Here is a 118,684-nt window from a genome sequence, read left to right as displayed (position 1 = left end):
TTTTTTTTTTCTGCCCCAGTGACACTGGCCTCCCCTCTGGTCCCCAGACACACACCGGGACTCCTCCTCCCACCTCGAGGCCTTTGCACCGGCTGCTCCCTCAGCCCCGGGACAATCTTCCCCCAGAGATCCCCACGGCTCGCTCTCCAATGAACCGTTGTTCGAAGTTGCCCTCATCAGGATTCCCTGACCCTGCCCTCCTCCCTGCTTTCTTGTTATTTTTCATATCACTCATGACTTGTCACATTATGTCCTGTATTTCTTTAACTTTCTCTCTCTTGGTTGCCCCCTTTCCAGAATGTAATTTTTTTTTTAAAGTTTTGAACAGCCCAGCTGTGTTTGACCCCCATGCCACATCCTCCTTAAAGAGCTACCTGTGCCCAGCCCAGCTGGTGTGACTCAGTGGTTGAGCATTGACCTATGAACCAGGAGGTCACGGTTCAGTTTCTGGTCTGGGCACATGCCCAGGTTGCCTGGGCTTGATCTCTAGCAGGGGGCATGCAGGATGTTGATATTTCTCTCTCATCAGTGTTCTGTCTCCCCCTCTTTCTTTCTCTCTCTCTCAAAATCAATAAAAACATTTTTTTTTTAATAAAAAGGAGTTACCTGACACCTCTCTCTCCTGGTTTTCCTTCTAGCTCCTCCCTGGCTCCCTCTTACCCTCCACTTCCTGTACCTCTTCCCACCCACTGGGGCCCTTCTCTGGGGTCCCTAACCTTCTCCCTCAATCCTGTCTCCTCAGACCAGCTCCCCACTCTGGCTTCTGGTGCCATCTGTCCTGGTAACGCCTCAAGGCTGTCTCTACCCAGACAGCTCCCCTAAACTCGAGACCTGTGTCTGCAGTGAGGACCCTCAGGGACCTCTGTTTCCTGCTCAGAATCACCCTCGGGCCTCTTGTTTCTCCTGGCCACGTCTCCCTCCAGCACTCTGCAGGACTATCCTCAGAATCACTCCCTCCCCTCCCACCCCTGCCACACTCCCCCTGGCGAACTCCTACTCATCCGCAGGACCCAGCTTCGCATGCCCGCCAGGGTCTTCCCACTCCTCAGGCTCCATCAGGCCCTCGGACAACATCCCCCGTCAGAGGCCCTGTTGACCTTTCCCACCAGACAGTGAGCTCCTTGAAGGCAAGGCTGTGGCCATATGTTCGTTCATTCATTCATTTATTCATTCATTCATTCATTCATCAAATATTTATTAACATCACGTCATGGCAACCAACACTGTGCTACGCTGGTGGGTGGAGTGGGGAGCAGAGTTTAGTCTGGCGAGAAGGGAGTGAGTAAGCGGGAGTGGCCCTGAGGGGGCTCGAGGGCTGGGCTGGGCTGGGCTGGGCAGCGATAAGGCGGTTCTGAGCCTTATATGTGGTGGCATCCCCAGCCTTCGCGGCTCCCTCCCGTGGGCTCTGTGAGGCCGCCTGCTCGAGCCGGGAGTTCTCGTCAGGAGGAGGGAGACCTTGGAGACAGGCTCAGTGGAGGGTCCCTGAGAGCCCCTCAGAGCAAAGCTTTCTCTTCACACCGGGGTTGAGGGCTTGTGTTTCCCAGGAAGTTCTGTTCCGTGGCCAACTCTTCATCCTGAAGTTGTCATAGATTCACAGGACGTTGCACAAACAGTCCACACGGTCCCGCGTCCCCTCCCCGGATGGTGACGTCTAGTTAGCTGTGGCCCACCATCCGACCCAGGCCATCCACAAGGGTCAGCTGGACCCAGATCTTCTTTTATTGAATTAATTGAGGTGACATTGGCTAATGAAATTATATAGGTCTCAGGGGTACAATTCTATCAGACATCATCCGTTAGACCCCAGATCTCTCTTTAAAAAAAACAAAAAACCTCATCCGAGACGATGTTTTTCATTGATTTTAGAGAGAGGAAGGGAGAGAGGGGACCATCTATGTGAGAGAGAAACATCAATCAGTTGCCTCCCGTAGGCGCACTGAGGGGCGATCTAACCCGAAACCTAGGTAAGTGCCCTGACAGGGAATCGAACCCGCCACCTTTCACTGTGCAGGACCGAGCTCCAACCAACTGAGCCACACCGGGCAGATCACCCTCGGAATCACCCCAGATCTTATCCCGCACCCATTGCTTACATGCGTCTATCTGCTGGTGTGTGTGTGTGTGTGTGCGCGCGCGCGCGCGCGTGCGCGCGCACGTGTGTACACGTATGTGCACTGTGTTTCTATCCCAGGCGTAGCTCTGTGTAAGACACAGAACTGATCCCTCATCACAGAGCAGGTCCCTGGAGCTGCCCACCTCTCTGTCCCGGAGAATTCTTTCTTTTTTTTTACATGTTTTTGTTCTACATTTTTGGAAAGAGAGAGAGAGAAACATCGATGAAAGAGGAGCATCATCAATAGGCTGCCTCCCGCGTGGCCCCTACGGGGGATCGAGCCTGCAGCCTGCAATTGAACCTCTGCGTTCCTGGGCCCACGCTCAACCGCTGAGCCACCCTGGCCGGGCCAGAGCATTCTTCCTTTACAAAGGGGTTTCCGTGTTGCCCGGCTGTGGTGGCTCAGTGGACTGAGCATCATCCCAGGAACCACGAGGTCCTGGGTTCGATTCCAGTCAAGGGCACATGCCTGGGTTGGGGGGCTCCATCCCCAGTAGGGGGCGTGCAGGAGGCAGCCGATCAATGATTCTCTCCCATCATTGATGTTTCTCTCTCTCTCTCCCCCTCTCCCTTCCTCTCTGAAATCAATAAAAATATATTAAAAGCAAACAAACAAATAATAAAGGGGGTTCCGTGTTTCAGCCCAGCATCTGGCCCTTCTGTGTCACCAGGGCCCGAGCCAAGGCCTTCCGCACCATGCAGGGCACCCCCTCCCGGGGGCTGGTTGGTGGGGAGCAGACATGCACGGGGGCCCAGGTGGGCGTGGGCATCCCCCAGGCGGCACCGAGAGGGTCCCCAGGTGCAGGCAGGGGCAGGCTCAGCTCAGGGCAGCCGGGCACAGGCGAGGAAAGTGGTTTGGGAGCCAGCCCTGGGCGGGCGAGGGAGAGAGGGAGGGAGGGAGGGCGGGCGGGCGGGCGAAAACAGAGAGGCGGCCTCCTGAGTCACGGCGTGGTGGTCCGGGGCGGGGCTGCTCGGGCCGGAGACAAATTGCAGTCATTAGGGACTTTAAGAGGCTGGGGGAGGGGCTGGGCTCGGAGGCCCTGCTCCCCGTCAGGACGGCTTCCCCCAACCCAGGGCCCCACCTCGGGCTTCCTGGAACTTCCCTCATCTCACCGCTGTCTCCCCAGGTCTCTCTGGGTCCCTGTCTCCCTCTGTCTGGGTCTCCATCGCTTCCTGTGCGTCCGTGCCCTCCTCTCCGGCTCTGCTCGGAGCCGCCCCGTCCCTGCCCGGGACCCTGCTCCCTCACCTCCCAGGACTGTGAGGACCACAAAGTGAGAAAGCATGGGTGCCTCCTGCACCTCCTGCACCTCCCGCCCCTGCCGGCTCCCCCACCCCCAGCCTCTCCCGCTGCTGTGTCACCTTCCACTGCTCCCTCTGCTCACGTCCCCATCGCCTGTCTTGCATCCATCACTCTCATCTGCCTGGTCCTGCCTTCTCTGTCTGGGGTCTCTCTGCACCTCCCCCCATCATCGCTGCTTTATCATTCAGCACGTGTGTGATTGGGGGCAGGGGACCCCTCTTTCTCTCTCTCTCTCTCTCTCTCTCTCTCTCTCTCTCTCTCTCTCTCTCTCTTCCTATTCTGCCTGCACCTTCTTCCCTGTTCTCGCTGCTCCTCGCTCAGCTTTTCCACGCTGACCGCTCCATGAATCTCTCTCTCTCTCTCTCTCTCTCTGTGCCTCCCACCCCGCCTTGTCATTTCCCATCTGCCTCCCGTCCCCGTGTCTCTCTCCGCTCTGCCTCTCCCACTTCTCTCGGGGCCTGTATTTGTCTTGCCTCTTTCCCTGTCTCTCCACCGTCACGGACCTTTCCAGCCTCTGTCCCTCCCTCTCGCAGCCCCTCCCAGCACCTTCCTGGGAGCCCCTCCACCCCCACCCCATCCGCCCTGCCCCGGGGTCCCCTCCCTGGATCACTTCCAGGATCTAACACCTTTACGGGGCAGGCAGGTTCACCTTAACAATTGTGGCTGCTTTTCTGGCCAGAGAGGGAGGGAGGAGATGGTACCCAGGAGTCTTGGAACGGGAACTAAGCAATTAATAAAATGTCAGGAGGAGAAGGGCGGGTTGGGGGGGGAAGGGGGAAGGTTGGGCAGGGCCAACTGCCCAGACCAGGGATAAAAGGGATCTACGGAGTGACAGGAAGGCGAGGCACCATCCCCACTTCCTCCTCCCAGGAAGACATCAAGGCCGGACGTGGTGCACCTTGGTCAGCATCCTCCCTCCAAGCTGCCGAGGACCCCGGATTCACGTCTCTAAGGAAGGGTCTTGGTCTCCGTGTGAGAGGCTCTCGCTGTCTCTCTGACCCTCGGCCTCTGGGCCCGACGCAGCCTCCTTCTCTCTCACTTTCTCCCCTGTTTTTGCCAGAAACCCAAACCCCGAGTCCCCAGAATGCTCCTCCTGCTGACCTCACTTCAGATCTTGGCTCTAGGTAAGATAAGCAAGTGGGGTCCGGGGTAGGAGGTGCCCTGGAGACGCTGAGAAAGGAGGGGCAAAGGGCACTGGGGCCCAGGATGCTCATGGGTGACCTGGTGAGGAGGAGACGGGGCTGTAGTTTGGAAACCCAGGCTGAGGGATGGGCTGGAGCGGGGCCCGAGTGCTGCTGACTTCTGGTGATATCGCAAGGTTTTGGGGGGTCATCCAAGAAAGGAGGGCATAGGGTGCTCCCAGTGCTGCTGACTTCCGGTGATATCGCAAGGTTTTGGGGGGTCATCCAAGAAAGGAGGGCATAGGGTGCTCCCAGTGCTGCTGACTTCTGGTGATATCGCAAGGTTTTGGGGGGTCATCCAAGAAAGGAGGGCATAGGGTGCTCCCAAGTGCTGGTGGGGGGGGGGGCGATGGGGTGGCAGGCTGGTGGCAGGGATGTGGTGTGGAGTACGGAGTAGGTGTGGGGAGAGATCGTGGGACCCGGGGGGCCACATTGAGTGGGACGTTTGGGGATGGGACAGGGAGCTCATTGAGTGTTTTAGGGGAGGAGTAAGGGGCGTATTGAGATAGAAGGTGTTTGTGGGAGAATGCCGCTGAGGGCAGGAGACATAGCAAGGCCCTGGGTGAGATCATGGGGATGGGGTCAGTAAGCTCCCTATTGTGTTGGAGCAGAAATGGAGGTCCCGTGGGTGGGGCTGACAGAGGCGGTGGGTCAAGGGTTAAGTAAAGAAAGTGGGGGGGGGCATTGGGTCCAGGAGATCCTCGCTTGCTGGGGGCAGGAGGACATTGGCTCACCTGCTTTTCCCACCCCACCCCTGCCGGCTCCTAGCCATGGTACAGAGCCAAGAGGATGAGAACAAAATAATTGGTGGCTACTCCTGCATCCAGCACTCCCAGCCGTGGCAGGCAGCCCTGCTGGCGGGCGTCGGCCGGCGCTTCCACTGCGGAGGGGCCCTGCTGTCAGACCAGTGGGCCATCACCGCCGCTCACTGCTCCCGCCCGTGAGTGGCACCCCCCCCCCATACACCAGCTTGGAGGCCCCCCCACAGAACCTGGAACCGACTGCGTGATCTCGAGATCCATCCGGAGGCCGGGGCCCACATAGAGACTGAGATTAGGGGCCCATTCTAGGTGGGTGGTTGAATTCGGGGCACAATCTACCTTTAGGAACCCAGGGCCCCTCTCGGACAGAACACTGCCTAGAATCCGGAGTCTGGTTCAGAACCTACAATCCAGCCATAAATCTAGAGTCCCACTTAGAGCTGGGACATGCAGCTCAGAGGGTAGGGTAGATAGAAGCAGGACCTGGAGCCCATTCTAGATCCGTTTCTAGATACTGGTTTGCATTCTGGGCTTCACATCCTAGACTCTGGGCTGAGTTCTGCCCTCTAGGTTCCACACGGAACTTCCATTTACAGCATTGGACCTGGTTCATAGGCAGTCGGACGGAGATCTCTCATTTGGGGCCTGGGTTCTAGGTTTAGGTGCAGAAGCTTAGAGGGGTTATGAGTTGCTGCGTGGGGCTTCAGATTATGGTCTGAATTCTGGGATTTAGACACTGCATTGGGGTCTGTAGACTAGACTCTGGACTAAACATGGGATCTAGAATGGGCTCATTCTAGGACCCAGAGCTCAACCGGAGGTCAAGGGCTCAGACCAGAGTCTAAAACCAAGAGCCCGACAAACCAGGGATTCAATGTGAACAGTCCAGCCTAGAATCAAGACCTCAGACCGCTGTTTAGAATCCTAAGCCCAACTGCAGCACAGAGCTCCAACCATCGTCCAAAACCCAGGTCATAAGCCAGAGCTCAAGCAAGAATCCAAAACTCAACCTAGAACCTAGAGCTCATATCAACGTCCAGAATCCACAGCTCAGGTCTCTCTCTCTCTTTCTCTCTCTCTCTCTCTTTTTTTTTTATTGATTTCAAAGAGGAAGGGAGAGGGAAAGAGAAACATCAATGATGAGAGAGAATCATTGATCGGCTGCCTCCTGCACGCTCCCTAACTGGAAATCGAGCCCACAACCCAGGCATGTACCCTTGACCGGAATTGAACCCAGGACCCTACAGTCCACAGGCTGATGCTCTATCCACTGAGCCAAACCAGCTAGGGCCACAGCTCAGGTCTTAATCTATCGGTCCGTATAGCATCCTCCCCCTGCCCCAAAACTGAAAACTCAAATCAACATCTAGAACCCAGATCCAAGCCATCGTGCAGAGCTCAAAACAGCACCCTCAGCCTGCCCTACCGGTATCTAGAAAGGATGCCACAGCCCACACTCCATCTAGAACCCCAGTCCTAGCTTAGATTCCAGCATTCAAAAGGTCGGGAACCCAGAGGCCAGGCTAGAACCAGGATGGAGGCTCCCCGGAGCCTAGTCCAGAACATCGGTTCTGATGTAGAGCCTGGAGCCGTAGCCCAGAGTCAGGCGTAGAACACAGAGCCTAGAACCTGGCCCCAGCCGAGAACGCCCCCACCCATCGCCTTACACCCCAGCCAGAAGCCAGAGCACAGCTCATGGGAGGAGGGGGAGGACGGGCCTGGGCCGAGAAAGAATACCCAGCCAATGCCCAGCCCCCGGGTAGAGGGAGTGGGGCTGGAGCGTGGGGAGGGGTCCCCGGGTCACACCGTGAGCAGCGCTCCTCTCGTGGGTCGTGGGCCAGGATCCTGCGGGTCGCTCTGGGCAAGCACAACCTGCAGAAGCGGGAGGCCACCCAGCAGGTGCTGCGCGTGGTCCGCCAGGTGCCACACCCCCAGTACAACGCCCGGACCCACGACAACGACTTGCTGCTGCTGCGGTTGCAGCAGCCGGCTCGACTGGGGCGTGCGGTGAGGCCCATCCCCGTGGCCAGGACCTGCGCCAGCCCACAGACGCCCTGCCACGTGTCCGGCTGGGGCACCACGTCCAGCCCCATTGGTGAGGACTCCTGCACCCTGGAAAGGAGCCAGCTGGGGGCTGGGCTCTGGGTCCGAGGGAGGAGGCGGTGGTGGGTCCCCACATTCTGGGGTCCTGGTGTCGGGTAGACCCACGTCCTGACCACTCAGTGCCTCCCCAGCCAGGTACCCCAACTCTCTGCAGTGCGTGAACATCAACATCACCTCCCATCAGCGATGTCAGCGGGCCTACTCGGGCGCCATCACCGCGGGCATGGTCTGCGCGGGAACCCCTGAAGGCGGGAAGGACTCTTGTCAGGTGAGGCCCAGGGTGAGAGCCGGGGGCAGGGGGATGGCTCGGGGCCGGGACGTCAATGCAAAAAGATCTCAGGAGCACCCAAGACCTTGAGAGATTGGAATAGCAGGGCGGCCTCCTAGCTGTGAGCCCTCGTAACGGACCTAATCCCTCTGTGCCTCAGTTTCCTCCTCTGTCAAGCAGAGGTAGCACCGCCTAGAGCAGTTGGCAGATCAGATGAGATGGTCCGTGGAAAGAGCGCGGAGCCGTGCCTGCACGTAGCTCTGGTCGAAGCTGTCCTTGTCCGGATCATGCATGCACACCTGGGAATCTGTGCTCAGGGCCTCCAGGCATCTCACGCCATCCCCGGGAGACGGCTCCGGAGTCGGGGGGTGTGAGGAGCCACACACAGTTTTCCAGAGGCAGAGCTAAGACGAAGGGGGCTCCGTGAGGCCCAGAGACAGCAGGGACTAAAGAGGGAAGGAAGGGACCCAACCCTGGGGCTATGTCTGCAGAGTCTTCCCCCCACCCCACCCCCACCCCCGGTCTCAGTCTCTGCCTCTTGGCTTCTCCATGGGCATGGCTCTGTCCATCCGTCCACGGGTGTCTCCATCAGGGTCTCTCCCCTTCAGGGAGACTCCGGGGGACCCCTGGTGTGCAAAGGGAAGCTCCAGGGCCTGGTGTCCTGGGGGATGGAGCGCTGTGCCCTGCCGGGCTATCCCGGAGTCTATACCAACCTCTGCAAGTACTATGACTGGATCCAGCAAACCATTCAGAGCGCATGATCGCCCCTGTGAGGGAATATCGATGCCCAGACCTGCTCTCTCCACTCCAGGCCAGCCCCTCCTCTGCCAGCCCCAGGGGTCCAGGCCCCAGCCCCTCCTCCCTCAGACCCAGGGGTCCAGGCCCCCAGCCCCTCCTCCCTCAGACCCAGGAGTCCAGGCCCCCAGCCCCTCCTCCCTCAGACCCAGGAGTCCAGGCCCCCAGCCCCTCCTCCCTCAGACCCAGGAGTCCAGGCCCCCAGCCCTCCTCCCTCAGACCCAGGAGTCCAGGCCCCCAGCCCCTCCTCCCTCAGACCCAGGAGTCCAGGCCCCCAGCCCCTCCTCCCTCAGACCCAGGGGTCCAGGCCCCCAGCCCCTCCTCCTTCAGACCCAGGAGTCCAGGCCCCCAGCCCCTCCTCCCTCAGACCCAGGAGTCCAGGCCCCCAGGCCCTCCTCCCTCAGACCCAGGAGTCCAGGTCCTCAGACCCAGAAGTCCAGGCCCCCAGCCCCCTCCTCTCTCAGACCCAGGCATTATTCTATTTATTGGGAATTCAGGCCCCCAGCATCCTGGTCCTAACGCCTGGCTCAGAACTTCCCTCTCCCAGAGCGTCCCTCAGATGTTCTCTCCCTGCCCCCATCGCGTCATCACCCTTAGACACAGAGGCGGGAGCATGAAGGCACCACACTTGGCAACATATTCCGAAGAAGACAGTTTTCAAAACTCTTAGCGTCTCTGTAAACCAGATGAATAATAATAAAAATGGAATAATCCTAGATTCCGTCCATCTGCTCATTTAATTCATCCAACACATAGGCACACAGCAGCTCCCTTGTGCGCAGCGAGGCGCCTGGCGGGCCGAATGGGACGCCTGTTGTCCCCTGGGTGTTCCCTGGGGGCCTCCCACACCCCCCTCCACTGGGATGGTGCGAAGAAGGAGGCCCCCCAGCTCTGCGGTGTGACCCCCCGAGCAGGACCGCCCCTCCCTGGCCTCCGGGCTGGGTCCTGTGAGCAGGGACTGCTGAGGTCCAGGGCAGGGAGGGCAAAGACGTACTGTGTTTCCTGGAAAACCCTATGCAAATGCAGCAGCCTCTGTCCTAATCAGATCTCAGGTGAAGAGAGTTGAGTTAATCACACTTTGAAGTTCAAGTCCTGGCAGGGCCTGGCTCTCCCGGTATTGGTTTATTTCCACCTGTCATCCCTGGCCTACGTCTCCTCCCTCCCCACGGGCACCGACGCAAATGGCCTCAAATGCCAGTGCATTGTTGCTTCTAATTTACAGGAATCCATTGTGTTATGAATTTCATTTTCTTTCTTACTTTCATTCATCAACAGCTGTTTTGGGGGGGCACCTACTCTGCACCAGACATGTGCCAGGCATTGGTCTACTATTAGACACCTACTGTGTGTCAGACATTGGCTTATTATTGGGCAGCTACTATGTGCCAGGCACTATTCTATGTATTGGGCCCCTACTGTGTGCCAGGCATTGATCTGCTGATTAGGCACCTACTGTGTGCCAGGCATTGATCTACTTATTAGGCACCTGTTGTGCACCAGGCATGTTCTAAAAGGTGGAGCTGTGAATAAGTCAGACAAAACTACTAGTAAATGCGTCCTCTCACAGAGCTGACATCCTAGCAGGAAATGACAGACAAGAAGCAAGAAACTTAATAAAAGTAAGGTAGAGAGTCCGGATAAGTAAAAAGGTCAATAAACTTGGGCTGGGCGGCAGACCCAGTGTGTGCCAGAGCCAGCTCATAACCAACCCAGAAGAGCCCATTGGCAAATTTTCAGGAATTTTGAGAGCTGGTTGCTAAACACAGCCATTATTAAAAATTAAATTGCATAAACTTACAATTAAACAAGGTATATTTAAAACAAAATCCAGTCCGGCCAGAGTGGATCAGTTGGTTGAGCGTCGTCCTGTGCACCGAAAACTTGCCAGTTTGATTCCCAACCGGGGCACATACCTGAGTTGTGGGTTCGCTCCCCAGGAACATGTACAAAAGGTAACTAATAGATGTTTCTCTCTCTCTCCTTTCCTCTCTCGAAGCATGTTCTCGAGTAAGGATTTAAAAAATGAAATAAATAAAGCTGAAAGAATATCTTTAAAAAAAAAACACACACTCAAAACTAATCAATTCCGCCGAAGCCGATTTGGCTCAGTGGATAGAGCGTCGGCCTGTGGACTGAAGGGTCCCAGGTTCGATTCCGGTCAGGGGCATGTACCTTGGTTGCGGGCACATCCCCAGTGGGGGGTGTGCAGGAGGCAGCTGATCGATGTTTCTCTATCATCGATGTTTCTAACTCACTGTCCCTCTCTCTTCCTCTCTGTAAAAAATCAATAAAATATATTAAAAAAAAACTAATCAATTCCTAATTATGTTTACCAATATTCATGCTTTGACGTTATTTATGTCTATCACATTACATCTGTAATGGTGGGCTTCTGAGCATTGTTTTTTTAAAAATATATTTTTATTGATTTTAGAGAGAAAGGGAGAGGGAGAGAGAGATAGAAACATCAATGATGAGAGAGAATCATCCATCGGCTGCCTCCTGCACAGCCCCTACTGAGGATCGAGCCCGCAACCTGGGCATGTGCCCTGATCGGGAATCAAACCGTGACTTCCTGGTTCATAGGTCGATGCTCAACCACTGAGCCATGCTGGCCAGGCTCAGCATCATTTTTTTCTGATTCAGTGTCAAGCAACTTTGCAATGATAGGTTGATATCAATTCAAGGGGCAGTATTTACACCATAGAAATTGGCAAACCGTGCAGATCAGAGAGCTGTTGACCCCTCACCGACACACTCCTGGGCAGGTCGTCCTGGGGGCAACCTGCTGACCTTGGTGTCTGTCTTCTCACAGTTCTGTGCTGGGGGGCTGCACAGTTCAGAGCGGAACGCAGTCTGGCTTCACCAGTGCCCACGTGCGGTGCTGAGAGGACAGCACAGAATCAGAGTTCTGAGCTGGCAGCTCTGGGACCTGTGTGACCACAGCAGCTCAGAAGATTTCTGGGAAATGTCCTGGCCACGTTGCTCAGAGCATCATCCGGATACGCTGAGGTTGTGGGTTTGATCCCCAGACAGGGCACACACAGGAATCAATCAGTGAGTGCATAAGTGGGTGGAGCAATCTCTCTCTCTCTCTCTCAAAATTAATAAATTGGCCCTAGCTGGTTTGGCTCAGTGGATAGAGCATCAGCCTGCAGACTGAAGGGTTCTGGGTTCAATTCTGATCAGGGCACATGCCTGGGTTGCAGGCTCAATCCCCAGTAGGGGGCGTGCAGGAGGCAGCCGATCAATGGTTCTCTCTCACCATTGATGTTTCTATCTCCCTCTCCCTCTCCCTTCCTCTCTGGAATAAATTTAAAAATTATAAAAAAAATAAATAATGAATGAAAATAAAAATTAATAACTTTTTTAAAATTCAAAAGAAAAAAATTACTGATGGGCAATGGAGGCTGCACCTTCTGTCGAGGTCTCACACACACACACACACACACACACACACACACACACACTGTGGCCAAACCAGCTCTGTGAGGACAGGGAAGATAAGCAGCTGTGTGGCTGGGTCGCGTCAGGCCTGGGTGAGATGAGGATACAGCCCTGCTGTAATTCTTGGCCTGCCTGCTTCCATAAAGCTAAGTAAACATACCTTAAAGATTACTCTAATCTGATTTCCAGCCCATACTCCCGGCTGTGGTGGTTGGGTACCATCTTTTGTTGCTTCTCAGAGGCACATTTCTTTTTCCACATTTTTAACGTTTCTAAAAGTGGGAGGGCAGCCCTGGGCACCGAAGGGTCTTGGGTTTGATACCCGGTTAAGGGCATATACCTGGGTTGCAGTTTCAATCTCTGGTCCTGGTCGGGGTATGTGTGGGAGGCAACCAATCCATCTCTCTTCTCCTTCTCCTTCTCCTTCTCCTTCTCCTTCTCCTTCTCCTTCTCCTTCTCCTTCTCCTTCTCCTTCTCCTTCTCCTTCTCCTTCTCCTTCTCCTTCTCCTTCTCCTTCTCCTTCTCCTTCTCCTTCTCCTTCTCCTTCTCCTTCTCCTTCTCCTTCTCCTTCTCCTTCTCCTTCTCCTTCTCCTCCTTCTCCTTCTTCTTCTCCTTCTCCTTCTCCTCTTCCTCCTCCTCCTCCTCCTCCTCCTCCTCCTCCTCCTCCTCCTCCTCCTCCTCCTTATCCATCCTCCTCTTCCTTCTCCTTCTTCTCCTTCTTCCTCCTCCTCCTTCTTCTTCTTTTTCCTCCTCTCCTCCTCCTCAGCATATTCATTAGTCAACAGAGCCAAATATCAACAGTACAACGACTGAAATTTCTTTTGAGAGCCGAAAACCGACTTCTGCGCATGGGCCACGAAGTTTCAATCGCACTGTACGTGTGCGCCCGCATGTGGTATTTTTTGGAAGAGCCACACTCAAGGGGCCAAAGAGCCGCATGTGCCTCGCGAGCCGCAGTTTGCCGACCACTGATCTAGACAAACACAGGCACATACTCCGGTGCCCACTTTGCTTTCTCCCACCTCCGTGTGCTCTTCCTCAGTTCCCTGCTTAATTCCAAATGCGTAAGAGAAACCCTGAAACTTTTATTCCCCAAAGCGTTTGAGATCTCACTCCCTAGCATGTGTTTTCAGTTTGGCTCAAATAAAGGCTTACCAAACAAAAAAAAAATTACTTGCAGGTTTGGATGCTTCTTATGTCGACAGCCTTTTAGAGTTAATGAAAGAGGGTGGGAAGGAAAGTGAGTGGGTGAGGAGTCGGGCTGCCATATGAATGAGGTGATCTCACTCCACGACACAGTGTTAATCTCTCCGTGTTGCCATCTAACTGTCACAGGCTTCTCAGCCTGTGTGGTCCAACATGGTAGCCACTGGCCACTTGTGGTCATTTTTACTTATTTATTTACTAGAGGCCCAATGCACGAAGACTTGTGCAAGAACGGGCCTTCCTTCCCCTGGCTGCTGGCACCGCCTTCGCTCTGCCTGGAGCCACCTTTCTGCCTTCCCACGCTGCCCAGAGGCCCGGAGCGGCTGGGGTGGTGTGGAATGCCCGTGTCCCACTCTGCCCCTGGCCCCACCATCTTTGTTGGGTTAATTTGCATACTCACTCCTGATTGGCTGGTGGGCATCACAAAGGTATGGTCAATTAGCATGTTGCTTTTTTATTAGTGTAGATTCTTTTTATTTTTTTAATCCTCACCTGAGGATATGTTTTTATTGATTTTAGAGAGAAAGGAAGGGAGAAGAAAAAAAGGGGAAAGAGAGAGAGAACATCGATGTGGGAGAGAAACATTGGTTGGCTGCCTCCTGTATGCACCCCAAGTGGGGATCGAACCCTCAACCTGGGTATGTGCCCTGACCTGGAATCAAACCCATGACTTTTTGGTGTATGGGAGGACGCTCCAACCAACTGAGCCACACCAGCCAGGGCACTTGGCGTTTTTCAATGAAGCTTAGCTGAATTGAACACGTGTGGAATTTCCATTCCTTCGTCTCACGGCCACATGTTGGTGCTCGATAGCCGTGTGTGGCTGGTGGCAGCCAAATTGGGTGGTGCCAATACATGAAATATTTGCATATCGGACGAGGAATGTTCTGCTGGACAGCTGTACTCCAGAGCATGGCCCCGAGAACAGCCGAAGCGTCGTCACCTGAAGCTTATTCGAGGTTGCGTCTCGGACCCCCAGCCCAGACCAGCTAAACCAGAATCTGCATTTCCCACGATCCCCAGAAGACAGTGCCTCGGAACGTTTGCGAAGCACCACCCCCTGGGGCCAATGTGAAGCACCCAGCCCTGTAGAGAATTCTCGTAAGCCTTTCTCTGAGCCAAGATGACGACATGTGCTGGGGAGCAAGATCTCAGATGCTCTGGGGAATAACAGTTTAGCAGCTTTTGTGTATGTGTGTGCCTTTGAAGTTCAGGAGGGAGCTAGGGATGATTACGTGACGGTGGGAGACAGCAAGGCGGGCACTGGATCACAGGAGAGCTAACGAGTATTCTGTCCGGAGGGTGGTTACGCCTTCCAGGGGTGTCACTTATGGCGTCTCAAAAAGGTGTGTTAACCTAGATGCACAAGAACAATGGACGGGACTGGTTTCACAACGTTTCACTAAAGCAATAGGGAAAAAAAAGCAAGGGGTGGGGGGAGGCGGACAAAAAAATGAAAAATTAAAAAAAGATGCCCTGGCTGGGTCTGACCATTGGTTAGAGCATTGTCCCAAAACACCAAAGTTGTGGGTTCGCTCCCCAGTCAGGGCACATACAAGAAGAAACCAATGATGAACAATAAAGATTTATTAGAAGAAGAAAAAGGAGAAGACGAAGAAGAAGAAGAAGAAGAAGAAGAAGAAGAAGAAGAAGAAGAAGAAGAGGAGGAGGAGGAGGAGGAGGAGGAGGAGGAGGAGGAGGAGGAGGAGGAGGAGGAGGAAGGGGAAGGGGAAGGGGAAGGGGAAGGAGAAGGAGAAGGAGAAGGAGAAGGAGAAGGAGAAGGAGAAGGAGAAGGAGAAGGAGAAGGAGAAGGAGGAGAAGGAGAAGGAGAAGGAGAAGGAGAAGAAGAGGAAGAAGGAGAAGAAGAGGAAGAAGGAGAAGGAGAAGAAGAAGAAGAAGGAGAAGAAGAAGAAGGAGGAAAAGGAGAAGGAGAAGGAGAAGGAGAAGGAGAAGGAGAAGGAGGAGAAGGAAAAAGAGAAGGAGAAGGAGAAGGAGAAGGAGAAGGAGAAGAAAGAAGGAGAAGGAGAAGGAGAAGGAGAAGGAGAAGGAGAAGGAGAAGGAGAAGGAGAAGGAGAAGGAGAAGGAGAAGAAGGAGAAGGAGAAGGAGAAGGAGAAGGAGAAGGAGAAGGAGAAGGAGAAGGAGAAGGAGAAGGAGAAGGAGAAGGAGAAGGAGAAGGAGAAGAAGAAGAAGGAAAAGGAGAAGGAGAAGGAGAAGGAGAAGGAGAAGGAGAAGGAGAAGGAGAAGGAGAAGGAGAAGGAGAAGGAGGAGAAGGAGAAGGAGAAGAAGGAAAAGGAGAAGGAGAAGGAGAAGGAGAAGGAGAAGAAGAAGAAGGAGAAGGAGAAGGAGAAGGAGAAGGAGAAGGAGAAGGAGAAGGAGAAGAAGAAGAAGGAAAAGGAGAAGGAGAAGGAGAAGGAGGAGAAGGAGAAGGAGAAGAAGGAAAAGGAGAAGGAGAAGGAGAAGGAGAAGGAGAAGGAGAAGGAGAAGGAGAAGGAGAAGGAGAAGGAGAAGGAGAAGGAGGAGAAGGAGAAGGAGAAGGAGAAGGAGAAGGAGAAGAAGAAGAAGGAAAAGGAGAAGGAGAAGGAGAAGGAGAAGGAGAAGGAGGAGAAGGAGAAGGAGAAGGAGAAGAAGGAAAAGGAGAAGGAGAAGGAGAAGGAGAAGGAGAAGGAGGAGAAGGAAAAGGAGAAGGAGAAGGAGAAGGAGAAGGAGAAGGAGAAGGAGAAGGAGAAGGAGAAGGAGAAGGAGAAGGAGAAGGAGAGGAAGGAGAGGAAGGAGAAGAAGAGGAAGCCAATGAATGCGTCAATAACAGAGGGACAACAAATGGATGCTTCTGTCTCTCTCAAATCCATACAAATAAATAAATACATAGAAAAAAATAACCAAATAAAGAAGTGACAGTCCCAGGTGTGACTCCCCACCGTGCCCTGCCCGGTTTGAAAATGGTAATTTATTTCGCCATCACTTTTCTAGCCACCATGTGAATGACTCAACCCCCCAGTGATGGGCACGCCTAGGTTCCCTCCACTACCCAAGCCGTGGCGCAATGATTATTTGGGGCGTTGACCATAAACAGCTGTCAACTTGGTATTCGATGGACAAAAAGGGTTTATTCAGGAAAAAATAAACAAAAAGAAACCCACCTACAATCCAGTATGTGCAGCCACCGCCAGCCACGTGGAAGTTTGTGCCAGGACAAAGATGGAGGAAGTCCTTTGTACAGGGGGAAGAGAGCTAAGGGGAGGGGTGTTACCACCTTAGAGCTCCATTGTCAATGGCTCCTGTAGGACTCTCTCCACAACACAGAGCATGAGAGCTCCCCCTACAGGCCCTCCCGATTCCTGGGGTAAAGTCACTGTCCTACATTTTGACAGAGAGGTTAGGATGCCCCTTATGTACCCACAGGAGACGTCTCTGGAATACAGGAGCAGGAGTAATGGACCAATGGACCAAAAGGCCCATTCTTAATCCGTCTCACCAAATGCCAGCAGGTTTTTGTCCAGATAAAGATTCCTGTCTCCTGCCCCAGCCCGTTTGGCTCAGTGGATAGAGCGTCCGCCTGTGGACTGAAGGGTCCCAGGTTTGATTCCGGTCAAGGGTACATGCCCGGGTTGTGGGCTCCATCCCAATTGTGGATCGTGCAGGAGGCAGCTGATCGATGATTCTCTCTCATTATTAATGTTTCTCTCTCTCTCTCTCTCTCTCTCTCTTTCCCACCCTCTCTGAGATCAATAAAAATATATAGTTTAAAAAAAGATTCTTTCTCCCCACACACTCAGTCATGCCAGTAGTTCATTCATTCATTCAGCAAATATCCATTGAATCCTATTCCGTGACAGGTACTGGGGACTCACTTCCAGAGGAGAGGCAGACAAAGAAACAAATGAATAAGTAAAACAGAAAGTATTACAGATGGGAGCAGCCCTGGAGACGAAGGGGATAGAGGGTTGCAGAGAAGGGTTACAGTGTGGTGTGCTTTTTTGTTTTGTTTTGTTTTGTTTTTTTCATTGTCACACGAACACTTCCCACCTGCCAGTGGGATTCCAATTATCTCATTAATGGACGAATCCCCTTTAACTTGTCAATTACAGCTGACATTCATCATACTTTATATTCCTTTCAGGTGTCCAGCATAGTGGTTAAAACAGTTATATAATTTACAAACTGATCCCCCTCTTAAGTCTCGTACCCACCTGGCATCATCCATAGTTAATGCAATATGATTGACTATTAGAGACCGAGTGCATGAAATTCATGCACAGGTAGGGTCCCTAGGCCTGGCCGGCAATCAGGGCCTATCTGGGCCTTCCAGCTGCCGGCCGGGGCCTTCCTTCATTCTGTGCCGCCCCCTGGTGGTCAGCACACGTCATAGTAAGTGGGGACACTTCGCATATTAGCCTTTTATATATATATACTAGAGGCCTGTTGCACGAAGAGATTTGTGCAATAGGCCTTCCTTCCCTTGGCTTCCAGCACCAGTTTTCCTCCGGCACCTGGGACCCAGGCCTTCCCTCTGGCCGGAGTCTGCCTTCTTCATCTTTGCTGCAGACCCCGGCTGGAGTCTGCAGTCTCTGTCTTTGCTGCTCTGGAGTGCCGCTCCGGTAGATCCCTTTGCCCCCTGCCCTCCCTCTCATAGCGGGCGTCCTGCTCCGCACCTGGAGCAGCTGGGCGGCCGCCATTTTTGTCCTTCTAATTTGCATATTCCCTCCTGATTGGCTGGTGGGTGTAGTGGAGTGATGGTCAATTTGCATGTTTCTCTTTCATTAGTGTAGATATAGATATTCCCTGTGCTGTATTTTACATCCCAAGGGCTGCGATGCTAAGTGGATGGTTGTGCCACGAAGGGTTGTTACCTCAGGGGGCCTGGGCTGTCCGAGTCCTGCGCATTATATACAAAGAGAGGTTTGGCCTTTTCCTGGCTTCTTGGAGATAACCACAGAGCCTCTGCATTATCCTGTTTTTGTCTACCCAGGGCACCAGACCATGCCAGAGAGTCTATGCTAACACGGTGACTTCTGGTGGAATCCTCGGAGGACCCAGAGACAAAGGTCAGCCACAAGGGCAGACAGCTGTGCCTACATGACCAACAACCAATAAAATGCCTAGACACCCCCGGTGGACAGCCCTCTGTCTGTGGGGGGATTAGGGGCGACCTGCATGACCACAGCCGGAGAGGAGGACACCAGGAGGCTCGTGCCTGGCCTGAGGTGGGGGTATGGCTGGCATGAGAGGGGCAGGAGGAGGGAGGGAGGGTAGATGACATCAGAGGACCATCGGGGCCAGATGGTCTAGAGAGAGCCCTGTAGGCCACCCTCAGGAAACTTGACTTTCACTCTGAGTGAAGCGGAAGGCATTGCAGGGTTTGGAGAAGAGGAGTGACCTGCCCTGGCTTACTTTTTTTTTTTTTTTAAAGGTCAGTCTGGCTGCTGTGTCGCAAATAGAATGTAGGTGGACAAGGACAGAAACAGGGAGATGAGAGAGTGAACATATAGGTGAGAGGTGATGGTGACTGGGAGGGACCAGGTGGCAACGATGGAAGGTGTTGAGAAATGGGCAGATTCTGGATCTACTTCGAAGGCAGAGCTGACAGGGTTTGGTAACAAAATGGATGTGTGGTAGGAGACAAGGAACTCAAGGGCAAGGCTAAGGTTTGGACCAAGGAGTGGAAGGATGGAGAGACCATCTACTGAGAAGACCAAGACGGCAAGAGGAGCCCGTGTGAGCCGTGAGAGGAGTGGAGGACCGGAGTCTGGTTTTGAACTTGAAGGAACACGCAGGCGTTGAGTAGGCAGTTGGGTGCTAAGCCCGGCGTTCTAGAGCGAGGTCTTGGCCGGAGACACAGATCTGGGAGTCGTCAAACATGTGGATGGCATTTAAAGCCACGAGACCAGATGCGATCATCACCAAGGGACTGAGTGTAGACAGAGGAGAGAAGAGGACCCAGCGCTGGGTCCTGAGGTGCCCCGCCACGTAGAGACCGACCGGGGAGATGAGAGCGAGCAGCACCAGCCACGGATGAGGACCAGCCAGTGAGTGAGGAGGAAGACCGGGAGGGTGAAGGGTCCCAGAAGCCGAGGAGAGAAACCCTTTGAAGGAACAGGGAGTGATCCGCTTGTGAAACGCAGCTGATAGCTCAAGTAAGAGGAACCCTAAAGGGATCGCCACTGGGTTCAGCAACATGGAAGTTATGGGTGCCCTGAACAGGGGCACGGTTGGCAGAACAGTTGGAGGGTGGGGGGTGGGGAAAGAACAAGAGGAGAGAAATTGCAGTCAGTGAGTGTAGCCAACTCTTTTTTTTTTTTAAATATATTTTATTGATTTCTTGCAGAGGGGAAGGGAGAGGGACAGAGAGTTAGAAACATCGATCAGCTGCCTCCTGCACACTCCCCACTGGGTATGTGCCCGCAACCAAGATACATGCCCTTGACCGGAATCGAACCTGGGACCCTTGAGTCCGCAGGGCGATACTTTATCCACTGAGCCAAACCAGCTAGGGCTGTGTAGCCAACTTGTTAGAGAAGAATTGCAGTGCAAACGAGTAGAAATTTGGCCAGGAGAGCATGAAGGTTGGAGAGGTTTTTATTTTTATTTTTGTATATATATATATATAATTTTAGAGAGACTGGAGACTAGAGAGAGAAACACCGATTGGTTGCCTCCCATACACGCCCTGACCGGGAATGGAACTGGAGCCCCTTTGGTACACTGGATGGTGCCCAACCAGCTGAGCCACATCATCCAGGGCACTTGGAGAGGTTTCTTAAAATTATTTTAATGGAACATGGGAGAAATGGTAGCATGTTTGTATGTTAGTGGGACAGCTCACTGGTCGGGGGAAGAACTGATGATGTCGACAAGGGAAGAGAGAAGTGCTGGCTGGAACAATGAGTTCAGGAAGACGAGAGGGGGCGGGATACCGGGCACACACAGAGGGGTCTGTCTTCGATCGAGGTGCAGACTGTTCGTCTGCAGACATGGGAGAGGAGGCAGAGGACGTGGGCACGCAGGCAGGTAGGTGGCAAGGCTGACCTTTGTAGCTTTTGCTATTCCGATGGGTGGAAAGGGATGTCATTGCCGCCCAGGAACGATGGTGACTGGGGCCGACGCCTGTGACCAGCTCTCACGAACGAATGCATGGCTCTCGACTCCTTGCACATCTCAAGTGGTTTTTCCGGGGACATCTCTCTATCATGTCTTTGTGCCTCTCTCTCTCTCTCTCTCTCTCTCTCTCTCTCTCTCTCTCTCTCTCTCTCTCTCTCTCCATTTCCCCACCTCTCCCACCCACTTTGTCTGTCTGTCTCGGTGTATTTATCCCTTTGTCTTTCTTTGTATCAGGGCCTCTCCTCTGGGCCTGGTTGTGGGGCCAACTTTCTCGCCCCAATCAGCACTTCCAACCAGAACTTCCAGTTCCTGCCTCACAAAGAACCCCATTTTTGAAGCCGAGCCAGGGTGGGGCTTCCAGGAACCTCATCGGCCTCCCTCTCCAGGTTTACCGATTTAGCAAGCACCTGTGTGGCCCTAGGTCCCTATTAGGCTCTTGTGCAAGCGCCTTCCAATATTAACTCATTTAACCCTCCTCTGTGAGGTAGGTGCTGTTGACGATGCCATTGTACAATCGGGGACACTGAGGCAGAGAGGGGCCTTGTCGCTGGAACCCCAGAGTCTCAGCCCTAAGCCACCAGGAAGCCTGCCTCTTTTTCTCGTCTTTCTTTCCCCAGCCCTACTCTCAGAAGGGTGTGTGTGTGGGGGGGAGACCCTGACCTGTGAGACAGTACACCTGGACTTGGTCCAGTTGATGTGTCACCCCCGTGGGCTCCAGCTGCCTTATCCGTCAAGGGAGGGGGTGGAATGCGCCCCATCCTCCGTGGGTCCATGACCTACCTCACTTCAACACAAGTCAGCCAACCTCAGTCCTGGCCAATCATAAGCCCAGCGATCAGCATTGACCTCGTCCTCACCCCTCAGCCGATGCCAAGCCAGCCACCCCCTCTCCAGGCTCCATCCAGCCCTTCCGAGGTGAGAAAGGTTTCCGTGGGAGCGTGGACCCAGCCACAAGAGGGCACAGGTACCCTGGCTTCCCACACAAGCCCAGCACCTCACGTAACCCGGCATCCTCCCTCTTGCCACCCAGACTGAACCCAACTCTCCTGGGAAAGACAGTCAACTCGGTATCCACTCGGGCTCCCGCCCTGGGAAGCGGGGGGGAATTCCACGGGGCGGAAGGACAATGGCTTTTCTGTCACCCGGAGAGGAGTTCACAGCTATGACCCAGGCCACCCCCCACCAAAACCCTACCTCAACACAGATGCTCAACCTCAGTCCTCATTATCCATGGCGGCCCCTACCTAACACCAACTCAACTGCGTTTCAACACCTCCCCATCCAAAACTTCAGTTTTGGCCCCATCCCCAGTCCCAACCCAACAGGACTCCATCAACAGCCTTATGGCCAGAGACCTCCCAACCACAACTCAATCCTGTCCCCTAAGCCAGTGGTCGGCAAACTCATTGGTCAACAGAGCCAAATATCAACACTACAACGACTGAAATTTCTCTTGAGAGCCGAAAACCGACTTCTGCGCATGGGCCACGAAGTTTCAGTCGCACTGTACGTGTGCGCCCGCACGTGGTATTTTGTGGAAGAGCCACACTCAAGGGGCCAAAGAGCCGCGTGTGGCTCGTGAGCCGCAGTTTGCCGACCACTGCCCTAAACCGACTCCCGCCTCATCTTCACCACATGTCCATTCTTCTCCCCAAATCCACTTGCATTCCCAATGCTGTCATCAGACCCATCCTAAACATGACCAAAAACTTTTCTCCCTGGTGTATGGAAAAATTGTGAAAGACGTGGATATTGTGAAGGCAACGGGTGTCTTCAATGGAAAACTAGACGGGCCAACTGATTGTTGGGGGTCCCTGCTTCTTTTACTGTCTTTGAGCTGCTTTACAACGCTGTAAATTATGGACAGCTGATAGCAATGCAAATCACTCCTGACCATAACCATGCAAATGAGTCTTACCAGGTAGAAGTGCAATTTCCTTCTCCCCACCACGTGGAATAAGACAGCTTATGTCTATTTATAAATTCATTTCAGCATTCCTTATTGCCTATGGTTCTTTGGAACATCTTGATAGCTTTGTCACTTATTAATGAGCCAAAATAAAATATTAGATATATGTTCAATTTATATATGTAGGAGAGTCATGGTTTGATCTTTTTTAAAAAAAAAAAAAATTATATTTTAGCCCGAGCCGGTTTGGCTCAATGGATAGAGCGTCGGCCTGTGGACTGAAGGGTCCCAGGTTCAATTCCGGCCAAGGACACATGCCCAGATTGTGGGCTTGATCCCCCCAGTAGGGGGCGTGCAGGAGGCAGCCGATCAATGATTCCCTCTCATCATTGATGTTTCTATCTCTCTCTCCCTCTCCCTTCCTCTCTGAAATTAATAAAGAAATATATATATTTTAAAAATTATATTTTAAGCCCTGGCCAGGTAGCTCAGTTGGTTAGAGGACTGTCACTATACGCCAAGGTTGTGGGTTCAACCCCTGGTCAGAGCACACGTGAATAAGTGGAACAGCAAATCAATGTCTCTCTCTCTCTCTCTCTCTCTCTCTCTCTCTCTCTCTCTCTCTCTCTCTTCTCTCTCTCTTGTCTTCCTTCCCTTCTTTCTCTAAAATCAACAAATACAAATTTTTAAAAAATATTTTTTTGACACTAGATTTTATCCCTATATCCAAATTTAAACTTTCCCCAATATGTCCACACCAGTTTTGATGTTAACACTCACTCTGTCCGGCTCAACCCCTTATCCCTATCCTGACACCACTACCCTCTCCAGACTTCATCGGGCCCCCATCCCTGGCTTTCTTCCAAATTCTGGCCCCACCTGGGTCCTCCCTAATCCCTAATCCTGCCTCCTCCACCCTCTAGGATTAATTCACAGCCCCACCCAGTCACAATTCCAGGAGACTCCCACTCATTCCCCAAACAACCTCTTCCTCCTTCCTCTTCCCTCGCCCCAGCCCCCAGAGCGCTTCCCTCTCCGCCTCCATGCCCATGGACTCCCTCACCCCATCTGACCCTGCTCCCAAAAGGCCATTTATCCAAAAGATTGCTTTCCCGGGCCCAATCCCTGCCCCCATCCTCATTTAAGGACAGCTGACTGTCAATCACCCACCTGAAGAATTAATTCCCTTGTTGTGCCTGATGGTTGGGTGTGGGGTGGGGGGGAAGGGCAGACGGGCATCCCTGTGTTTTTTGGAAGAAAAAGGGCTGGAGATGGAGTTGGGGCTAGCGTCCAGGCCAAGAACCGAAATGTAGATGCGTTGTATTGTGATGTCTAGAGATAATTTTGAGATAAAGCTGTCGAGGGCACTGGTTTTGAGGGATAGGCCAGGGGCTGGGGGCTGGCTGGAAGTAGGCAGGGAAATGGGAATAGGGTGGAAATAGCCTTCTGGGGGCTGATGTCCATTGAGAGGATGCGCAGGGCTGGAGCGGAGGTTGGAACGCGAGCTATGTTACCGGGAAGGGACGTGGGGATTTGGGGTGGGTTTTGGGGAAGGAAGTCACGGGCTTTCTCCTTCCGCCTAGGTGGGTCTCCGGGCCGCCTCAGAGTTCACTGTGGGTTCAACTGGGGCTTGGGAGGAGCCAAATCTGGGTCCCAGTTTGTCCTGAAAGCTCCGCCCCAAGCAGAGGGCCAAGCCCAGGCTGGGGGGTGCCTGGCACAGCCGGCTGAGCCATCGGGGGTGGAGAGGGGTAGGCCAGCGACCGGGAAATGCTGAGGGCGCTGGGGGAGGGCGTCAGGGGTTAAAAGGCATGGGTCGGGGCTGAAGTTGGAGGCAGCTGGCTGCAGAAGCTCTCCACCCGGGCCCCTCGCCCAGGTAAGTTGCGTGCGCCTGGGGCAGGGGCTGGAGCATTGGGGAGGAGGGCGCGGGCGGGGGGGATGGAAGGGGGAAAGAGGGAGCATAGCTGAGTCAGGGAGATGGAGAGGGAGACCTGAGGCTCAGTTACAGATAGAAATCTGCAGAGATGGAGAGCTGCAGGCGCAGGGAGATAAGCTGAGTGTGAGACCAGGTGTGGGAACCCTGGGAGGGGAGGCCGGGGCCAGAGAAGAGGGGCTGGAGCGTGCACCGAGGGCCCAGCTTGCAGGGCAGGGTGGAGGGACTGGCTACCTGGGTCGAGGTCTGGCAAGCCAGTGCCCTAGGGGTGCACGCCCGCCCCCGATGAATTTGGGGGGGGTGGGGGGGGGGGAGGTGGGCCAGGGTTCTCCAGAGTGCAGGCAGATTTACAGCTGGGAAGTTCAGGGGTCAGAGATGGGGATTTCGGCCGGCCCTTTCACACCTCCCTTCCAAGTTCTCAGGCCCGGCCCGCCCTGCCCTGCCCCCCACGAGCTGCCATGTGGCCCCTGGCCTGTGTGATTGCCTTCCTGACCACGGCCTCGTCAAGCGGTAAGAATGGCGGGGGTGGAGGCGGGGTGGCCACCGCAGACAATGGTAGGAGGGGTCAGGCCGCGGGAGGGGGCGGGGAAGCCGCGAGCTCCGCCCCCCCTCCCACTCCGGGCAGGGTCCCCTGGGGACAGCCCCGAACACTTCCTGCTTATCCCTGAGTGACCTGGTTTCCTGGCCGAGGTCAGCCTCCCTCCTGTCCCCAGCAGGCCCCCCCCCCCTCTTTTCTCTCGGACTCCGCGCTGGAAAGCCCACCCCCAGCCCCGCCCCCATTCCAGGCCTCCTGGCCTCCCCGAGTGAGAGGAGTCGCACAGACACGGGTTCAAATCCGGACGCTGCTACTCTGAGCGGGTGACTCCCGCTTCTTTGTGCCTAGGTTGTTCCATCTGTGAAATGGGGACGTGCGGGGCTGGGCAAACGTAGGTTTACCGTTGTTCGCATGGGAAATAATGCAATCGTTAATAAATAATAATAATTAATAATAATAATAATAATAATAATAATAATACCGTGCTTTGCATATACTCATAACTGTAAATGTACTTTTGCCCACAAAGGGTTGCTGCAGGTAACGCCCCGTCTGTGCTGACTGCCCGGCAGACAGAAGGGGTGGGAGGTTGGCGGGTTCGTCGTCACTATTACCTTATTAGTCAGTTCTCTATCCATTCTCAGAACCTCCCAGTTCTTCCTTTCATCCTTGGGGTGACCCCAGAGCTATCCGATTCCACCCAAAGTCAGTCCTCTCCCTGCCTTTGCCGGCAAGTTCTCTGGCAACCCCATTCATGCGTCATTCGCGCATTCAGATGATGTATGGTAGCCTTGTAACCCTGAAACCTACATCATTTTATCCCCCCAATGGCACCCCAATAAATTCAGTAATAATTTTTAAAAAAGCAAACACAAAAAACCACAACTCTGCGTGCCAGGCGGTGTGCTGGGTGCTATGCAGGCAGAGACAGGGTCCCTGCTCTCAGCACGCAGAGCCCCGGGGGTTCGGCTGCAGACCTCATTCCAACAGTTACCCAAATCATTAGTTAATAATCAGCTGCAATTGTTGCAGGAGGGGATGGCTTTAAAGGATCAAGCCAGGAGGCTAGGGATGGCAGCTCCCTGCCTAGAAGCCTCCCCCACTCCCCCCAAAGGACTAGACCCTGGAGCTGAGACCCAATGGAGGGAGGGGGCCAAGGGCACCCGGCACTCGGCCCGGAGGTGGGGTGCCTCGTCTCCTTTGGCGACACTCCCAGGCCTCCTGCCACGTCCCCAGCCCCTCCTGGGTGCCACGCCCTGGGCTAGGAGCTCCACATGCATTGGCTTGTGGAATCCTCAACAGTCTTAGGAGGGACCTGAGCTATAATTACTCCAGTTTCACAGCTGAAAAACCCAAGCCTGCGACGGGAGAGGCCAGCCCTAGACAGCAGCGCCCTGAGTCAGGGTTCTAATCCGTACCCGCCCCGTCCCATCCCCCACGGCCTGGCATCCATCTTCATTATTTTAGGCCCGGATGGTCTGCTTAGAATCTATTATTTTTTAAACTTGAATTAACACATGTTAAAAGTAAAGTTGATGTCATTGTCCTAAACGGAAAACCGCATTCTTTGCCAGAAACAAAAGAGAAAAAGAACTACCCTGAGTGGCCAGATTATTATGATCTCTGAATGCATAATAATCTGGCCACTCAGTGCATATATATATTTTAGAGGCCTGGTGCATGAATTCGTGCATGGGTGGGGTCCGGCCAGCCTGGCCAGGGGGAGGGGACATGGGCGGTTGGCCGGCCTGCCTGCTGGTCGAACTCTTGGTCAAGGGGACAATTTGCATATTAGCCTTTTATTATATAGTATATACACTGAGGGGCCAGATTATTAGGATCTCTGAATGCATAATAATCTGGCCACTCAGTGCATATATATATTTTAGAGGCCCGGTGCATGAATTCGTGCATGGGTGGGGTCCGGCCAGCCTGGCCAGGGGGAGGGGACATGGGCGGTTGGCCGGCCTGCCTGCTGGTCGAACTCCTGGTCAAGGGGACAATTTGCATATTAGCCTTTTATTATATAGGACATACACTGAGTGGCCAGATTATTATGCATTCAGAGATCATAGTAATCTGGCCACTCAGTGTAAATCTTGCACAATGAAACAAAAATGGTATGTTTTTTGGGGTTGGACCACCTGAAATTGTCCACCTGCCCCAAAACAGCACGTGCAGATGGTTCAACCTAATACATTTTAGGTTGCAGGCCGAGGGCTCTGCTCCGTTTGTTTTTGTTAGTTAATTAGTTAGTTAGTTAGTCCTCACCCGAGGGTGTTTTTGAGAGAGTGGAAGGGAGGGAGGGAGAGTCAGAGAGAGAGAGAGAGAGAGAGAGAGAGAGAGAGAGAGAGAGAGAAACATAGATGAGTCGACTGGCTGCCTCTCCTGCATGGCATGCACCCCAGTGACTGGAGCCGGGGATCGAACCTGCCATCCAGTTACCTGCCCTTGACCGGGAATCAAACCCATGCCTCTGTGGGTGCTTGGGGCAATGCTCTAACCACTGAGCACACCAGCCAGGGCATCCCTTTGGGTTTTAAAAAGTGAGCTCAGTCCTGGCCGACGTGGCTCACCTCAGTTTGTTGATCATCATCCCATGCACAGAGAGGTCTCGGGTTCGATTCCTGGTCAGGGCACATGCCCACATTGTGGGCTTGATCCCCAGTAGGGGGCATGCAGGAGGCAGCCGATTGATGTTTCTCTCTCTCTCCCGCTCCCTTCCTCTCTCTAAAAATCCATGTAAAGATCGGAATTGGAAGAGAACCGGACAGTGACAGTGTCCGAGGATGCAACCTGATGTTACTTACCCCTCATCCCTGTACCACCTAAAATGGCCTTGTGCCCACCAATGACTTCTGTCCCCAACTTTGAGAACCACTGGGCTAATCCCGCCGCTTACGTAGGTGGGGAAGGGGCTTGCTGGCCACACAGCTGGGGACCTCCTGTTGCAGCGAATAATAGCAATAGTGTCCACCTGCTGAGTGCTGTGTGTGTCTTAGGTGTAGGATTTTACCGAATCCTACGGCTGCCCCAGGACAGATGGAACTGTTACCTTCCCTGCTGTATCGCTGAGAAGACAGAGGCTGGCGGCTTGTGACAGGATCCCTAGCCAAAAAGCGGCACATTAAGAATTGGACTTTCTTTGTTCCATTGTCAACGGCTGTGTCCAGAGCCAGATACAGTGCCTGGCACACACGACATTGGCTGAGCACCTACTGTGTGTCAGATATGATGCTAGATCTAGCTCCCTCCTCCATCTGCAGTGTCCAATAGGGTGGCCACTGGCCACTTGGAGTTTTTGAGCATTTCAAATATGACTGGTGTAGCTGACGAAGTGAATTTTTATTTTGTTAACCCTCGCTTGAGGATATTTTTTCCATTGATTTTTTTAGAGAGTGGAAGGGGAGGGGGGGGAGAGAGAGAGAGAGAGAGAGAGAGACATCAATGTGAGAGAGACATTGATTGGTTGCCTCCCGCACATGCCCCAACCAGGGCCTGGGATTAACCTGCAACCCAGGTGTGTGCCTTTGATGGGAATTGAACCTGCCACCCTTGGTGCAGGGCCGACACTTCCCCCTGAGCCACACTGGCCAGGGCAAGAACTGAATTTTTAAGTTTCCTTTTGATGAGTCTAAATTTAAAAAGCCACGCCAGCTAGTGCTACCATATTGAACAGTGCAGGCCTGGAGAAAGAACTGACGAGAAAGGAAGCAGCAAGTGCCAAGGCCCTGGTCGGTTTGAGAACAGATCTACGAAACTGGAACAGAGTGAGTGAAGAGGAGAGAGGTGAGGGATGGGGTCGAAGAGATTAACGAAGGTCAGATGATTCAGAATCCTGCAAACTTTGAACTGGGGAGTAGTTAGCCTATGGATGGTATTTGAAGCCATAGAGGAACCCAGTAAATAAGGTGTTAAAAGGATAGATGCATGGATGAACAGATGAGTGGATGGATGAAGGATGGATGGATGGACAGATGCTTGGATGGACATATGGGTGGATAGATGAAGGGATGGATGGATGGATGGATGGATGGACGGATGGACGGACGGATGGATGGACAGATGGACAAATGAATGGATGGATGGATGGGTGGATAGATGAAGGGATGGATGGATGGACAGATGGGTGGATAGATGAAGGGATGGATGAAGGGATGGACAGATGGACGGATGGATGGATGAAGGGATGGATGGATGGACGAATGGATGGAGGGAGGGAGGGATGGACAAATGGATGGATAGATGAAGGGAGGGAGGGAGGGATGGATGGATGGATGGATGAATGGATGGATGAAGGGATGGATGGATGGGTGGATGAAAGGATGGAAGGATAGATGAATGGACGAATGAATGGATGGAGGGAGGGAAGGAGGGAGGGATGAATGGTTGGATGGATGGATGCTGCCTAGGTTGTGGAGGTCCATCTCACTTCTACCTCTTGAAATCCATCCCTGGGGTAGAATGAGAGAGAAAATGCAGGTGGGGAGAAAGCTTATCAGAAACATCTTCATTCAGTAAACTCTTCTCTCCCCCCGCCGCCACCTCCCATGGAGGAGATGACACTTCTGTGGAAAAGGACTTTGTCATCTCTGCCCTGACTCATCTCTGCTCCATCGAAAATGGCAACTCCCAGAGCCCAAGAGATGAATCATCAGTTCCTGGTCACCAAGAGCAAATGCTGACCCTCTCCCCAAACTCAAGAACTACACCTCCAGGCCTCCTCTACCTGAACCCCCGTCCTCTAACATTTACTCTCCTTTTCCAGGCCTCTCTCAGGAGTATCCCAAGATTATCAACAGCACCAATGGGACCAATGGGTTTCTCCCAGGCGGCTACACCTGCCCTCCCCACTCTCAGCCCTGGCAGGCCGCCCTGCTGGTTGAGGGGCGGCTGCTCTGCGGGGCAGTCCTCGTCCACCCCCGATGGGTCCTGACTGCAGCACACTGTCTGAAGGAGTACGTGGGGGCCGGGGGAGCATGGGGGAGGGATGGTAATGGGACTGGGTGGAGTTTGCCTTTGAGGATGAGGTTGGAGTTCTTTCCGGTTTGGAGGTGAACGGGTGAGAATGAGGTTTGGGTGGAGTTAGGGGGTTGGGGATGGGAATGGCCTTGAAGCAGAGGATTTGGATGGGATTGGAGTTGATGTGGAAGGAGATGGGGAAGGTGTGATGGAGATGGGTGGGGGGTAGGGAGGGATCCATCTCCTCTCACCACCCTGTTGCTGCACCCACAGCGGATACAGAGTCTCCCTGGGCAAGCACGCCCTGGGGCACGCGGAGGCTGGCGAGCAGGTGCGGGACGTCGCCCGCTCCATTCCCCACCCTCGGTACCAGAGCAGCCCCACTCACCTGAACCACGACCACGACATCATGCTGCTGGAGCTGCAGTCGCCTGTCCGTCTCTCGAGCCACATCCGCGTCCTGCCTCTCTCCCACAGCGACTGCCTCCCGGCTGGCACCTGCTGCCGCGTGTCTGGCTGGGGCACCACCATCAGCCCCCGGGGTATGTACCCACACAGGTGGTCTCACAGGGTGGCCGGGGGACGGGGCAGAGGCGGGAGAGTAGGTTGGAGGAGGATTATTTTTTTTTAATTTGTTGATTTTTAGAGAGGAAGAAGGGAGAGAGAGAAACATTGATTTTGTTGTCCCATTTATTGATGCATTCATTGGTTGCTTCTTGTATGTGTCCTGACGGGAGATCGAACCTACAATCTTGGCGAATCAGAAGGATGCTCTGACCAACGGAGCTACCTGGCCACAGCGAGATTCCTTTTTATATAAAAATGAGAATTAAAAAATATATAGTTCTAAAGAAACAAGAAGAATATATAGTTACATATGTATATTACATATAACATAATGCCGTGGTCGGCAAACTGCGGCTCGCGAGCCACATGCGGCTCTTTGGCCCCTTGAGTGTGGCTCTTCCACAAAATACCACGGCCTGGGCGAGTCTATTTTGAAGAAGTGGCATTAGAAGTTTAAGTTTAAAAAATTTGACTCTCAAAAGAAATTTCAATCGTTGTCCTGTTGATATTTGGCTCGGTTGACTAATGAGTTTGCCGACCACTGACATAATGTATAAAGTTATATATATCTTTTACATAAATATAAATTTATAAATATATAAAGTTATGTTATAGATATCCTTTATATAAATTTATAAAGTTATATACTGTTATAAGTCATATACTAAACAGTTATGTGTCTTTATACAAATTTATAAATATATACAATTTCATATATTGTACATATTATGTGCATATTCATAGACATATACATTATATGCCTGGCTGGTGTGGCTCAGCGGTTGTGCGTCAGCTCATGTACCAAGAGGTTGCTGGTTCAATTCCCGGTCAGGGCACATGCCGGGGGTTTCTGGCTCAGTCCCCAGTAGGGGGCATGCAGGAGGCAGCTGATTGATGTTGATGTTTTTCTCATTGATGTTTCTATCTCTCCCTCTCCCTTCCTCTCTCTAAAAAAACAAAAACATTTTAAAAATTAAAATATACATCATACATCTGTATATAAATATGCAAATTATAAAAATTAGATTTTCTAAATTATAATTTTATATTTATGTATTTATTTAAACATATTTGTATATAAATTGTATATTATGGTAGGTATATAGTAATTAAATATAATAAAATGTAAACAGCTTTATCCTTTGTGTATAAATGTTATATGTGTATGTGTGTGTGTGTGTGTGTGTGTGTGTGTGTGTGTGTGTATGTATATATACATATATATAATTAGAAGCCCGGTGCATGAATTCGTGCATGGGTGGGGTCCGGCCAGCCTGGTCATGGGGAGAGGACATGGGCGGTTGGCCGGCCTGCCTGATGGTCGAACTCCTGGTCGAGGGGACAATTTGAATATTAGCCTTTTATTATATAGGATATACACTGAGTGGCCAGATTATTATGCGTTCAGAGATCATAATAATCTGGCCACTCAGTATATATATATGTAAAATGTGTGAATATAAAGTTGATCTACAGCGGCAGAGCCCTGAGCCATCCCCGCCCTCTCCTAAGCTTCAATGCTGTGTCTTTCGGCCCAGCATGCCCCATCTCTCTCCCACCCCTTCCCTACTCTCCTGTAATTCTTGCCACCTCTCCTGTGGTTTCCCCATCACCCATTCCCTCTCGCCTTCTCTGTCTTCCTAGTTCTCCCCACTCTCTCTGTCTTCATGCATCAGTTCTCTCTTCTCCTCTCCATCGGTGTCTCTTCACACTCATTTCCCTGGCCATCTCTCCCTCCACTTTCCTTTCCCGTTACCTCTCCCCCCGCCCATTTCTCTCCGTGTTTCTGTCTCTTCCATCACTTTCTCCCCCGTCTCCCTCTTCCCATCTCTCTTTTCTGCCAACTGTCCTATTGAACTCCCGCCTCATAGCCTGTCCAAGACAGCTATCCCCAGACCTTCTCTCTCTCCTCCCCAGTGAGTTTCCCACAAACCTTACAGTGTGCCAACATCCAGCTACGCTCAGATGAGGAGTGTCGGCAAGCCTACCCGGGGAGGATCACTCGCAACATGGTGTGTGCCGGCTCACGCGAGGGCGGCAAGGACTCCTGTGAGGTGAGGCGGCGTGGGGCTGGGGTGGGGGGCTGCCCTGGGCCAGGACGGAAGCCAGAATGGAGGTGGGGACAGAAGCTGCAGGGAAAGGATTTGCTTCTAGCCTTTGGGGAACTAGTCTTTGTAAGGTGAGATGTCCCCTAGAGTAGAAGGTTAAGGCAAAAGGGAGTACCCATGGATGGCAAATAGACTTCATCTTAAGCCCCAGCTGTGACTGACAGTGGCTGCCAGATCCTGATGTTGACATGCATAAAAGTTAGGATTCTTTTGGTTGCAATTGACCCAAAAAAAAACACCCCCAAAAACAAAAAAACCAACAAACAAACCCAACTCAAACCGTAAGCAAACACTGGCTTTTAAAGCTGGAAAGCCCTGAGGTCCCTGGTTCAGGCACGGATGGATCCAGGTGCACGCGTAATAGAGGTAAGACTCACGGGAACATCTTGAGCATGATGCTCACGAGGCTGACTGAAGTCATGTGTCCCAGAACCTTCACTCTGGCCCGAGCTGTGGGGTTCTCTGATGGACCAAGTCAGGGTCACACGACTCACGGTGGGGGCTGGGAAGGGCAGGGACAAGAGGGAGGGGGCCATTCCCCACATGAAAAAAAAATCAGAAAGTTGTTACCAAAATAAGGTAAAATGGATACTACATGGGCAAAATGACAGCTAGGTACAGTAGAGGAGGCTTCTTTTTTATACATACTAGAGGCCCTGTGCACAAATTCATACACCAGTGGGGTCCTTCGGCCTGGCCTGCAGGATCAGGCTGAAACCAGCTCTCCAGTGCAGGCCAGGCTGAGGGACCCCACCGGTGCATGATTGGGGCCAGGGAGGGATGTGGGAAGTTGGCCAGCCGTGGAGGAACTGCGAGAGGGCTCCCCAGGGTGTCTGGCCTGTTTCCCTCAGTCCCTATCGGCCAGACCCCAGCAGCAAGCTAACCTACCGGTCGGAGTGTCTACACCCTGGTGGTCAGTGCATGTCATAGCGACTGGTCAACCGGTTGACTGTCTGCCCCCTGGTGGTCAGTGCATGTCATAGAGAGCGGTTGAACGGCCTTAGCATATTAGCATATCATTAGCATATTACACTTTGATTGGTTGAACGGACGACCAGACACTTAGCATATTAGCCTTTTATTACATAGGATACATATATATTTTATTGATTTCAGAGAAGAATGGAAAGGGAGAGAGAGATAGAAACATCAATGATGAGAAAGTCATTGATCGGCTGCCTCCTGCAGGCCCCCCACTGGGGATTGAGCCCACAACCTGGGGCATGTGCCCCGACTGGGCATCAAACCCTGTCCCCTTGGTTCATAAGTCGATGCTCAACCACTGAGCCACGCCAGCCGGGCTAAAGGAGGCTTCTTAAGTGGAGGCTTCGTTCCGTGGGAAAGGGTGTGATAATGAATCAATGGAGAGAGCCTTATTGATAGTAATAATGTGTGTCCTGGACCCGGGGTTGGGGGGGAGAGAAGCACACGTGTGTACAAACCAACCCAGATGTGGCTGGGTTAGCTCAATAGTAAGATGGCGTGAAGACACCGTAAAGCAGGAGCAGTTTTGGGGGGCAGAGGGTGCAAAGTGGGATTCGATGGCAGGGAAAGAAGAACGTGTGTGTGGGGTAAGCTTTCAACATTTTCATGAGATGGGAATAAAACAAAAAAAACAACAGAGACACACAGAAGTCTCCCCCATCTCAGTGTCTCTCTCACCGATACAGGGCAGGGTTGGGGGGGACTTGTCTCTCATTCTCTGTCCCTCTGAGTTTATCTTTGTTTGTTTTGGGTTCTGTTTTGTTTTGTTTTTGAGTTTGTCTTTTTATCTGTTCCTCCCTGTCTCTGTTGCTCACTGTCTCTCCATAGTCCTCTGTCTCTCTCTGCCTCCATGTCTGTCTTGCTCCACCTTTCACTCTCTCCCCACAAGGCCCCTCTCTGCCTTTGTCTGGCCCCAGCAAGGACCCCCCCGCCTTTCTGTCTCCCCCACTCAGGGTGACTCAGGAGGCCCCCTGGTCTGCAACGGAAAGCTCCACGGTATCATCTCCTGGGGAGACTTCCCCTGCGGGCAGCCCAACCGGCCCGGCGTCTACACCCGCGTCTCTCAATACATTTCGTGGATCCAAGAAACAATCCGAGAACAGAGACCTCGAGAGCAGAAATGGACGAAGGGCCCACAATAAAAGTCGGGTTGACTGACCCACCTCCTCACTCCCTTGGAGCCCTCCTTGCTCAGCCCCCTCCCCACCGCCCCTGCCAGAGCGTTCCACTTGAACCAGTGATATGTGTTCCCAGAATGTCACACCCCAGATGACATTCCGTGTTTCATCACGGTCTACCTGTTGGTATCACGGTCTACCAGACGTTGTATCCCTGAAACACCCCAGTCCCCCGAGAGTCCCAACCCGGATACGTTCTTGGTCTCCCAACTGTTTTAGCATCAACCCAGATCACCATCTAAGCGTTCTGTCTGTGGGACCCTTAGGTACCTCCAGCCCATCCCAGCAATATTCCATGTCCCATGAATGCACCATTCTTGGAAATATCCCATACCCCTCCAGATACTTACTCATTGCCAATATTTTATTTTATACTAGAGGCCTGGTGCACGAAATTTTTGCACTCGGGGCAGGGTCTCTCAGCCTGGCCTGTGCCCTATTGCAGTCCGGGAGCCCTCAGGGGATGTCCAACTGCCACGGAGGTGGGAGAGGCTCCTGCCACCGCTGATGCACTCACCAGCCAGGAGCCCAGCTTCTGGCTGAGCGGCACTCCCCCTGGTGGTCAGTGTGCATCATAGCGACCGGTCATTCCGCCATTCGGTTGATTTGCATATTAGCCTTTTATTATATAGGATTTTTCTGTGTTTTTTTAAAAAATAATTCTTTATTGTTGAAAGTATTACATAGGTCCCCCTTTTTCCCCCATTGACCCCCACCTCCCGCCCCAGGCCTTCACCACCCTATTGTCCGTGTCCATGGGTTATGCATATATGCATACAAAGTCTTTTCCTTGCCAATAGATCCTTCTATGTTTTGTGCTCAAGAAGGTTCTAGACTCCCATGACATTTCATTCCGAAAACATTCTCTTGTGCCCACCACCTTCGGTGCGATGCCCTTCTGAATGACATCACAGCCAACACTGGACCCTCCTAATGGCTCGTTCTCACGTGGTTCCTGACCTCCCAAGTGCCCCATCCCTGCCTACCTCCCACATTCTGTCAATATCTGACCCCCTGGCAATATTCCCTCTCTCTCAATCCCCGAGCCCATGCTAGAATCTAGAGTGACGGGGTTCAGAATCCCCAGGGCAGGGGTCTCCATGCCCGGACCCTACTGTACATCACAGATCCTATCCATCTGTCTCCTCCAGGGACACCCTCGTTGAATGCCCCCAGCTGTGGACACATCTTTGCCCCTGACCCCAGCGCACAATGGTTGAACGCTCGGGCCACTGGAGTCCCTGCTTTGAACAAGTCCTGAAACTCCCCGCCTCTTCCTCCTCCTTTCCCTCAGAGCGCTGTTTGGAGGATACCTGCTGAGGACTCCCCGCCATTATTGGCATAATTCCCTAGAAAATGTAACCTTGGCTGGCAACAGCAGCCCCTTTGCCGAGTGTCCGAAAGGTGTTGCATCTATTTCTCTCGGCACACGTTTATTCAGTGCTGGCACTGGGTGTCGGCAAATACAGTTTTGTTTGTTTACACGTCGATGCCTATCCTAAGCCAGGCGCGTTTGTAGACACGGGTGAATTAAACAGACAGAAACTTCTGCTCTTGTGGAGCTTATATATATTTTTTTTGTGGGGAGATGCATGATAAAGAAGATGAATTAAGAAATAGATGGTCAGGTGGCAAGAAAGAAAAAAAAAAAAAAAAGCAGGGTTGGCCCTTGCCAGTGGATAGAGCATAAGCCTGCGGACTGAAAGGTCCCGGGTTTGATTCTGGTCAAGAGCACATGCCCAGGTTGTGGGCTCAATCCCCAGTGGTGGGGGCATGCAGGAGGCAGCTGATCAATGATTCATCATTGATGTTTCTATCTCTCCCTCTCCCTTTCTCTCTGATTAAAAAAATAATTTTAAAAAAAAACAGGGTGGAAGGATAGAAAGTTATGATGGAGTGCATGGAGCTGCTATTCTATATATATATATATTTTAATATATATTTTATTGATTTTTTACAGAGAGGAAAGGAGAGAGATAGTCAGAAACATCAATCAGCTGCCTCCTGCACATACTGGGGATGTGCCCTTGACCGGAACCGAACCTGGGGCCCTTCAGTCCTTAGGCCAACGCTCTATCCACTGAGCCAAACCAGTTAGGGCTATATATATTATTGATTTCAGAGAGGAAGGGCGAGATAGAAACATCAATGATGAGAGAGAATCATTGGTCGGCTGCCTCCTGCATGCCCCACACTGGGGATTGAGCCAGCAACCAAAATTGAACCCAGAACCCTTCAGTCCGAAGGCCAACACTCAATCCACTGAGCCAAACCAGCCAGGGCTGGAGCTGCTATTTTAAATAGGGTGGTCTGGGAAGGAAATGCTGCACATCAAACAATATGCAAGTTGTTATAACATCTACACTAATAAAACCAGGATGCAAATTGACCGTACCTTCATGACGCCCACCAGCCAATCAGGAGTGAGTATGCAAATTAACCCAACAAAGATGGTGGGTTAATTTGCATATGCAAGTGCCAAGCGGCCGGGGGCGGGCTGGGACACAGGTGTTTGGCACCGCCCCCACCGCTCTGGGCCTCTGGGCAGCGTGGGAAGGCGGAAAGGCAGCTCCAGCGGGAGCGAAGGCGGAGCCGGCAGCCAGAGGAAGGAAGGCCCATTCTTGCATGAATCTTCGTGCATTGGGCCTCTAGTATACTAACAAAGTCTACATTGAGAAAGTAAATGCCAATGAACTGTTCACCTGGAATGGTTCTTTTTATGTGCGAGTTTCAATCTTAAATTTTTAAAAATATATTTTTATTGGTTTCAGAGAGGAAGGGAGAGGGAGAGAGAGATAGAAACATCATCAGTGATGAGAGAGAATCATTGATCAGCTGCCTCCTGTACGCCCTCCACTGGAGATCGAGCCCACAACCCAGGCATGTGCCCTGGCCGGGAATGGACCTGTGACCTCCTGGTTCCTAGGCTGACGCTCAAACACTGAGCCACGCCAGCCATTAATTCTTTTTAATGGTAGGTGTTTTTGTTTTGTTTTGTTTTTTCATCTTGAAATGTTTATTTTAAAAATTGATTTTACAAAAAAAGAAACAAAAAAATCTTGACTTTACAGAGAGAAACATTCATTGTTCCACTTATTTATTTCTTCATTGGTTGATGCTTGTCTGTGCTCTGATCTGGGATCAAACCCTCAATCTTGGCGGATCAGGAGGATGCTCTAACCAACTGAGCAACTGTTTTTTGTGTTTGTTTGTGGTTTTTTTTTGCTTGTTTGTTTGTTTTTAGCAGAAAATATAGAGATTACTTCCCTCAACCTCAGTCTCAGGGCTCATCTTAATTTTTTTTTAAAGCTAATAAACGCAATAACAAAAGAGACACAGTAACAGAGACAATGACAAGGATATACAACAACACAGATAATCACAAAGGAGACAATAATAAAAACAGTAGCAAAGATACACAACAGTAAAAATAGCAGAGAATACACAATAGAGATAAAGGCAGAAGATACACAGCGATAAAGAGAATAGCAGTCCTGGCCGGGTCGTGCAGGTGGTTGGCCCCAATGCGCCAAGGTGGTGGGTTTGACGCCCCGGTCGGGGCACATACCAGAGTCAAACAGTGAATGCCTAAGTGGAACAAGTCCTGTTTCTCCCTCCCCCTCTCTCAATCCATTTTTTAAAAATAGCAGGAGGGAATGGGGATACACGGGAATAAAATGAGAGAAACCGGAAGGCCCTTGCACGGATCACCAGTTCAACTCTCCCCATTCGAGAACGAAGAACCAGCCAAAGGGAGTCACTCTAACACGCTTAAACAGCACGTGCCTCAGCACTTGGGGAGGCCCACGGGGTGAGCAGCGCTGGGAAGAACACTGGGTACCGAGCGAGTGCTTGCTAAGTGGCAGGTGTCCTTAGCACGGTTGCTCCTGTTGATATAATTGTTATGATGCCATGTCTCCTAGGCTGCCAGGGCCAGGGCCAGCCGCCTGGGTGACAGCCAGGGGTGTGTGTGTGTGTGTGTGTGTGTGTGTGTGTGTGTGTGTGAGAGAGAGAGAGAGAGAGAGAGAGAGAGAGAGAGAGAGAGAGAGGAAGAGAGAGAGAGAGAGAGAGAGAGAGAGAGAGAGAGAGAGAGAGAAGAGAAAGAGAGAAGAGAGAGAGGAGAGATGGGGCCGGGGTGGGGTGGGGCGGAGAGAGGTGGCCACCCAGATCCGTCCTGTGGGACAGAAAATGACACACCTGAGCTGGAGACTGCCCACACCTTTACATCAGGAAGGCCAGCCAGGTGGCCAGGCTTCCAGGCTTCTCAGCTTTTCCTTCCCCTCCCTCTCCCAGGATTTCGAAATCAAGGGATCTTTTCCAGTTTCTGCCCGGGGACATTTTCATCACCATGGAGACCTAGGCGGAGAGGATTTGGGAAGCTGGTGCACAGCCCTGGGAAAGAGACTGAACAGCAAGGAGGGAGGGGTGTCCGAGGGATGGCAACACTTGCAGACACTAGCCCAGCACGAAGGCCCTTTTCACGCTCCCCAGGCCCCCACTGGGGAGACGTCAGCCCCCCCATTCTCAGAAGTGTACCCCTAGACCAGTGGCTGGGAAACTCATTAGTCAACAGAGCCAAACATCCACAGTACAACAATTGAAATTTCTTTTGAGAGCCAAATTTTTTAAACTTAAACTTCTTCTAACGCTACTTCTTCAAAATAGACTCGCCCAGGTCGTGGTATTTTGTGGAAGAGCCACACTCAAGGGGCCAAAGAGCCACAGGTGGCTCGCGAGCCGCAGTTTGCCGACCACAGCCCTAGACTAAAGACACTTCATCAGTGAGTTGAATCCATCCAGGTCAATGGAGACACATTCCTGTTCTTCCCCCATGGGGGTCAATGGGCTCCTGGGTGCGAGACAGGGTTCCCCAACATGACCAAGCAATTCTCGGACACCAGGTGGGTGTCCTACCATCGAAACTCAAGTCTGACACTGCCTGCCAGGAGATAGTGGGATCCCACAGGTGGAAGGCTCAGTCCTACAAGACGCCCCCCCACCCCTGCCCCACCTCAGATGCCAATGAAAAGTCCAGGTTGTCGTCTGCGCTTCTGACCGCCAGCTGCAGATCTGAGCGTCTAAGGACCCCCTCCTTGGGTTCCGTTCACTGGCCAGAGCAGCTCACAGGACTCAGAGCAGCGTTTGACTGATGGGATCACCGCTTTGTTGTAAAAGGATATGACTCAGGAGCAGCCAGATGGAAGAGATGCAGGGGGCCAGGCATGGGGGACGCTCTCCTCCCCAAATCCCCACGTGGTCACCATCCCAGAGGCTCTCCCAGCCTCTCCTCCCAGGTGTTATGGAGCCTCCACGGCACGAGTGTGATGGATTGAGTCCTTGGCCCTCGGTGATTGGTTCAACCTCCAGCCCCGACCACTTCCCTGGAAGTTCCAACCCTCTCATCTCATGGTTGGCTCCCCTGGCATCCAGCCCCCACCCTCAGGTGCTTTCCCAAAGTCGCCCCATCCACCTGACAAGAGACACCTTTATGGTCTCTTCACTTAGGAAATGCTAAGGCAAGCATGTCAGACTCAAAGGCTAACACGGGCCAAATAAACAAGGTGTAAGTGTCTGTGGGGCTGCAAAAAAAAAACCACACACACACAAAAGCTTCCATTTTCATAGACACATAGGTTTATTTCGATAGAGACGTGCTGAATACAAAGGGCTGAAATAAATGAGTCATCGTTAACATAAAATAATAGAACATTTTAATAAAAGTTAATATTTCTTCTTGAACATGAACTTGCCAGACACTGAATAACTGCACAGATTAATAAGCGTCACGCAAATAAGCCTATTTTTCTTGTTCTCCGAAATCGAAATATTTCCTGTTGCGCACACCAATCAAGTCAGTCCAAGACTAATGACGTGGCAACTGGCTACTAGAATATTCGCTGCTGGTGTTAGTGGAGAGAAATGGTGCGCCTGCATGTAAGGCTCGTAAGGGAAATGAATGCAACACGATTATAGTAATCAGTCATTAGCAAATGCTGTAGTTTGTTATTAATAATTATGTATAACAGGATATTGTAAAAATTAAGTTACGAAATTTTTATTAGAATGTTTCTTACCTACCGTTGTATTGGCTGGGCCCCAAAAATATCCGTTGTGGGCTGCATGCCAGTTTGACATGCCTACAAAGGGTTTTAGGGGCTCTGTGCCAGAATTGGGAATTAAAACCAAATATATATTTCTTATTATATATTAACTAGAGGCTTGGTGCACAAATTCATGCACGGGTGGGGTTCCTCCACCTGGCCAGCGATAGGGGCTGATCGGGGCCAATTGGGGCTGGCTGGCTGGGGAGAGGGACCGTGGGAGGTTGGCCAGCCACGGGAGTTTGGCCAGCCATGGGAGGTTGGCTGTGGGATCGCACTGACCACCAGGGGGAAGCTCCTGCATTGAGCATCTGCCCCATGGTGGTCAGTGTGCGTCATAGAGACTGGTAGTAATGATCGATTAGTCTTTTATATCTATATATATAAAAGCCCAAGCAACCGTTCGACCAGTAGCTATGATGCCCACTGACCACCAGGGGGCAGATGCTCAACACACAGGCATGGAAACATGGAACAGACTGATGAATCTCAGAGGGAAGGCGGGAGGGGGGGGTAGGAAGAAATTAACCAAAGATTTGATATGCATGCTAGAGGCCTGGTGCATGGATTCCTGCACCAGTGGGGTCCGTCAGGCTGGCCTGCAGGGATCAGGCTGAAACCGGCAGTCCGACATCCCCTGAGGGGTGCAAGATTGCGAGAGGGCACAGGCCAGGCCGAGGGACCCAACCAGTGCATGGATCCATGCACTGGGCCTCTCGTATATAGGTAATGTCAGAGGGGCCCATGAGCTTTAAACCCAAGCTTTGATTCTAACAAGTTCAATGATAAGATGCAAGAAGCAGACAGGTTGTGGGAGGGTTGAGGAGGCAGGAGACCCCGGTCAGGCTTTTTGGAAACAAAAGGGACTGGAACTCCGGGAGCTCAGGAGACAGATTTCAGGGACAGGGAGCAAGCGAGTAGTTGAGGCAGTCCTGGGAGCTGAATGGATGTCTCAGCAGAAATAAAGGAAACTTGGCTCCAGCTGGTTTGGCTCAGTGGACAGAGCACGGGCCTGTGGACTGAAGGGTCCCAGATTCAACTCCGGTCAAGGGCACATGCCTGGGTTGCGGGCTCAGTCCCCAGTGGTGGGTGTGCAGGAGGCAGCCGATCAATGGTTTTCCCTCATCATTGATGCTTCTGTCTATCTCTCCTCCCTTCCTCTCTGAAATCAATAAAAATACTTTTTTTAAAAAAGAAAGAAGTAAAGGAAACTTGGCCCTGGATAGGATCGGTCTCCTGAGGGTCTGAACCAGGGGACGGCGTGGATGGTGGGGACACCGCCCAGACAGAACGGGGGCTGGCAACACGTCTCAGACCTGTTGGTGATGAAACACTACCCGGGGTTAGACTGTGGGAGTCAGACTGGGCCTTGCTACCCGAGTTCTGGTTAGGAACGAATTCAGAGCCCGGGCCGGTGTGGCTCCGTTGGCTGGGCATCGCCCCGTGCAATGAAAGGTTGCGGGTTTGATTCCTGGGCAGGGCACATGCCTGAGTTGTGGGCTCCATCCCCCGTAGGGGGCGTGCTGGAGGCAGCCGATAGATGTCTGGCTCGCAGGTCGATGGGGACAGATGGTGAGCTTGGTCGGGGTCGTTCAGGAAGCTGTTGGAGGCACAGGCCTGGAGCTGGGGAGAGGCCTGATACCCGACCTGCCCCAGTGACAGGTGCCAGTGAAGAGTAGTAGTCCCTCCTTTGGAAAACTGATGTTGGAACTACTCTGTTATTCTTAGCCTCTCATTCTGTAGGTCAACTCTGTTATTTTTAGACTGTAAAATAACTTTCTTTTTAGCTTGAATCATAGAAAAGATCAACTTAGCTGTCTGACCTTGCCAGCTAGCCATCTACAGGGGCTGATTCACTGATACTGATAATAATTCCCACATTCTCATGCCACGTGTTTGTTCACCCAAGGTTACAGGTGTCTATATAGCTATGTACTCAAGGTTACAAAATTGTCTGTATAGATATGGCAGGTGTTGGTTAGATATGATATGTACTCAAGGTTACAAATTGTCTGTAAAAATAACTTACACAAGGACCTGAAAAGATATAAAAAGAGAATGCTCCCTCCTGTGTTTGTTCAGAATTTGACAGAGGCAATCTGCTCTGAACCTGCGGGCAATAAAGATGACTCCTAACTAATTGGCTCGTTAAGGCGTCTTGTCCAGCTCGCCGATTTGCAACACAACAACAGGTGAAGCTGTCAGGTATATGCAGGCTTAGCACCGGGACCTGGGAACACCCTTGTTTGTCCAGACACCTGTGCAGGAAAAAAGGGCCTATTCATGCAGGAGGACAGGAAGGAGAGCCAACAAAGGAGGAGGAAAAGCAGGAATGCGTGGCGTCCGGAAGCCGGGAGGGGACCCGCCGGCCTGGGGAATGCTGCGGGAAACCTGAGTGAGGACAGGACAGGCCGGAGACCGCTGGGTTGCTCAACATGGAAGTCTGTGGAAACCCAGGGAGAGCGTGGCTGCAGGGGACCCGCAGTGAGTAGACCTCCATGGAGAAGGTTTGCTGGGAAGGATGGTAGGAAGACAGGGTGGTTAGGTGGAGCTTAGTTCTGACTAACTCTGTGGTCCCAGCAGAGCATCAGGCACGTAGGCACCTCAGATTGTTTGTTGAGTGACTGACTGAATAAATGAATGAGCAGAGAATCGAGTGAGACAGGTGGCAAGATAGACAAAAGGATAAAGTTGTAGCATCAAGCCCTGACCGGTTTGGCTCAGTGGATAGAGCGTCGGCCTGTGGACTGAGGGGTCCCGGGTTTGATTCCGGTCAAGGGCATGTACCTTGGTTGTGGGCACATCCCCAGTACGGGGTGTGCAGGAGGCAGCTGATTGATGTTTCTCTCTCATCAATGTTTCTAACTCTATCCCTCTCCCTTCCTCTCTGTAAAAAAGCAATAAAATATATATATATTTAAAAAGTTGTAGCATCAAGTTGTAGCTGATATTTCTTCACATCTAAAGAAAAAAAAATTGTCATCGAAGTCAACTCTGCACATTTTTACAATAAAGAAATTAACTTTCTCTGACTTATTTCACTTAACATCATACCCTCCAGGTCCACCCATGTTGTCACAAATGATGTCTTCATTCTTTTTCATGGCCAAGTAATATTCTCCATTGTGTAAACATATCACATCTTCTTTATCTAGTCACCTACTGATGGACAATTAACTGTAATTGAAAAATTAAAATGCAATATATATACTGAGTGGCCAGATTATTATGACCGCCCCATCAGTACTTTGTTGGGCCACCTTTTGCCTTCAATACTGCAGCGATTCTTCTTGGCACTGACTCCATGAGATGTTGAAAAATGATGCGAGGAATCTGACACCATGCCTGATAGCACTGTCCAGTTCTGTGAGATTGGATGGTTGTGGAACCAGCTGCCTGATGGCTCTTTTAACTTCGTCCCACAAATGCTGAATTGGATTGAGATCTGGTGATTGTGGGGGCCACCTAAGCAAGGTAAAGTCTCCCTCACGTTCTTGAAACCACTCCTGGACAATACGAGCACTGTGGCATGGTGCATTGTCTTGTTGGAAGAAGCCATCTCCATTGGGATATGCCATCAACATGATAGATGAACTTACTTAGGTATGTTGTACTATTCAGACATTGTTCCACACGAATTAAAAGGCCCAAATCATGCCAGGAAAACATGCCCCAAACCATAACACTGCCCCCACCAGCATGAAGGGTTGTACTCATGCATGTGGGGTGCGTGCTTTCATGCTGTTTCCGCCAAATTCTCACCCTGCCATCTGCATGATGCAACTGGAAACGTGATTCATCGGACCACATGACTTTTTCCCAATGCTCGACTGTCCAATCTTTGCGTTCCTGTGCGAATTGGAGACGTTTTGTCTTGGTAACTGCAGACAGCAAAGGTGTTCGAACAGGCCTTCGGCTTCCATATCCCATACGATGCCGTGTACGGCTAATTTGCCTACAAACGTCAGGTGGTCACAATAATCTGGCCACTCAGTGTATGTAAAAGCCTAAGCGACCATAACAACTGGATAACGGAATGACCGGTTGACCAGTCGCTATGATGATGCACTGACCACCAGGGGGCAGCCGCTCAATGCAGGAGCTGCCCCCTGGTGGTCAGTGCGCTCTCACAGCCAACCTCCTGTGGCCGGCCCTGATCGGCCCCAATATCTGGCCAGGCCGAGGAACCCCACCCTCGTGCACCAGGCCTCTAGTATTTGGATAAGAATTAGCGATGCATTAGAGAGTCTGCCTGGGTTCGAACTCCGGTTCTGCCACTGACCAGCTGTGTGTGTGTGTGACTTCATCCAGTGGCGCCTCAGTTTCCACATCCATGGCCAGGTGTCGGGGTGGCTGAGTTCTCTCTGGGCCACGATGGTGCCCGAGGGTCAGGTGGGAGGCATGGGGACTTGAGAGCCCTGAGGGCTTCCTGGGGGAGTTGGCAAAGGTGCTCACAGCTGCAGGACAGCCCCTGTTCCCTGAGCCTCCAGCTGCAAGAAGTGGGAGTGGCTGTAGCCAGAAGCCACAAGCTGCTCATCTGTGTGTCAAACAGAACCACTGAGCCATCACCCTCATCCCCACTCCCCTCAGCCCCAGGCAACCACGGATCTGCTTCTTGTCCCTATGGATTTGCCTATTTTGGATATTTCATATAAATGGGATCTTACAGCCTGAGCCGGTTTTGGCTCAGCCGATAGAGCTTTGACCTGGGGACTGAAGGGTCTCAGGTTCGATTCCAGCCAAGGGCACATGCCCAGGTTGCGGGCTGGATCCCCAATAGGGGGCGTGCAGGAGGCAGCCGATCAATGATTCTCTCATCATTGATGTTTCTCTCTCTCTCTCTTCCTCTCTGAAATCAATAAAATATATTTAAAAAGCATCTCTAGGGTCAGGCTCAGGAGCCTGAATTAAAAAAATTCACTTAGAGCCCTGGCTGGGTAGCTCAGTCGGTTAGACTCATTAGTCAACAGAGCCAAATATCAACAGTACAACAACTGAAATTTCTTTTGAGAGCCAATTTTTTTTTTAACTTAAACTTCTTCTAACGCCACTTCTTCAAAATAGACTCGCCCAGGCCGTGGTATTTTGTGGAAGAGCCACACTCAAGGGGCCAAAGAGCACATGTGGCTCGCGAGCCGCAGTTTGCCGACCACGGGGTTAGAGCATTGTCCTGATACCGGTCAGGGCACATAGAAGAATCAACCAATGAATGCCTAAATACAATGAACAACAGATCTCTCTCTCTCTCTCTCTCTCTCTCTCTCTCTCTCTCTCTCAAAAATCAATAAATAAAAAGTAAAAAAAAATCGGTTGGAATCGGACTTCCACAGAACCCAGGATGGAAACCCTCTCCTGCCCCTTCCGTGGCCTCTTGTGAAATCGCCTCCTTCCCCTCCCCTCCCCTTCTCTCTCCCAGCTTCTCTCTGCCTCGGCCCTCCTGCCTCTCACGTCCACCCTCCTGCCCTTTCCCTCACTGCGTGGGGAGGGGCCCGGGGGCCCGGCGCCCCACCCTCCCTGAGCCTCGGTTTCACTGGGGTTGGGATTGGAACCCAGCTTCCAGATCACCTTGAGCCGCCAGCCGGAAGGGGTGGGTGGGCTGCCGGCTGGCTGGCTCGGAGAAGAGGGGAGACGGGCGGGGTGGGGTCTGTCTCCCAGAGCCTGCCCCGGCCTGTCCCCTGCTCCCCTTCCTCCAAGGAGCCCTGAAACTCAATTACATGCCATTAGAGTGAGGAAGCGTTTGTAGGGGATTAGAGGGCGCCCCACCCCGTGTCTTCCTGGTCCCCTTCCCTCAACCAGGAAATGGAATGGGCTGGAAGGAAGAGAGTTAAAAGCGGTGCCAGCTGCCAGTCTGGGGCAGAGGGACAGACGGAAGGAGGGGGACCGGCGGGGAGGCATGACAGGTGGCTGAGAAGCCAGGTGGACAGGGGAGCACTGACTGGCCGGCCGGTGACAAGACAGGCAGGCAGGGTGACAGGCAGATAACAGAGACACGGGCAGGCTGAACCGGCCACAGCCACATGGAGGACCCAGCAGGCAGAGAGACAAGGTGAGGAGGGCCCGCAGTCACAGGTGAGGGGGGACAGCGGGAGACGGGGAGAGAGGGGAAGGGGGCATCCCCTGTGCATGGAGCTGACCTGGGAAGGATGAGGGAGGGGGGAGGGAGGGAGGGAGGGAGGGAGGACAAGGACAAGGGCCATTTCTGAGCATCCCCCACCTTTTCCCAGAACCTGGAGGTGGCCAGCCATGGGGCCCAGCATCCTTGTGCTCCTGTGTGTTATTGGTGAGTTCCCCAGGGGGAAGGAGAGTCCCTCCCTCCCCCACGAGGGGACCCCCGTCTCTCCTTCTCAGCTCTGGCCTCCGTTCACTCCAGCTCCCATCCAGGATCCTCTCACCCCTCCCGCATCTTTTCATCCATCTCCCCTCTGTCTCTTCCTGCCACACAGTCCCAGTTCTCTATCATCTATCTATCTATCATCTATCTATCATCTATCATCTGTCTATCTATCATCTATCAATCAATCAATCTATCTATCTGTCATCTATCTATCATCTATCTATCATCTGTCTATCATCTGTCTATCTATCATCTACTTATCTATCTATCATCTATCTATCTGTCATCTGTCTATCATCTATCTGTCTATCTATCATCTATCATCTATCTATCATCTGTCTATCATCTATCTGTCATCTGTCTATCTATCAACTATCTGTCTATCTATCATCTACTTATCTATCATCTATCTGTCTATCTGTCATCTATCTATCATCTATCTGTCTATCATCTGTCTATCTATCATCTATCTGTCTATCTGTCATCTGTCTATCTATCATCTGTCTATCAGCATCTCTCTCCGTTTCCCTCTTCCTCTCTGTAGCCCTCGGGTGTAGCACTGTCTTTTGCTCTCCATCCTTAGGTGTCTCCCTGTGCCTGGCTCTGTCTTCCTCTCGCCTCCTTCTCTTTCTGTGTCTCAGCATCTTCGTGTCTCTCTCTTCCTGTCTCTGACCCACAACCTGTGCGGGTCTCTGACACCCTCTCTCTGGCCCGTACCCCCGTCCTCAGGGCTCAGCCACGGGGCCTCAGAGAAGATTTATAATGGCACGGAGTGTGATCCTCACTCGCAGCCTTGGCAGGCGGGGCTGTTTGAAGGTGCCAACCTGCGCTGTGGGGGGGTCCTCATTGACCGGAGGTGGGTCCTCACAGCTGCTCACTGCAGCGGCAGGTAAGCCCCCCGCCCCCGCCCCCCCCCAATCTGGCTCCCTTCCTGGAGTGGGCCGAGGAGGGTGATGGGGAGGGAGTGTCAAGGAGAAAGGAAATGGTCTTGTCACAAGAGACTCTAAGGTTAGACAAGGAGTAGGACTTTTTATTTTTATTTTTTTATTTTTTAAAAATATATTTTTATTGATTTCAGAGAGGAAGGGAGAGGGAGAGAGAGATAGAAACATCAATGATGAGAGGGAATCATTGATTGGCTGCCTCCTGCACGCTCCCCACTGGGGATTGAGCCTGCAACCCAGGCATGTGCCCCCGACCGGAATCGAACCCAGGACCTTTCAGTCCACAGGCTGACACTCTATCCACTGAGCCAAACCGGCTAGGGTAAGGAGTACGACTTTTTATTTTTTTAAATATATTTTATTGATTTTTTTACAGAGAGGAAGGGAGAGGGAGAGAGAGTTGGAAACATCGATGAGAGAGAAACATCAATCAGCTGCCTCCTGCACACCCCCCACTGGGGATGTGCCCGCAACCAAGGTACATGCTCTTGACTGGAATCGAAGCTGGAACCCTTGAGTCCGCAGGCCGACGCTCTATCCACTGAGCCAAACCGGTTAGGGCAGGAGTAGGACTTTTTAAACAATGGGCCTGGGTGGGGCTGGCTGGGGTGCAGGAGGGTGGGGGGCAGAGGAGGGGCCTGGAACCTGCCCCCCCACCTCCTCTCGTTCCTTCGAGCCCCCTCCCTTCCTAGATGGCACCTGTCACCTGCCCCAGCCATTCCCTGACCGGGCTGGGCCCTGGGCCCACATTGGATCCCAACTCTTTGTGCAGCCTCAGGGATCCATCTGTAAAAGGGCAGGATTGGGCTTCCTGGGTCCGACCCTCCGCGTTTTATGCAAAAGGGAAGTGTCAGACACACAGAGATGGAGAGATGTGGGGACAGGGGGAGGCACGAGCAGGACAGAGAGCGGCCGCACGGTGGACAGCGTGGACAGTCCAGGCAGCCTCCGAGGAGGTGGGGCCAGAGCTGGGATGAAGTCTGACAGCTGTCCCTTCCCCTGTGGGCCTCACCAGCTAAGAGAATCAGAAGGGGACACAGATGCAGGGACATGGGGGGCGGGGGGAGGGACTGGGGTGATGGAGATAGAGACCAAGAGACTGAGAGACAGCACCTTAGAGAACAAGGGCGAATGAATGAGGGACCGAGATGATGACCTGAGCCGGAGGCAGGAGGGCCTGGGAGTCTGGGGCAGCCCACCTGCTGAGCCACCGTAACCCCTAGCAGGTACTGGGTGCGCCTGGGGGAACACAGCCTCAGCCACCTGGACTGGACGGAACAGATCCGGCGCAGCGGCTTCTCCGTGACCCACCCCAGCTATGAGGGCGCACAGAGGAGCCACGAGCATGACCTGCGGCTTCTGAGGCTGGGCACCCCCGCCCGCCTGACCCGCAGCGTCCAGCCCCTGGCCCTGCCCACCACCTGTGCAGCAGCTGGCACCGAGTGCCACATCTCCGGCTGGGGCACCACCAACCGACCGTGGAGTAAGCCGGCCCTGGGGTCAAGGGTCAAAATGGGCCAAAGTCTGGGTGTAGGGTGAGAGGTCACCAGTCACACCATCTCAGGGGAAGGATGGTTAAAGGGCCAAACAGCAGGATTATAGTTTGGGGTTGGAGATCATGGTGGATCAGGCCTTGAGGGTCAAAGTGGTTAAGGGGTTGGGTTGGGTATGGAGTCAGAAGTCCTGGGTCAGGGAGGATGTGGTTAGAGGTCAGAGGGCTGTCGGGGATCATCCGACTGGAGCAAAAGTCATGTATAAAAATAGGATCAGGGGTTGGTCAACGTCATTGAAGAGTTGAGGCCATGGGACCCATATGTTGCAGAAGCTGGCCACAGTCTCAGGATGGGGTCATCGGTCTGGGGTTGGAAGCCAGAGGGTGTAGAGTGTGGAGGCAGAGGCTAGGGGTCATGGAGTCAGGGTTCAAATAACCTAGGATCAGAGGTCACCTTGGAGTAGAGACCAGTGATTTAGAGGAAGCAGAACTGAGGTTGGAGCGTAAGGTGAAGACAAGGAATACGGGGTCAGGAGACAGAAGACATGAGGTCCAGTTGGAATCAAAGGATGATAAGACTGAAGGTCGAAGGTCACACAGTAGCTGAAACGAGAGGAGGAGGCCAGGTCCGGATTCACGGTATCTGAGGTTGGAGGCACACGGAGGGTCTAGAGTTAGGACACTCAACGTTAGAGGTTAAAGGTCCCGGAACTGGGCCCATGGGCTGGGGTCAAGGTTCATGATGGCATCAAGTCATCCGTCTAAAGTTTGGAGGTTTGAGGGTTCTAGTGGAGGTCACAGGGAGGGGACGGGGCATAGCTTTGGACTGAGCTTCTTTGAGAGGAGGGACGTGGGGAGCTCTGGGGGGAACCGGCAGCATCCATCTTCCACCCCCAGGCCCATTCCCAGACAAGCTGCAGTGCCTCAACATCTCCATCGTCTCCAGCGCCATCTGCCGCGCCGTGTTCCCCGGGAGAATCACGGACAACATGGTGTGCGCGGGCGGCAACATGGGAAAGGATGCCTGCCAGGTGAGCAGGTGCAGGCGAGGCATGGCCACCCGGGACGGGGACCAGGGTGCGGAGGAGGGGGACATGGGGAGGGTACGTCAGGGAAAGGGGGTAGGGGAGAAAGATGAGGTCAGAAAGAAGGGGAGGCACAGCACCAGGGAGGGGGGCAGAACAGGAGGAAGAGCCAGGGAATGGAGGACAGAGAGAGGGAAGGGGGGGCAGAGAGAAGAGAGGGAGATGGGGGGAGTGAAGGAGCAGCCGGTATGTGGGGCGCTCAGGTAGGTAACCTACTCCCTCTCCAGTTCTGAGTCTTCCCCACACCGTCCCAGGTGAGAGATTCCAGGATGGAGGCAGGAAAGGGGGTGGGGGAGCGCTCAGCCTCACATTCTGCTTACCTTGCCCTCTTGGGTCCTCCAGAGAGGAGGCCTGCCCCACCCTACCGGCCAGGGCCCCAGCCTACTGCCCTTCAGAGAACTCTTTATGGAGTCCCGCCCTCCTTTGCTGCGATTGGTTGTTGGTGCCCACGCCCGCTTCCCTCATTGGTCAGGGCCCCTGCCATTGTTCTTGAGGAAACTCCTACCCTTTGTGGAGACCCGCCCACCTTCCCTGAGTCTGGGAACAGTGTGTTCTCTGTTGTTCAGTCATGGCTGTTGTCCCTCGGGCACTGGGCTGTGCTCTTTCTCTGACCCCCAGGTTGGGAGCCACTGTCCTCAAGGCCCAGACATGGGTTGGGGAGAGGACAACGGCAACAGGGTTTCTCCCCTATTCAGGCCTTTGCTCCTTTCCCCCCTTTCCCTTCCAGGGTGACTCCGGCGGCCCTCTAGTGTGCGGAGGAGTCCTTCAGGGTCTGGTGTCCTGGGGGTCCGTGGGGCCTTGCGGCCAAGAAGGCATCCCGGGGGTCTACACCAATATTTGCAAATATGTGGACTGGATCCTGGGGGTCATCAAGAACAACTGACGGCCCCCTCTCCCTCCACCCCCTCCTCGGCTTGGGGGCCACTCTGACCCCCGGAACGCCAACACCCCCTCCATCGCCAACCCCAGCTCTCACTCTTCTTGGTCTGGGACAGCTCCTTCCCAGAACTCCACCTCCAGCCAGCCCCCTTCTAAGACCCACGGTTCAGGGAGGAGGGAGTGTGGGACCATTTGGAATAAATATAACTCGCCAAGGGGTGGTGTCTGTCTGTCTGTCTGTCTGTCTGGTATCCCCGTGCTGGTTGAGAATGGAGGGAGGCCTCCTTCGTTGCCCTCCTCACTGGTGTAGAAATAGGGATCTCAGATGTGGAGGGTTTTCCCACAGGAATGGAGTAGAACAAGTTACTTACAACAATAAAAATAAGGGACCTTTTTCTCCATCGGACACAACAGGAACAGGAACCAAGCCCTTATAAGCTTTTTAAGGGCTCATACGCATAAGGACCTGAAAAGGGGGCGGGCGGAGGAATTTACTGGTTGCAAAATACCAAACCACAACTGTGAAATCAAAATTTGTGACCATTTAATTAAATGCCCATAAAATGTAACATCCCCACAACCAGCCAATGGCAACTTGCTTCTGCGGGAGTCGAGCACACGTTCTATTATTTTTAAAAAATATATATTTTATTGACTTTTACAGAGAGGAAGGGAGAGGGAGAGAGAGTTAGAAACATCGATGTGAGAGAAACATCCATCAGCTGCCTCCTGCACACCCCCCACTGGGGATGTGCCCGCAACCAAAGGTACATGCCCTTGACCGGAATCCAACCTGGGACCCTTGAGTCCGCAGGCCGACGCTCTATCCACTGAGCTAAACCGGTTAGGCTTAGGGCCATACGTTCTATTATTTAATGATTGCACGTGGCATGTGGGTTTGTTTTCGTGCTGACGATGGAAGGCCAGAGGACCCAGCCTATGTCTTCGAATCGTCCTGCCCAGCCCCTTGGGGTCTGTCCTCACTGCCTCTCCAGGAGGTGCAGGGAGAACTTGTCCGCAGTGACTGCAAGAGGAATTTGAGGTGTGATCATGACAGCTGTGGGAACATGGGCTGAGAACCTTCTGTCCTTGGCTCTCTTGAACTCCTCATCCCAACCCCCCAAGGCAGGGCTGTCCCACCCCCCCTCCCCACACACACACACACACACACACACACACACACACACACCCCTCCAGGTCACAGATGAAGAAACTGAGCCTCGCTGGGGTGGAGTCCCCTGGCCCACGTCACCGTGCTAGCCAGAGGCAGAGCCGAGGTCTGGGGCCAGGGCTGGCTGCTGGCAGAACCCAGGCCTACCTACCTGGCAATCCTGCTCCGCATCTGGTTAGAGGAGCGAGGAGGGCATGACAGGAAGCAGATCTGCCCGATAACAAGCCCGAAGACGTCGGGGTTGTCACTCGACTCTGCAGACCAGGAAATCGAGGTGGCTCAGATCTGGGAAGGCGTCGGACCCAGGTCACACAGCCAGTAAGTGCCACAGCTGGATGCCAAGGCCCCTGGGGGGGGTTCCCCCGCGGACTCAGACTCGGGGTGGAGAGAGGGGGTGGGTGGGCAGAGGGAAGGGTGGGCAGAGGAGCCCTCATTTCCCATTCTCGGGCCTTGACTCCCACAGGCCCCGACCTGCCTCCCCCACCCGCCTGTCCTGCCCCTGCGCCTGGCAACAGCCCCACCTCTGGGACGCCCCAGTTCCCCCTTTCCTTGGAATGGAGAAGGGAGGGGCCCAAAGAAGGCCAGGGGCCCACCTGGGCTCGAGCTGTGGGGCGGGAGGGGCAGGCCCAAGAGGAGATGAGGTAGAAGAGGGTTAAGAGACAGAGGGAGAGAAAGGGAAAGACGGACAGAGGGAGGGAGGGAGGGAGGGAGAGACAGGCTCCAAGAAGGACAGAGCCTGTGGGGAGAGCCTGGGAGATGCAAACAGGGGACAGAGGGAGACAGAAAGCCACAGACACGGATGAACGACACGCACGCAGAATTACGGAGAGGCGGCCGGCGACAGGGGAGGGGAGAGAGACTCGGAGCGACCGGGCAGGATGCAGGCAGGCAGGTGGATGGACCGGGCCGAGAGACCCTGAGCAGCAGAGAGAAGAGGGGCTTGGAGAGGTGACAGAGGCGGGCAGGCGGGCGGCAGCGTCGCCCAGGCCCTGCGCCTGTCTGGGTAGGGCCCCCCCCCCACACCCCGCCCCCAAGGCAATAAGGCAGGGCTGGGAGGCCCCGTCATCCGGGCCACCCTCTACGACTGCCAGCCTGCCCCAGCCTGTCACAGCTGCCACCACCACCACCACCGTGGGTCCCGGGAGCCCCAGCTCCAGAGCCTGTGAGTCTGGGAGGGACAAGAAGCCCCCGGCATCCAGGTGGTACCAGACAGAGAGCCCCAGGCCTCCGGGTCTCGGCCCTGTTTCTCCCTCTGCTCTGTCCTAGGCTTGGGGGGCGGGGGCGGGGGGGGGGGACACTCTTGTTTCTCTCTCTGCCTCTCCAACCGGCCGCCGCCAATCTCCGTGACTTCTGGCCCCAGCCTCTGTCCCTGAGTCCAGCCCTCCACCTCTGCCCCTGTTGGCCAGGGCAGCTGAGGACACAGGCTCTTCCTGGGACCAGCCCCTCCCAGCTCCGTCCAGTGCCCTTCCAAGGGGCTGGGGTGCAGCAGGGCAGGGTCCCAAACACCATCCCCGGCCGAGGCCCGCCCCCCCCCCCCCCCCCCCCCCCCGCTGCACTCCCAGAAAAACCCGTGAAGGGCCCATGTCCCCCTGGGTGGTTCCTGAATGGTGCCAGGTCCCTTTCCCCTCCTGCCCCAAGCTCTTGGGGCCGGCCAGCTGTCAGGTGGGCAAGGAGAAAACATGCTCCAAAGGGAACCTCGGGGGTTCAGAGGTCGACGTGAAACCAGGCAAAGCCTCCCCCCCGGCCGCCAGCAGCTTCTGTCTGAGATAATGGTCCCTCCAAGGCCACCCTCCAAAGATTCACGTCAAGGTCGGGGTGCTGTGAGGGCAGAACGGGGGGATCCTTCTAGCCCTGCTGTTTCTCCCTGGGGACAGTCAGAGCAGGCGCGGGGGAGGGGGAAGGGCCGGAACCAGCCCGCAGTCCCCCATGTGCCCCCCTCCTTGCTTCCAGAAGCACCTGGGGCCTGCCCTCCTCCCCCTGCGCCAGGCCATGACGATTCTGCGATTACTCATGCTTGCTCTGGTGACAGGTACGGTGGGCGATGGGGAAGGGCAGCGGCCTCCCTCTCAAACCTCCAGCGTCCCCCCACCCTCCGTGTCTAGAGGGGCATCCGAATGGGTCTGTGAGCCAGAAGGAGGCCTTGGTTGCAGCAGGTGTCACCCCTTTAGATGCTAGAATGGGGAAGAGGTCCAGGAGGGCCCCAGGGGAGGGGCCAGGGCAGCCGGCTGGAGTGGGAGGCAAAGAGCTCAGGACAGTGGCTATTGGCCAACCGCCATGTCAATCATCCAATGCCCAGACTGTCCATACAGTGCATCCCAGCGGGACACTAGGCGGGGGGGTGGGGAGAGGGGGCAGACACTCCCCCCTCCCTCTCTCCTGGGAGTCCTCTCATGCCTGAGCCCCCTCTTTTGCCCCCACCCCCTCCAGGGCATGTAGGGGGAGAGACGAGGATCATCAAGGGGTACGAGTGTTCTCCTCATTCCCAGCCCTGGCAGGTGGTTCTGTTCCAGAAGACACGTCTGCTCTGCGGGGCAACCCTCGTCGCCCCCAAATGGCTCCTGACAGCGGCTCACTGCCTCAAGCCGTGGGTGCGGGGGCTGGGGCGGGGCTGGGAGGGGGCTGGAGGTGGAGACTTGCAAGGAGAGGGGCTCGGTGATGGGGAGAATGTGCATGGGGTGAGAAAGGTGGGGTGGAGATGGGTACAGAGGTGGGGCCGAGTTGGCGTTGGTGATGGGGAGCCACTGGGGATTGAGGCGGGAGGGAGGGATGGACGACGTTGGAACTGGGATGGGGTTGGGTATGGGGCTGGGTGCTGGCTGCTGGGTGGGGATGTAGTTTGGAAGGGGGCTTCGACGGGACCCAGGGGTGAGGTTGGAAGTGGAGGTGTGGTCCTTCATTCCCCTCATGTCCCCCCCCGCCCCGCCCAACCCCGTGCCTCTGGCCCCACCTCCCGTCTCTCCTTCTCCTTCCACCTCTGACCATCATCTCTCCCACCTCAGCCAATACACAGTCCACCTGGGGATGCACAGCCTGCATCGACCGGATGGCTGGGAGCAGACCCGAAGGGCCACGGAGTCCTTCCCCCACCCGGACTTCAACAACAGCGTCCCCAACAAGGACCACCGCAATGACATCATGCTGGTGAAGATGGCGTCACCAGCCGTCATCACCTGGGCCGTGCGCCCCCTCAAGCTGTCGTCACGCTGCGTCGCCCCGGGCACCCGCTGCCTCATCTCCGGCTGGGGCACCACGTCCAGCCCCCAGTGTAGGCGCTCCGCCCGGGGGGGGGGGGTGTGGGTGCACGGTGGGGGCAGGGTGGTCACGACTGAGGAACGGCGGGAGACAGGAAGAACCTTCCCAAATGCGTCCTAGTGATCAAAGAGGGGGCTACCTTTTGGTGTCAGTGGTGGGATCAGGTGAAAGGAGACGTGGGAAGTCAGGGCCGGGGGTGGGAGGAGACAGGCATTTGGGGCCTTAGACTCCGACGACGACGGAGGTGCAGTCCCAGACCCACACTTGCTGTCCTAGGACCGTAGGCAAGCGGCCTCACCTCTGTCAACCTTAAGGTTTTCTCTATAAAATGAGAACCCTCACACCCCACCAGGCTGGATTAGAGGTCCTGTGTCTAGAGCCGTGGTCGGCAAACTGCGGCTCGCGAGCCACATGCGGATCTTTGGCCCCCTGAGTGTGGCTCGTCCACAAAATACCACGGCCTGGGCGAGTCTATTTTGAAGAAGTGGCGTTAGAAGGAGTTTACGTTTAAAAAATGTGGCTCTCAAAAGAAATGTCAATCGTTGTCCTGTTGATACTTGGCTCTGTTGACTCCTGAGTTTGCCGACCGCTGGTCTAGAGCAACGAAGGAGTTACTGCTGGCCGTCAGTGAGCACAGGGACTGGGTTCAGAGCGAGCCCTGCAGTGCGGGGCACGGAGCCAGGCGGCTCTCATGTTCCACACCCCTTCCTGCCATTTCCACAGTGCACCTGCCCCACACCTTGCGATGTGCCAACATCACCATCATTGATCACAAGGAGTGTGAGAACGCCTACCCGGGCAACATCACGGACAGCATGGTGTGCGCCAGCGTGCGGGAGGAAGGCAAGGACTCGTGCCAGGTCAGAGGGCAGGGCCTGGGTCTCCAACCTCCGTCGTGTCTTCATCGACACCCGCCCCCCCCACCTCTTCCCTAACAGCACACCCAGCACCTTCCCCTCTCCCAGTCTCATCCTAGTTCTACCCCCACCCCCTCACCCCTTGCCCATGCTCTCTGCTGCCCCAAATCCATCTCCATCTCCGACTCCCTATGCCCACCCCAACCATCCCCAAATCCGTTTTCTTTTTCTTTAAATATGCTTTTATTGATTTCAGAGAGGAAGGGAGGGAGAGAGAGATAGGAACATCAGTGATGAGAGAGAGCCATGGATGGGCTGCCTCCTGCACGCCCCACACTGGGGATCGAGCCCACAACCTGGGCATGTGCCCTTGACCGGGAATCGAACCGTGACCTCCTGGTTCATAGATGGACGCTCAACCACTGAGCCATGCCGGTCGGGCCCCAACTCCATTTTCCACCCTAACCCCCATCTTTGTTCTTACCCATAACTCCAGCCTCATCCCCAACCCCCTCCTCTGTCTCCACCACACGAACCCCACCCCATCCCCACCTCTCCCTGACCCCATGCTCAGCACCTTCCCCTCCCCCAAGGCCTCTCATTCCCGCTGATGGGTTTTCTCTCTCCCCGTCCCCAGGGTGACTCTGGAGGCCCTCTTGTCTGCAATGGGTCTCTCCAAGGCATCATCTCCTGGGGTCAGGACCCGTGTGCCGTCAGCAGAAAGCCCGGCGTCTACACAAAGGTCTGCAAATACGTGGACTGGATTCACGAGACGATGAAGAACAACTAGCCGGCACCAGCTCGCCAGCCTCACCCACATCCCGTCCATCCGTGCGTGCGTGGTGATGTGCCGCCTGTTCCTTCTGCTCCTCACGAAGCCTGGGCCAGGACCCCTTCACTCGTCCTTTGGGCTTCCTTGACCAGATAGATGCCGACGCGCAATAAGCAACTTGTCGGAACGAATGAGACCGGAATTCATTAACTTGGGACTCTGGGGGTGATTATTGGGTAGCTGTTTGGTTCACGGTTGTATCCCCAGCCCCAAAGACAGTTCCTGGCACAAGATTTCAATAAATATTTAGGACATGGATGGCTCTTCTGAGTGCTTAGCTGGGTGCCAGACCCCGGTCCAAGGGCTTTTACACGTATCAATGAACGTAGCCTGCACCAACGCCTAAGGAGGTCGTGCTATTATTATTATTACTAGAGGCCCGGTGCACGAAATTCGTGCATGGGAGGGGGTCCCTCAGCCCAGCCTGCACCCTCTCACAATCGGACATCCCTCTTGCAATCCGGGACCGCTGGCTCCTAACTGCTTGCCTGCCTGACTGCCTGATCACACCTAACCACTCTGCCTGCCTGCCTGATCACCCCTAACCACTCTGCCTGCCTGCCTGATCTCCCCTACCCACTCTGCCTGCCTGCCTGATCACCCCTAACCACTCTGCCTGCCTGCCTGATCTCCCCTACCCACTCAGCCTGCCTGCCTGATCACCCCTAACCACTCGCCTGCCTGTCTGATCACCCCTAACCACTCTGCCTGCCTGCCTGATCTCCCCTACCCACTCAGCCTGCCTGCCTGATCACCCCTAACCACTCGCCTGCCTGCCTGATCACCCCTAACCACTCTGCCTGCCTGCCTGATCTCCCCTACCCACTCAGCCTGCCTACCTGATCACCCCTAACCACTCGCCTGCCTGTCTGATCACCCCTAACTGCTCTGCCTGCCTGCCTGATCACCCCTAACCCTAACTGCCTCTGCCTTGGCCCCCCGCTGCCATGGCTTCGTCTGGAAGGACATCCAGAATGATGTCTGGAAGGTCGTTTGGCTGTCAGTTCTAATTAGCATATCACACTTTTATTATTATAGATTATTATACCTATTTTGCAGATGAGGAGACTGAGGCACAGTGAAATGAAGTCACTGGCTCACGGTCACACAGCCAGTAAGTAGAAAAGCCAGGAGTCTGACACAGGGGTGATTTCCTCACAGAGCCCTACTGCCTTGAGACTCGGTTTCCTTAACTGTCAAGCCGCGCATACGCCTTGGACCCCAGCGCGTGAGGTGGGTCTGCGTGCACATAGTGAACACTGAACGAAAGGGAGCTCTCATTGCTTTGTTTCCAACCTCGGTGAGAGGTCGCAGGCCAATCCGTTAGCCCCGTGGTCGGCAAACCGCGGCTCGCGAGCCACGTGCGGCTCTTTGGCCCCTTGAGTGGGGCTCTTCCACAAAATACCACAGCCTGGGCGAGTCTATTTTGAAGAAGTGGCGTTAGAAGAAGTTTAAGTTTAAAAAATTTGGCTCTCAAAAGAAATTTCAATCGTTGCACTGTGGATATTTGGCTCTGTTGACGAATGAGTTTGCCGACCACTGGGCTAGCCACTAACCACATGCGACGTTAAAAGTACGCTTTCGTGGATTTTTAGAGAGTTGGGAAGGGAGGGAGCTGGACACATCCTTGAGAGTGAGACTCTGATCGGCTGCCCCCTGCACGGCCCCCACTGGGGATGGGGCATGTGTCCTGACCAGGAATCGAACCAGCGACCTCTTGGTGCATGGGCCGACGACGCTCGACCACTGAGCCACACCGGCCGGGTGTGACTCTAAATTACATGAAATCAGAAATGCCATTCTTCCGTCCCATGGGACACATCGCACCTGTGGCCGGGTGGCCGCCGGGTTGGGCAGCACCCACAGAGCACCGCGTGGCCGCAGGAAGTTCGCCTGGACGACGCTGAGCCGGGCGGCCTCTGGAAGGAACTCGCTCCTCCCTGGAGAAGTTGCTGGGTCAACAGCCCAGCTCTGGGCTCTTTCCCAGGGCTCTGCTCTCCTGGCAGGGGAGGGAGCCGGCAGGAGGAGGAAGCGCCCGGAGCTGGGACTGGGGCCTCCTGGTTGTTAGGCGAACTTGCTGCGTGACTGACCTCCCCTGAGTCACGGCCCTCTCTGAGCCTCCCATCCTCACCCCGAAATGAGGAAGCTGGCTGCGGGGCTGTGGACACCCCTTGCAGCCTTCGGTGATTCACGGGCCTGCCCGTCACCTGCAGACACACGGATGGCAGGGAGGGTGTGAAGAGACCACACATGGGGATGTCAGGGAGTGCCCGCCTGCCTCTCCCTCCCCCAGCACACGGGCTTGGTCACTGAGACACACACCAAGTCCACCGCTCTGGCTGCGGGGGTGGGGGTGGGGGGCGAGTTGGGGGGGTGGGGTGGGCTCCAGCAGAGAGCACCCCTCTGGGCCTTGTCTCCACCTCCTCGCCCTCGGTCTCCCCATTTTCCTTTTCCTGTTTTGTGTCTGTGAGTGTCTCGGTGGCTCCTACTCTGTCCTTCAACCTCTCTTATCTCTGCCTCCCCCTCTCCCTGGCAGCCTGCTGGCTTTTCTTACGTGGTCACCCAGGTATGCGTCTCCCTGCTTATTTATTTTCCCAGGTCTGCATCTCCCTGCTTATTTATTTTCCCAGGTCTGCGTCTCCCTGTTTATTTATTTTCCCAGGTCTGCGTCTCCCCTGTGTATTTTCTTCTCTCCCCCTCTCTCTCTGTCACTCAGCTCGAACCCGCGCTCCCCGCCACCCTCCGGCTCCCCGGGGCACCCTCTCTCCCCATCTGGGAAGACTCCTTGGAACAAGGAGACTGAGGGACATCCCCAAGGAAGCCGGGTCCCCAAAGGGGGTGTTTGGGACAATGGGAGAAGCCTGTGTTCCCGGCCCCTCCCAGAGCAGGAATCTGAGGCCCAGGTTGAATGCCAGCCGCACCCACGGAATAATTAGGGAGAGGGAAAGGGAGGGGGCGAGGCCCGGGGGCAGGGTGGGGAAGTTTCCGGGCTCTCGGAGGTTAAAAGGGAAGGCCCGGCCAGGGGTCCCTGGGCAGAGGATCCGGCGGCCCGCACGACCAGCAGAAACACTTCTGGGTCACCACCTCCTCCTCCTCCACCTCCTCCTCCACGACAACCAGGTGAGATCAGGTGCACCTCACTCTGGTTCGGGACCCCGAACCCCGGGCCGGAGCCCTGCTGGAGCCTGGTTTCCCTCCAGACCCCCAGCCTCGCGGGGAAGGAGGCGCAGCCCCGCCAGGAGGGCGCTCCCCGCGGGCGCAGGAGGGCGCAGCCCGAGCATCATTAAGATAATTGCGCCCTTGACCGCTGTCCCGGCCGGATTGGCCCCTCCGCCTGCCCCTGGGGTTGTGGCCTCAGGTTACACGGGTCCCGCGGGCTGGGGGGGTGGGGGCCCGGCTGGCGGACGGGCGCTGCGGGATGGGGATGAGGGTCTTTGTTAGGGCACCTGTTTTAACCAGCCTCCCCACCCCACCCCCGCACCCCCAGCCCAGGTCCTGGCCATGAGACCCCAGCGCCTCCACCTCCCCGCCGCCTCGGGCGCCCGGGCCCCGGCCCAGCTGCTGCTGCCGCTGCTGATGGCGCAACTCTGGGGTGAGGCGGGGGTCAGGGCTCGCGGGAGGCGCCGAGACGGGGCGACGGGAGAGTGAGCTCTCACCACCCTCCCCCGCATCCGCTCCCGCCCACCCCCGCATCCGCTCCCGCCCGGGCCCCGGGACCCCGCTTGCAGCCAGCGGTCCCGAGCAGGCCCCACCCCCAGCCGCGCCCCCTCGCCTAGCTCTGCGGGGGATGCCGCGCCCCGTTGTGGCCTCGCCCCGCAGGCCGCCCGCATCCACCCGCCCGCCCCCCCTTTCCTTCCCGCGTCCTCTCCTCGCCCCTAACTCCGCCGGGTGCTAATCCTGTCCCCTCACCCCGGCTCTGTTCGGTCCCGGTCCCTCCTCACTCCGCCCGGTTGGATCCCAAGTCTGGCCTTAGCCCCCCTTCTCCCGCCCGTTGCGTTATTCCCACGCCTAACCCTCACGCACCGCGCCCCGCGTCCGAGCCCCCCCCCCCCCAGACCCATCCTGCTGGGTCCCCTTTCGCCACTCCGCCCGCTCCCCGCCTTCTTCCCCTTTCACGCCCCTTTCCTTCGCCCACTTCCATTAGGTTCCCGCATGACCCCCGCCCGCCCCCCACTTTCCACTTTCTCCCGGGTTCAGGCTGCGCCCCGCAGCCCCACCCCCTGCTCCGTCCCGCGGCCGCGCTCGGACGCCAAACCCAGCCCTCGCCCGGCGCTGCCCGCTCAGATCGCCCCCTCCTTTCCCCAGCTGCAGAGGCGGCGTTCCCCCCAAACGTCACGGCTTTGGACCTCGAGGCCTCAGGCGCCCCGTGCGCGCGCGGCTCGCAGCCCTGGCAGGTCTCCCTCTTCAGCGGCCTCTCGTTCCACTGCGCGGGGGTCCTGGTGGACAAGAGCTGGGTGCTCACGGCCGCGCACTGCGGGAACAACAAGTAGGGAGCTCCTCGGGGCGGCGCGGGGGTCGCGGTGGAGGCGGGCCCGAGGGAGGGGGCGGGGGGCCTGGGGCATTGGAGGGTCTGGTGCTGTCCCGGCTCCGTGTGGGCTCAGCCCGAGATGCGCTGCGCAGTGGCCGCCAGGGGGCAGTGCGGTCCTCAGCATTTCTGGGCCCGGCCATCACCTCCGTCCACCAGATTCCCCCTGGGTTCCATTTAGGTGTGTGCAACAGACAGCGGTCAAGGAATTTCGCACTAAAAGAAATTGTTCATTTCATGAGTCCCTATTGAGGGAGGCAGAAAGGTGGGCCCCTAGCAGAAGTCAGGGACCCTCCCATGTCCCCAGTTCTCCTCTCTTCCACTCACTCCTCCTCCTTCGGACCCAGGAATCCAGGCCCCAGCCCCGCCTCCCGCAGACCCAGGAGTCCAGGCCGCCAGCCCCTCCTCCCTCTGACCCAGGAGTCCCAGCCCCCAGCCCCTCCTCCCTCAGACCCAGGAGTCCAGCCCCCAGCCCCTCCTCCCTCAGACCCAGGAGTCCAGGCCCCCAGCCCCTCCTCCCTCAGACCCAGGAGTCCAGGCCCCCAGCCCCTCCTCCCTCTGACCCAGGGGTCCCAACCCCCAGCCCCTCCTCCCTCAGACCCAGGTGTCCCAATCCCCAGCCCCTCCTCCCTCAGACCCAGGAGTCCAGCCCCCAGCCCCTCCTCCCTCAGACCCAGGAGTCCAGCCCAAAGCCCCTCCTCCCTCAGACCCAGGAGTCCAGGCCCCCAGCCCCTCCTCCCTCAGACCCAGGAGTCCAGGCCCCCAGCCCCTCCTCCCTCAGACCCAGGAGTCCAGGCCCCCAGCCCCTCCTCCCTCAGACCCAGGAGTCCAGGCCCCCAGCCCCTCCTCCCTCAGACCCAGGAGTCCAGGCCCCCAGCCCCTCCTCCCTCAGACCCAGGGGTCCCAACCCCCAGCCCCGCCTCCCTCAGACCCAGGGGTCCCAACCCCCAGCCCCTCCTCCCTCAGACCCAGGAGTCCAGGCCCCCAGCCCCTCCTCCCTCAGACCCAGGGGTCCCAACCCCCAGCCCCGCCTCCCTCAGACCCAGGGGTCCCAACCCCCAGCCCCTCCTCCCTCAGACCCAGGAGCCCAGGCCCCCAGCCCCTCCTCCCTCAGACCCAGGGGTCCAGACTCCCAGCCCCTCCTCCCTCAGACCCAGGAGCCCAGGCCCCCAGCCCCTCCTCCCTCAGACCCAGGAGTCCAGCCCCCAGCCCCTCCTCCCTCAGACCCAGGAGTCCAGGCCCCCAGCCCCTCCTCCCTCAGACCCAGGAGTCCAGGCCCCCAGCCCCTCCTCCCTCAGACCCAGGAGTCCAGGCCCCCAGCCCCTCCTCCCTCAGACCCAGGAGTCCAGGCCCCCAGCCCCTCCTCCCTCAGACCCAGGAGTCCAGGCCCCAGCCCCTCCTCCCTCAGACCCAGGAGTCCAGGCCCCCAGCCCCTCCTCCCTCAGACCCAGGAGTCCAGCCCCCAGCCCCTCCTCCCTCAGACCCAGGAGTCCAGGCCCCCAGCCCCTCCTCCCTCAGACCCAGGGGTCCAGGCCCCCAGCCCCTCCTCCCTCAGACCCAGGGGTCCAGGCCCCTTCCAGGATCCGGGTGTCTACCCCCACCCCACTGCCTGTGCCCTCCTTCCCAGGGACTCCGAGTCCTGTTTCCGTCTCTACAAAGGCTTCGCCTCCATGTGGCTCTTCCCTCCCCAGGCCGCTGTGGGCTCGCGTTGGGGATGACCACCTGCTGCTTCTGCAGGGCGAGCAGCTCCGCAGAACCACGCGCTCTATCGTGCACCCCAAGTACCACCACGGCTCAGGCCCCATCCTGCCGAGACGCACGGATGAGCACGACCTCATGCTGCTGAAGCTGGCCCGGCCGGCTGTGCTCGGGTCACGAATCCAGACCCTGCGCCTGCCCTACCGCTGCGCCCAGCCTGGAGACCAGTGCCAGGTGGCTGGCTGGGGCACCACGGCCCACCGAAGAGGCAAGAGCTGGGGGCCCTGTATCTTGGGCAAGAGGGGCTGGGGGTCTGGACTCCTGGATCTGAGGGAGGAGGGGCTGGGGGTCGACTCCTGGGTCCGAGGGAGGAGGGGCTGGGGGCCTGGACTCCTGGGTCTGAGGGAGGAGGGGTTGGGGGCCTGGACTCCTGGGTCTGAGGGAGGAGGGGCTGGGGGCCTGGACTCCTGGGTCTGAGGGAGGAGGGGCTGGGGGCCTGGACTCCTGGGTCTGAGGGAGGAAGAGCTGGGGGCGGGGCTCCTGGGTCTGAGGGAGGAGGGGCTGGGGGCCTGGACCCCTGGATCTGAGGGAGGAGGGGCCGGGGGCCTGGACTCCTGGGTCTGAGGGAGGAGGGGCTGGGGGCCTGGACTCCTGGGTCTGAGGGAGGAGGGGCTGGGGGCCTGGACTCCTGGGTCTGAGGGAGGAGGGGCTGGGGGCCTGGACTCCTGGGTCTGAGGGAGGAGGGGCTGGGGGCATGGACTCCTGGGTCTGAGGGAGGAGGGGCTGAGGTCTGGACTCCTGGATCTGAGGGAGGAGGGGCTGGGGGCATGGACTCCTGGGTCTGAGGGAGGAGGGGCTGGGGGCCAGGACGCCTGGGTCTGAGGGAGGAGGGGCTGGGGGCCTGGACTCCTGGGTCTGAGGGAGGAGGGGCTGGGGGCCTGGACTCCTGGGTCTGAGGGAGGAAGAGCTGGGGGCGGGGCTCCTGGTCTGAGGGAGGAGGGCTGGGGGCCTGGACTCCTGGGTCTGAGGGAGGAGGGGCTGGGGGCCTGGACTCCTGGGTCTGAGGGAGGAGGGGCTGGGGGCCTGGACTCCTGGGTCTGAGGGAGGAGGGGCTGGGGGCATGGACTCCTGGGTCTGAGGGAGGAGGGGCTGGGGTCTGGACTCCTGGATCTGAGGGAGGAGGGGCTGGGGGCATGGACTCCTGGGTCTGAGGGAGGAGGGGCTGGGGGCCAGGACGCCTGGGTCTGAGGGAGGAGGGGCTGGGGGCCTGGACTCCTGGGTCTGAGGGAGGAGGGGCTGGGGGCCTGGACTCCTGGGTCTGAGGGAGGAAGAGCTGGGGGCGGGGCTCCTGGTCTGAGGGAGGAGGGCTGGGGGCCTGGACTCCTGGGTCTGAGGGAGGAGGGGCTGGGGGCCTGGACTCCTGGGTCTGAGGGAGGAGGGGCTGGGGGCCTGGACTCCTGGGTCTGAGGGAGGAGGGGCTGGGGGCATGGACTCCTGGGTCTGAGGGAGGAGGGGCTGGGGTCTGGACTCCTGGATCTGAGGGAGGAGGGGCTGGGGGCATGGACTCCTGGGTCTGAGGGAGGAGGGGCTGGGGGCCAGGACGCCTGGGTCTGAGGGAGGAGGGGCTGGGGGCCTGGACTCCTGGGTCTGAGGGAGGAGGGGCTGGGGGCCTGGACTCCTGGGTCTGAGGGAGGAAGAGCTGGGGGCGGGGCTCCTGGTCTGAGGGAGGAGGGCTGGGGGCCTGGACTCCTGGGTCTGAGGGAGGAGGGCTGGGGGCCTGGACTCCTGGGTCTGAGGGAGGAGGGGCTGGGGGCTGGACTCCTGGTCTGAGGGAGGAGGGCTGGGAGCCTGGACTCCTGGGTCTGAGGGAGGAGGGCTGGGGGCTGGACTCCTGGTCTGAGGGAGGAAGGGCTAGGGGCGAGGCTGCTGGGTCTGAGGGAGGAGGACTGGGGCCTGGGGCCTGGGATGGGAACAGTCTGGGTGTCTGCACTCCTGGGTCCTGGAGCACTGGGGCTGGACCCCAGGGAACCTGGTGTTTTCTCCCACCAGTGAAGTACAACAAGGGCCTGAGCTGCTCCGGGGTCACCATCCTGAGCCCCAAGGAGTGTGAGGTCTTCTACCCGGGCGTCATCACCAACAACATGATGTGTGCGGGACTGGACCAGGGCCAGGACCCCTGCCAGGTAGGTCCTGCCCGGGAAGGGCCTCTGACTGGGGGCAGTGAGCAGAGGGAGGTGATGGGGGAGCAGAGGGTCCACCCTCGTCCCCAACCCCCCAGCCACCCCAGCCACACATCATCCCCACGCCCAACACGCTCCCACCCCCACCTCAGCTTCATCCCTGTCAACAAAACCTGGTCCAAACCTATATGCAAATTGTATGAGTTTATTTTGGTCAAAATTTTGAGGACATGCCAGGAAGCGAGACCTCCACGGACTGAGAAAATGCCCTGGAGAAACGCAGCTTTGCAGTTGATTCCATACGTTCAGAATCAAAGGAGAGGAGTGAGCAGGGCTGCCCGGCATCCATTGGTGGTGGATGAGGGAGGCGGGAGAAAGCACAGCAGGGAAAGCTTCCAGACGTGGGTGCACTGAGTGGCCAGATTATTATGCGTTCAGAGATCATAATAATCTGGCCACCCAGTGTATATATTGATTTCAGAGAGGAAGGGAGAGGGAGAGAGAGATAGAAACATCAATGATGAGAGAGAATCATTGATTGGCTGCCTCCTGCACGCCCCCTACTGGGGATCAAGCCCGCAACCCGGGCACGTGCCCTTGACTGGAACTGAACCTGGAACCTTTCAGTCTGCAGGCCCATGCTCTATCCACTGTGCCAAACCGGCTAGGACCCCACCCCACTTTATACCCAATGCCAGCCCCACCCCAACCCCCTCTCTATCCCAGCCTCTTTCTCCCCCACCACGACCTCAGTCCCCCAAGCGGCAGCCCTCACATTGGTGTATGTGTCTGACCTCTCCTCCCTCTTCCCCACAGAGTGACTCCGGTGGCCCCCTGGTCTGCGATGAGACCCTGCAGGGCGTCCTGTCCTGGGGCGTTTACCCCTGCGGCTCCGCTCAGCATCCGGCCGTCTACACGCAGATCTGCAGATACACCTCCTGGATTGAGAAAACCATTCGCTCCAACTGACCCCGCGACTCCTTCCCCATCTCACATCCTTCCTGTACGGTCGCTGGACGTTCCCCCCTCGCCCCACCCAAAGCTCTGCCACCCATCCTTTCCAGCCAGCACCTCTCCGCTTCCCGCATCCTCCTCCCCGCTGGAGTGCAGGAAGCGGGAGCCCGAGCGAGGCCGGGACGCCAGCCTCTGAGAGAAGTTATCAGCCGCCCAGCCTGGCTTCCTCGACCACCGTTCTCTGCTGTGTGACCTTGGGCAAGCCAGAGACCGCACTGGGCTTCCTTGTCCACCTGGAAAATGAAGACAAAGAAGTGCCTACCTCGTAGACGTGTTGTGAGGAGACCGTGATAACGCGTGTGTATGTGTGTAGATCATGATGGTCATTCTCAGTAAAGCATGACATGGCATGTGGTGGTATGATCCGTGAACAGATCCTGGTGACAGCATGTGTGACTCTGAGTCTTGGAGAGAAAAGCACAGGGGTAGTCCCCAATCCTACCCCCCCCAACCCTCCCCCTGACACACACACCCCAGGGGTCCCCGTTCCTCAGGGCTAATGGGAACATCACACAGCCCACCTCCCTCGGAAGTTCTGTGAAAAGAGGTCTCTGGCTTGCCCAAGGTCACCCCCAAACCATTTCCTTCCTCCCTCCCATTGTGTCCCACGCCTGGGTCCCCCCAACACCACTTGGTCCTGGACAGCAGGAGCTGGCACGCCTTTTATTTATTTTTATTTTTTTTAAATATACTTTATTGAATTTTACAGAGAGGAAGGGAGAGGGATAGAGAGTTAGAAACATCGATGAGAGAGAAACATGGATCAGCTACCTCCTGCACACCCCCCACCGGGGATGTGCCTGCAACCAAGGTACATGCCCTTGACCGGAATCGAACCTGGGACCCTTCAGTCCACAGGCCGAGGCTCTATCCACTGAGCCAAACCGGTTAGGGCTGGCCTGGCTTTTAGTCATTTGGTACCTTCTTTGTCTTTCTGGGGCCTCTGGAACACAAGAGACCTCATCCTGTCTCCACCCCCAGCCCCTGAGGCCAGGGGAGCATTCCTCACCTTAATCTCTAAGTTCCTGAAAAGGGGCCTCCCTCTGAAATGTAGGGGAAATTTTTTAAAATTTCTTTATTGATGAAGGTATTACATATGTGTCCTTCTCCCCCCATTGCCCCCCTTCACCCCCATAGGGGAAATGTTTTTCTGTTTGTTCCATCCAATGGAATCCCTTCACCAACCAAGAGCTGCAATTCCCTCCCCCCCCCCGCCCCCCCGTCCAATGCCCATAACCCAAGTGGAATATAAAGGACATTATAAACTGTTGAACAAAAACAGATACAGTAGAGGCAAAGAAGCATCAAACAGACTATCAAACTACAGCGGGAAGGTAGAGGAGGGTTGGGGGGAAGGGGTAAAAGATCAACTGAAGGACTTGTATGCATGCATATAAGCACAACCAATAGACACAAGACACAGGGGGAAGGGGGGAGGGCAAGTGCAGAGAGGGGCGGTAGGGGAGGCTGGAAGGTGGTCAATGGGGAAAAAGAAAAGGAGACATATGTTCTACTAATTGTAATACCTTAAACAATACCATCTAATACAAGAGTAATATGCAAATTGACCGTCACTCCAACACACAAGATGGCTGCCCCCATGTGGTCAAAGATGGCTGCCCCCATGTGGACACAAGATGGCCGCCACAAGATGGCCAGCAGGAGAGGGCTGTTGGGAGGGACCAGGCCTGCAAGGGAGGGCAGTTGGCGGCAACCAGGCCTATAGGGGAGGACAGTTGGGGGGGATCCAAACCTCCAGGGGAGGACAGTTGAGGGCAACCAGGCCTGCAGGGGAGGGCAGTTAGGGGCAATCGGGTAGGCAGGGGAGCAGTTAGGTGCCGATCAGGCTGGCAGGGGAGTGGTTAGGGGCAATCAGGCAGGCAGGCAGGCAAGTGGTTGGGAGCCAGCAGTCCTGGATTGTGAGAGGGATGTCCAACTACCCGTTTAGGCCCAATCCCAGGCCTAAATGGGTAGTCAGACATCCCACGAGGGGTCCCAGATTGGAGAGGTTGCAGGCTGGGCTAAAGGACACCCCCACCCCCTGTGCACAAATTTCGTGCACCGGGCCTCTAATAAAATAAAATAAAATAAAATAAAATAAAATAAAATAAAATAAAATAAAATAAAATAAAGCATTCACTCATTCAATTAACATATTCTGAAACCTCCCAGTAGCCGAGCCTGAACTGGGTGATTCTGGGGAAACAGATGAGTCAGACCTGGGCTTGGCCCTTCCTGGGCTGCCCATCAGGTGAGAAGGTGTGGGGGCGATGCAGCAAGAATGGGGTGATGGGAAGGACAACAGAGGGGAGGATATGGATGAGGAAAACAACAACAAGAGAATGTTCTCCGCACTCTTAGCCAGGATCTGGGGATAAAAAGAGAAAGGGAAAGTGCTAGTTTCAGGCAGGGAGGGGGGGGCACTGGAGGCCTTGTGGTGTGAGGATGTGAGGAAGGGAGTAGGTTATGACAATCCAGTTGGGACCGTATTTCTCAATCATCTTTGAGGTATCTGCCTTTTTGGGTCTGAATCTTCTCTCTCTGGATCTTTCTGTGTCTGTGTCTCCCTCTCCCTATGATTTCTTTCTCTGTCCCCACCTCAGCCACATCCCGTCTCCTGTGTGGCTTCTTGCCTCTGAGTCCTGGTTCTTCTCCCACCTGCAGCCTGATTTCTGGGCAGTGCTCCTGGTCATTGGTCATTCAAGACTCCAGAGCCCGCCTTAGGGATCTTCCTCCTCACCCTCTTCCTCCTTCAGGCCACTGACTATCCTGCATGCAGAACCTGTACCAGGAGGTCATGGGGAACGAGGGCTCCCCCTCTTTGGAGACGCCCAGGAGGATTCTATGTCCTAGGCCCCCTTCCTTCCCCATGTAGTCAAGCCCCGACCCAGCAGGCAGTCAGCTCCTTCTAACAGGGGATCCCCCTGCCCGGCCTCCTTCTCAAGGCATCCAGTCCAGGCCCCAGGGCTTCCTCCTCCCCCAGTGACATTTCCCAACCCCAATTAATCACAGGGTGGCCCCAGGGAGGAGGAAGGCGATGGCATGGCTTACCATAAAGAAGCAGGGACAGCAGAGCCAGACGCCAGGACCCAGGCACCCAGAGGTCATGAAGCTGGGATTTGTCTGTGCTCTGCTTTCTCTCCTGGCAGGTGAGGCTCCTGCCATCCAGCCTGTCTATCCCACGGACCCTCGAGGGCCCCAGCAGCCTCTCCACGTTGCCCTGCACACCCCCAGCCTTCTGTGCCTGCCCTCTAGGCGTCTCTGCTTCTCTCCCCAGCCCTTCCATCTTGCTCTTCACTGACCCTCTCTGCCTCTCACCTGCCCACAGGGAACAGCTGGGCAGACACCAGAGCCATTGGGGCTCAGGAATGCCACCCCAACTCGCAGCCCTGGCAGGCAGGCCTCTTCTATGTCACGAGCAACCCCTACCGCTTGTTGTGTGGGGCAACCCTCATCAGTGACCGCTGGCTGCTCACAGCTGCCCACTGCCAAAGGCCGTGAGTGACCGCCCTGGGGAGGGTGCCGGGGATAAGAGAAGGTGAGGGGGGCAAGGGCCTCAGGTAGAGGAGGGAGGGAGCGGTGGGCAAGAAGGGCTGAGCCTCTATTTCTGTTCCCAGAAGTTGAACTCGGAATTACCAAGAGTCAAAAATTACCAACTTTTCCTAATTCTAGTCTTAAATAATCTGGTTCTGCGAGTCTAAGATTGGAAATGTACACTCTTTGAATCTTCGACTCTGGCCCAGGGTAATCCAGAACCATAGACTCCTAAGATCTTGGATCCACGGGGTTCTACAGGAGCCTCAGAGAATTCTAGACTCTTAGAAGTTCGGAACAGTGCTGCCAAGGAAATATAACGCTAGCCATTTAAGTTTAACGTTTCTAGTAGACACGCTGCAAAAGGAAAAGGAAAACAAGAAGATTTCATTTTCATAATGGATTTACCTACGTTCTCACTATTTTATTCAATATTATTTTAACATGTAATCAGTATCAAATACCTACAAATGTCATTGTTTACTCTTTATGGGGTAAGCCTTTGAAAGTGGACGTGCGTTTTACAAGTAAGACACATCTCAATTTGAACTAGTTGTACTGGATAGAGCAAATACTAGAATCTTAGAGTATTCAGGCTAGGTTCATTGACTACAGCCCTAGAATACTGTGATTTGTAACATTCTGGAATCTTGAAACAAGGAAATTCTAGGAGGTTATATTCATAAATGTCTAGAATTTGTCGCATTTAATACCCCAGAATGCTATCACTCCTGATTCTTAAAACCTCCACACTTTTAATTCAGAGAATTCTAGAGTCTCCGACTATTTGAATCCTATATTTTTCAATTTCCAAAATCAATAGACTAATAGAATTCTAGAATGATGATATTCTCACCAGATTGTCCCAAAATGTTAAAATTCTAGGCTCATTAAGTCCTAGATTTAATTCAGATAATTTTAAAATCCTAGAATTTTGATCTAGAGAAATCTAGAACAGTACAATCTTGGATTCATGACATTCTAGAACTTGAGCCTCATAGAATTCTAGAATTTGTAGATTCCTAAGGGGTTAGAATCCTAGAATCCTGGGCATTTTAAAAGAATCCTAGAATTTACCTGAGGCAAAAATCCTGTCTGCATCTCTCTGGAAAGGGGCTATCTACCCTGTTCTTCCCTCCAGGAATGAAGAGCAGGTGTTGCTACAGGATGCTATGTGGGAATTTCCCATCATGCATTGCTCCATGATGGGGCCTCTTTCAGCTCAAGGTCTGTACACCAGGCCAGGAGAGCAAAGTTGAGATTGCAGCCCCAAAGATGAAGAAGGAGAAAAGAGAGATATGGAGGTAGAAGGGATTGAGAGACAAGGATGAATTTGGGTGAGACGAAAGGCTAATTTCCCAGACACAGAGTCCCGGCACAGAGATAGAAATAACTTCACACTCCTCAAACTCGGAGTTCTCAGACATTAGCCTGGTCCCTTACATGAGAGGTCAGAGGCTGGGGGTTGGACATGTAGACCACCAGTAGGTCCCCAGCTGTCCAGGACACGAACCCAGAGTAGAAGATGTAAACTAAAACTGCAGTAAGAAGACATGGGATTAAACCTCAGAAGGAAATGCCTTAAAGGGTTAGTGATATGGCAGTCAAAAAAAGCCTGAGGCCACAGATGACCCCAAAGTTGGGGATTTTCCATACCCCATCAACCGGCCACTCCCCACAGAACCACCAGGGGTGGGGCTGTTTTTGTGTTGTAGGTGGAGTCCCAATGTGCCTACACCGTGCCAGGGAACCCAGATCACCAGCAAGGCTGCAGGTGGGGCAATGAAGAAGGTGGCTCAGTTGGCATGGACCTAGGAAATGGTGTGAGCTTTTGAGGGAGAACTACAAAAGCAGAGGCAGACAAAGGGATGGAGTGGGGATCAGGAGCCCAGAGAGGGTGTGTGCCTTGCCTAAAATCGCACAGCACTCTTGGGTCGTACGTATGATGGGGACCCAGAGAAGATATATATCTTGTGGAGAGCCACACAACACCTGAGGTCTGTCCCAGCAGGTATCTGTGGGTCCGCCTGGGGGAGCACCACCTCCAGAAAAGGGAGGGCCCAGAGCAGCTGTTCCGGGTCACGGAATTCTTCCTCTACCCTGGGTTGGAGAAGAACCGTATCACCCAAGACTACAGTGATGACGTCATGCTGATCCGCCTGCCCAGGAAGGCACGCCTGGGACCTGCCGTGCAGCCCCTCAACATCAGCCAGACCTGCGTCTCCCCAGGCACCCAGTGCCTCATCTCAGGCTGGGGGGCCGTGTCCAGTCCCATAGGTACAGCCTTGACCATGAAACACTCCCTTACCTCTCACGCTGAGGTCTAAATCCCTCCTCCTTCTCTGTCTCTGCCTTTTCATGTCTACCCTCTATCTATTTTTTTTCCTTTTTTTATTAATATATTTTATTGATTTTTTACAGAGAGGAAGGGAGAGGGATAGAGAGCTAGAAACATCGATGAGAGAGAAACATCGACCAGCTGCCTCCTGCACACCCCCTACGGGGTGTGTGCCCGCAACCAATGTACATGCCCTTGACCGGAATCGAACCTGGGACCTTTCAGTCCGCAGACCGACGCTCTATCCACCGAGCCAAACCGGTTTTGGCTACCCTCTATCTATTGATCTATCTCTCCACCCATATATTCCATCAAATCTAAGATGCTATCCACACTAATAAAAGAGAAAGATGCAAATTGACCATACCTCCGTGATGCCCACTAGCCGATCAGGAGTGAGTATGCAAATTAACCCAACAAAGATGGCAGGTTAATTTGCATATGCAGGTGCAGAGCAAAGGCTGAAGACTGAAGAAGACTGAAGACTGAAGAGGCTTGGCTTCTCCGCTGCAGCCAGAATGAAGGCCTGGGTCCTGGGTGCTGGTGGAAAACCGGTGCCAGCAGCCAGGGGAAGGAAAGCCTATTGCATGAATCTTTGTGCAATGGGCCTCTAGTAAATTATAAGAGAATGGGGGAGGGGAGTCCCACTGACCCTTTTGAGACCACACTTACTGGAAGACACCTCCTGATTTTAGGGTGTTTAAATGTAAAAAATACATGTATCTTAGAATCCAAATAAGGCCTTCTATTCTCAGAGTCAGAAATCAAAAACCTATTAGCCAGATTTGGCTTCCCACGTTAGTGCTGGTTTTCCAAGTGTCTTGAAAAATCATGTCTGAATTTGTTGCTGCCAACATCTGAAACCTGGGAGATGCTACAGAAAAGCCGAGTTTCTGGATTCACGTGGAAAGAACGGGCAATGCTGGACCCGCATTTCCCAAAGATCGACCGTTGTTGGATAGAGAGAGTGGAGGTGGCCCCTGCAGATCGAACCACAACGGTGCCTGGCACCCCACTTCTATTTACCCACCAAGACCCTGCATGCATCTGAGTTTGCACCCAGACATTATATATATTGATATATGTGTGTTTATATCCATGTCTATCTCTATGTGCTGTAACTCCCTCTACCTCTACCTAGTACCTCTAAATCTTTCTCTCTCTGTGTACCAATGACCCTCTCCCTATAAGTGTCTCCTCCCCTTTAACTCGTGGCCTTCTCACTGGATATCTGTGGGCCCATTTCTATTTCTGCATGGCCTCCTCTGAGAATTTTTAAAAAATATATTTTATTGAGTTTTACAGAGAGGAAGGGAGAGGGAGAGAGAGTTAGAAACATCGATGAGAGGGAAACATCCATCAGCTGCCTCCTGCACACTCCCCACTGGGGATGTGCCCACAACCAAGGTACATGCCCTTGACCGGAATTGAACCTGGGACCCTTGAGTCTGCAGGCTGACACTCTATCCACGGAGCCAAACCAGTTAGGGCTGAGAATTTTTTTTCCCCTTAAAAGGTCTCTAGCTCCTGCCATGGTCTCTGTTTTTCTCTGTGTAAAATATATATGCGTCTCTTCTTGTCTCTTGCCTCTCTGCGTGTTTCTCTTTCCCTCTTCAGAAACGTCTGTTTCTGTTTCAGGCTATGATTCTGTCTCTTTGTCACTGTCTCTCATTTCTTGGAGAAGCAGATGTTGTGGCTCCATGGATCCTCCTTAAGAAAGGGGTTGTGTGTGCTGCCTTAGCCGGTTTGGCTCAGTGGATAGAGCCTCTGCCTGCAAACTGAAAGGTCCCGGGTTCGATTCTGGTCAAGGGCACATGCCTGGGTTGCAGCTCGATCCCCAGCTCGATCCGGCGTGCAGGAGGCAGCCGATCAGTGATTCTCTCTCCTCATTGATGTCTCTATCTCTCTCTCCCTCTCCCTTCCTTCTGAAATCAATAAAAAAATTTTTTTTTCTTTTTAAAAGAAAGGGGTTGTGTGTGCTGAGTGAGATGAGTAAAGTTGCTGATCTTCTGTGACCTCCTTCCCCAACAGTGCATTTCCCAGTCACGCTGCAGTGTGCCAACATCAGCATCCTGGAGCCCAGACTCTGCCGCTGGGCATATCCAGGCAAAATCTTCAAGCGCATTCTCTGTGCAGGCCTGTGGGAGGGAGGCCGCGGCTCCTGCCTGGTGAGATCTACTCTGGGGAGGAGGTGGAGGATGGGAATTCTGCTAAGACACTGGGTTCTGGGAGAGGATGGGGCCAGCACCAGGATTTCTGGATCTAAACAAGGGGGGAGTCAAGGGTCTGAGCTCCCAGTCCTGGGGGCAGAGGGTGCTAGGGGCCCAGAATGCTAGGTTCAAGGGAGGGGTGAAGGCTGTGAGCTTTTTTTACTCCTGGGTCTGAGGGAGGAGGGCCTGGAGAGCTGGATGTCTGGGTGTCAGGGGAGTAGAAAATGGGGGGGTCTGTGTAATGGCATACTAGTAATGAGACTGGCCTAACAGTTTCTCTGCTCTTCTCCCGCGCACAGGGCGACTCTGGGGGCCCGCTGGTTTGCAATGGGACTCTGGCTGGTGTGGTGTCTGGGGGCTCTGAGCTCTGCTCCCGACCACAACACCCCGCTGTCTACAGTAGCGTTTGCCACTACGTGAACTGGATCAGAAAGACGATGAAGGAATACTGAGCCCTCACGCCTAGGATGTCCAGAGGAGGAGGGGGCGCAGGATATGGGGGTCCAGCCTCAGGGGTCTCCACCCGTGCCCTCAGCTGTCCTGGAGAAGCCTTCTGGTTACTTAGGCTCCGCCCCTCGGGAATGGAGCAGGAAGACCCGTCTATCCTCCTGGTTCCAGCTCTAAGACTTCAGCAAGAACTACCACCTTGTGGAACAGCATCACCTGGTGGCTCCGCCTCAGGCCAGCCATCCACCAAATAGCTCCGCCCCTCGGAACTTTGCCCAATGAGAGGTCTCCGCTGGACTCCAGCCCATGTGGCCCCGCCTCTTTCTTCAGAGTCCCCGCCCCCATGACGTCAGGAGTGCTAGTGCTTTCCCCCATTGGCAGGAGGAAGGGTCTGGCCCCGCCCCTCGCAGGCCTGCTTTAGGCCTTGTCCTGGGTTTGAATCCTGCCCTGGACCTTCTGGGAGGAGTTGAGGGGAGGGTCTGGATTTCTTCAGATCCAATGGATGGTTTTGCAATAAAGGCATGGAGCCCTTTCTGCTTTCTGCTTGGGTCGTGGGATGGAGGAAGGGCAACGAGAGGGTGTTGGAGGGCCGATAGGGAACTGTCACCAGGGAGGCCAATGGGGGAGGGGTGGGGAGATGGGGAACATCTGTCCTACTGTCAGTAAGAATCCTATATAATAAAAGCCTAATATGCTAAGTTTCCGACCATTCCACCGTTCGACCAGTCGCTATGACACGCACTGACCACCAGGGGGAAGACGCTCAGACGGGTAGGTTATCTTGCTGCTGGGGTCCAGCTGATGGGGACAAGCAAGACAGGCCAGACACGCCCTGGAGCCCTCCCACAGTCCCTCCCGGTCCCCCGTTGTGCACCGGTGGGGTCCCTTGGCCTGGCCTGCTCCCTCTCTCAATCCAGGACCCCTGGGGGGGGGGTCGGAGAGCTGGTTTCGGCCCAATTTCCGCAAGCCAGGCCGAGGGACCCCACCGGTGCACAAAACTGTGCACCGGACCTCTAGTAATAAATTAATTTCCCCTGAGCCCTCAGTCGGTCCTGCCTGAAGTCTGTCCCCATCAGCCCTATTGCAGCAAGCCTTCTGGGTTCTGTCAGGCTGGTCCCGTTGCCCCCAGGGGAAGGGGAAGCCAGGTCACGGTGCCTCCCAAACCTGCCTGCCCAGGCCAGACCTCTCATCCCTTGTATGCAGGAGTCCAGACATCCTCCCCCTCCTCATTCAGAACCAGGAAGCTAAGTCCCCAGCCCCCTTCTCTTCTCAGGCCCAGGATTCAACGCCCCCAGCCCCGGCCTCTTCCAGACCTAGACAGATGTCTGAGCCCCCAGTCCTTTCTGTGTCAGACCCAGGAGTCACAGCACCGAGCTCCTCTCCCTTGCCTCTGAACCCCGAGAATCCAGCCCCTCCTCCCTCCAGAATTTCCCTGCAGCCCCTCAGCCCCTCAGCCCCTCCTCACTCCAGCCCAGGGGTGCTCTGCCAGCTCAGGGCGGGAGGAGGCGGAGCAGGAGGCGGGGATTCCCAGTTAAAAGGCTCCAGATCCCCGAACCAGGCAGAGAGCTGAGCTACTGGGGCCTCTTCTTTTGGTCAGAATCAGTAGGTGACCCCGCCCCCTGGCCTCTGTAAATTCTCAGAGGCTGGCATCTGGACCCTCCTTCAGACCCAGGACTTTAACCTGAGATCCCGTTTTCCTTCGGGCCCCGGGAATCTGAGCCCCAGCCTCCTCTTCCCCGAGATTAGGAGGGGTCCGGGATACTAACTCCCTTTTCCTTGGGAATGTAAAATCCCAGACACCCTCCCCTCCTCTCTCCTCAGATTCAGGAATCTGGAGCCCCACCCCCTTCTAACTCAGCCCCTTCCTCCTGAGGGACCCAGAAGACACTCTGTTCCTCTCCCCTCCCAATCCCAAGATCCTACCAGGATTTCAGGCTCCCCCCCCTCTCCTCCTCTCTCAGCCCCATGCTCTCCCTCCCCCAGGCCTCAGCATGGGACGCCCACCGCCCACCGCCTGCTGCCGTGTGCACCTGGAGGTTCCTGCTCTTGCTGCTGGAACTCTGTGCAGGTGAGGCGGGCGGGACGGCACCCGTGGTGAGTGTGAGCCTGTGTGTACGCCGTGGTGGCTGTGGTGGTGAGAAGGCTAAAAGGCTAATTCCAGATGAGGACACATATGTGATACCTTAATCAATAAAGAAATAAAAAAAAAAGATAAAAAATATAATCCATTGAATAGGAAAAAAATAAAAAAATAATAAAAGGCTAATTCCAATGTAACCCTGATGTTTGGGGCGGCGGGGGGGAGCTAGCAATCTGAATCTGTGCCCGTAGCCTAATGTACATTCTTGATAACCTATAATTAAGTCACTGCCCCTTTCTCCACAATCTGGTCTTGCAAAACCTGTTACCTAAATGCTCACATTTCACAGAGGCCATAAACCATGAACCCCCCAGAGGGGGTTATCAGCGCTGGCGCCAGGCCAGGCCCTTAGATGTGATCTCAAGACCCCCTTCCCAACCCACGGGGCTTTTTGCAAAGCCCGCGAAAGGTCCGGAAGTCCTGTCCCACATTTGGGGGACAAAGGAACCCAAGGGGTATAAAGGGAGGGCTTCCACCATATTGGTTTGCTCAGACTCCGGAGGCGACCCCTCTGAGACCGCCGGCGCGATACAGCTGCGCAACGCCATCCCTCTGAGTGTCGCCTGGGTGTCTTCTGTCTTCTACAACATGGGGTGAGGGATGTGTGACGTGTGTGGTCGCGTGTGGGGGCGGGTGGAGGCATGGCTCTGGTGGCAGCAGGTAGGAGCGTGTCAGGGGATGCTACAAATTTGCACGAGCACACCAAGCTTGTGGGGCCACATGTTGAGGGGTGCAGATACACACGGGAGTGTAGGAGCATGAGGACGCATGTGGGAGCATGTGGAAGTGTGCTGGGGCATGTGGCTCTGTGTGACGACTCGTGGGCTTCCATCGTTATCGTGGTAATTAGCTAGTTAACTTTATTTTTAAAATTTATTTATTTATTTATTTATTTATTTATTTATTTATTTATTTCAGAGAGGGAGAGAGGGGGGGAAAAAAGCATCAATGATGAGAGAGAATCATGGATCGGCTGCCTCCTGCACGCCCCCTACTGGGGATTGAGCCTGCAATCGGGCATGTGCCCTTGACGGGAATGGAACCTGGGACCTTTCAGTCGACAGGCCAAGGCTCTATCCACTGAGCCAAACCAGCGAGGGCTAGCTAGTTAATATTAACAAAGAAAGCAAAGGGAATTCAGACATTGTAAGCATGGTCACCTGGGAAGCTTCACCAGGGAGCTACAGCTTCAACAGCATTGTCCCTCCAAGGGGATTCACACCCCTCCTTCCCCCTCTCCTTCTCCCACCCACCCCCGTCCTGCAGTTGAGGGGAGAAGGGCGAGTTAGACCAGTGAAGTCAGGATGGCATATGGAAGGCGCTTGCCTATCAGTCTAACCTGGGAAATGATGGATTGACTAGGGTAGTGGTCCTCAACCTTTCTAATGCTGCGACCCTTTCATACAGTTCCTCGTGTTGTGGTGACCCCCAACCATAAAATTATTTTTCGTTGCTACTTCATAACTGTAATTTTGCTACTGTTATGAATTGTAATGTAAATATCTGTGTTTTCCGATGGTCTTAGGCTCTACAGCAGCGGTTCTCAACCTGTGGGTCGCGTAAGACCATCAGAAAACACAGATATTTATATTACAATTCATTAACAGTAGCAAAATTACAGTTATGAAGTCGCAACGAAAAATAATTTCATGGTTGGGGGTCACCACAACATGAGGAACTGTATTAAAGGGTCGCGGCATTAGGGAGGTTGAGAACCACCGGTCTAAGGGGGGGCCCCATCAGAAGCTCCTGGAATCTTGGAACGTTAATAGGTTAGCTTGAAGAAACTCCTGGTTCAAATCCCCAGACAAAGAGCTCCTTCTCTCCTGCTCTCTTGAGCTCCATGACCCCACTGGCACCTGCAGGCACGCCTTCTCTCTGCAGAGCCGTGTGGCCCTCCCACGCAGGATGCTGGCCTGGACAGGACACGAACACGGAGCAGAAACCATAGGCAGCAGCCTTCATCCTGGCCCTGCCGAAGACACGGCTGGACGTGTTCCGTGGTGGGATGGAGGGAAATGGGACATCGGGAAAGCAGGAGTTTATTCCCACACCCGTGAACATCACTCGCCTCCTGTGCCGGTCTCGGGAAACTTTTCCTTGAGACATGGCAGGAACTCCGCTTCCACCCATAACACAATGAGCGTCCGCGTGATTCCATGCGGCGGCCGGGAGCCCCACACGGGAGGGTGTGTGGACACGTGAGGAGGCAGGCAGAGAACCTGGGGTGTGCCCCTTTGAACCCTCAGCGGGTCTCCTGCCCGTCCCCTCCCTCATCCCCCTACACTGCCCCGGGGGTGGCGATCCACCCCTCTCCCTCCAGCTGCCGGGCACTGGAAGGCTCAGGAGACCAAGGTGCTGGGGGCCAGGAGCTCAAGGCCCATTCGCAGCCTTGGCAGGTGGCGTGGCTCCAGGGCATTCAGCTGCTATGTCCGGTGTCTTCATAGATGTCCCAACTGGGTCCTCACAGAAGCCCACTGTAAAAACAAAATTGTGAGCGGCCCTGGCTGGTGTGGCTCGGGTGGTTGAGCATGGGGCCAGGCACCAAAAGGTCACCAGTTCAATTCCCGTCAGGACGCAGGTCCAGGTTTTGGGCTGCATCCCCAGCAGGGGGCGTGCAGGAGGCAGCTGATGGATGTTTCTCTCTCTCTCCCTCTCCCTTCCCTTCTCTCTAAAATCAACAAAAACATGTGTTTAAAAACCCGAATGGCCCTAACCGGTTTGGCTCACTGGATAGAGCGTCGGCCTGCAGACTGAAGGGTCCCAGGTTCGATTCCGGTCAAGGGCATGTGCCTTGGTTGTGGGCACATCCCCAGTAGGGGGTGTGCAGGAGGCAGCTGATCGATGTTTCTCTCTCATGGATGTTTCTAACTCTCTATCCCTCTCCCTTCCTCTCTGTAAAAAATCAATAAAATATATTAAAAACCCGAATGGATGCTTGGCCTGAGGTGGGTTAGGCATGAGGAAAGAGTGGGATGGATTTTCACATCAAGGAAGAGAAACTGGGGACCGAGTCTCTAACAGAGGACGTTTGAGAGAAGAAAGAGCTGGGGGCCTGGGTCTGAGAAGCTGAGGGGCCCCAACTCCTAGATCTGAGGGAGGAGGGGCTGAGGGCCAGAGACCTGGGATGGGAACATTCTGGGTGTCTGGACTCCTGGGTTTGATGGGGGAGGAGGCTGGGGGACTGGACTCCTGTGTCTGAGGGAGGAGGGGCTGGGGGGCTGGACTCCTGTGTCTGAGGGAGGAGGGGCTGGGGGGCTGGACTCCTGGGTCTGAGGGAGGAGGGGCTGGGGCCTGGGGCCTGGGATGGGAACAGTCTGGGTGTCTGGACGCCTGGGTCCTGGAGCACTGGGGCTGGACCCCCGAAGAACCTGTGTTTTCTCCCATCAGTGAAGTACAACAAGGGCCTGAGCTGCTCCGGGGTCACCATCCTGAGCCCCAGGGAGTGTGAGGTCTTCTACCCGGGCGTCATCACCAACAACATGATGTGTGCGGGACTGGACCAGGGCCAGGACCCCTGCCAGGTAGGGCCTGCCCCGGGAGGGCCTCTGACTGGGGGCAGTGAGCAGAGGGAGGTGATGGGGGAGCAGAGGGTCCGCCCTCGTCCCCAACCCCCCAGCCACCCCAGCCACACATCATCCCCACGCCCAACACGCTCCCACCCCCACCTCAGCTTCATCCCTGTCAACAAAACTTGGTCCAAACCTACATGCAAATTTTATGAGTTTATTGGAGTCAAAATTTTGAGGACATGCGAGGAAGCGAGGCTGCCACAGATTGAGAAAAAAAACAAAAAAGCTGTCTGCCTTTGTAATGATAATATCTAGTTTCCAATAAGCTTATCTAAATAATCTGTTAACCAGTTAACTGCCATGCATCCAACACGGAAACCATCCCCACAAGCCACGATATTTTTAATTTAATTTAAAAAAATCAATCTGCGGTGAATAGTATAAAAATAAATATATTACTCACAATACGGGTAATCTTTAATATTTTCCGTTGAAAATTCTCATGAAAAAAAAAATATTTTAAAGCATCTACAGACGCTTGTGGCGTACAAAGGGTTAAAATACAAATTCTGAGAAATAAATCTCATCTAAGCCAATCAGTTTAACTCAAGTCACCTGTGGTTTACTGGATCTGTAAATTTTCCTGTAAGCCCGTCTCCATTAAAATAACTCTCTGAAGCCCGCCCGTCGTGGCTCAGTGGTTGAGCATCGACCTATGAACCAGGAGGTCACGGGTCAATTCCCGGGGTCAGGGCCTGTGCCCGGGGTGGCGGGCTCGATCCTCAGTGCAAAGCGTGCAGGAGGCAGTTGTTCAATGATTCTCTCTCATCATTGATGTTTCTCTCCCTTCCCCTCTGAAGTCAATAAAAACGTTTTCCCAAAGTCTCTTGAAACGTCCATAAGTTTGCTAAGAAATCACGAAATATGTTTGCCAGCCTAGGGAATCCTGGTGACTCACCTTGACTAGCAGTTTTTCTCCCTTCTCGCTCTACGGAAGCCCTGGCTGGACCTTCTCCAGGACTGGTTTAAGGGATACGGGACTTTGGATATCACCCCTTATCCCGAGCGAGTCGTAGAAGGCTCTGGTGACCCCGCAAGTCTTCGCACTAGCAGTGGGTGAATCCCACCCACGTAGTCCTCCGATAACATCGTGATCTGCAAACAGCTCCTGGTGACAGCGTGTGTGACTCTGTGTCCCGGGGAGAAAAGCACAGGGTAGCTCCCCATCCTCCCCCCTCACACACAGCAGAGCTGATGGGAACAGCACACGGCCCACCCGCCTGGGAAGTTCCTTGAAGCACCCTGAACCACTTCCTCCTTTCCTCCCACTGTTTCCCATGTCTGGGCCCACCCAACACCAGTCGGTCCTGTACAGCAGGAGCTGGGCTGGCTCTGAGTCACCTGGTGCCATCTGGCCTTCCTGGGGCCACTGGAACCCACGAGACCTCACCCTGCCTCCGTCCCAGCCTCCAAGGCCAGAGGCACTCTCCTCACCTCTGTGGTTACGTTCCCGCAAAGAAGCCCACGGACATTTAGGGGGAATGGTTCTGTTTGCTTGTGAAATCCAATGGCATCCCCCTCACCAACCGAGAGCTGCAATCGCAAGCTCACCACGTCTCCGTTCTCACCCCTCATCCAACGCCCATAACCCAAGTCCAGCTCCATCATCCAGACCCCTCACCCACAATGGCTTTGAGATTCTGCTTGGAAACACGTGGGAAGAAGGGTTCGTTTCCTCTCTCGGAAACTGTCCCCGGGTAAATATTCCTGTGCCACGAGTGGGACTGGGGAGGTGGGCGGGATGATACTGAGTCCAGGCCAAGCTAACAAATGGTCTTGCATCTCCACTTAGCCTGGTGTTTGGAGCGGAAACGCCATCTGACCCTATGAGCAACAGGAATTTTCCATCCAGCACAGGTGGTCCTTGTGTGCCCATTCAAACACCGATTTGTTGAGCATTTATTGGGTGGCAGGCTGGGAACATGGCGGTGACCACACGGTCTCTGCCCCCACGGACGACGGGTGCACAGCCCCTTGCATGGACTCCTCCTCGCTCCCATGGGCACACCCAGGAAATGATAATGAAGCATCAGCTGCGTTTGTTATGGGAGGATCAGAAGCAAAGTGGGCGGGGACTTGAAAACTTGATTCATTTTTAAAGGCAATTCACCCGTTTCTTTAGTCATGTCTCAAGAGTTTATGGAACCTTGTCCTACATCAGTTCCTAGGGATGACTGGGCCCTACCCTCAAGGAGTTGCTACTCAGGTCAGGGAGACAGGCAAATCTTACATTCTTGGCATGCAGGTGCCCTCCTCAGAGAGGCCCTCCAGGATTGCCCTGGCGAAAGGGGTTCCCCCCCAAGTCACCAATCTATTGCTTTATTTATTTATTTATTTATTTATTTATTTATTTATTTATTTTTGGAGCACTTGTTATAGCAGAAACTATCTCATTTATTTGTTTACTCCCTAATGATCTGTCCCCTTCCTCCTCCCACCCAGTCCATGAGGGTAGAGAGTCTGATTTATTCACTGTGTTTTTCTAAGCACCTAGTACAGTACCTGGTATACAGAAGCCACTCAATACATTTTAAAAAATATATTTTTATTGATTTTAGAGAGGAAAGGACAAAGAGAGAGAGAGAGAGAGAGAGAGAGAGAGAGAGAGAGAGAGAGAAACATCAAGGATGATAGAGAAACATTGATAGGCTGCCTCCTGCACACTCTGCACTAGGTATCTAGCCTGCAACCCGGGCATGTGACCTGACCGGAATTGAACCATGACCTCCTGGTTCATGGGTTGATGCTCAACCACTGAGCGGCACCGGCCAGGCAATACACTGTTGAAATAATAATAACATAAATCGATCAATGCTGGAAGAGAAAAAGGTACAGTGTGCCCCGAGGAGGGGCCAAGGTCTCTTCTGTTTTTTAAAAAATGTATTGTTATTGATTTCAGAGAGGAAGGGAGAAGGAGAGACTGATAGAAACATCAATGATGAGAATCATTAATTGGCTGACTCTTGCCCGCCCCCTAATGGGGATCAAGCCTGCAACCTGGGCATGTGCCCCAACCAGGAATCAAACCGTGACCTTCTGGTTCATAGGTCAACGCTCAACCACTGAGCAACATCGGCCAGGCAATGACTCATATATATGTATACTAGAGGCCAGATGCACGAAATTCATGCAAGAGTAGGCCTTCCTTCCCCCGGCTGCCAGCACCGGCTTCCCTCTGGCATCCGGGACCCAGGCTTCCTCGCAGCCCCGGCTTCGTCCAGAAGGACGTCCAGTCTAATTAGCATATTATGCTTTTATTACTATAGATAATTGATTTTAGAGAGGAAGGGAGAGGGAGAGAGAGATAGAAATATCAATGATCCGAATCATTGATCAGCTGCTTCCTGCACACATCCTACTGGGGATGGAGCCCACAACGTGGGCATGTGCCCTGACCAGGAATTGAACCATGACCTCCTGGTTCCTAGGTTGATGCTCAACCACTGAGCCACGCTGGCCAGGTGGCAAGGTCTCTTCTTAAAGGAGTCAGGGATGTCTTCTCAGATGAGGAGGCATTGCACGGGTTGTTGTTTTCTTTAATCCTCACTCTAGGGTATGTTTTTACTGATTTTAGAGAGAGAGGAAGGGAGAGAAGTATTGATGTGAGAGAGAAACATCAATTAGTTGCCTCCTCTAAAGGCCCCGACCTGGGATTGAACTCAAAACCCAACCATGTGTCCAGACTGGGAATTGAACAGGCAACCTTTTGCTGTATGGGATGAAGCGGCTAGGGCTGCATGGGGTTTGAAAGGATAAGGAGGAGTTCACCATCTCTAGAAGGAAATGTATTCCTATCACTTATTGTGTGACATTGACCACATTTCTTGACGGCTCTACCTTAATTCCCATCCCCACTTCCTGTGACATTGAGATGAAAAAGACTCTTGTGAGAAGTAAAGGAGATAGTAGTATACATGCAATGCTTACCTAACTGCCAGGAACAGAGTAAACAGTCCATAAAGGCAGCTGTCAAGACGTTCTTAAAGCAGTTAGTACGACTCTTAGCACATAGTGGGTATTCAGGCACGTAGTGGGTATTCAGTCCTTGGTCTCAAAACCTGCTCGTCTGGAGAGGGAGTTAAGACAACTGCAGTTCTGGGAGCAGGGCAGGGCTCTGTAGGAGACGGACAGACATAGGTGGGTAATACGCACAATGTGCCAGACACTGTCCTCACACGTGTGAATCAATCCCCGTACGACCTTGGCGGAGAGAGGTCCAGGGACCTGCTCAAGTTCACACACCTCATGATTGCCAGCACTGAGATTCGGATGCAGGTTGTCCAGGTCCAGAATTCATGCTCCAGACTGTGACGTCCTTGTGAGGATGCAGTCAAAGGGAGCCCAGACGAGGAAAAGATGGACTCTGCCTGTGCGGTGGGGGTTCAGGATCTGAAAAAGGGGCCGATGCACAAATGAAAACACTAGACAAGAAATATGAATTTAGAAGGCATGGGGGGGCCACATGGAGACCTCTCTCCTGGAGAGGCACACCGAAACCTGGCCTTATCCGCTTTTTATTTAATTTTAGATACACATCTTGCCCTCAGTAAAGCACAGCAAACAGGTAGCAGACAGACCGTCTCTAAGGTCAATAAAGATCAGTAAGACTCAGTAAACATTTACTTTGAGGCTATTAGATCCAGAAACTGCTTTGAGCCGCCACTATCTCAACAGAACAATGGTGCTTGGTGTTAGCCCTGCTAACACCCAAGGTCCATCAGCCTTCTGCCTTCCTTGATGCACTCTGGTGATAGTATGGGCAGTGGGTGGCTTCCCGCATGCCTGGAGAAATCACAGAGGACTCCCTGAAGGAGGTGGTATTTAGGTTGGGTCTTGAAGGATGAGTAGGAGTTCACTAGGAAAAGAAGGATATTGAGAAAGACATTCACTCATTCAATTAACATATCCTGAAACCTCCCAGGAACTGAGCCTGAACTGGGCGATTCTGGGGAAACAGAGATTAATCAGACCTGGGCTTGGCCCTTCCTGGGCTGCCCATCAGATGATGAAGGAGAGGAAGAGAAGTAGCAAGAATGGGGTGATGGGAAGGACAACAGAGGGGAGGATATGGATGAGGAAAAAAAAAGACAAGAGAATGTTCTCTGCACTTAGCCAGGATCTGGTGACAATAGGAGAAAGGGAAAGTGCTGGTTCCAAGCAGATGGGCCACCCGGGGGCCTTGTGGTGTGAGGATGTGAGGAAGGGAGCAAGTGTGTGTCAATCCAGTTGGGACCGTATTTCTCAAACATCTTTGTGGTCTCTGCTTCTTTCAGTCTGAGTCAGTCTCTCTCTCTCTCTCTCTCTCTCTGTCTCTCTCTCTCTCTCTCTCTCTCTCTCTCTCTCTCTCTCTCAGGATCTTTCTGTGTCTCTCTCTCCCTCTCCCTATGATTTCTTTCTCTGTCCCCACCTCAGCCACATCCCGTCTCCTGTGTGGCTTCTTGCCTCTGAGTCCTGGTTCTTCTCCCACCTGCAGCCTGATTTCTGTGCAGTGCTCCTGGTCATTGGTCATTCAAGACTCCAGAACCCGCCTTAGGGATCTTCCTCCTCACCCTCTTCCTCCTTCAGGCCACTGACTATCCTGCATGCAGATCCTGTACCTGGAGGTCATGGGGAACGAGGGCTCCCCCTCTTTGGAGACGCCCAGGAGGATTCTATGTCCTAGGCCCCCTTCCTTCCCCATGTAGTCAAGCCCCGACCCAGCAGGCAGTCAGCTCTTTCTAACAGGGGATCCCCCTGCCCGGCCTCCTTCTCAAGGCATCCAGTCCAGGCCCCAGGGCTTCCTCCTCCCCCAGTGACATTTCCCAACCCCAATTAATCACAGGGTGGCCCCAGGGAGGAGGAAGGCGATGGCATGGCTTACCATAAAGAAGCAGGGACAGCAGAGCCAGACGCCAGGACCCAGGCACCCAGAGGTCATGAAGCTGGGATTTGTCTGTGCTCTGCTTTCTCTCCTGGCAGGTGAGGCTCCTGCCATCCAGCCTGTCTATCCCGCTGACCCTCTAGGGCCCCAGCAGCCTCCACGTTGCCCTGCACACCCCCAGCCTTCTGTGCCTGCCCTCTAGGCGTCCCTGCTTCTCTCCCCAGCCCTTCTATCTTGCTCTTCATTGACCCCTCTGCCTCCCATCTGCTCACAGGGAACAGCTGGGCAGACACCAGAGCCATTGGGGCTCAGGAATGCCACCCCAACTCGCAGCCCTGGCAGGCAGGCCTCTTCTTCTTCACTCACCTATTCTGCGGGGCGACCCTCATCAGTGACCGCTGGCTGCTCACAGCTGCCCACTGCTACAAGCCGTGAGTGACCGCTCTGGGGAGGAGGCTATGTGTGAGGAAAGAGTGAGGTGGACAAAGGCTCTGATAGAGGAGGGAGGGAGCGGTGGGCAAGAAGGACTGAGCCTCTATTTCTCTTCTCAGAAGTTCAACTCAAAATTACAAAGTTGTCAACATTTCCTCATTCTAGAGTTTTAAATAATCTGGTTCTAAGGGTCTAGGATTGGAAATTTACACTCTTTGAATCTTTGACTCTGGCCCAGGGTAGTCCAGAACCGTAGACTCCTAAGATCTCAGATCCACGGGATTCTACAGGAGCCTGAGAGAATTCTAGAATCTTAGAAGTCCAGAACAGTGCTGCCAATGAAATATAACACTAGCCATTTAAGTTTCACATTTCCAGTAGACACGCTGCAAAAGTAAAAGAAAAACAAGATTTCATTTTAATAATGGATTTAACTTTAAATATTATTTTAACATGTAATCAATGTTTAAATGTCTAAAAAAATGTCATCATTTATCCTTTTTTGTGTGTAAGCCTTTGAAACCGGATGTGGATTTCACATGTATGACACATCTCAATCGGAGCTAGTTGTACTGGATAGAGCAATATTAAAATCTTAGATTCAGCGTATTCTGTCCGGATTCGTCAACTATAAGTGCTCATAGTCCTAGAATACTGTGATTTGTAACATCCAGAATCTTGAACTAAGAAAGTTCTAGAAGGTTCTATTCATAAACATCTAGAATTTGTTGGACTTAATATAGCAGAATGCTATGATTCCAGATTCTTAAAATCCCCACACTTTTCATTCAGATAATTCTAGGGTCTCCAACTATTTTAACCCTAGATTTTCAAATTTCCAAAACTATAGCTTCATAGAATTCTGGAATGATAACCATCTTGTGCGATTGCTTCAAAATATTAGAATGTTAGGCTTGTTATGTCCTAGATTTAATTCTGATAATTTTTAAAAACTAGAATATTTGATCTAGAGAAATCTAGAACAGTGCAATTTGGGATTCATGACATTCTAGAACTTGAGCCTCATAGAAATCTAGAATTTCTGGATTCCTAGAGTGTTAGAATCCTAGAGTCCTACAGTTTTAGATTCTGAGCATTCTAATAGAATCACACAGACTCTACCTGGGGCAGAAATCCTGTTTGCATATCTCTGGAATGGAGCTGTCCACTCTGTCCTGATGTTCTTCAGGAATGAAGCACAGGTGTTGTTTACAGGATGCGACGTGGGAATTTCCCATCATGCATTGCTCCAGGATGGGGCCTCTTTCAGTTCAAGGTCTGTACACCAGGCTAGAGTTCAGCTCCAAGCATAGAGAAGGAAATGCAACGAGAGATGGAGGTGGAAGGGCTTAAGGGGCAAGTATGAGGCTGAGTGGGGAAAGGGCTGGCTGTGGAGGCAATACAGTGACGGAGAGACACAGAGACAGAAATAACCTCACACTCCTCAAACCCAGAGTTCTCAGTGATTAGCTTGGCCCCGCCTGTGAGAGGTCAGAGGTTGTGCAATGGAATGGATAGGTAGACCCCCAGAAAGTCCTCAGCTGACCAGGCCATGGACCCAGAGCAGAACAAGTACACTAGAAGCACCGTGAGAAGGCTTGAGGTTACACCTCAGGGGGAAATGGATTGGAGGGTCAGCGATATGACAGATAGGAAAAGCCCGAGGCCACAGATGACTCCAAAGTTGGGGATTTTCCATATCCTACCAACCTCCTGCAAACACACTGGAAGGCACAAACAGCCACTCCTCACAGAAGCCACCAAACCTGCGGGGGCAGGGGTGGGGCTGTTTCTGGGTTGTAGGCGGAGCCCCCATGTGCTTACCTAGTTCCAGGGGACATGGGTCACCAGCAAGGCACCAGGTGGGGCAATGAAGAAGGCGGATCCGTTGGCGTGGACCTTGGAAAGGGTGTGAGCTTTGGAGGAGAGTGACAAATGCACAGGCAGACAAAGGGCTTGAGAGGCCCAGAGAGGGTGTGTGCCTTGCTTAAAAATCACACAGTACGCTGGGGTCGCACACATGACGGGGACCCAGAGAGGCTATGTAGCTTGTGGAGAGCCACGTAACACCGTGGTGGACACGCATTCTGACCCCTGAGGCCTGTCCCAGCAGGTATCTGTGGGTCCGCCTCGGGGAGCACCACCTCTGGAAATGGGAGGGCCCAGAGCAGCTGTTCCGGGTCACGGACTTCTTCCCTCACCCTGGGTTCAACCAGGACCTTCGAGCCCAAGACCACAATAACGACATCATGCTGATCCGCCTGCCCAGGAAGGCACGCCTGGGACCTGCCGTGCAGCCCCTCAACATCAGCCAGACCTGCGTCTCCCCAGGCACCCAGTGCCTCATCTCAGGCTGGGGGGCCGTGTCCAGCCCCATAGGTACAGCCTTGACCATGAAACACTCCCTTACGTCTCACGCTGAGAATCTAAATCCCTCCTCCTTCTCTGTCTCTGCCTTTCATGTCTATCCTCTATCTATTGATCTATCTATCTCTCCACTCATATGTTCCAGCAAATCTAAGATGCTATAAATTATAAGGTGCATCACGATTTCACCTCATATTATTTATTATCATACTAGAGGCCCCATGCACGAAGATTCATACAAGAATAGGCCTTCCTTCCCCTGGCTGCCAGCACCCAGGACCTGGGCCTTCACTCTGGCCTCTGCCTTCCACCATCGCTCCAGCACGAAGCCACCTTCTGCCTTCGTGCACTGCCCAGAGGCCCAGAACAGCTGGCTGCCGCCATATTTGTCGTGTCAATTTGCATATTCCCTCCTTATTGGCTGTGGGGCGCCACCATCTTTGTCGCGACGTGACGGTCAATTTGCATATTCCATCTTTATTAGATAGGGTTATTGAGAATAGGGGGATGTCCCATTGACCCTTGTGAGATATAATTTACTGGAAGACACCTCCTGATTTCAGGGTGTTTAATTGTGCAAATACATGTATCTTAGAATCCAAATAAGGCCTTCTATTCTCAGAGTCAGAAATCAAAGACCTATTAGCCAGATTTGGCTTCCCATGTTAGTGCTGGTTTTCCAAGTGTCTTGAAAAAATCATGTCTGAATTTGTTGCTGCCAACATCTGAAACCTGGGAGCTTCTACATAACAGTCAAGGTTCTTACTCACATTCCCACAAGAGCTACCAATATTGGATAGAGTGCAGGAGGCCCCCTGCAGGCCAAACCACAGCAGTCTCCGCCCCACTCCTGTTTACCCACCAAGCCCCTGGATGCATCTGAGTTTGCATCCATGTCTATAATTTTTGCACATCATATACATGGGCATATGCATATTTATAGCCATGTCTATCTCTATATGCGGTAACGCCCTCTTTCACTACCTCGTATCTCTACATCTTTATCTCTGTATCAATGACCGTCTCCCTATAAATGTCTCCTCCTCTTTAACTCACAGCCTTCTCACCGGATATCGCTGGGCCCATTTCTATTACTCCATGGCCTCCTCTAAGAATTTCTTTCCCCTTAAGAGGTTTCTAGCTCCTGGCATGGTCTCTATATTTTCTATGTAAATTATATATGTGCCTCTTCTTGTCTCTCGCCTCTCTGTGTCTTTTTTCTTCTTCTCTGCATCTTTCTGTTTCTCTTTCTCCCTTTTCCCTTCTTCATATACATCTATTTCCCTTCTATGCTATGATTCTGTCTCTTTGTCACTGTCTTTGTTTCTATCTTGGAGAATCTTATGCTGTGGTTCCAAGGATCCTCCTTAAGACATGGGGGGTGAGGGGGAGAGTCCAGCCCGTGCTTTAGTAGTTGACCATCGACCTATGCACCAGGAGGTCACGGTTGGATTCCTGGTCAGGGCACGTGCCCAGGTTGTGGGCTCAATCCCCAGTAGGGGGCGTGCAGGAGGCAGCCAGTCAATGATTCTCATCATTGATGTTTCTATCTCTTCCTCTGTGAAATCAATAAGAATATATATTCTTTTTTAAAAAATATGTTTTATTGATTTTTTACAGAGAGGAAGGGAGAGGGATAGAAAGCTAGAAACATCGATGAGAGAGAAACATCGATCAGCTGCCTCATGCACACCCCCCACTGGGGATGTGCCCGCAACCAAGGTACATGCCCTTGACCAGAATCGAACCTGGGACCTTTCATTCCACAGGCCGACGCTCTATCCACTGAGCCAAACCGGTTTCGGCTTGAATATATATTCTTATTATATATTTTGAAAAAGACATATAGGCCTAACCAGTGGACACAGACAACAGGAGGGTGAAGGCAGGAGTGGGGGGTTAATGGGAGGATGAGGACACATATGTAAAATCTTAATCAATAAAGAAATTAAAAAAGGAAAAGAAATGGGCAGGGAGGATGCTGAGTGAGATGAGTAAAGCTGCTGATCCTCTGTGACCTCCTTCCCCAACAGTGGAGTACCCACTCACGCTGCAGTGTGCCAACATCAGCATCCTGGAGCCCAGACTCTGCCGGCGGGCATATCCAGGCCAAATCTCCAAGCGCATGCTCTGTGCAGGCCTGTGGGAGGGGGGCCGTGGCTCCTGCCAGGTGAGATCTACTCTGGGGAGGAGGTGGAGGATGGGAATTCTGCTAAGACACTGGGTCCTGGGAGAGGATGGGGCCAGCACCAGGATTTCTGGATCTAAACAAGGGGGGAGTTGGGGGTCTGAGCTCCCAGTCCTGGGGGCAGAGGGTGCTAGGGGCCCAGAATGCTAGGTCCAAGGGAGGGGTGAAGGCTGTGAGCTTTTACTCCTGGGTCTGAGGGAGGAGGGCCTGGAGAGCTGGATGTCTGGGTGTCAGGGGAGTAGAAACTGGGGGGGTCTGTGTAATGGCATACTAGTAATGAGACTGGCCTAACAGTTTCTCTGCTCTTCTCCCGCGCACAGGGCGACTCTGGGGGCCCGCTGGTTTGCCATGGGACTCTGGCTGGTGTGGTGTCTGGGGGCTCTGAGCCCTGCTCCCGACCCCGGCGCCCCGCTGTCTACAGTAGCGTTTGCCACTACGTGAACTGGATCAGAAAGACGATGAAGGAATACTGAGCCCTCGCGCCTAGGATGTCCAGAGGAGGAGGGGGCGCAGGATATGGGGGTCCAGCCTCAGGGGTCTGCACCCGTGCCCTCAGCTGTCCTGGAGAAGCCTTCTGGTTACTTAGGCTCCGCCCCTTCGGGATGGAGCAGGAAGACCCATCCATCCTCCTGGTTCCAGCTCTAAGACTTCAGCAAGAACTACCACCCTGTGGAACAGCATCACCTGGTGGCTCAACCCCAGGCTGGCAATTCACCAAATAGCTCCGCCCCTCGGAACTTTGCCCAATGAGAGGTCTCCGCTGGACTCCAGCCCATGTGGCCCCGCCTCCTTTGTCAGAGTCCCCGCCCCCCATGACGTCAGGGTTGCTAGTGCTTTCCCCCATTGGCGAGCAGGAAGGGGTCTGGCCCCGCCCCTCGCAGGCCTGCTTTAGGCCTTGTCCTGGGTTTGAATCCTGCCCTGGACCTTCTGGGAGGAGTTGAGGGGAGGGTCTGGATTTCTTCAGATCCAATGGATGGTTTTGCAATAAAGGCATGGAGCCCTTTCTGCTTTCTGCTTGGGTCCTGGGATGGAGGAAGGGCAACGGATGGGCGGTGGAGGGCCGATAGGGAACGTCACCGCATTAAAATTTCCCCTGAGCCCTCAGTCGGTCCTGCCTGAAGTCTGTCCCCATCAGCCCTATTGCAGCAAGCCGCCTGGGTTCTGTCAGGCTGGTCCCATCGCCCCCAGGGGAAGGGGAAACCAGGTCAGGGTGCCTCCCAAACCTGCCTGCCCAGAACCCGCCCTCTCAGGGGACAGAGGGCGGGGCTGATCCACCCTCAGGTGTCCCAACCAAGAAGACTCGCCTTTCTTCTATTGGGGGTTACTGGCAGCAGCCCCCCTGTCCTCCATCAGTCCCAAAGTCCGGGCCCCAAGCCCTCTCATCCTTGTATGCAGGAGTCCAGACATCCTCCCCCTCCTCATTCAGACCCAGGAAGCTAAGGCCCAGGATTCAACGCCCCCAGCCCCGGCCTCTTCCAGACCTAGACAGATGTCTGAGCCCCAGTCCTTTTTGTGTCAGACCCAGGAGTCACAGCACCGAGCTGCTCTCCCTTGCCTCTGAACCCCAAGAATCCAGCCCCTCCTCCCTCAAGAATTTCCCGGTAGCCCCTCAGCCCCTCAGCCCCTCCTCACTCCAGCCCAGGGGTGCTCTGCCAGCTCAGGGCGGGAGGAGGCGGAGCAGGAGGCGGGGATTCCCAGTTAAAAGGCTCCAGATCCCCGAACCAGGCAGAGAGCTGAGCTACTGGGGCCTCTTCCTTTGGTCAGAATCAGTAGGTGACCCCGCCCCCTGGCCTCTGTAAATTCTCAGAGGCTGGCATCTGGACCCTCCTTCAGACCCAGGACTTTAACCTGAGATCCCGTTTTTCCTTCCGGACCTGGGAATCTGAGCCCCAGCCTCCTCTTCCCCGAGATTAGGAGGGGTCCGGGATACTAACCAGGGCTCCCTTCTCCCTGGGAACCTGAAAATCCAGACCCCCAGCTCCCTCTCTCCTCAGATTCAGGAATCTGGGGCCCCACCCCCTTCTAACTAAGACCCAGGAATCTGGGTCCCAGCCCCTTCCTCCCGCAGGACCCAGAAGAACAGCTCTGGATGCTCTGATCCCCTGGACCCCCAATCCCACGACCCTCCTAGGATTTCAGGCTCCCCCCTCCTCCTCTCTCAGCCCATGCTCTCCCTCCCCCAGGCCTCAGCATGGGTCGCCCACCGCCTGCTGCTGCCGCCGTGTGCACCTGGATGTTCCTGCTCTTGCTGCTGGAAGTCTGTGCAAGTGAGTGTGAGCCTGTGTGCACGCCGTGGTCGCGGTGTGGGTGCCTGTGGCGGGGTGAGGGATGTGTGAAGTGTGTGATTGCATGTGGGGGCTTCTGGGGCTGGCGTTGGTGGGGGTGAGTGGAGCCACGGCTCTCTGGTGACAGCGGGTCGAAGTGTGTCAGGGGATGCTGCAAATTTACACGAGCACACCAAGCTTGCCGGCTGCTTGCCTAGGAGAGAAGACACACATGGGAGTGTAGGAGCATGTGGAAAGCATGCTTGGGTGTGTGACTCTGTGTGATGGATGACTCACGGAGTTCAGCGAGTGTACGTGTGAATGTGTGTGGCGGCATGTGCAAGCCAGGAGCCCCACACAGGAGGGTGTGTGGACACATGCGGGAGGCAGGCAGAGAACTTGGGGTGTGTCCCTTTGAATCCACTCTCCTGCTCTCCTCCCTCGTCCCCCCTTCTGCAGGACACTGGAGGGCAGAGGAGAACAAGGTGCTGGGGGGCCAGCCGTGCAAGTCCAATTCGCAGCCTTGGCAGACAGCCTTGTTCCAGGGGGACCAGCTGCTCTGCGGGGGTGTCCTCATCGATTACAACTGGGTCCTCACGGCAGCCCATTGTAAAAAACCGTGAGTGGATGCCTGGGGCAGAGGTGGGCTGGGCCTGGTGAAAGAGGGGGCTGGGTTTTACCTTGGGAAAGAGAGAGCTGGGTCCCAGGCCTCTAAGAGAGAGAGAGAGAGGTCTGAGAGAAGAGGGAGCTGCGAGCCTGGACTCCTGGGTCTGAGGGGACTGTAATGAGGGGGCTGCATCCCAAACTAATACCCATCATTCCAGGAGGTACACAGTCCGCTTGGGAGAGCACAACCTGAAGAATAAGAGTGGGTCGGGGCAGGAAAGGGCTGTGGCCCAGTCCATCCCACATCCCTGCTTCAGTGGCGACAGTGAGGACCACAACCACGACCTGATGCTCCTTCGACTACGTGACCCAGCATCCAGAGGGTCCTCCGTGAAGCCCATCAACCTGACAGATCACTGCCCTCGAGTTGGCCAGAAGTGCACCATCTCAGGCTGGGGCACTGTTACCAGCCCCCAAGGTAGTTGGAGTGAAGGAGGAGCTGGTTTTCCCAGTGGACCCCAAGCCATTGGCAAAACTTTACCCCTGCAAGGACATAAGGAAGGGACTGTGACTGTGGGGTTGCAATTCACACGTGGTCCATGTGAGGAACACTGAAGGCCAGAATATTAATAGGAATGATGGGAGAAAGAAAGCAAAGTAACACATTGTTAAGCAGGGTTCAAAAATATGAATGGATGGGTGAATGAATCCCTCCTTTATGGTGGAGAGTAACGTGTTATGGGATCTTTGTTGGGTAGGATTTTATATAATCTCATTCGTAGACCTGGGATATAAAGGATTTGCAGTGGCCCAAGAAAGCAGATTTCTCAGCCCCTTTTCCCTCTTGAACCCAAGAATACTGGCCCAGGCTCTCAGCCTCACTTTCCTCACTTGCAAAATGAGGAAAACTAATGGATAGACTTTTAAGCTCCATAAGGGCTCATGTTATATCTTTTTAAAAATTTTTATATATTTTATTGAATTTTTACAGAGGGGAATGGAGAAGGATAGAGTTAGAAACATCGATGAGAGAGAAACATCGATCAGCTGCCTCCTGCACACTCCCTACTGGGTATGTGCCCACAACCAAGGTACATGCTTTTGACCGGAATCGAACCTGGGACCCTTGAGTCTGTAGGTCAACGCTCCATCCACTGAGCCAAACTGGTTAGGGCTATATCTATTTTTTTCATTGGGCATTCCTGATGCTCAGGATGCTCAATGCGTATTTGTTGGATGATCACGTGGATAAGTGAAAAAAGGAATAAATGAATCCATCCCTCCTTCCAAAAGCCATTGTGAAGGTTAAATGAGATGTGAGCATATAGCTTCCGGCTGGTAGAGGTGCCCACGTTTCCCGACTCAAGTCTACTGCTCAAAGGCTAATAAAAAGGATGAATTTCACTTACAGTCATTAAAATTCAAACACTTCCTTGTGAGGATCTGACAGGCCCCACATGCTGTACGGGATGAGTCCCTTTCCTTATAGAGTTGCATGCCAGGTGGGGGGAAATAGACAATAAACATATAACATGAAATATGAGAGAGAGTTGTGGGTTATATAATGAAAGACCCTGGATGGATCAGGAGTGATAGAGGTGTGGTGTTTTCATTAAGATGGTCAGAGAAGGCTTCGAGGAGGAGGAGGTGACAATTGGAAGAAGTAGAATTCAGCTGAGATTGAGAACCTGGTGGCCTGGGGGTGGGAAGACTGGAGGAAGTGGGACAGATATGTCACAAGAGGGCACCTCCAAACCCTCCAGTCTCCTGACTCTTAATTTGAAAATGACTCAAGGCAAGAAAGAAAAGATAGGATCCATTGGTCCCACGCTAGGGCCGTGGCTCTGTTTAAGGTGGTGAGAAAAGGTGAGCCACGAGGAATGTGCCAGGAACCAACCCCCACCCTGTAGAGCTGTGGATGCAGAGAGGAAAGGTTAGATCCAGACAGGGATGGAGGGCAAGGGTTGCTCTCTCTGGGAACTTACACCCTGTACTCCCTCAGGGAACTTTCCGGATGACCTCAACTGCGCAGAAGTCCAAATCGTGTCCCAGAAGCGGTGTGAAGACGCCTACCCTGGGAAAGTCACCGAGGCAATGACCTGTGCAGGTGACAGCAGTGGGGCTGACTCATGCCAGGTGAGTGACTTCCTAATCAGCCAATCGAAATCCCTTCTGAATTAGCCAACCCGAAAACCCCGTTCTTCCCTCCCCTTTCCCCCCCTGCTAGAGGCTGGAGGCACTGCAGTGGGGTGACCCCACAGGGTTAGCACTCAGAGAAGTTCCCATCTCTCTGAAGTGGGAAGAAGGTTCAGAGAAGGCCACAGTCTTCCTGCAGGTCATACAGCGCAGGGATCAGAAGCGTTGAGTAGTCGCTGTCGTTTTTATGGAAACACCTGTCTGCGGGATGAGGTTCAGGGAGGGGAGAGGTAAAGGGAGTGGGGAGGAACGTCCAACTGCCTAAGCCAGCAGGTGGACATCCCCCGAGAGGTCCCAGACTGCGAGAGGATGTTTCCATGAAGGAGAGAGTCGGAGGCTACAGGGCACACAAGGCTTCCGTTCCCTTTCTGTGTGTTCGTTCCTGATGTTTCTGAGAACTCTGCCATCCACCAGCTAGTCAGCCACTTTGATTTGGCACCTGACTCAGTTTCCTAGCACAGCTGCCTGCTCCTGTGATTGGTTTCGTGGGGGAGCAATGCTCTCTTCTCAGTTGTCCAGGGAATGGTGCCATGGATTACAGTGCTCCTTCCAAGACGCCCCACCCCCAAGATGACGAGTCTTGGGATTTGCCATAGATATAACTCTCTCTTTTCCATTGGCTGCAACTCCAGTCTTCAGGGCTCTTCCTGGCCTTGTCCCCTGCATGGAAACCCCGCCCCTTTGCCAATGATTGGACCCTGAAAATGATGCTCCACTGCGTTCTTCCCCATTGGCTGGGAACACAGTCATTCCATCAGGGATCCTACCTGAAATCAGTTTCTCTGGATGGTTCCTAGAGATGATGGTTTCTCCCCACAGAGACGCCTACAATTATTGGCATAGGTTGGAGCACGTGTGTGTGTGTGTGTGTGTGTGTGTGTGTGTGTGTGTGTGTGTGTATACAAGAACCCTGCTCTTTCTCCTGCTTGGTAACTGGATTCAATGATCTGTTCACCAAAAGCCAGGAATGGAGGCCACATCAGCTCAGTCCCTGATGTTTTCTCTTTAGATTGGACTCTTCAGAGCACTCTCTTCTCTCATTGGCCAGGGTTTCCGTCACCACCCTTAGACAATTTGTCTGGTCCCTTGTATGTGGAAGACCCCACCCTACTCTCCTAACCTCTTGCTCACCCTAGCCTGCAGACCCTGAGCAATGGATGAATGATTACTCTGACACACATTTCTGTGAAAGAGAGGGCTAAGGGACTGCCTGGCTAAAGGAACCAGACAGCTCCATTCACCTGCCTTCTTAGGCTTTTATTGTAGCAACAGCTTGAACTAAAATCAACCTCTAGATACTATTAGCAGGGTAAGTATCCTTGAGGAAACACATGTATCTGTAGTGTCTTTCAAACAAGGACGTTTTGAAGTCTAAACATAAAGATTCCAGTAAAACACCCGGGGGCTCAGACTTGTTTGGAAAAGTCAAGGCTGGGTCTACCGCCTTCAGCAAGGTTCTGCTAGAGCTGTGGTTGGCAAACTGCGGCTCTCGAGGCACATGTGGCTCTTTGGCCCCTTGAGTGAGGCTCTTCCACAAAATACCATGGCCTGGGCGAGTCTATTTTGAAGAAGTGGCGTTAGAAGAAGTTTAAGTTTAAAAATTTGGCTCTCAAAAGAAATTTCCATTGTTGTCCTGTTGACTAATGAGTTTGCCAACCACTGCCCTAGAGGCCTCCGACCTTCCAGAGAATCCTCCTTACAGACTTTCCAACCAAGTCCCGTGCTTCCCTACATCAGCCAACAGTTGGAACCAGGGGACAATGCTCTTGTCCCCAATGGCTGGGGGGCCAATCATTTGGCAGAGCGGGTGCTAAATGCTGGGTACAGCTGGGTATCTTCGGCGAAACTCTCCCCCTACCCCCCTCCAGGGCGATTCCGGGGGCCCATTGGTGTGTGATGGAGTTCTCCAAGGGATCACATCCTGGGGATCGGACCCCTGTGGGCAGTCCCAGAGGCCTGGTGTCTACACCAACCTCTGTCGCTACCTCGACTGGATCAAGAAGACCATGGGCAGCAGGAGCTCAGCCTAGGACAAGCTTTGGATCCCCCTCAATAAACCAAAAACCATGGCCTGGCTCTTTGCCTGTCTTGCTTTGGCCCTGCTGGGAGTGTGGAGGACAGGATCTGCGCCCTATGGGAAGCTAGACAGGAGGTCTAGAGAGACCAGGACCCCATGGCCACTCTAGCCACCACCACTGCCTGAAGGGACCCCATTTTCCTGGAAAGACTTGGAGGAAGGGGAGGTTAATTTCAGGGGACAGAAGACATGTAAAAATATTTTTTAAATATAATTCTTTAGTGTTGAAAGTATTACATGTGTCCCCTTTCCCCCCCCCCATTACCCTCTCCAGCCAACCACCACCCCTCACCCCCCACCCCAGTCCCTCGCCACCCCACTATCTGTGGCCATGGGCCATGAATATATGCATACAAGGTTCTTGATTGATTACTTCACACCCACCCACCCTCCCCCACCTTCCCTCTGAGATTCTGCACTCTGTTCCATGCTTCTGTGTCTCTGGATCCACTCCATTCATCAGTTTACTTTGTTACTTAGATTCCACATATGAATGAGATCATGTGATCCTTATCTTTCTCTGACAAAGACATGTAAGAATTTTCTAATATCCAATGGCATGGCCTGTCAAAGACAGACTTGAAAGGGTTTATGCTTCCTTTTCCTGAGCAGCTAACGTGTTTTTACCTGTTGAGGAGAGATATGCAAAGTAGGGTGCAAGAAGTATGTTGACAGCTTAAACATGCACTCATGAACACCCATAAAGCGCCACCTAGGTGAAGAAATAAGACATTGACAGCCCTCAGATGTCTGAGAGACCAATTCCTGGGCTCCCCGCCCCTGCCACCCCCAGGAGAAATAGCATTCTTTCTCACAGCTTAGAGCTGCCAGGGGGTAACTGCTGTGGCAGAAGGAAGTGAGGCACAGCATTGCTGGTGTCCAAGTTGAAGTGTGGAGAAGAGGACATTTGGGGCAGTTCTTGGGAAAGATGTGTGTGGAGTGGGTGGTTGTTGTGAGGATATAAATAAATTGCGACCAGGTGGAGACTGGCTACCCTCTGCATCTCTCTCCTGGCTCTTCCAGGATGTTCTATGACTTTCTTGCTAACAACCATCTAATTCCTCTCTTTGACACTGCAAATCCCTTCTCTACTGCTTCTGCATTTTCATAGTGTCTGCTCCCTCATGCCTTTTTCCACTTCTCTCTCATTTTCTAACTTTTTGACCTCACCTTCAACCATCAACAGCTCCATTCTCCCAGGATTTTTTTTATATTTTATTTATTTATTCATTCATTCATTCATAGAAAGAAAGAAAGAAACATCAGTTCGTTGTTCCATTATTTGTGCATTCATTGGTTGGTTCTTGTATGTGTCTTGTAAGGTTGAACCTGCAACCTTAGTATATAGGGAGAATGCTCTAACCAACTGAGCTAGCCCACCAGGACTCCCAGGATTTCTCAGGTCATATTTTCATGAAAGAAAATCCAACTGGTCCAGCTCAACTTTTCTCCTTCAGCCACATCATAGGTCACTGAAATGGCCAATGGTTTGACTGCATTCTGGTCAAGTGACCAACCCTATCCAATCACCACTGAGTATTTGGAGTCATGCTCTATGAGACATGTGGATGGAGTGGTTTTCCCCAAGGGTTGTGAGATGTATTGCATACATCAGTCTCCCTGAACCTCCATGAAAGTCCCTTCATGCCAGAAATCCACAGGAGAGCTTTCATGCCTGACACTAAATCCCTGGTGCCAGGGATGCATATCTGGGGGGCTACCTGTGCCGTGCCAGCACAGCCAAGGGTTCGGTGCGACTGAGGAGGGGCAGTGAAGGATTAAAGAAAAGACAAAGAGAATATAGCTGGGGCTCGGAGGATCTCCTGTGCCTGGATGAGGCCACAAAGAAGGATCCAGCCAGCAAGCTGAGGCTTTATTTTATAGTCGGAGAAAAACAAGGTAGTGGTCACCATAGTTACAATGTTCTTGTGAGTTTCCCTAGTTTTGGCAGCACTTGCTGCACCTCCCATAGCCCATTAGCTACCCAAGAAGGATCTAGGGGGCGGCCATAAGGTCAAGCTTAATTATGATAAGAGGGCTGTGCCCTCCAAGCTGGGACTTGTTAGTGGTTCTGCCACAGGGTCAATCTGAGGCTTAATTCTAGAGCCGTTCCCTACAGCTACACAAGGGTCATCTCAACGTGAAGAATAGCCCAGATTTGGAAGCAGCCCAAGTGTCTATCAGTAAATGAGTGGATAAAAAAGCTGTGGTACATTTACACAACAGAATACTGCACAGCCCTAAGAAAGAAAGAAATCTTACCCTTTTCTGCAGCATGGATGGACCCGGAGAGTATTATGCTAAGTGAAATAAGCCAGTCAAAGAAAGACAAGTGCCATATGATTTCACTTATATGTGGAATCTAATGAACAAAATAAATGAACATAGTGGAGGCAGACTCATGGATACAGAGAACAGACTGACAGTTGTCAGAGGGGAGGGGCCTGGGGGCTGGTTGAGAAGGGTGAAGGAATTAAGCAAGGGACAAAAAAAGAAAGACTCATGGATACAGACAACAGTATGGTGCCTACCAGAGAGAAGGGGGTGGGGGAGGTAGAAGAGGATAAAAGGGGGTGGGGGTAAATGGTGATGGAAGGAGACTTGGCTTGGGGTGGTGAACACACAATACAATATATAGATGAAGTATTGTAGAATTGTGTACCTGAAACCTACATAGTTTCATTATCCAATATCACCCCATAAATTCAATAAAAAATTTTTTAAATTGTCACATAATGTTTATGGTGGAAAATTTCAAACCTATATAAAATATAATGAACCCTCATCTACCACCATCTAACTTAACAATGAACAGTGCAAAACCAAGTCTTCTTTTATTCTCCCACACATTTCCCTAATGCTGGAGTATTTTGAAGCAGATCTTAGCCATCACTTCCTTCTTAAATATTTCATTATGTATTGCCGAAACAGACTACAGCTTGTGGGCCAATTTGAGAGGTTTGCGACACAGGAGACAAAACACAGAGAGTCCTGGCGAAATTCTCGGGTCCGAGGGTGGGCCAAGGAAGTTCCAGCCAAAAGGGGGCATAGGTACTTCTTTTATACAGCTGTTTAGAGGGTGGTGGGGCGAGGGGGGGGGGGGGGCAGAGGGCCTTAGAGGTGTGGAATTTCTGCCTCGGGCCAGGGTCTAGGAAGGCGCCAGTTATCTCTGTCACCATCTACCTTGCAGATGCAAGCATGGGCTCTGGACTTTCCCCCTGCCTGGACCTAACATAATTCCCATAGGCTAAAAAGAGACCTGTATGACAAGTATTGTAGAATTGTGTACCTGAAACCTACATAGTTTCATTAACCAATCAGACCTGTATGACAAAAATGTGTAGTAAACATTATTATTATATTTTGAATAATGTCAATTAAAAATGTGGGGGAGAGGGACAGGGAGAGATTAACCAAAGATTTTATATACATATACGCATAGTCCATGGGCACAGATAATAGTGTGGTGAGGGCCTGGGGAGGGGCAAGGGCTGAGTGGAGGGGGGCAAAGGAGGGAGAATAGGGATATTTGTAATACCATCAACAATACGAAAACTTACATTCAACACCAATAAAGCTTTTCCATTTAAAAAAAGTGTGGAAATTTATTTTCTCCCTTAGGATATAAGTACCTACATAATATGCTTGATTTTGTATCTTGATCCACAAAAACTAAAATGTTTACTATCTGACCCTCTATGGAAAACGTTTACCAACCTCTGCTCTAAAAGACAAATTTTAAAAAGCATAATGAGCTTACATTAGCGCACCTTCCAGAGTTAAGAGTAATTCCTTCGTATCTACCCAACATCTAGGTAATGTTTAAAGGTCCCCCGTGGAATGTAAACCAGAGAAGACTTGAGGATTGGTTTCTGGCATTAAGTAGAGGGGTAGTTGGGGGTCAAAGAGGTGAAGGGGCTTGTTCAAGGTCAACCAAATATTCAGGAATAGAATTGTGGACTGTGGAGTCTGGCAGAGGATCAGAGGGCAAAACAGAGACAAAACCTGGAAGGACCCACAGAGACAAGGGGCTTCTTTCCGCCTTAGTCAGGGGCCTATGGGATACACGTGTCAGGGCCTCAGTTCAAACTGGCTTGTGCATAAGAAGGTTGTGAGCATGGCTCATCATGACAGAGGAAGTGACATGGGCACAAGAATCTAAAGTTGTAGAAATGGTGACTTAAGCCAATCAGCTCTCTCTCTCTCTTTTTTTTTTATTCTCTGGGACATTCTTTCTCTCTCACTCTGCCTGCCTCTCTCTGCCTCTCTTTCTCTCCCCCATATTTCTCAGCTTTTCCTCATCTCTTGTATCTCTCGTCCTTTGTGTATCTCATTCTAGCCTCTGTAGACCTGGGGGACACCCAGCAGCTACAGACAGACCCTGTTAAGCAAACCCAGAAAAAACAAAGGCCTCCTATTCTGGCATCATGATATTTATCCCAGGGAAGACTTACCAATGCTCTCGCTCTAGCTCTCCCTCTTCTCTTAGTGTCCTGCCTCTGTCACTCCCTTTACTTTCCCCCTCTCTACCTCTTTCCCACCCCAACATTTCAGCTTCTCTGTCTGTCTCCCTTCTCCTTCCCCTTCTTTTCTCCATCCTTCTCTCTCTCTCTCTCTCTCTCTCTCTCTCTCTCTCTCTCTCTCTTTCTCTCTCCCCCTCCCTCCTTCCCTCCCTCCCCTTCTCTCTCTTTGCCTCTTCATATCCTCACTCTCTTTGATCACATCTGCACTCTCAGTTTTCAGGGGCTGGGGGAGGAGTATGTGTGTTAGGGAGAGGGGTGATGAGACAAGGCTGTGTGTCCTCAAGAATGAGGAGGTGACCCCATGTCCCCCAGTGAGAGCTGATTCATGAATGTGCAAGATGTGCAGGGACACGGGCCCACAATCAGGGAGTCACGCACTTGGCTTAACACACTCCTCTTGTTGTTTTTGAAATTCACAATATTTGAACACAAGGATTCACATGTTAATTTTACACTGGACCTGGGAATTACGTCATTGGTCCTGCGCCTGGCCCCCATCTCTGGGTAAGGGCATGCATTAATTTTCAGGAAATAATGTTTCTTTTCCCAGTGGCTTGGCAAAGGGTAATTGGAAAATAAATGAAGCTCTGACTTCCGGGAAGCACCGCTCCCTTCCCTGTGATTGGTCCCTTTGGCTGGGGCTCAAGCCAATGTCTTTGGACTGTCCTCTGCATGATCGCATTAATTTCTGCTCTCCCATTGGTTCACAGAGACAACAAGTCTCTTCCCATTGGACAGTTGGAAGGCTGTGGTCTGTCAGGACAAAAACTTGATAACCATGGGGTGTATGAGACCTCAGTGCTGATTGGTTGCTCTGAGGCCAAAACTAATCTGCTCTCTCCTGTCCAGGGTGACTCAGGGGGACCACTGAGGTACAGAGGCTCCCAGCAAGTCAAGGAATCCTCAGTACATTTTTCCTAAGACCCACCCACCCATGGGCCCAATGATCTGCACCCACATATGCAAGTGCCGAGAAAGGGTATATAAAACCATGGGAAATAATTCCTAATATCTCCCTCCTCCCATCTCTCCAACCCTACAACCCGAACTGGAAATCCACAGAAATAAAAGCATCCATGTCCTAGGGTCATATTTCACTTTGCAATTTTTCAACGTCATAGGAAAACCTTAGCAATATGCCAGGTGTGTCAACCAGTCAAACTAGCAAAAATCTAAAACCAAAACAAGAAACACACACACCTCGGTGCTGGTGAAGTTGCAGGGAGACTAGCAGCGTCCACCACGGGGACTGTACACTGGAGCAATGTGTATGGCTGCTGTGCGAACAAGGTGAATCAAGAGCTTTCGTCAGCATGTTTGACCCAGCCATCTAGTAATCCGAAATGTGGGCAAGGTTTGAATTCATCACAACCTTATCTGTCAGCGCAAAACAGTGGAAACACCGAACACGTCCCAAATTAATGGATTGTTTATGTAAACATAAAGTAATTTAGGGCAAGGATATGATAGAAACTGTTCAGGGTAATAATTATGCAGAATTGTCGGTGTCACGCAAGCATACGTATGCTCTCTGATATTAAATGAAAAAAGAAACAAACAAAGGAGGATATGCATGTGATCCTCACCATGTAAAATGAAATAGTCACAGAATAGAGAGCGTGTACCAAACTGCACGTGGACATAGTCATGGGTGCCTCCTTCCTTCCATTTCTCCTTCTGTGCCTGCAAACTTTTATAACCTGAAAAACAGAGATGGGAACCTCTGATGAGCTAACGTTGGGGAGAGGAGACCTCAAGAGGGATAGACAGGATGAAAACCTTTCTGATTTTGTTATTGTTGGTATTGTCAATCCACACTCAAGGATATTTTTTCCATTGACTTTTTCCATTGAGGGAAGGAGGGAGGGAGGGAGGGAAGGAGGGAGGGAAGGAAAAAGGGAGGAAGGGAGGGAGGGGAAGAAACATAGATGTGAGACACATCCATTAGCTGCCTCCCACATGCTCCATGGGTGCCAGGGATGGAACCTGTACCCCAGGTATGTTCCCTTGACTGGGAATCAAACCCATGACCCTTTGGTGCATGGGCCGATGCTCTAACCACTGAACACACACTGCCCAGGGTGAAAATGTATCTTATTTTGAACCCTAACCCTACCTCCTGCCCCCACAGATACAGTGGCATGTTTCTCTACATTTCCAATGTTTCATAGTTTTCCATCCATAAAATGAGGGAGGGAGGGAGGGAGGAAGGGAGGGGGAGAGAGAGAGAGAGAGAGAGAGAGAGAGAGAGAGAGAGAGAGAGAGAGAGGAGGGAGGGAGAAAGGAAGGGAGAAGAGAAGACAAAGAGAGAAATGACTAGTTCATCAGGGTGCAAAGGGATGTGAAAGAGGTTCTGAGCATTTCTCAGATGACTAGGAGAGAGGGAAGCATTTCCAGAAAGATAGTTCTGACAGGTAAACGGGACCTGGAGTCCCACATGGACCTGCCACAAGTGAGCTTCCTATGTCTGGGATGGGAGAGAAAGATAGGGAGGGAACCCCTGTAGGTGGGCTCCTGCTTTCAAACAATGCAGGAAGGTGCCTCTGGAAGGGAGGAGGGGGAAGTCCCTTGTGACTCAGAGCCTGGGAAGGTCCGGAGATTCCTGGTATGCTGGCCTCTCTGGGCAACCACACCTCACACTGGGTCTTCTCCAGGTTAGGACCACCGATCCCACCCATACTACCAGTTTCTCTCCCAGAATTCCACTCTGGCCAATCTCCTCCAGATCCTTCCTCTCCTCATCTCATTTTCCTCTTCAGTCTCCCTCCCCAGCCCTCTCCCCACCTTACCCGGAATTGCAGAATTTCTGTAGCCACCAATACCCTGCACAGAGGAAACCAAGACCCGTCCTCCCACAAAACACAGGAGCCAAGGTGTGAATGCCACATCCATTTGCGGCTAGGGTTCAAGGTCTGGCAAAGGGGCTGTGCACAAATGGATGCACTAGACAAGAAATATAAATTTAGAAGGCATGGGGAGCCAGGCAGTTAACTTCCCTCTAGTGGAAAAGCTTTCTGAATCCTCGGACCCATTAGCTTTTATTTACTAGAATACACATTTTCCCTTCAGCAAAGCAAACAGGCATATCAAAGGTAAAGTTTGGCCCTGACTGGTTTGGCTCAGTGGATGGAGCCTCAGCCTGCGGATTCAAGGGTCCCAGGTTCGATTCCGGTCAAGGGCATGTACCTTGGTTGCAGGCACATCCCCAGTAGGGGGTGTGCAGGAGGCAGCAGATCGATGTTTCTCTCTCATCGATGTTTCTAGCTCTCTATCCCTCTCCCTTCCTCTCTGTAAAAAATCAATAAAATATTTTTTTTTAAAAAAAGGTAAAGTTTGGTAAACAGTAAAAGGATTATCAGGTTATAGGATTGCCTTCAGCCATTCAGCCAACAGCAACATTATGGTGATTTTCAGCCCTTACTGAATATTAAAGTCCATTAGCCTTCCAGCAGACTTCTCACATAATTATGCTAACTACTTGTTGGTCTTAGTCTCCAGCACCAAGGCTCTCAGCCCCCTTCTCCCTCAGACCGAAAAGTCCAGGCCCCTGTATCTGTGTAAACTTGAAGGTATGTCTGGGGTTTGGGGACACCCACCCCCATGAAGCTCCATCAACTTCTCTCTCCCCCATGGCACAAATCAAAATTCAATCTAAAAATTTAAGAAGTAACAAAACATGGCGGTTTTGCACCAACTCTGGCTGGAGCCGCCTGGCCCTGCCTCTCAGCTCCTTTATACAAGCCCGAGATGGCATTCTTTGCCAATGACTTGTGATAGCCCTCTTTGTTGAATTTTTTAAAAAGTGGGGAAATCTGTAGGATTGGATACAAAGGGCAATGGAGAGGTACATGTTTCTTTTACAGGTAATGCAAGATAGTTAACCTCTCACAAAAATATTTTACCGAGATTATGCTGGTTAAAGATAATGATGAGGAATGTTGGAGTCATCTCCTCCCAGAATCAGGGTATATTATCTCTGGAATTTTGGAGAGATAATGCTGGCATTGAAAGTTGTTATTTTCCCAGATGCACAAACACAGTGAACAGGATTTGCTCAAGATAAAGGTAAAGGATAAGGTACCATATAGACCTTAGGACGTGACTTCCTGCAATAACCCACCCGTTGGGAATATTTTATGATCAGAACATGCCCATGTGGTTACTTTCAGTTAGTGAGTTTGTCAGACTTGCCAGGTAGTTATAGTCTTGCTCATATTTCTTCTAATCATATCTCCCTCTTGAGTGTCTCCTAGCCCCACGCTCTACCCTTCCCCATATTGCAGAAATTCTGCAGCCACTGGTTCACTGCACACAGGAGGTGAAGACCCCTCCTTGAACAAAGTATAGAAGCCAAGTCTCCCGGACGCCCCCCTCTCAGACCCGAAAGTCCACACCCGTCCTGCTTAGGACCCACAGTCAAGGGACCAGCTCCCTCCTAATTCTGGACCTCAAAGTCTAGACCACAGTGAAGGTCCTCCCTTTGAGACTTTGGAGTCCAGGTAGCCCCTCATATTCTTCTTCACAGTGGAGAACTTGGGGTTCATCTCAGAGAGGCAATGTGTCTCACCAGGAAGCAGCACAGCCAGGATTCAGGTCCTTGCCTGTCTGACTCATTTCTCGGCAAGCCCAGAGAGGCTGTGAAAAGCCACCCAGGGCATCATGGGCTATACTGAGGACCAGGTTGTGTGTTGTGACTTTGCCAGTGACACCCACTTTCCCAACGTCAGTGCTGAAGCTGACATTGTCCACGACCATTCGTCAACCTCACTTCCTGGTGTGAAAATGAACTTGGCCACAGAAATGCAGAGATGGATCGTATGGTCCACGTGGCCTCCAAATAGTGAGCGACCCCTGGACCACCAGCCCTATGAGAAGAGGAGAGGCCTTCAGCTCCTGGGAGTCCTCGCCCCAAATCGATTCCCAACACGCTGAAAATCTCCTGACCTACCTCCATATGGTAAAGCCCTGACACCCTGTAGAAGTAGGGGTGCGGCCTAGGGAGCCCTTCCTTGTCATACATAATAAAGTTCACTGGCCCTAGCTGGTTTGGCTCAGTGTATAGAGCCTCTACCTGTGGACTGAATGGTCCCAGGTTCGATTCCAGTCAAGGGCACATGCCTGGGTTACAGGCTTGATCCCAGTAGATGGCCTGCAGGAGGCGGACAGTCAATGTTTCGCTCTCATCATTGATGTTTCTATCTCTTTCCTTCTCCCTTCTCTTAAATCAATAAAAAATGTATTTTAAAAAATAAAATTCACCGTGTTCAGCCCCCCACCTCCCAAAAGCTATTGTGAAGATTAAATGAGATGTGAGTATATAATATAACTTGTGGCTTATGAAGGTGCCAGATAAAGGTTTTTCTCCTCAATTCTTTAGCTTACAGGCTAAAAGGAAAGATAAATTCACTTTCAGCCATTAATTCTACTCTTACTTATGAGGATCTGACAGACTCTAGGTGCTGTACTGTATTAGTCCCTATCTTTATGCAGTCACAGGCTAAGTGGGAGAAATAGACAATGAACAAATGCACATAAAACAAAACATGATATAGAGTTAAGTGCTATAATGAAATATCGGGGATGGTAACAAGAGCTACCCCTCGAGATAGGGTAAGGTTTGTTGGTTAATTTGGATTCCACATGGAGATTCAGCTCGGAATTAGATTTGGAATTGATGGTTTTGGGATCAAATTCTAGACTTGCAATGAAATCTGAACATGATGTCAAGGTCTTACGAAAAAAGACTTTGGCAGTGGGAGCAGCAACAACACAGAAACTTTAAACCAGAAAGGAAACCTGCAGATGACAGGAGATGAAGGGGCTTCATGGAGCATTAATTCACCAGCTTAGCAACCTCATTAAAGACACTGACTATCACCATCACTTTTTCTCTGTTTGTCCATCTGCAGAGCTATGGCTCTATCCCCCATCTACTTCCCTCCCCAGTTTCAGGAGGGCTGCCTCACTTCCAGAATTTACACCCAGAAGGGACACTGTCTGACAGAATCCAGGAGAGCTCTTCTCCTGTCTCACTTATGGAAGAAGAGAGCAGTTCCCTGAAGTAGCCCAGTTGGGTTTTCCTCACTCCTCATTGGTCAACATTGTATCACATGTTTATTTATAAACCAATCCCTGGACAGCAGAAATGGGCCCCCATGCTTGGTGCAGTAAAGCTCAGTTGCAGTCACAATGAGCATAGCAGGTTGTCCAAACTAAATGAAGGTTCTGACAAATGGCAGAAGGAGTGCATGTTGGGTAGGCAACAACAATGCCCATGATGGGTCAACTTGTGGGACCGAGACAGAATTGGATTAAAGATCTGAATCGAGATAACAAGTGGACTCACAGTGAGGCATGAAACATATTTGGGTGTCTGAGTTAGAAGTGAGGGTCAATTTCATGATTAGGAATCAGCTGACTAGTAGTCATCTGACAATCGTTCCTGTGTTACTCAATGCAAATGCCAAAGTGCTATCTCAGTCCTCAATCCCTGTGTCTTCCAAATCCTGTGAGGGCTCTCAAACCATCGCCCAACCTTCTCCCTCTGATTCATTCAGCTACACTAAAAAAGGCTTCCCTGCTAGAACCTTCTAGGTCCCCCTCCTCTTCTCACCTCCCTGTCACTCTGCCTAGAACTCACTGATCCCAAGTAGCTACATGAATGCATCTACCACCTCCTACAAGATTGCATCCAAATGTCCTCTTCACCTGGGGTCTTTCCCACCACCTTTCCCAATATTTAAACTGCAGGTGTTGCTGAGATCAAAGGGAACAAATAATTCCCTAGTCCTCCTCTGGTCTTATTTTTCTCCATAGCAGTTACTGCCTCATAAAAATACCAGAAATGTGAAGTTCTGCCTCTTTACTCAAGGTCTCCACCCACTCGAATGAGGGGCTTTGTGATGGAATTTTGCTGTTTTGTGGATGCTGTGCCCTCAGAGGCCAGAACAGATTCTGGATCAGAGTAAATGCTCAGTAAATACTTCATGAATGAATACAATGAGCAAAGATGAAAATACAAAGAAATTCATCCCACCCTCATTCTAATGCAAGTTATTGAAAGGTACTTCAATGTAGAAGAGTCACATAAGTCAATAAAGCTATAGTGTAGAACATTATACAATAGAATAAAGGAAGGAGTAAGCATTCTAAGAGAAACAATTGTCCAAGGCTTTTAAAATTTATTTTTAAAATTAAAAAAAAATTTTGTCTTTTGGTTAATTTTCTTCTGGGGATATTTTTCCATGGATTTTTAGGGAGAGTGGAAGAGGGAGGGATAGACAGAGAGAAACAAGGATGTGAGAGAGACACATCGATTGGTTGCCTCTTGAAGGAGCCCATCAGGGGCAGGGCGGGGGAGAATCCTGCAACCAAGGTACATGCCCTTGACCAGAATCGAACTCAGGACCCTTTGGTCTTCAGGCCAATGCTCTATCCACTGAGCCAAACCGGCTAAGGCTGTTCAAGACTTTTTATAGAGTAAATAAAATGTCCCATAGACAATGTTCAGACATTTTTGTTAGATATATATACTATGTATAAAAATCAAAGTATAATAAGTGAAAAACAGTACATATATAGTAGGTGGAGTTAGGAAACCCTTCTCTATAAATTCATAGCCCAATATTAGGGTCAGGTTCAAGCTCAAAGACACGTCTGGGATTCAGCCTGACAAGTTCCCACAAGCTGCTCAGAGTTACGGTGTAAGTTCCAGGCCACCCCCGAGAGGGGCGGAGGGCAAGAAAATTGGCCACAGTGAAGGACCCAGGGCACAGTCCATCCTGAGCCATGCAGGTAGGTCCTTGACTCCTGGTCCTGCCCCTCAGCGCCAGTACCTGGTCATACCCTTCATAGCTGCCCCCAGGGATGGTGGAGCTGGAACGTGCTGGCGCCAAGCCCCTGACCTGGCCTCAGGAATGAGGGTGGAGGTAGAGTGCGGGCATATGGCTTGAGCTGCCTCCGGGGTTTCAGATAAGAGCAAATGCAGGTAAGGTAATCCCAGACCTGGAGTCACCTGAACTCCAGGACCCTGAGCGTTGGAGTGGGGTCGTGTGTGCTATAAGAGGGCCACTCTGCACAGGGCTGGACACAGTTGAATTTCAACCCAGTCTGAAGACCACACCAGATCAGACCCACTGCAGGTGAGAGGAAATCCCATTTGAGGTGGGACAGGTGTGTCTGCATGGACAGCCGACTCTTGCTCTTGAGGGCAGAGCACTAGACGGCCAAAATCTGGTTGTGAGAAGGAGGGGCTGGAGGGCTGGAGTTTTGGGTCTTTTACCTAAAAGGAACTTGGGACATAGAATTATAAATGGGAAGAACAGAAAGGCTTTTGATTATAAATGGGGATGGACAGAAAGCCCGATCCCTAGGTGCATCTGCATGGAAGGGTGTCTCTGGCCTGGACTTCTGAGACTGATGGAGGAGGTGGGGCAGACTGGAGCTCCTGGGTCTGAGTGAAGAGAAGGGACCTGGAGACCAGGAGTCCTGCTTCCTGAACTCTTTGTCTTTCCAGCCCCAGCAGAAGAGGCCCTTCCTCTGTGGCAGCCACAGAGGCTCAGACAGGACACATGGAAGGTCCCCTTCTCCCAACCCTGCTGCTCCTACTGCTGTCCTTAGCACCGGGATCTGCTGGACAAGAAGGTGAGGACCAGCATGGCAGTCCTGACCTTGACCCTGGGCCTCACAGTCCCCCACCTCCCCTCTCCAGGGCCCCTCTCTCCAAGGAGCCCCTGAGTCAGGACCCTCCCCTGCAGTAGCCTCCTCCCATGGAGACTCGACCCCTGGGCTGTGGCCCCTTCCTTCCTGCTCCCTCCTGACTCCTGGGCTCTGGGTGCCCTCCAGGCTGCTTCCCGCCCTCCGTGTCTCTCTCATCAGAAGCTGGGGTGGCCTCCAGACCAGCTGCTGCCCTGGGTTTCTGAGCAGGCTCCCCCCATCTCTCTCCATCTCCATCTGCAGCTGTCTCTGCCCTGTGCTCCGTGCCTGCCTCTGCCCTTCTCCACGCCTCTCTGTCTGTGTGTCTCTCTCCATCACTGTCTCTGGGAATTCATCTACTGTGGACTCAGCCCTCCCCTGATGCCTGCTACCCATGTTTTCTCCATGTCTCCATCCAGCCCACGGCAACGGGGAAAGGATTATTAATGGAGTTGTATGTCCAAGAGGCTCCCATCCCTGGCAGGTGGCCCTGTATCACAACAATACATTGCAGTGTTCAGGTGTGCTGATCAACCAGCAGTGGGTGCTCACCGTCGCCCACTGCCACATGAGGTACGGGACAGTGGAGCCACCTAGACTCCATGTCTCTCTCTGATTCCTTGTGTATCTCTTTCTCTCTCTCTCTCTCTTTCTCTGGGCTTCTGTTCCCCTAACTCTGGATCTTTGTATCCTGCTCTCAATCACAGTGTCTCCATCTGAATGTTCCTTTTTTTTTTTTTTTAAGTGATTATATTGTGCAAATGGGCAGTGATCTTCTGGTTGGTGGGCGTGCCCGGAACATCAACGCTACAGAGTCCTTCGTCCACCCATGGTATGACAACCGCACCGATGATCATGACATCATGCTTGTGAAGCTGAGCAGCCCGGCCAGGCTCTCGCGCAATGTGAAGAAAATCAACCTACCGTCCAGCTGCAAAGACCCTGGGACAAGCTGTACTGTCTCTGGCTGGGGCATCACCACCATGGCTGAAGGTAAGGCTGCCTCTGTGACCCCAGTCACCAAGGTCCCAGCTCCCTTCTTCCTCAGGCCGCAGATACAGGGGACAGATCCAAGGTTCCAGATCCCACAACACGTGCATTCTCAGACCCAGGAAGCCAGACTACCAGGCCTTGCATGGTCAGACCCAGAAAGACTGACCTTTAGACATACCTCCCCCAGTTCCATAATCCTTGGATCCCAGGCCTCCATCCCACAGACCCAGGAGTTTAGAACCCCAGTCACCATCTCACGCAGAGCCAAGTGTCCAGGCCCTCAGCCGCTTCCACCCTCAGACCCAGGAGTCTTGGCCTTCAGATGCCTTCTCCCGCAGACAAAGGAGACCTGGTCCCCATCCCCCTCTACCCAGGAGGTGTCCCTCAATGCCAGCTCCTCTTTCTTCCCTTGGTAGAGCAGCCACTAGGGATGGTGGAGCTAGAACCTGCTGGGGCCATCGCACTGACCTGGCCTCAGGAATGAGGGTGGAGGTAGAGTGCAGGCATATGGCTTGAGCTTCCTCAGGGGTTCCAGATAAGAGCAAATGCAGGTAAGGTAACGCCAGAGCTGGGTTCGCCTGAACTCCAGGACCCTAAGAGTTGGAGTGGGGCAGGTTTGCTATAAGGGAGGCACTCTGCACAGTACGTTCAAACCCAGGAGTTCAGACACAAGTCCCTTCCTTCCAACGACCCGGGAGTCCACAAAATAGGGCCCTTTTCATATCCATCGTATTGGGTCACCCGGCTCCTCCTCCTTCCATGTCCAGGGTGCCCATTTTTTTTTTACCTCAGCACCCACAGGTCCATGGGACCAAGCCTCTAACTCCTCACCCCCTCCCTAACTTCTCCAGGAGCCACATTTTCATCAGAGCTCATGTGCTCGGATGTCAGCCTCATCACCTACCCGGAATGCAAGTTGTATTATCCTACCGTGTTGAAAAACTACATGATCTGTGCTGCTCCCCCCTTTGGGCTCGGCTACCCCTGCACAGTGAGTCCTCTCCTCCCTGGCCTGCCCTGGGTCCTGCTTCCTCTCAGTCCAGGCCTGTCTCCCCCTCCATCCACTGTCCCAGGGCCTGACCCTGGTGCTGAGCCTTCACTCACACCTTACCAGTCCCCCTTTCCTGGCTCTCTCTCCTAAGTTCTCTGCCCGGGTCATGGTGGGACCACATGGGGGCCTGCGTGGCCTTGGGGGTGGGCACAAAGCTGAAGGATAGAAACTGGGGGTGGGAAATGGGGCTGGGACTATGGGGCAGGGCAGTGAGGCATGGGCTACAAGCACAGGCTTTAAGGGCACACCAAAAGCTCAGTGACCATGATAGATCATATTCCAATGACATATTTAAAGCCTAATCCATGATGAGCAAAACATCAGAATTTTCAACAAAAAGCAACCAGAATGGGCTGGATTTGCCATTTGCTTCGGGCTTCTATGTGGTTCAGAACAGCACTGTAGTGACCCAGTCTTTATCTGAAACTGGAATACCGCACTAGCTGGTTTGGCTCAGTGGATCGAGCGTAGGCCTTTGGACTGAAGGGTCCAAGGTTGAATTCCAGTCAAGGGCACATGCCCAGGTTGCAGGCTCCATCCCCAGGAGGCGTGCAGGAGGCAGCGGATCAATGATTCTCTCTCATTGACGTTTCTATCTCTCTCTCCTCTCTCTTCCTTTCTGAAATGAAGAAAAAATTAAACACACACACACACACACACACACACACACACACACACACACAACTGGAAGACCAGGTTCCTCATAGATATTTTTCATATTAAATTTGATTTTTAAAATTGCCTTAAAATGTTAGTTGCAATCCCTGGCATGTGCCTGAGGCTAATGTCCTGGCCTTGTATCTCTGTATCTGGTTCTAAATGTGAAGAAAGGATGAGCCCCTCCTCTTTGCGCCCCCCCCCCCTCATCTTTGTACCCTCCTCTCTGTCTCTCAGGACCTTCTCCCCTCATCTCTCCTCACACATCATTTCTTTTTATTTTTAATATTTTTATTGGTTGCAGAGAGGAAGGGGGAGGGAGAGAGAGATAGAAACATCAATGATGAGAGAGAATCATTGATTGGCTGCCTCCTGCATGCCCCCTACTGGGGATTGAGCCCACAACCCAGGCATGTGCCCTTTGCCAGAATGGAACCTGGGACCCTTCAGTCTTCAGGCCTAGGCAATATCCACTTGACCAAACCGGCTAGTTCCTCCTACCTCATTTCATTTCCTGATTTCTGCTGTGTTCTCTCTGTGTTTCGATCTCTCTCTTCCTCCCTTCCTCCCTCGCTCCTCTCTCTCCTGCCTGTCAATTTTTTTTTCTCCATCTCTGTCTCATTCCCTACCCCCAGCACTCTGCTTCTCTGTCTCCTTCATCCTTCCCTTTCTCTTCTTTCCTTCTTTCTTTCTCTTTCATCCTTTGCCTATTTGTACTCCCACTATCTTTGCTCACATCTGCACTCTCAGCTTTCAGGGGTGGTGAAATGGTGTGTGTTAGGAAGAGAGGTGATGGGACAGGGTTGAATGTCCTAAAAATGGGGGGTTCCCCTTGTCTCCCTCTGAGGGCATGATTCATAATTCTGCAAACTGTGCAGGGACACAGAGTCGCAAACTCGCGACATTCCCGCATTTGGTTTAATGCACTCGCTTTTCTTAAACTTCATATATTTGAACCTGGTGGTCCATACTTTTATTTTGCACTAGATCCTGTAAATTAGGGCATTGGTCCCGCCCTTACTTTCCAGGATTACCCTGTCCCCCATCCCTGGGTAAGGAAATGCAAGGGATTCCCTAGAGGTAATGCTTCCTCTCCCAGGGGCTTGACAAATAAATGTGGCTCTAACACCCTGGAAGCCCCGCCCCCCTCCCTGTGATTGACTAGTGCTCAAGCCAATGTCTTCCCGAAAACCTGGTTGGTCCTCCCCATGATAGCATTCATTCCTGCTCTGCCATTGGTCCGCAGAGACAATGAGTCTCCTCCCATTTTCCAGGGTGCAAGACTGTGTTCTGGCAGGATCAAGGCTTGATAAGCATGGGGTCTGTGGGACCTCATTGCTGGTTATTTTGAAATCAAAGCTAATCTGCTCTCTCCTCTGCAGGGTGACTCCGGGAGCCCGCTGATTTGCGAAGGTTCCCTGCAAGGCCTGGTGTCTGGCGGATATTATCCTTGTTCACTGGCCTATGAGCCTGTGGTATACACCCGCCTATGCATGTACCGCAAATGGATATCTGATACCATGAAAACCAATTCCTAATCTCTCCATCCTTTCATCCTCCATCCCTATGCCCTGAACTGGAACTTCCCAGAAATAAAGACATCCATGACTTGCAACCACACTTGACTTGATCATTTTTTTCAAAGTCATATGAAAACATCAACAACATTCTAATAAAAAATAAAAATTTACAAAAACCTATGAGCTCAACATAAAGCACATAAAAACCGTCGTTGCTGGTTAAGATGTAGGGAGACCCACAGTGTTCTCCAGTAGAACGGTAAACTGCTACAATTTTTATGATAGAAGCTGAGGCAAGATGAATCCAGTCTCATTCATCACTTTTGACCTAGTAATTCTGGTAAATCCGAAATGTGGGCAAGGTTTGAATTCATCACAACACTATTTGTCATAGCAAAGCAGTGGAAGCGCTGAACGTGTCCCAAATTATTGAATGGTTTATGTCAGCAACAAAGCGATGTAGGTCAGGAGACTCATGAAGCTGTTCAAGATAATAATTATGCGGAGCCCTGACCGGTTTGGCTCAGTGGATAGAGGGTCAGACTGCGGAATGAAGGGTGCTGGGTTCGATTCCAGTCAAGAGCATGTACCTTGGTTGCGGGCACATCCCCAGTAGGGTGTGTGCAAGAGACAGCTGATCGATGTTTCTCATCGATGTTTCTAAGTCTCTATCCATCTCCCTTACTCTTTAAAAAATCCATAAGCTATATTAAAAAATAATAATTATGCAGAACTGTTGGTGTCATATCAGAATGTGTATAACATCTGATGTTAAATGGGGAAAAAAGAAAAAAAAAGTGTGTGTGTGTGATCCTCACGATGTAAAATGAAACATTCACAGAATAAATAGCATGTACCAAACTGCCTGTGGACAGATCATGGGTGCCTCCTTCCTTCCGTTCCCATTTTGTGCCCGTGCACATCTACAACCTAAAAAATACAGGTGGGGACCTCTGAGGAGCCAAGGGTTGGGCGAGGAGACCTACACAGAGGGAGGTGGGAAAGGAAAATGAAACTGATTTTGAAATCTCACCCTGCCTCCTGCTCCCCCTGATACAGTAGCATGTTCCTCTACATGTTCCAGCCCTCGGTTTTCACCATCGAGAGAGAGAGAGAGAGAGAGAGAGAGAGAGAGAGAGAAGAAGAAGAAGAAGAAGAAGAAGAAGAAGAAGAAGAAGAAGAAGGAGGAGGAGGAGGAGGAGGAGGAGGAGGAGGAGGAGGAGGAGGAGGAGGAGGAGAAGGACGAGGAGGAAGACGAGGAGGAGAACGAGGAGGAGGAGGAGAGCAGAACAGAAAAGCCTAGTCATGTCCTAATGCCTATATGATCGGTTAGTTAATCTTACCTCGAGTGAGACCTATTCATTGGTTTTTTGCATCTGGAATAAGAAAAACTTTAATATATTTTATTGATTTTTTACAGAAAGGAAGGCAGAAGGAGAGAGCTAGAAACATGGATGAGAGGGAAACATCAATCAGCTGCCTACTGCACACCCCCCACTGGGGATGTGCCCGCAAAAAAGGCACATGCCCTTGACTGGAATCGAACCAAGGACCCGTGAGTCCGCAGGTGGACGCTCTATCCACTGAGCCAAACTGGTCAAGGCAAGAACAACTTTAAACGCCAGATAATCTTCTCTCCGGAGCTGCAGGGACAAACACCCTGGTACTGAGAGGAGAGGACCCCATCACTCCTGATGGTTATCTTTTACCAGAAGAACCTGGTAAATGATTTATGTGAGATGTTGCCCATCCTGCATAACCTGTAAAAGAAACACACGTCTCTCCATTGCTCATTGTATCCAATCCTAGGTTGTTCCCCACTTTATTTATTTTTTTTTATTTCAACAAGCAGACTATCTCCTTGCAAAGAATTCCACCTGAACACTTCTGAAAAAGAGCGGAGACACATATCCAGGCTTCTACGGGCAGAGTTAGTGCAACTGCCATGTTTTGTTATTTTTAAAATTTTTTGAGATTGAATATTGATTTGGAGTGGCATACTGGAGAGAGGGGATATGGATGGAGCTTCATGAAGACAGGTGTATGGAGAGAGGCTACAGTGTTTGGACAGATTCAAGCCTCGGGCTAATGAGAGGGCACATTCCTCTCCTGGCCACGTGCAAGTCACAGCTTGGAGGACAGAGCCCCCCCAGCACAATGATAGCCAACAGCTGTAGTTGTAAGCTTGAACCTATGGTCTGAACACGT

General features: G+C 53.0%; 9 protein-coding genes across 9 annotated transcripts; all 9 read left to right on the top strand.

Moving 5' to 3' along the window:
• Positions 1-4,497: 4,497 nt before the first annotated feature.
• KLK14 (kallikrein related peptidase 14) lies at positions 4,498-8,487 on the top strand (the record flags this gene model as incomplete). The annotated part of the gene is made up of 5 exons (XM_079800640.1): positions 4,498-4,537; positions 5,363-5,534; positions 7,197-7,450; positions 7,590-7,726; positions 8,335-8,487. 5 exons carry the CDS (start codon positions 4,498-4,500, stop codon positions 8,485-8,487), a joined length of 756 nt encoding a protein of 251 aa, XP_079656766.1.
• A 15,427-nt stretch (positions 8,488-23,914) lies between these two features.
• KLK13 (kallikrein related peptidase 13) lies at positions 23,915-34,685 on the top strand. Its single transcript, XM_079800622.1, has 6 exons — positions 23,915-24,052; positions 24,525-24,619; positions 29,413-29,602; positions 29,880-30,148; positions 32,091-32,227; positions 34,219-34,685. The coding sequence occupies exons 2-6, from the start codon at positions 24,568-24,570 to the stop codon at positions 34,405-34,407; spliced, it is 837 nt and encodes a 278-aa protein (XP_079656748.1). The 5' UTR covers positions 23,915-24,052; positions 24,525-24,567; the 3' UTR covers positions 34,408-34,685.
• An 11,768-nt stretch (positions 34,686-46,453) lies between these two features.
• Positions 46,454-51,282, top strand: KLK12 (kallikrein related peptidase 12; the record flags this gene model as incomplete). The annotated part of the gene is made up of 6 exons (XM_079800624.1): positions 46,454-46,590; positions 46,769-46,824; positions 47,608-47,767; positions 49,046-49,305; positions 50,212-50,345; positions 51,127-51,282. Exons 1-6 carry the CDS (start codon positions 46,562-46,564, stop codon positions 51,280-51,282), a joined length of 795 nt encoding a protein of 264 aa, XP_079656750.1. The 5' UTR covers positions 46,454-46,561.
• A 3,156-nt stretch (positions 51,283-54,438) lies between these two features.
• Positions 54,439-57,348, top strand: KLK11 (kallikrein related peptidase 11; the record flags this gene model as incomplete). The annotated part of the gene is made up of 5 exons (XM_079800642.1): positions 54,439-54,478; positions 54,877-55,033; positions 55,449-55,714; positions 56,425-56,561; positions 57,196-57,348. 5 exons carry the CDS (start codon positions 54,439-54,441, stop codon positions 57,346-57,348), a joined length of 753 nt encoding a protein of 250 aa, XP_079656768.1.
• Positions 57,349-60,457: 3,109 nt separating this feature from the next.
• KLK10 (kallikrein related peptidase 10) lies at positions 60,458-67,157 on the top strand. The gene is made up of 6 exons (XM_079800646.1): positions 60,458-60,510; positions 60,878-60,982; positions 61,696-61,876; positions 63,607-63,881; positions 65,663-65,796; positions 66,610-67,157. The coding sequence occupies exons 2-6, from the start codon at positions 60,892-60,894 to the stop codon at positions 66,760-66,762; spliced, it is 834 nt and encodes a 277-aa protein (XP_079656772.1). The 5' UTR covers positions 60,458-60,510; positions 60,878-60,891; the 3' UTR covers positions 66,763-67,157.
• A 2,687-nt stretch (positions 67,158-69,844) lies between these two features.
• Positions 69,845-75,687, top strand: LOC307116546 (kallikrein-9-like; the record flags this gene model as incomplete). The annotated part of the gene is made up of 5 exons (XM_079800623.1): positions 69,845-69,956; positions 70,136-70,304; positions 72,353-72,618; positions 74,711-74,847; positions 75,189-75,687. 5 exons carry the CDS (start codon positions 69,845-69,847, stop codon positions 75,339-75,341), a joined length of 837 nt encoding a protein of 278 aa, XP_079656749.1. The 3' UTR covers positions 75,342-75,687.
• An 11,207-nt stretch (positions 75,688-86,894) lies between these two features.
• On the top strand, positions 86,895-92,368 carry KLK9 (kallikrein related peptidase 9; the record flags this gene model as incomplete). The annotated part of the gene is made up of 5 exons (XM_079800639.1): positions 86,895-87,006; positions 87,183-87,339; positions 89,454-89,719; positions 91,741-91,877; positions 92,216-92,368. The coding sequence occupies 5 exons, from the start codon at positions 86,895-86,897 to the stop codon at positions 92,366-92,368; spliced, it is 825 nt and encodes a 274-aa protein (XP_079656765.1).
• A 1,248-nt stretch (positions 92,369-93,616) lies between these two features.
• On the top strand, positions 93,617-99,017 carry KLK8 (kallikrein related peptidase 8). Its single transcript, XM_079800625.1, has 6 exons — positions 93,617-93,664; positions 94,079-94,162; positions 94,619-94,778; positions 94,984-95,243; positions 96,768-96,901; positions 98,830-99,017. The coding sequence occupies exons 2-6, from the start codon at positions 94,087-94,089 to the stop codon at positions 98,989-98,991; spliced, it is 792 nt and encodes a 263-aa protein (XP_079656751.1). The 5' UTR covers positions 93,617-93,664; positions 94,079-94,086; the 3' UTR covers positions 98,992-99,017.
• Positions 99,018-111,536: 12,519 nt separating this feature from the next.
• Positions 111,537-116,574, top strand: LOC307116552 (kallikrein-7-like). Its single transcript, XM_079800629.1, has 6 exons — positions 111,537-111,702; positions 112,077-112,204; positions 112,675-112,828; positions 113,001-113,248; positions 114,100-114,239; positions 116,339-116,574. Exons 2-6 carry the CDS (start codon positions 112,132-112,134, stop codon positions 116,492-116,494), a joined length of 771 nt encoding a protein of 256 aa, XP_079656755.1. The 5' UTR covers positions 111,537-111,702; positions 112,077-112,131; the 3' UTR covers positions 116,495-116,574.
• The last annotated feature ends 2,110 nt before the right edge of the window (positions 116,575-118,684 follow it).

Source organism: Cnephaeus nilssonii (assembly GCF_951640355.1).
Source record: "Cnephaeus nilssonii genome assembly, chromosome: 20".
In the NCBI taxonomy this organism is placed as follows: Eukaryota; Metazoa; Chordata; class Mammalia; order Chiroptera; family Vespertilionidae; genus Cnephaeus; species Cnephaeus nilssonii.
This window is presented reverse-complemented; position numbering and strand designations above follow the sequence as displayed.

Bases quoted from the DNA above. Each gene is read 5' to 3' on its own strand.
- KLK13 (XM_079800622.1), top strand. From the start codon at position 24,568: ATGTGGCCCCTGGCCTGTGTGATTGCCTTCCTGACCACGGCCTCGTCA. The intron at 29,603-29,879 runs GTACGTGGGGGC...CTGCACCCACAG, and splicing joins GCAGCACACTGTCTGAAGGA to CGGATACAGAGTCTCCCTGG. The intron at 30,149-32,090 runs GTATGTACCCAC...TCTCCTCCCCAG, and splicing joins CACCACCATCAGCCCCCGGG to TGAGTTTCCCACAAACCTTA.
- KLK10 (XM_079800646.1), top strand. From the start codon at position 60,892: ATGAGACCCCAGCGCCTCCACCTCCCCGCCGCCTCGGGCGCCCGGGCC. The intron at 61,877-63,606 runs GTAGGGAGCTCC...TTCCCTCCCCAG, and splicing joins GCGCACTGCGGGAACAACAA to GCCGCTGTGGGCTCGCGTTG. The intron at 63,882-65,662 runs GCAAGAGCTGGG...TTCTCCCACCAG, and splicing joins CACCACGGCCCACCGAAGAG to TGAAGTACAACAAGGGCCTG.
- KLK8 (XM_079800625.1), top strand. From the start codon at position 94,087: ATGGGTCGCCCACCGCCTGCTGCTGCCGCCGTGTGCACCTGGATGTTC. The intron at 94,163-94,618 runs GTGAGTGTGAGC...CCCCTTCTGCAG, and splicing joins GCTGCTGGAAGTCTGTGCAA to GACACTGGAGGGCAGAGGAG. The intron at 95,244-96,767 runs GTAGTTGGAGTG...GTACTCCCTCAG, and splicing joins CACTGTTACCAGCCCCCAAG to GGAACTTTCCGGATGACCTC.
- LOC307116552 (XM_079800629.1), top strand. From the start codon at position 112,132: ATGGAAGGTCCCCTTCTCCCAACCCTGCTGCTCCTACTGCTGTCCTTA. The intron at 112,205-112,674 runs GTGAGGACCAGC...GTCTCCATCCAG, and splicing joins GGGATCTGCTGGACAAGAAG to CCCACGGCAACGGGGAAAGG. The intron at 114,240-116,338 runs GTGAGTCCTCTC...TCTCCTCTGCAG, and splicing joins GGCTCGGCTACCCCTGCACA to GGTGACTCCGGGAGCCCGCT.